Source organism: Pseudonaja textilis, chromosome Z (genome assembly GCF_049901715.1).
Source record: "Pseudonaja textilis isolate UNSWEBS1 chromosome Z, rPseTex1.2, whole genome shotgun sequence".
Classification (NCBI taxonomy): Eukaryota; Metazoa; Chordata; class Lepidosauria; order Squamata; family Elapidae; genus Pseudonaja; species Pseudonaja textilis.
The window spans coordinates 22,420,824-22,546,305 of record NC_142008.1 but is presented as its reverse complement, the minus strand read 5'-3'; the positions used below and the strand labels follow the sequence as shown (position 1 = coordinate 22,546,305).

The following is a 125,482-nucleotide window of genomic DNA, read 5'->3' as shown; positions in this document are numbered from 1 at the left end:
TCATTACACTTGAAAATGAACTTGAAAAGAAATATAGTGGCACTAAATCTATGTGTCACATATTAACCTTTAACCAGGATGGCAATAAACACCAATTCTAATTGTACTCTTTCCCCTAGATATTGTATTTGTCACCAAAAGAAACATTTATAAAACCTTGTACCTATACAAATATTTTTAATCTACACAAAATATTTTACAGATAGTCCTCGCTTACTAAACCACTTGTTCATCTACTGTTCAAAGTTATGACAACACTGGAAAAAGAGGTTTTTGACTTAAAGTTACGGTTATCCAATGTTCCCTGCCATGTGATTGTGATTCAGGCATTTTGCAACCAATACACATTTATAATTGAAATGTCCTGCAGTCACAGGATTGTCATTTCAACCTTCATAGCCAGCTTCCAACAAAGAAAGTCAGTGGGAAGCTGGCAGAAAGCTTTCTCGACTGAAGGTGATTTGCTTAACTGCAACTGGAGGTGACATCATAAATTTGTGTAATCATGAGACATTTCCCTGTATAATCATGTTTAGTGACAATTGCCAGTTCAGTTGTGGTCAGCAAATGAGGACTACCTGTACTTCCATTTTACTATTAATGATTTCTTTGTTTGTTTGTCAAACATGTACAAGATAGCAGATATAAGTATGAACATAAACATGAACAAAGGAAGTAGATAGATAAATGAGGACAGTAAGACAGGGATGGCACGCTGGTGACCTTATGCACATCCCCTTTACGGACCTCTTAGGAATGGGGAGAGGCCCATGGTAGACAGTTTGAGATTGAAACTGTGAGGGTTTGAAGTGTAACAATGGAGTTGGGTGGAGCATTCCAGACATTGACCACTCTGTTGCTGAAGTCATATTTTCTGCAATCGAGTTTGTACCAGTTTGCCTTGAGTTTGTATCGATTGTTTGCTCGTGTATTATTGTGGTTAAAGCTGAAGAAGTCATTTACAGATAAGATGTTGTAGCAGACAATTTTGTGTACTATGTTTAGATCGGATCGCAGGTGACGCTGTTCCAGATTTTCAAGCCCAAAATTTCAAGCCTGGTAGCATAAGGGATTCTATTGTGAGTGGAGTATTCTTCACGAGAAATACCTCTGAATCCGCTCCATCATTTTATTGTCCAATATACAGTGTGGATTCCAGGCAGATGAACTGCATTCAAGAATTGGTCTGGCATGCTCTAGTTAGCAATACAATGTTACCGGAGAAGAAGCTTTGTAAAAGTAGGTCAACACCTCTTAAAACCTTTTTGGCAATGCCGTTACAATGAGCTTTGGGACTTAGATTGTTTGAGATGAGTACCCCAAGGTCCTTGATAGAGTGAGGGTTGTCTACAAGATAGTTGCCGCCCAACTTGTATTTGGTGTTCTGATTTTTATTGCCAATGTGTAGGGCACAGCATTTATTAGTGGAGAATTGGAGTTGCCAATTGCACAACCATTCTGACACATAGTCAAGGTCGCTTTGTAGGGCAGCAGCATTATCAGTGGTGTTAAATAATTTTATATCGTCAGCAAAGAAGATGCAGCTGCTTTTAATATGACTGCATAGGTTGTTGATGTAAAACCGAAAGAGTGTGGGTCCTAAAACACTGCCTTGGGGGATACTGCTGTTAATTGGTGCCTGATTTGATAGGGCCCTCCCTATTTTGACTATTTGTTGCCTGTTTGACAAGAACAGTTAGACACTTGTGCAGGGTTCCAGGGATGCTGTAAGAACTTAGTTTCAACAGTAGTTTGTTGTGAACCACTGAATCAAAGGCTTTACAGAAGTCTATATAAATTGCATCTATTGGTCAAGATGTGTGGCCCAAATTTTCTGCAATGTAGAAGTTGCAGATTACAGCACAATTTTTTTTCTGAAACTGCTTGTTAGAAAGCAGGTTGTTTGTTTCTAAGTAGAGGTAATGGATTAGTTTATAATTGATTCCATGATTTTACAGGTAATGTAACACGGTGAGATTGGTCTATAATTTTCTAGTGGACTAGAGTCTTCCTTTTAAAAGATAGGTATGATTGTGACTAATGACCATAGGTTGGGCAAAAAGCTGGTTCTGAAAGATATCTCATATTGTGCATAGAGGTGATTAAATAATATTCCCAACTAGATGAGGGATGCTATCTTAGTGATAGTCAAACTATATTATTTGCCATGAATCTTGCAAAGGTTCATTACTTCATCTTTGGTGGTAATACCTATAACAGAAGCATGGGATAATATGCATTAGTCTTACTCTCATAAAACTGCCCTCATTATGTTGAATAGGAAGAATTTTGGATGATTTTTTCTAACCAAGCTAAGATGGGACTTCAGAAGTTGTGGGTGCTCCATACTAGAGGTTTTCAAAAAGAGGGTGGGAAGTACACCCCAAAAGGACAGTGCCAGGAACCACTAAAACAATGCAGAAAACTTAAAAGAGCCATTCCTCTTTTTTAAAAAAAGTCAACCCCAAAGCAAAAACAGCAGCTGAGAGGGAAACTAAGAGCAGCCGCTCAGCTAATTGAAAGCCTGGGCATGCTGCCAAAATCAATTAACCCTTCCAACTCTATCATTCTATGTTCTCTATGTTCTAAATTGGGTGCTTCACAGCAGAAGCAATACAGCTGGCTGGACCACACATGCATTAAATTCATGGCCTGTATGATCAAGCTGCATCATTGTCCACTTCTGTATCTTTTCCCCCAGGAAGAAAAAAGAAATAGCCAACACTGCAGCAGCTATAAAAGGTCTTGGGGAACTCCAGGGAGTATCAGCTGATCACAGAAGTGTTACTGAATACACTTTAGAATGAAAATGTTTGTCCTTTCTGAAGAGAAATGGTTAATCCTATCCCTAGATGGTTGATCGATGGGTTTCCCTGCCCTAATCCTGTCAGCTTCTGTTGTTTATTGACTTGATTCAGTGGGTATCAGCTGCATTCCAGCTGCAACTGTTAAGTGGTTCTTGGCTTTCTTCCGGGAGCTATTAACAGAAGGAAGAGAGAGAGAGAAAAAAAAAGTATCTTGCACTTTATTTTTAGCCAGTTCTCTAAACTGCATAAGCAATTAATCTAATGGTTCAGGTGAATTGGTGAGAACTGGCTGAATCCCACCTGTGTACATACAGTATATGTACAATTCTTGTAAGCTTAATTATTCGGTAATAACATAGTGATTTAAAAAAAATGAAATAGTATTTTGCTGATAGGTTTATTATTATTCCACAGTAAACTAGACCTTATAGTACATACTAGCTGGCAAATTCTGGAAGTTGAAGTCCACCAATTATATTTTAAACTTGCAAAGAAAAAAATTATTAACATTTGAAACCACTTTGTATTTAATATGTAATTAGTTATCTAAAACTCATTTAAACTTTAAGACAATGGAACTGAAACTGGTGAAATTTAAATACTTTACTTAAATTAATGTTTGAATTATTGAACCATAATGTCTCTTGGTAATTTTTAGCCTGGCTAAATTCCCAACACTTCACAATATAATATCAAAACAGGGCATTCCACAAAGCACAGGATATCTGGTAATTGTATAAACTATCCTCCCACCCTTCAGCACTTTCTACAAAGGATAAATCCTCTTATATCTCCAATTTTTAGCTTAAAACTTAAAAAAGGAATAATTGTTACCTGGAAATATTAGCACAACAGCCTATATGTAGGTGATTAGGAAGCATTGTGTATATTTCACTTCACCTTCTGGATAAACTGTTGATGAGCACTTAAAGATGCTGCTTTAGAAATAACAAGTACAGATTAATTATATCAGTAGAAAAATGAGTAAAAGGAAATATGTTTTTTGATGAAAAATTAAAATGTTTTTTTCAGTATCAATATGTAGAATGTGAGGAGGGGAAACATATATAAAAGAAAACCATATTTTAAAATGTCTTTATCAGGAATTAAGAATTCCTCTAACAGGATACTGAGACAGTACTTATCCAAAAATTCCATACTTCTTTATTTAATCTATAACTTCTTTTTCCATATTTTATTCTTTTAATTTACAATGTATAATGACATTTTTGTCTTTTGACTTTTTAATGACTCATCACTGCATCTGAACTATCTGATTAATCTGTAACCCCAGAATTTCACAGCTTAATTACGTCATCTTGTTAATCATACATTTTTTTTCATGCCATAACTGGGGTTTCAAAATCCAATGCAAAAATTGTACTCAACTTTTTAATAGCTTAGTGCATTTGCTCTATATCTTCCTCTACTTCCTTATAATACTGGTACAATATCCCTTCTTCTTTAAATCTTTCCTTTATGCCAGAAGAAAATAACATCTAAGCTAATTGGGACATTATCTTTTTGTGTCATAACTGTGTGTCCATAACCATGAACATCACAAAATCTATTACTTATTATGTAATTAAACGTAGAACTACACTAAATCAGTTAGTGGTACCTGACCACACTTTTAAATGGATTATAACCTTCCTAACAGACAGGAAGCAGCAAGTGAAGCTAGGCAAAATCACATCAGATACCTGTACAATTAGCACAGGAGCCCCCCAGGGCTGTGTGCTCTCTCCTCTTCTCTTCTCTCTATATACCAATGACTGCACCTCAAAGAATCCCTCTGTTAAAATACTGAAATTTGCAGATGATACAAGAGTGATTGGTTTCATCTAACACAACGATGAATCTGCATAGAGATTCATATACATATATATACATATTCATAGTCAAATACAGGTTGAACAACTAGCCTTGTGGTGCAACCAGAATAATCTTGAACTAAATATATTCAAAACCATAGAAATGGTGGTAAATTTCAGGAAAAACCCTCCTATACTACCACCTCTTACAATACTAGACCACAGAGTATCAACAGTAGAGACCTTCAAATTTCTAGCTTCTATCATATCTCAAGATTTAAAATGGACATCTAGCATCAAAAACATCATCAAAAAGCACAACAAAGAATATTCCTTCTGCGCCAACTCAAGAAGCTCAACTGCCCGAAGAGCTGCTTATTCAGTTCTACAGAGGAATTATTGAGTCTGTCATCTGCATCTCTATAACTGTTTGATTTGGTTCTGCAACCCAACAAGATGGACACAGACCTCAACGGATAATTAGAACTGCAGAAAAAAAAAATTGCTACAAACCTGCCTCCCGTTGAGGACCTGTATACTGCAAGAGTCAAAAAGAGGACTGTGAAAATATTTACAGATCCCTCACATCCTGGACATAAACTGTTTCAACTCCTACCCTCAAACAATGCTACAGAGCACTGCACACCAGAACAATTAGACACTAGGACAGTTTTTTCCTAATGCGATCACTCTGCTAAACAACTAATTCCCATAACACTGTCAAACTAAGACTGCATTACTATTCTTCTTCTCATCCTTACTATTACCTATCTCTTCCAACTTATTATTATAACCGTTTTGCTTGTATCTTTACAATTTATATTGTTTTTTTGTTCCCTAGTATGATTTGATTGCTTATTAGTATCCTATCACTATACAATTACTAAGTGTTGTATCTTATTATTCTTGATGAATGTATTTTATTTTTTCTTTATGTACACTGAGAGCTTATGCACCAAAGACAAATTCCTTGTGTGTCCAATCACACAATAAATATTCTAAACTAACTACAGGAATATAAAATAAAAACTAACAATATTATGATTGAGCATATCCATTTATTTTGTTGCTATTGTGATTTAGCATTTTAACTTTGTTGCTAAGTCTGTGCTCCACTCAACTTTTAAAATGAGAAATTGTTGAAATATTCTGAGAAATAGAAATATCCTGACATAAAAATCTGTAGTGATAGTACAGATTGTGACTTTAAAAACTGTACTATTTCATATAAATTACAATGTGTGTGTGTGTGTGTGTGAAAACACACATGCACACACACACATACACACATTCCATTCTCTCCTTTCTCTTTGAATTTTATTATAATACTAAAGGCTTATTTCTATTGTTTTGATGACTAGGAATTATTGAAAAGAAAATACACAATATTTCTAATATATGGCTTTTAAATGTCTCTAAGCAGCAATCTTAGGGGAATGAGTTCTAGAAGAGCAGAAGGCTGGATCCTCAAGATGAAACTCAAATACTTTGGCTACCTAATGAGAAGGAAGGACTCTAATTGTGGGAATGACTGAGGGCAAAAGAAGAATGAGACAACAGAGAATGAAGTGGCTGGAGGGAGTCACTGAAGCAGTCGGTGTGAGCTTAAATGGACTCTGAGGGATGGTAGAGGACAGGAAGTCCTGGAGAAACATTTTCCATGGGGTTGCAATGGGTCAGACATGACTTCATGATTAACAACAACAAGCAGGAATAGATTCCCAAATAAATATATTATAGCAGTAGCAATGATAAAATAATAAATTTGAAGTCTGACTCAGTTGAGGAGGTTTATTTTAATTCCAAGTAATATGACTTGCAAAAAACATTGTTACCACTAGAGGAAGCTTGTGTATGAACAGAATGTCTTACTACAGTTCATTTAAGTCTACCTCTTTAACTGTATTATTATGTGCATTTCTATTACTCAATTTTCAAACAAAGTGGATCTTCTAAATAAGTAAAACCATTACAGTGGCCCCAACAAAGGATGTTTTTTGAATACCATAATACATTACTTTGGTATATTCTTTTTTTTTTGTAAATTTTATTGGTTTTTAAAAACAAACACAAACAAACAAATCATAAAAACATAAAACATCTTTTTTGAAAGCAGCATAATCCCGGGTTACATTTCTTCGTACAGACACAAATTCAGGTTCATGCTCATTTTTATATTCTATTCCATATCTTATTACTATTTTACATTTTCTACATGGCTTCTCCCCTCTTTTAATTTTCTCAATTTTATTTTATTTCATCTCAATTCAAATCATTATATTTATATTTTTTGTCTGTCCTGTTTCAACTGTCTACTATCTTTTCTCATTAAACAAAATTTCTCCTGTAATCACTGGTTGGAGTATGACACCTTTATACCTTTCTCCTAAAATTATAACACTTAATATAATACATAACTTCCATTCGGATTCTGCTTGGTACATTCTAAAACTACACACTGTATTTTAAAAAAAGAAAAAAATTATAAATGTATAATATAATTAAAACAACAATCCATTCCAATTCAATTCTATCATTAATATTAATATTCATTTAAATCTTAACATTTTGCACATTACTTTTCAAATAAATATCATACCTCTATGGGAATGATTATAAACTTTCCATAATTAATTCACCCCTCTCTTCACTTATATTTTATAAAACATTGACTAATTAAAATGTTCCCATTCCTTCCTAATTCAATTTTCTCATTTATTTTATTTCATTTATTTTATTCACAAACGTTTCATTAAATTACACTATTTTATTCCTCTTTTTAATCATATGTTGTTTCCAATTTTCTAACATTATTTCTATTACAAATATAACAATACAATCTTATGTACCTTCACAGAATCCCTTTTTCAATTAAATTTTCACCCATTATCTCTAAATAAATCCTGTTTCTTTATATCTAGCTCCACACCTTTGTAATTTCCCCTCCTTTCCTTCTTCCCTCTCTTCTTGTCTCTCCCCTTTTTACCCCCCTGTCTCTCCACCTCCATTTCCCTCTTCTGTATTCCCCTTTTCTGTTGCTTTCCAACATTATATCCACTTTTCAAATTATTTTCCCCCTTTTTGGCTGTTTTTTTAAGTCTTAAATTCTCCATTCTCTTTTTCCCCTTTCCCCTTTCTTCCCCACATAGAATTACTTGTTCATTAAAGATGGCTTCTTCTTTATCCCGATCTCCTTGTTGCGCGGTCTTTTCTTGTTGTTTCTCGTAGGTACAAATCTCCATTTCTAAGAATTGAAAAACAAAGCCAAAAGAGCCCTTCCCTTCTTGTGCCTCTTCTTTATATTTTTTAAGTTCCATTTTCAATTCATTCAGAAGTGATGCCATTGTAAAAAAAATTTAAACAGCCACCCAATTGTTTTTAGTCATTCAAATATAATACCCAAAAATCCAAAAGTCACCAAGCAATCCAAATACACACAAGCTGTTTCTTTTTACACTTTCTTCTTTTTTCACTTTCTCTTTCTGGGGTTGCTATTTAGTTACAAAGTTCCAGTTAAAATGTATCTTTTAGAAGTCTTATTGAGATTTTACTTTAGATTTTTTTGAAATCCAGGCAATCTTCTCCCTCCAGATCCTGCCCTCATTCTTTTCCTTTCCCTTCCTGCTTATAGAAAAAAAATTTTTTTAGTATCCAGAAATCTTTATTGTCCCTTTGGCATTTAATTATATTTTCAGCTTAATTGCCTATTGATGCCAAAGCGGAGTTTTCCAATTTCTTATTCAGATCTCTTAATTGTCAGTATAAGGAAGGAGAGAGAAGAAAAAAAAACTTTCCCGTTTCACTTTCTTTCACTGCTTCCGACTCTTCTTTGGAAGCGATGTTATCTTTTGTAAAATTTAAATTCCAGGGTACCTTAGTTGTTGCTTTTCAACCCAGTCAGCCAAAACTTTCACTTCTTATCTTCCTCCTGCACTTTCTTTTCCGGTTGAGTGCTTCTCTTAGGTGGCCATTTCTGACCACTGCTCCTACCACCTTTGGGAAAGGGAGTTTGGCCAGCTGAGGAGAAGAGATGCTGCTCCCCTCGGCCCTGTTGGCGATCTCCCCCTCTTCACCACCTCTACGGGGTGGCTTAGCCCCGAAGCCAGCTGGCTCGGGGTGCTCCAGCGGCGAGCCCAGGCAGAAACTGCGCACGATCGTGGATTCTTGCCTGCCGCCAAAGCCCTGCAAACCGGAAGTCATTACTTTGGTATATTCTTGTCAGGGGTGGGATTCAAACACCCCTGGTTCTGTGGGCATGGCTTAGTTGGTGGGCGTGGCTTGGTGGTCATGTTATTGGCAGGGCATGGCCAACTCAATATCACTCACATTGAGGCATGCATCTCCTCACCTGGCATCTCATGACTGTGGGGATGCTGCAACAGTCGTAAATGTGAAAAATCATCATAAGTCACTTTTTTCAGTGCCATTGTAACTTTAAATGGTCATTCCACACAAGCAAAGTACCAGCAAAGGAGGGGAAAAAACTCCAGAGAAGTTCCAGAGACAGGGAGTCTAGTCCTGCCAAGAATATAATAAGGGTTAACAGAGAGGCAGTTTCTGTAAGCAACATCAGAATGTTTCCTTCCTGCCTTCCTTACAGGATTAGGCCAGTAATTTCTTCTAACAATCAGTTCTCTGAACTGCTTAGAATGTTAACAACCATTTCTAGCGAATAAGTGCGAACTGCTAGAATCCCACCCCGATTCTTGTAAAATTCTTAAACTGTACTATAATACACGTGATTGAAGGCAAATATACATGCCAGGATTAATAACTTAATAATCACTGGAAATAACATTGGTAGTTCCCAGTACCTTTGAATGCATAATTTGGTTATCATTTCATGTTATTTCATGGATTGCTAAATTCTGGCTTGCTGAATCAGATGCAAATGTCTGGGTTTGCACTGTCCTGTCATACTATATCATGAACTATGAGTATATCATATGATAGTGCTGAAATCCAAAGCAGAATCATATGCATTTATGAACCCATATCTTTTTAACTTGCTTTTTATTGTTTATTTGATTTACTTATCTCAGAAATTAGATATCAGAAATCAGAAAGAATATGCTTGATTCTGAAATCATATTTTTCTTTCTCAAATTAGTCCTTGCATCTAAATCAAACATCTAATTGTTATTCTAAGCCATTTAAGTGAATACTTGATGAGTATCATTGTTTTATTTCTTTCATATGCCAGATGTTTAGTTTTTAATGATAACTAGAATTAAACTATGAAAAGAAGTACTAAAATACCTTTAAAATGAATTTCTATAGCTCCTAGGGCTAAATCCAAATATTTTTATATTTTTTTCAATGAAGTCAAGCTTTAAAATCCAAAATGGATTTCTTCATCAAGAATGATGATTCTAAATGAATATGGTATGTAGTTGTTATTAGATATAAATTCATTGATATGTTGATTAAAGAAAAGAAACTCTATCCAATTTGACCTTAGATAGGTAACAAATTGCTTATTTTATTATATTTTTGTTTTATTTTATAGTTTACAGAACTAAAAATACATATAACTAGGTGCTGTAACAGTTTACAATCTATCTAAAAGGTGGATTGCACACAATTGTTGTAGTTCAATATCTGGAGAGTTGATGCCTGACTACAATACTGCGGATTCTAATTCAGGGCTATATTGTTGATCCTTGCATTTTATAATGATTTATGAGCCGTGGTGGCACAGTAGTTAGAAAGCAGTACTACAAGCTACTTCTGCCCCCTGTTGGCTTTAGTTCGGCAATTCAGTTCTCATCGGCTCAAGGTTGACTCAGCCTTCCATCATTCCAAGGTGATAAAATGAGGATCCAAATTGTTGGAAGCAAGATGCTGGCTCTGTAAACCACTCAGAGAAGGCTACCAAAGCACTGTGAAGCTGTGTAGAAGTCTAAGTGCTATTGCTATTTATATTTTGTTGTGATATTGGATTGTCTAAGATGAGAAAGATCTCTCAAAACCACTTCATGTACAGTAGCCATTTAAGGAGGTTGAATTTTAACTCAAACATTGGATAGTTAGGTTGTTTATGTGACACAAATTAGGCTAGAGGGTATGCTTAGTACTATCTTCCAATTCTACTTCCAATAGTAGAATTTTATACCTAATGCAGGCCCATTTCTCTCTCTTATAAACCTGCCCAATGCAGGCACATTTCTGCTCTCTTATAAACTCCAGGTGTGCTGAGTTAGCATGTTGATCAGAGTGGCAGAATCACCTAGGTTTATGACTGCCAGAGACATCAACATTGATTCTATGGCTCTCTCACAACTAGGATTCTATGGCTCTCTCACAACTAGGATGACTAGATATCTGGACAGTGCACAGATAATTGGGAAAGGGACAAATGGGGGTGGGGGAGTAGAACACACTGCTAACTTCCTTGACAAGATTACAGCAAAAACTGCAAAAAACAAACATGTACTGTATATGACATTACTTTTCCATCATTATATATGATGACTAAGGTGATCTACAAGCTACAGTGATCCTAAATTTGATGGGGTAGGATTGAAGCCCATTGCTGGAAATAAATAATGTAAAGCTAGGCAGTGGATTTTGTTTTCTGAAGAAGGAAATTTGAATGAGTACTGTTATGAGAAAGTCTTATTTAAAAAAAATACATTAAAAAACTGGATAATATCTGATTTTAAAGCTATGTCTCCTGAATGGAAAACATGAGGACAAAAGGACAATATATCCTCCTCAGTGAATATCTAGTAACCCTACTTTCAGCTCAACTTCCACTTGGAAAGTTGGTGAAGAGAGAAATAGCCTGTAGGGTGTCTTACCTTGAGCTCTGAAAGGAAAAATATAAGAACAAATAACAATTTCTAGACTCTACTTCTTTGTGGCAGAGAAATTGGTTGGGGTTGACAATCCCTTGTATCTCTCTGTGTACGCAACTACATGTCTGAACGTGTCTATAATTAGGCAGGATTCTTGACTACAAATTATATGCAAGAATAAATATGGTTAATGCTTTGAGGTTCTGGGATCCCAGTTTTTTTTAAGAACTTGAATCTATTATAGTATCTAAATTGGCTGAAAAAAACAAAAAGAAAAGGAGAAAAAGAAAGAAATAGGAGAAAAAAACTCTAAACAGGAACTGGTTAACACCTGGTTGAGACCACTGGGAGATCTCATGACTGCGGGCTAGATTGGATTTGTTTTTTAATCACAGAAGAAAATTACCTAAGAATCCTTGTGGGACAGAAATGAGAGGGTCTTTATTTTTTCTATGTATACAGCCTTACAGAGAGTTATAAACATAGCACAAAAAAAAAACCATTGGCTGCTCTCTTTCTTCTTTGGAAGAGATTGTGAAGACCAGACTCCTCTCTAGAACACTAAAAATCTACAGACTGTTCTCATCCTGGACATTCATATTTCGATCTGTTACCATCAGGGAGGCATTATAGGTGTTTTAAAATGAGGACTAATAGATTGAGAATCAGTTTCTTTTCCAAGGCAGTAATTGTCTTGAATCAAACAGTGCATTTGTGATTTAGTCCTATTTATTATTGTTGTTGTTGTTGTTATTTTAAATACTCTGTAGTATGATTGTGATGTGGTGTTGGGGGCACTGTGCTGGAGCAGCTTTCAAATTTCATTGTATTCGTGGAATGCAATGACAATAAAGGTATTCTATTTTATTTTATTGAAATACAGGCTTGCAATACTGGGTACACGCAGAAAACTGTAGAGCGATAACCGTATTAGATCTGTATATCTCTTACTCTCCCGGCGGCCTTTCCGCGCTGCATACCATAAAGAAGAATATATTTGGGGTTCCTCTCTGTATGTTTGATGGATTTCTGCCGCTACGCCCTCATTGCAGATTTTCCAAAACAATGACTCGGGCACTAATAGAACCTTTCTCTCCGAACCCTTGGCGCGAGGAGAAGAAGCAACCGCCGTTAGAATACCCACTTCGTGTCGGGGAAGGACGCTAGCTCCGCCCACAGCCCATCCGAAGACCCCCGATCTACTTCGGTTTCTGCTTTACCTGACAGGCGCTTCCGTTGCGGGAGAAGTCGCGAGCCGGTCCTCAGAAACGCATCCCCGTTTAAGGCCCGCCCTTTCGCCCTCTGGATTGGCTGGCGAAGCCGGTGCTCTGCGGTCTCTGTTATTGCTGCTGCTGCTGCTGCTGCTGCTGCTGCTGCTGCTGCTGCTGCTGCTGCAAGGAATTTTGTGGGGGGCCCTTTGACTGCGTTCGGCTGCTGGGATCTCATCCTTAAAGAAGAAGGGAGGTGAGGGGGTGGCTGAGCGACGGCCGCGGAACTCCCGTGACTCGCTGCGTAAAAAGAAAGTTATCCATCTCCTCGCGAAGTGGCATCTGGGGCTGAAAAGAAGCGGTGGCGGCCGAGTAAGCCCCTTCCCGCCCTCCCTCTCCTCTGGAACAAAGGCGCTGACAAGTCTGCTTTGCCCTCGCCGGAGAGATGGCGTCGTTCAACTTCGGGGGTCTCAACGCTGCTTCTCGCAGGAAGAGCATTTATGCCCGCAACGCAGCCGTTGAGAGACGGAATCTCATTACCGTCTGCAGGTAAGTTGGGCTCACTGTCTGGCTCCCTTTGACATTAGCTGCATGTGTATTAATTAATCTGTCTATCTATCTATCTATCTACCTACCTACCTACCTACCTACCTACCTACCTACCTACCTACCTACCTACCTATCCATCCATCCATCCATCCAAAATGTAAAAAAATGTACGGATGTATGTGTGTGTATATATATATATATACACACACACACGTTTCCATTTTATTTACAGCTAAAAGGCGAAAAAAAGGAATATTTACAGACAGACAGACAGACAGATAGATAGATAGATAGATAGATAGATAGATAGATAGATAGATAGATAGATTCCCTGAAGTTTGCATCTGGTGGAAAAAAGGTAAGCAGGGTTGAACATAATTTATATTTACATATTAGTGTTGTTGTGTGTGTTTGTGTACAAACAGAGACACACATAGCAACACTAACACTAAAGGTAAAGGTTTCCCCTGTCCAGTTGTGTCTGACTCTAGAGGGCGGTGCTCATCTCCCATTTTTTTTTAGCCAGAGGAGTCAGCATTGTCCAAAGACATTTTTGTGGTCATGTGGCCAGCATGACTATATGCAGGGAACACTGTTATCTTCCCACTGAAATGGTACTTGCATGTACATGCTTTCGAACTGCTAGGTGGGCAGCAGCTAGGCCAATTAATGGGATCTCACCCCATCACACGGCACTCAGGTCTCGAACCTGGGCTGTGAGCTGAGGATATGTGTGGTTGCACAAGTACATATATGAAAATAATAGGTTATATACAGTATATTATATACAGTTATATACAGTATATACAGCATATATACAGTATATTCCCCGAAGTTTGACTTGTGTTGAAAAAGCTCAGCTGGGTTTAACATAACTCATACTTGGATGAGGAACCACCAGAAAATATGTGGAGAGATTTAAAAAAAAAACATCCTGGGAAAAAAGGTACTAATGCATTTCTACCTAGAAAAATGCCTGAGCATCCTATTCTGTCCATGTTTTCTGGAGTTTGTTTTGTCACTGGGATTTTCTGGTAAAGTGAGTGTGCATAATATTACTGCCTGTTGCAACTGGAATGATTATTTTGCAACTTTTTACTTTCTGAATTATAGCTACTAATATATTTTCCAGCTTTTGCTTTAGGAGTTATTCACCATCTTGTTATGAAAGCAGCACTGTTGCAAGTGTTAAAAATGCTAATGGAGTAATTAATTTTTGTAACTTTTGTATATACTCTTTTAAGGAATTTCTCATCTCTCTTCTCTACCACTGCAGTTTTCGTTCAGCTTCTGAATTCTTTCCTGTTTATACCTTCTTAAATCTGAAAACAAATTAAATGACAAGTCGTTTTTTGTCCCTTTCTTGTGTTGGAGTAAGATTTATGCCCAGAATTTGTCATGTTGGTTAACATTTTATTCTATCTTGCTTCTCCTGTGTGTTTTTGTATACTAAAAATGTCATTTCAGAAATATTCCTGTAGTAAATCATATTTTTCTAAATGTCCTGCTGACCAGAGCTTCATGCCTTACTATGAGTAGTTATATCTCAATTAGATTTTTTTGACTTCGTGGTCTGTAGTGAAGCCCATCATAGTTTAAATCTTTAGGATGAGTGACTTCATGGATACACACACACACACACACACACACACACACACACACACACACACATAGTGTTTATGTAGTTTTCTTGACAACAGTGAGGAGATGACCTATCTTTGCTTTTTTCTAGTATTATATTTCTTTCTAGTGTAAAACTGTGGGGTTTGTTAGTGCTTTCCCATTAATATTACTGAGGCCCAATAATGTGTAGGTTTCCATATTACTGAGGTGTTGCCATTGCATTGTGCTAGGATGCTAAATCCTGAGTAATCCAGAAAAGAGGCTAAGCTTTTGTAGAAGAATATAAAAATAATTATAGTGGTGATGAATTCCCATTATGAAGAAAAAACAGCATTTGCCCTGTAACCTCTTACCACTATAACTGGATTTCTACAAACCTAGGTTTAATGTGGTAATCTAGTGTGTGATGCAAATGCAACCAATTTATAACTGAAAAAGTTGATTGAAATAAAGAACAATATATAAAGATATTATGCAAATTCAGCTGATGCATTCTTAGTTCGTGTAAAGTAAGGCTGATAATGTTGACAGGTAAAAGACTATTTAAAGCAAGACAAAATGGATGGCATGGAGTATTTTCTGTGATGAAAGCAAAAATGATTAGCATAGTTCCAGTGACAATGATGTATGTCATATATGCTACAGCATCTCACTAGGAAGGCTAGCAATACATAGACCCTTGTTTCATCATCATGCCTGTTTGTCATAGTGATGGATATTTTCTTTATCAAGTACTTCCAAGTATTTCACTTTCCCAGCATTATTGTCACTATTCTTAGTGATTCCAGGCAGAGCCCTTTTAGAACAGTATTATGATTTAAAAGCTATTGCAGATCTTTTCCAACTACACCTGTTTAATGGATTTTTTTAGAGAAACAATACAATAATGAAGGGAAAATATATGACTGGTTAAAAGTGAAAGTTAATACTGTCAGGATTGCCTGAAAAATCCCAGGCATGTGTCAACTCATAAAATATTTCTATGGTCTTTTTAGAGTTGCCAACAGAAAGGGAGGTGGGGAGAAGTGTGGCAGCTTGCAAACTAAAAGTGCATTCCATAAATGTTTTCAAAAATAATAACTAAGTGACTGAAGTTTCTGCCGTGCAAAATTCTAACTGGAGAGCATGATCGGTGACTCTTGGGTATGGATGTGTCCCATTGGAGAATATGAAATATGATATACCCAGGGGTGGGGGAAAATCAGGGTCAAGGGTGACAATGAATTATGTGTCTCAGAGTTGGCTGCACCCAGGCCCTGCCAGACATTTTAACTCCCAATAAATCCTTTTGAGGTTTTGAAAGTTTGGCTTGAGACTCATGATTTAAATGGGGGTAACTGCCGGAATCCTGACAGCTAGCCGACTCTGAGACACATAATTCATCATCATTACCAGGACACCTGATGCCTGGCCTCTTCAATCGCTTCCCAACATCTGGAATGCGGAGGGAGAAAGTCAGGGGGACATGGCAGAAGGGGGATTATCAGAGGAGAGTTTGCTCCAAGCAACCCAAACGCAAACAGAAGCTGATGATATAATTACAGCTGAAGCAGAGAAACCTGATCCAGTGAAGGAAAGAAAAACAGATGAGTACTGGTGGAAAACAAAACTCCCCAAAGCTTTGGAAGTTGAGTTGCTCTGGGATGATCAAAAGGCCAGTCCTGTGACTACTGCAGATCTGGAATATGGGACTGACTTTCCCACCAACATCAGCAGGTCACCTCAGGGTGGATTTTCCTCCCCTGCTATTGGTCTTACCTTCTACTTGTTTCTTAGAAAATAAGGCAGGGCTTTATTTTCTTTTGACCCCCCAAAAAGCGGTTAGGCCATCTTTTCAAGGGGTGTCCTACTTTTTTCCCCCACACGCCTCGCTTGACCCCCGGGCCACTTCATTTCTGGCCAAAAAGTGCAAGCGATGTGCCATGTCCTGGATCCCTGCCGGCCAAGCACTGAAACTGCTGCTGGGGTAGAGAGTAGAGAGAGAGAGAGAGAGAGAGAGAGAGAGAGAGAGAGAGAGAGAGACGATCTAACTTCTGAGGGCTTTCAGTGATGTTCTCTCTCTCTCTCTCTCTCTCTCTCTCTCTCTCTCTCCTCACACACACACACACACACACACACACACACACACACACAAAGTCCCTCACATCCCCCCACCCCTCCAAGGCAGCCAAATTCCTTCACTAACCTGCTTTTCAGCTCAGTCCTTCGGGGGGAGGGAGAGAGACAATATCCTGTGATCCCAAGTAAAGAACGATCAATCGGTAGGAAAACGGGGTGGGGGATTTAACTGCAGACTTTTGGGGGGTTTTTCCCAGGCTCTCTGCAGAAAAAGCAGAAGCAGCAGAAAACCTGGGAAAATCCCCCAAAAAGTTTGCAGGAAAAATTCCCCACCCTGTTTTCCTACCAATTTTTGGGATCACAGGATACCATCTCCAGCTCAGTCCTCGGGGAGTGGGGGGGAGACTTTTGGCTTCATGCAAAGGAAGCAGTAGAAGTCTTTCTTTTTTTCCCCCAAACTCTGCCAGAATGGTGCAGCCTCTTGGAGCAGGATGCCTTGGAGCAGAAAGACTCATTTCTGGCAGACTTTGTGCGAGAGAAAGGAAGACTTCTGCTGCTTTCCTTGCATGCAGCCAAAAGCAGACAATGTGCCATGGCTGGGTCCCTGCCAGCCAAGCACTGAAACTCTACCACTGCCGCTGGCAAGTTCCCCCCCTCCGCCTTTCCCCCCTCCCCTCACTACCTCGTGTTGTTTGCAATGCAATCAACACAAGCCTTGTATTCCCACAGGCCATGTGGGCAGCGCAACCTTGTGTTCCTGCGCAGCCTGGATTAATTGCTTTGGGGGGTGCTTTGAGGGATCACCAAGATTTTCTCACGGACCACCAGTGGTCTACAGCCCACCGATTGGTTACCACTGATCTATGGTATTCATCTACTATTTAAATTAGAATTACAAAATACTGATATAATATGTCTTCCTTTGAATCCTCTTAATTTAGTTTCACGCTTTAGAAACTTGTTATAAGAGATCCTTGTGGATTATATGCTATTTCAAATAATATATTTCATATTCTTATTATTAATAAAGCCAGTCAAGTTCACTTTATGATTTATTGTTGAAGGAAGGGAGGGAAGGAGGGAGGGAGGGAGGAAAAAGGAAAAGGATGCTCAAATGAAGATACTTTATGCTTTCTCGTGTTGTTTTTATATGGTCATCTATTTTTATTGTTTGTGTGAAAACGATCTAGATTGTTTAAATTTTGTTTTTATTTTACTAATATATTTCCTAAGTTTCCTTATTCAGTAAGAAATTACAAATAATATGAATAAATAAATAAATCCTGAGATGGGCAAGACTATCATGGTTAATTTGTTAACATTGTAGGAATTTTCATGAGTAGAGACAGTTTTCCATTGCCGTGTTCATCTTTCAAAAAAAATGAGGGCTTGTTAATGGACAATAAAAAGGAAATAGAACCAGTGAACTTATATTATCTCTCAGAGGCAGGTTTGGTGGGTTAAGGAAATATACATATTTTGCCCCCTAGGATGCACACTCAGTCCTGCTTAAAAGTTTTGTGAGCCTTTTGGAATTTTCAATATTTCTTCATAAATATGACTTAAAGCATGATCTACTCTCCAAACAAATTCTAAAACTAGATGAAAAAAATTAATTTAAAAGATAAATGAACAAATATGTTTTTGATTAATTTATTGAAAAAATGATCCAAAGGAATAAAAGCCTCCTCATCAGCAATTAACCTGCTTATGAGCAGAAATTTAAAAATTAAAACGTAAACAATATCCCAATCAAGGAACTACCAATGGAGACAAACAAGCTAATATTAAACAACAGCCTAACCAAGAAGCCTCCCACCAACATTGACAGACAAGCCATTATTAGTATATAAAAAATGAGAGCAAACTCCAATTCCTTGCAGCACTGATGATGTTCCTTAGTTTGGTAATGAAATGTCTGCAAGAAAACTCAGAGAGCACTAAAGATTCCACAGTTCAAATCTGAGCTACATGTAATATTGTCTTCTATTACTGCTACATATTTATGTGTAGCAAAAATAGGTGTGCTTTAGGATAATCATTTCATTTGAAGGGGAAATTAGAATGAGGTGTTTTAATGTATGGGATGATACAGGTGTGAGGAAGGTCATGCCTTATTTAAAGAACAACATTGTGGTTATTCAGTCTCCAAATCTGACCTTCCATATAAAGAAACATGTTCTGATATGAACAAAGATTTCTGAAGACCTCCAAAATAATTGTTGATACTTACCAGCTTGGAAAAATAAAGCAACTGTTTTCAAAGAGTTTGATTTCTACTAGTTTATTATCAGGCAGATGAAGAATTCAACTCTATTGTTAACCCTCCCCAGGAATGGTAAAAAAAACACGATCATACCAAGAGTGAAGTGTATTATCCACTGGGAGGTATCAAAGAACTTCAGGGTAATGACTAAGCTAAATTCTATAGGAAACATTCTGTGGATGAATGATACAAAATAGAACTTTTTGGCTTGAATGAAAAGTGTTACATTTTCTGAAAGCCAATACTGCATTTTAGCATAAGAACCTTACTCAATATTGAAATATGCTGGTGACAGGATCATTGTTTGAGTCTGCTTTGCTGCTTCTGGACCATGACAGTTTGCCATCGCTGATTGAACTAAATTCTACACTAAAATGTTGGGGCAAATGTCTGAATTGAAGCTCAAAAGACAATGACCCAAAGCACACAAGTCACAAGTCAAAAATGGTTAAAGCAGAAAAAATGCTTTGGAATAGCGACATTAAAGTCCTGACTTTAATCCTATAGAAATGTTATGGAAAAATCTAAAGTGAGCAGTTTGTGCAAAGAAACCAACAAACATTCTTGAATTGAAGCTGTTCTGTAAGATAAAAAGGGCTTTCAAGCCCATGTGCAGGACTGATCAACAGTTATCAGAAATATTTATGTACAATTATTGCAAATAAATATGTCACTTTGGATCATTTTCAGCAAAATTCTTCATAAAATAAATCAATGAACAAGTATAATATTTTTCATGAATGAAGGTGAATACTTCTGACTGATTTATTTAATTGGATTCTCTATCTCATTTAAGTTTTGTGTGGAGAATAAGCCACGTTTTGGGTCATATTTATATAGAAATATTGAAAAATAAAAGGGTTCCTAGATTTTTAACACTTTATTTTAAAAGAATATAAAATCTTCTGCGTAATGTGGTAAACCTAGGCCAGTAGGAAAAATACTGAGCAGTGCTATTCATAACTATTCATGAGTATGTCACAATGATAGGTGTGACTTTAGAAAAACTATTTAAATGTGAAATATGTTTTTCCTAAACCATGTTAAATAAGTAGAAGGTGCAACAAGGTTGCAGTTTCATTCTTATTTTCATTAAATGCTATATTTTTTCATTATGATAAAATGAAATCACATTATAGATTATGAATGAAATAAAGGATAGAAATACTGTAAATTCTACAGGAATCAAACTAGCTTTATATAGCACTTGGAAATTATTTGGTACTTAGACTTACCTAAACATATTTCAAGGCAATATGATGAAAACATTAATTTCAAACAATTTTAGTGTAAAACCTTTGATAAACTAACATCTTCATATTACTGTAAATATTGTAATGAAAAATTATACAGCTCTGAAATTACATTTTAGTTTACATTTTAGTTTATATTAGGGCACAAACAATCTGTTATTAGAACAATTGTTTGATACCTTGATCAGTTTGTTTTTAGAAACTGACCATTGAGAATTTCTGTGAGAAAAAGGGAAAAAATTAAGTTTTGATGTTGAGGTTTGAGTATTAGATTGGATTTAATTAGAGAAATATTGTGGATTGCTATATATATGGTTCTGATTTGTTTATAGTTAATATGTTTGTATATTAAATACAGTAATTAAATAGTTCAAGTAAAACTAAGAATACATGAATTTTGGGTTTTTTAAATATTACATACTACTATTTAAAATGTTGTACTTAAGACATTTAAACTTAGATAGAGGTTGTTGTATTTTATTATTATTTCTGTTCTTGAAAAATTATAGATCACCTTTCTTATAAATGTGTCACTTTTCACCTTCATCCATTTGATTCTTGACCTTTTTTTGTTTTTTTATGTTGTGTTTTGTTTGTATTTTATATATGTGTAAATATTTGTATTTATAATGTATTATATAAATAAAAATTATATATATATTTATATATAAATGCTTCAAAGCTTGTGTATGTATGTGTGTGTGTGTATATATATATATATATATATATATAAAATTATGTATTTTTTAAGGTTTTCTATCAAGACACTGATTGATCGTTCATGCTTCGAAACTATTGATGATTCTTATCCTGAATTCAATAATTTTGCAGCTATTTTGGAACAAATTCTAAGCCATCGGCTCAAAGGTACATAAAATCTGGTACATGAAATTTTACATGTTTTGTGGAAGAGACCATCTTCTAGAATATACTTTTTTTTGCAAATATAATGAGCTTTAGTTTGGTGTAATTATATATGTTTGTTATAAATAAGTTTTGAGATTCTAGGATTTTCAGTTCTTTTTCTGAATGGAAGTTGTATTGCCAGCTGAACATAACTAAGTTGCAAATTGAACTTTTGAAAGATTATTAGAAAATAAAAATAATAGTAGGCTATAGACTGTATAGACTAATCTTCCACAGGCAAATCAAAGTCATAAAAATACTCTTGAGAGTCTTGAGGAATGTGACACAGTCTACCAATTTGCTTTCTCGTATAGGACTGTTGTTTCCACAAGATGCCATTTATTAAGAGTGGTTTATCATAATTTCAAAATTCTAAATGCTCATTAGCTCCCCAAAGTTGATAATTTAAATGTTGTTTAAAGACATTTGTTTTATACACCTAGGTTTTTATAATTCATCAAAGAATCACTTCATATAATTTATAAATATTTTATGATATGCACACTTTATTGTAATGATTAATCTCTTTCTATTCTCTGATTTTTCAGGTCAAATCACTTGGTTTGGGTATGAAAGCCCTCGTACTTTCTGGGATTATATTAAGGTGGCTTGTCGCAAGGTTTCATATAACTGCATCTGTAGCATTGAGAATATGGAAAATGTTGCCTCTTCAAGAGCTAGGGTGAGAATTTTAACATTCCTCTTGCTATGTGTTTGTATTGTTCAAAAGAGAATAAAGTAGAGTAGAGTAGAATTTCTTATTGGCCAAATGTAATCAGACGCACAAGAAATCTTTCCATTTTTGATCATGCTGAGGAATTACAAATTCCGAATAAGCCAAGAATAAAACTTTAAGGAATGTCGAAAAGGAAGCACAGTTCCATTTGCCATAATGAACAGTGGAAAAATTAGTGGTGTTCATGCTAAATAAAATAATAGCTTATTATTACTGCTGTAACGAAGGACTGTGAATACAGGTCTGGTTTACAGTGCTATGTAATTGAATATGTTCAGTTCACTAAAATGAATAAATAAAATGTAAATGGGAACTATAATTTATATGAGCTTCTGATAATATTAGATAGGAATGAGCATTTATAATTCTACAAATATTAGAAAAAATGTATGACCTGAAAATTTATGTACTGGTGGAAAGAAATGTAGTAGAAGGCCTTTGCTTAGCCTTAAGCTTAACTAGTTAAAGTAAACATATATGTAAATATTTGAAATGCAAAAATATACTTACAGACTTTGAAAATCATATAGATAAAATATCGAAATAGAATATTTTCATCTAGTTCTTATTTACTGAAAAGTTTATTAAAATATAATAGTTATAACTATTTTTTGTTCAAGATATTTTAATCTTGAAGAAATTGGAGCATTTTAGGAACATGACAATGGAGACAACTTGATGAACAACCTTGATTTCACATGCAGTGAGGTTTTATGAAGAATTGTTCAGAATACTAATATAACAAAACATTCTATTACCCATTTTGCTACATTCAGGGTTCCCCCCCAGAGAGTTTTAAATGAAAAGGCAAGATATAAAAGTGAAAAAAAAGATAAAAATGTAATAATTGAAAAAAGTGAATTAATGTTATTTTTTTAAGAAAGACTCAATGAAGACTTTTGACCAGTTTGATTAAGGGTATGCACGTGTTATATTTATGATTTTCCCCATTATTTCCCCTCCAGTTTTCTATTATTATAGTTATTAATCTTACATTGCATTATATTAATATGTCTGTATTTTTCTTGTTTGTTGGTTCTATAATAAAACATAAAAATATACAGTAGTTTAAAATATGACCTGTTCCCACTGTTCTCTGAATGATACACTCTATTCTACTATTTCATTCAAATAATTGCCTCATTTGAAATACATATGTGAATATATTTCTATACAGATAATTAAGAAATGGGTATAGAAATAAACAAAATAGTTAAAATAATTTGGCAAGTACAATAAAAGTGAAGCCATTGCGTTCTACAGAAATAAATATGAATACAATGAAGTATGATAATTTTGTTATTCATTTTGGGTTTCAGAGACTGAATAATTGAACCAGATTTCTGTTTAATAATATTTATATCATTATTTTTGGCTTTCAGGGAAGAGCTTGGATTAGAGTAGCACTTATGGAAAAACATTTGTCTGAATATATTTCGGCAGCTTTGAGAGACTTCAAAACAACCAGGTATTTTGTTAAATAAAGTAGATTTTTTAAAGTCACTATTTAAAATTTCCAGTTCTTGTTCTTTATCAAATTTAGTTAGGAAATGATAACTTCCATGGAAGGGAATAAAGTGAAAACGTGTATTTATATTCATTGTTAAACAGGGGTGGGCTGCTGTGGGTCCACAGGGGTTTGGGAGATCTAGCTAAGATTTTGCACAGTTCAGAGAACCCCCAAATCCCACTCCTGGATTCTCCACAGCTGCTGGGCCTTTCCTGCTAGGGGCGGTTGGGGAGGTTGGATGACCAGGGAGCATGATGCTATGCCGCTTGCATCACAACCTTTGTCTGCTGCCCCTTCTCACGACTGCCGACCTGCGTACTTTGGGAGAGTGCAGGCAGCCACTTTGAGAATGCTGTGAGTGAGCCCTAATGCTGATGGTGGGGAACGAAGACCCACACTGAGTTCGTTATGATCAGCCAAAGGGCTCCAGGAGGGGCATGGCAAGGCTCAGCTGCCTTTTGGGCCTAGCTTTGACTTCCGTGGGGCCTTCCATGTGGGAGGCCTGAGAGAAAATGCCTCCCCCGAGGGTCGTCTGCTTGCCCTTCCACTGGCTGGCTGGCCTGGAAGCAGCATGTCCCCTTTTTGCCGGCTGATGACCCAAGGCAGGGTGGTGGTCAAGCAGGCAGCAGCCCAGAGCAGGGTCTGAAAGGTAGTTGAGCCTCTCCAAAGCAGATCTTCCTTCCTGCCATCAGCCGTACCTTCCAGCCCATGGACCTCTTACAGCGGCGGCCCGCACTCTGCCAAAATGCTTGGCCCCACAAAGGAGGGGTGGCTGGCTGAGGGACGATTCAGGCGTAGCCTCATGCTTCCTGGTCACCCCTCCTGGTGCCTCCTGGCAGATGAGGCCCAGCAGCTGCCAGAGAATCCAGGCAGGGGATGAGATGCAGGCTGGCAGGGAGAGGCGTGTTTCACCGAAGAGTAGGATTGCTCAGCTTTAAGAAGAATGGCAGGTTAATAGGACTAGGGTACTCGCAGGTGTGGGTGGGTGCTAGGAAAAAGGGTGAGATTGCAACCTTTTCCCACCTTTCTGGGTATCATCGACACTCCTCACTGCCCAAAGAGGCTGTAACTAAACAGCTCACTGGTGGGGTCACAGGGAAGTTTGTGTGGAAAGAAGGTTGGGGAACCAAGGAAACAGTGGGATTGAAGTGCGGGGTGGGGGGGTGAGCATGCGGGGCAGGTGAGGGGCTTTGTGTGGGAGTGTGGACTTGGCTTTGCTTTCTGGCTTCGCTTCTCGCATGTTCCCTGCCGCTCTTGTTTCTTTTAGGCCATATTAACCTCCTCCTTTTTTGTGGTGGCTAATGGTGGGATAGGTAGAAGTTGAACAAATGAAGCTCCCCCACCCCCCCAACAACTACCAAAATGCTCGTTCGGCGAGGTAGGGGTGGCTGTCCTGGAAATAGCCTCGTGGTTCCTGGTCACCTCCCCCTGCGCCTCCCAGCAGGTGAGCCCCAGAAACTGCCAGAGAATCCAGGCAGGGGATGAGGTGTGGGCTGGCAGGGAGCCAAGTGGCAAAGTCTCTGGCCTGGCTGGCTTGCCTTTCCCTCTGCCACCAGCTGTGGGAGAAATGTAAAGTTTCAGGCAGTCAGGAAAGTCAAACCCCTCCCTAGCCCAGAGCTGCCAGTGGTGGGAGGGTGTGTGAGGCTGCAGCACATGCCTCGCTTTAAGTTCCCAGCCCTTTTCTTTCCCCCAAAGTGGGAGGAGAGGATGTCCCACCCAGAGCTCCTTTGTTGGACCCGGAAGCCTTGCCTGCCGGCTTTTCCAGGCAACACAGGACCGGAGACTGGCCAGGAAGAACCTTCGTAAGGAGTGATCTTGTCAGGCATTTGAAAGTTTGTGTGTGTGTGTGTGTATTTGTTTCAGGTGAGTGCTTGGAAGCATATGTGTGTTTGTTTCAGATGGATCTCCTCTGCTAGCTTTAGAAGGAGAGAGGGAGGAGGAAGGGAAGGGGTAGAAAGAGAGAGAGAAAGAGAAAAAGGGAGGGAAAGAGAGAGAAAGAGGGGGCAGAGAGAGAAAGAGAGATAAGGAAGAGACAAAAAAGAAAGAAAAGGGAAAGAAAGAAAAAGGGAGAAAGAAAGAGAAAGGAATAGACAAAGAAAGATGGGATGGATGGAAGGAAGGGAGAGAAAGAAAGAAAGAGCAGGAGGGAGGGAGGAGAAAGTGAATGAGATATATGGATGGACAGATGGATCCATGGAAAGAGGGAGGGAGGGAGAGAGAAAAAAAGGAAAGGAAGGAAGGACACAAACCCTGGCTTCAGAAGACTCTTTGAAATAGCACAGGAATCTAGGGCTGGAAGGGATCTTGGAGGTCATCTTCTAGTCCAAGGGTCTTCAAACTTGGCAAGTTTAAAACTTGTGGACTTCAACTACCAGAATTTCTGAGCTAACATGACTGGAGGAGAAATTTTGAAGAACCTTGTTCTAGTCCAACCCCCTGCTCCAGCAGAAGATCTTTATAGAATCATAGAACAGCAGAGTTAGAAGGGACCTTGGAGGCCATCTAGTTCAACCCCCTGCTCCAGCAGGAGACTTTATATAATCTGGAATCTGGATTATTTTGGTGCCTCTAACGGAGAGGAAAATTGGCAGAGGAGTTTACTAGGACAAGGCTGCCATGCAAAGGAAGGCAGATAGCCCTTCACTTATGAGCACAATTGAGCCCAAAATTTTGGTTGCTAAGCAAGAGCATTGTTAAGTGAGTTTCACCACATTTTACTCAATCCATGACATCTCCTGGGCCTAATAGTCATGTGCAGGCTAGGGAAGTAAATCTGAAGGCATGTGCAATGTTCTAATGTACAGAAGTTATAGTTAAATGTGTGGCAGAAAGTGGACTATGAGTGTGTTTTTCCAAATGCAGTGAGATTGAATGTGTATAGTTTTAGAAGAGCTCTGTGTGTGTGTGTGTGTGTGTGTGTGTGTGTGTGTGTGTGCGTACGCGCGCGCGCGCATACACATACAGTATAGTAGATAATGTATCTTTTTGTGTGCCTTTACACACACTATAATGTGTAATATGTATGTACACATATGGTATATATACATAGGATTAAAGAGTGTATTTTGGATGTTCAGTACTAGTAAATAAATAGAGAGGGAAATTGTATCTCTGAGGTGAGGAGAGGCCAGCAAGGCACCCCTTGACATGAGTGATGTCAAGTTGGCCGCGCCCACCCAATCACATGACCACCCAGCATGCCCACTCAGTCACATGACCATCAAGCTACGCCCACCCAGTAATGACCATCAAGCCACACCCACCCAGTCACATGACCACCAGCACTCCAGTCACATGACCACCAAGCCATGTCCACCAAATAAGCCATGTCCACAGAACTGGTAGTAAAAAAAAATTAATCCCACCACTGCATAATATCCTTGATATGTATAAATAGAGTGGGTCATTTAAATTAGTGTACAAATGAATAGTTTTCTTAGCAATATAAATTAAAATTTGGTAGCTGTTGGCATTAACCACCATCATACTTGAGTATTTGGCATGTTATTTAAATAATTGAGAATATATTTATTAGAATTTAATCTTTTTCTAGAAGATTCTATGAAGATGGAGCAATTGTATTGGGAGAAGAAGCAAATATGCTAGCTGGCATGCTGCTTGGACTCAATGCTATTGATTTCAGGTATTCATTCTTGTGAAAGTGAAATGAAATTATAATTTTATTTAGTAAAATATAATTGATTTTGTAATTAACTCAATAAAGGTTTTGACTATCATGTCAAAATGTCATATTTAAAATTAGTACATGTGTTTATTTATTTGATGGAAGTAAAATTTTAGAATATAGAATAACAGAGTTGGAAAGGACCTTCAGGGCTCAGGCAGAAAACCCTATGCCATTTCAGACAAATGATTGTCCAGTCTCTTCTTAAAAACTTCCAGTGTCAGAGCATTTACAAGTTCTGGAGGCAAATTGTTCCACTGTTTAATTATTCTAACCATCAGGTAAATTCTTCTTAGTTCTAGGTTACTTCTCTCTTGATTAGTTTCCATCCATTGCTTCTTGTTTTGCTCTCATGTGCTTTGGGAAATAGGTTGATTGATTCCCTCTTTTTTGTGGCAACCCCTTAGATATTGGAAAATTGCTGTTATGTCATCCCTAGTCCTTCTTTTCATTAAACCAGACATACCTATTCTAGCAACTGTTCTTTATATGTTTTAGCCTCCAGTCCCCTAATCATCTTTGTTGCTCTTCTTTGTATTCTTTCTAGAGCAGTGGTTCTTAACCTGGGCGATATTGCCCCCCAGGGGGCGATTTTGTTTTTCAGGGGGGTGATAGAATGAAAAGGGGCAACGCGGGGGTGAAGGAATGGAAGTGGGGTGATATGAGGGCGATGGAGCGAGAAGTTTTGGGGACACTTCTGAGACTTTTTTCGTACAGTGAACAGCTGTATATGTGTCGTACAAAAACATCAGATTGCTCGCTATTAGCGGATTGAACTGTGTTTTAAAATGTTCTGTAAAAAATTTCTTTGTGTCTTTTTAACCCTGTGTGCATGAATATATAGTTTCCTCTAATCTTACTTTAGTTTCAGAGTTTTCATCTTGAAATTCTTAGTTCCTGCATTGCAGTTTGTTCGTATGCCCTTTTTATATGTTTTTTTGCATCTTAAAATTAACTTGTAATTAAATCATTAAATGTTACTGGTTTGGGGGGGGTATTTCATTTTCTTGCAATTGAATTTTGTTTTCAGTGGTCATTGCATTTAAGTGTCTTGAATAAATAAGATAATAATGAAATACTTGTATCACGAAGTTTGGGAGTAAAGTGATGGGAGGCACCAGAATTTTTCACACAGTGCTTCCGGTTTGAGCTTCTTCAGCGACAGACCAAAACCTTGTCTCTGCAAGGCTTTGATCTGTGCTCGCCGCTGGAGCGTCCCGAGCCGGCTGGTTTTGGGGCTAAGCCACCCCGTAGAGGTGGTGAAGAAGGGGGAGACTACCTGCAGGGTTGAGGAAAGCCGCATCTCTCCTCCCCAGCTGGTCATTGCTCCCTTTCCCAAAGGCAGTTGCAGCGGTGGTCAGAAATGGCCACCACAAAGAAGAACTCAACCGGAAAAGAATGTGCAGGAGGAAGATAAGAGGAGAAAGTTTTGGTTGACCGGGTCAAACAGCAAAAGCAACAAATAAGGTACTCTGGAATTGAAACTATTAAAAAACAATAACATTGTTCCCTAAGAAGATTTTTAAGCTGCGAAGGAGAGAGAAAAGTGAAGAGATTTGGGTTTTTTTCCCCTCCTTTTCCTATACTGGCAGCTAAGAGACTTAAGTAAGAAATTGGGAAAAAATTCACTTTGACATCAATAGGCATTTGATGCTGAAAATAAGTCAAAGGGATAATAAAGATTTCTAGATAATTAAAAGCATTTGAAAACAGGAAAGGAGAGAAAGTGAATAAAAGGGCAGGATCTGGAAGGGAGGAGACTGCCTGGAATTAAAAAAGAACTTACAGCAAAATCTCAACAAGATTTCCAAAAGATACATTCTAACTGAAACAAAAACCCCAGGAAGGGAAAGTCAAAAAAGAAATAAGAAGATATAACTCGGGACTATTTGGATTACTTGATGATTTCTGGATTCTTGGTTATTATTTTGAATGACTAAAATCAATTGGGTGGTTGTTTAAAACTGTTTAAAATGGCTTCACTTTTAGAAGAACTGAAAATGGAACTTAAAAAGTACAAAGAAGATGCACAAGAAGGGAGAGGTTTTTTTGGCTTCGTATTTCAGTTTTTAGAAATGGAGATTTGGAATTATGAGAAACAACAAGAAATGCCTGCAGAACAAGAAGATTGCGACAAAGAAGAAGCCATCTTTAATGACCAAGTAATCTTAGATCGGGGGAAAAAAGGAAAGGGGGAGGAAGGAGAGAAAGGAAAGTTTAAGATTGAGAAAAACAACTCCAAAAAAATAGAGTGAAAAATAAGTATAAAATCAGAAAGTAACAGAAGAGGGAAATGCAGAAGAGAGAATTAGAACTAGAGAGACAAGGGGTAAAAGGGAGGGAGAAGATGAGAGGGAAGAAAGAAAGGAAAAGAAGTAATAAAGGACAGAAATAAAATATAGAGAAACAGGGCCTATTTAGAGATAAGGGGTGAAAATTTAATGGAAAAAGGGCTTCTGCAAAGGTACATAAGATAGTATGGTTATATTAGAAACAGAAATAATTTTAGAAAATATGAAACAATGTATGATTAAAATGTTTGATAAAATAGCTATCGTAATTCAGTGGAATGCTTGTTAATAAATAAATGTAATAAAATGTATATTTAATAATTTATAAAACGTGTGAAGAGAAATAAGGGAAAATTAATTATGGAGATTATATGTGATTTTAAGGAAGTATGATATTTAATTGAAAAGAAATGTTAAAGATGTTAAGATTTCAATGATTATTAATGATAGAACTAAACTGGAATGGAATGAGGGTTTATAATTACATATATTTACAATTTTTTTTTAAGAATATAGTGTGTATTATAAGAATGTACCAAGCAGAATTCGATTGGAAGTTATGTATTATATTGAAGGTCATAACCTTAAGGTATATATTGAAGTTTTAATAAGAGTTGAATGGATGTAATTAAAAGATATAAAGATGTTATACTTCAATTAGTAACTACAGAATACAATTTGTTTAATGAGAAAAGATAATATGAAATTGAAACAGAACAGACAAAAGTATAATTGAGATGAGATAATCAAAATAAAATTGAGAAAATTAAAAGAGGGGAAAAACTATACAGAAAATGTAAAATAGTATAAGATATGGAATAGAATACAAAAAGGAGCATGAAATTGAGTTTTGTGTCTGTATAAAGAAGTTCAACCCCGGGACCATGCTATTTTCAAAAAAGATGTTTTACTTGTATTTTGTATGTGTGAAAATCCAAATAAAACTTTATTTAAAAAATTTTTTTTTCACACAGTTGAGATATGGGAAAAAGACTGGAAATAAATTATTTGCACCAATATGTCCTGATGACAATTTTAAAGAAAACAAAAATAGAAGAATTATTTGCATAAATAGAAGAATTATTTCCCTGTGTTGTGATTGAACTGGGGGGCGGGGGCGGACGATGATAACTTCTTCAATGGCGATTCTTTCAAAAGGTTAAGAACCACTGTTCTAGAGTCTCAACATCTTTTTTTACATTGTAAGCGACCAAAACTGGATGCAGTATTCCAAGTGTGATCTTACTAAGGCATTATAAAGTGGCATTAATACTTCATGTGATCTTGATTCTATCCCTCTGTTAATATAGCCTAGAAATGTTGGCTTTTTTGGAAGCTGCAGCACACGCTCATATTTAAGTGATTGTCCACTAGGACTCTCAAGATCCCTCTCACAGTTATTAGTATTGAATCAGGTACCACCTATACTATACCTGTGTGTTTGGTTTTTCTTGCCTAAATGCAGTTTTTCACCACTGAATTTCATTTTGTTAAATAATGCCCAACGTACAAGTCTGTCAAGATCATTCTGAATCTTAAGCCTATCTTCTGGAGGGTTGACTATTCCTGCCAGCTTGGTGTCATCTGCAAATTTGATCAATTCCCCATCTATCCCCTGATTCAAATAATTGATGAAGATGTTGAAGAGTACTGGGTCTAAAACAGATCCCTGGAATACCCTACAGCATACTTCCCTACATGTAGATGGAGTTCCATTGAGGACTAAATGTTGAGTGTGGTTGGTCATCCAGTTACAAATCCTTCTGGTGGTGATGCTGTTAACCCACAGTTTTTTATTTTATCAAGTAGTAGGTTGTAGTCTACTTTATCAAATGCCTTACTAAAGGCCAAGTAAATTATATCCATACTATTTCTCCGGTCCTCTAATTTTGTCATTTTGTCAAAAAATGCAATAAGATTTGTCTGGTATGATCTGTTTTTGACAAACCCATATTGGCTTTGACTTTGTTTGCCTCTAGGTGTTCTCTGATTTCATTGCTTGATTATCTTTTCCAGAATTTTCCCAGATATTGAGGTCAGGCTGATACGTCTGTAGTTTTGTGGGTATATTTTTTTCCCTTTTTTGAAGATGAAAATTATATCAACTCTTTTCCAGTTTTCTGGCAGTTCCCTGGTGCTACAGGATTTTTGAAATATGTAGTTCAGTGGTTCTGAGATCATGTCTGCCAGTGCCTTCAGAACCCTGGGGTGTAATCCATCTGGTCCTGATGATTTGAACTCATCTAGGGTGGACACATGTTTGACTGCTTGTGATGACATAGGCATATCCATATGTTGTTCTGTGCAATATCACAAAACTAGTTTTCCATTTATTTCTTCTAGAATTTTAATTATTTCTACATATAACCTATAGTTTTGGTATTTACTGATAGTCTCCTGTTCATGCACTGACCAATTCTGATCCTGTTTATCTTTCAGGATCTCACCCAAGACTTGCTCATGTAGAGCTGCATTATAAATTATAATTACATTTCAAAATTATTCTATATGAAGAATTTCAATCTGAGATTAAAAGCCTTCTATTTTATAAGCTGTGGCTGCTTAGTGATAATGAGTGGCAACTTCGTTGTCATTTTTCTTTGATTTTATCTATGAAGATTGTAGGATCAAATATTTTGCTTTCCTGAAAACGTAATGAATTCTGCTGCAGTACATATAAAATCATAAAAAACAACCTTTTGAAAAAATGTTCTTAAAAAACTCCAGAATGACATTTTGATTGCTAGGTATGTAAGAATCCACATTTAAAGTTGAATTTTCTCATGTTAAAACTTGTTCTTACATAAGTTTTGCATTGGTGATTTTGTGGAAAAAATGAATTAAGTGCTGATATTATTCAATACCAATATGTTTTAATGTTCTTAATTTCTTATTTCTCACTCCACATCAGTTTCTGCCTTAAAGGTGAAGCTTTGGATGGCAACTATCCAGCTGTGATAGATTATACACCATATCTGAAATTCACCCAAAGGTATCTGTTCAGTCTGTAAAGTCCATCTGTGCTTTAAAGTTTTCTTATAATATATATTTTTGTATTGTTTTTATTTCACATATTGTTTTTAATACTTTGTGACATTGGGAAGGGAAAGAATGAAGGAAGGAGGAGTTCCAAATGCCATTGAAAATGTTTTTATTGGAATATGACATGTATCACAAATGAATTGTTTTCTCATGGCCAACCGTAGAACACAGTGGTTGAAGGACTGACTCCTCAGAGTCATTTCCCTGTGGCCATTGTATTTATTATAAATATTAGTGTAAATTAGCTTTTTTCATCAATCCTGTAGATAGACAAAGACATTCTCTGAGAGGCTTATACCATATGCAAGGATACACTATAAGACCAGCATGTGTTGTGTATGCCAGTGTACTCCTGCCTTAATATATATGCAGACAAATCTGTTACAACTCTCTTTCCCTACCTCCCATTTTTCTGTTTGGTCACATAAATATGTGGCCTAGAGGTAGTGTTCTTGCCTCACAATCAGGAGGCTGTGAGTTCGGTCCTAGGTAGAGGCTAATATTTGGAATAGACTCTCTTGCTTGAGCAGGGGGTTAGACTCCAAGGTCCCTTCCAACTCTGTTATTCTATGATCTTGTAATGTTTTTCTTTCTTTACTTCAACTACTGGTAGAAGAAAATATTTCTTGAACTTAGTTTAATATAGAAGACAAGTTGACAGATGTTAGAAAGAAAAGTGATACGTTGATCATAGATATAATGATAGAAGATATAGGAAGTAGTAATTATATACCAGTTCTATGTAAAGGTAACCATCCAGTATCTGTACAATATGAGAATCTGTTCTGGATCATAGAATCGTAATTCATTTTCTCATTTACACCTGTAATAGCCCAAATATGTGAACAAGCTTAAACCATCCTTAATCATCCCTTACTGGGTTTAAAATACTATTTTCCCTTTGTATTTCAACACCATCTTAGAGTAGCTGAAAAGTATGTAAATTCTGTTAGATTTTGTACCTGTTATCTTGGAGGTAATCTGCATGATAGCAGTTACTTGAAGCAGGAGTAATAGAGACAGAATTAGGCTCAATAGTGGGGAGAGGAAATTTCTACTGATCCATTAAAAAGTAGATAGTGCTTCTCAGCAGTGAGGAAAGGCTTAGCGAATGGATAATGTGTTAGCTTTTGTTTTGGGGCTCTAGAACAGGGGTGTCATACTCGTGTCGTCACGGTTTCATTACGTGACATATTCCGACTTCTCCCCACCCCTTCGATAAACCAGGCGTGGGCATGGCCAGCATATGACTCATCCGGCCCATGGGACATGAGTTTGACAGCCCTGCTGTAGAATAATTTCTGCAGATTCATGATGATAAGATCCATCTCTTGGATATCTAAAAACAAGCAATTTCAAATAATTCCATTTTTTCCATTTAAATTTTGCAAGTTATTGTTCTTAGCTTTTGAGTTTGATTTCTCAGTTCTGACAGCATCAGTAGTGATGAGGAAGAGCTAAGAACACTGGGCAGTAGTGGTAGTGAAAGCAGTACTCCAGAAAACATTGGTCCTCCTTTCAGCATGGATGAGAATAGCTGGTACAACAAATGCAAACGGGTTGAACAGAAATACCTCCTCACTCTGGAACAAAAGGTAAACATTAATTGAGATAAAGTGGCTAAAAATATTTGGTATATTACAATTGTTACAATAACACTAATTAAAAGATTTGATTTTAAAAATACTCTTCCAAAATGAATATTATTATTTATTTTGTGTAGCATTGTAATATTTATTAATTAGGTATGGTTCTAGGGATAAGGTAATAGAAAAACTGTTTTTGGCCACACAAGACGTAGTTCTTAGTCAGATAATATTCCTTAAGTTATTGCTTCTATTAAAGCTGAGATGCAGCTATAAAGCCTTTTGGTAGAGGAAACCTCAATTATTCTTTTTCTTTCATCTTTTTCTTTTTCAAATTCTATCTCTTGTTCCTAAAGTAAGAAAAAGCACAGCAAGCAAATCTTAGCAGCAATGTAGGAATTTGTCTCTTAGTAAAGTCTTTAATCATTGATATCAGAGATAAAATTTTATGTTCTATCTTTCCAATTTGTATTGTGCTTTTAAAAGCATGCCTTTGTGATTTATGGAAGAGGCATGTATACAGGAAATGTGAAGCATTTCAGTTTTTATTACATATACATATTACATATATAGACAAAATGCAATATATATAGTCACCATTATTGATTACTTATTTAATTTCTCTTTAAAGTTATATCCTTTTTCTTGTTTATTAAATATATCAAAAGTCTTGATTTAAGTTTTTACTACTGACTTGCTTCATTTTTTTAATATCCTCTAGTGCAATTTCTACCTTCAAAGATAGTTGGTTTTGTTTTACAGGGTCTGTTTCAATACTGTAGACAATTTCCAAGGAGTAGTTGCAGATCTCTACTATTTTCTGTTCTTTGACATTTTTGAATTCTATCAGTAAGTTTGCTAATCCACCCCTTATAAAAGACTGGAGAGAGAGAATAATATTCTTACATAAAGTTTCATTCAGTCTTTCTCTCAGTTGTAAATGCTAGTATGCCTGGTTGCCAGTTCTGCTTTAGTATTCTATAATTGATATTCTTGAGGTTCAACTGAGTGGAAAAGTAAACATCCTTTCTATTTATTTATTTTTAAATTTAAAAGCTGCCTGTTTGCAAATTATTCTGGACAGCTTACAGTTTACACAATGAACAACAAAATAAGAGCAATCATCACCTTCTCCCAAGGCCTAGAAGGAGAGTCAGATTGTCAGTGCATACGTATTATATATTCTGGCTATCTAGGGCATTAAATAGATACAGAAACTATGTATGTAACTAGCAAACAACTTCAATATCTGCATTTAATATGTAAGCAGTGATATAGTCCATTTGAATTATTTTTTTCATAGGTTATATATCATCCAGCCCTTATATCAAATCAAATATGTTGTCAGAGTTCTTTTAAAACTAAAAGTTCATGAGAGATCTATGTTTGTAGGGTTATCTAGAAGAGCTAGTACGCCTCAGAGACACTCAGCTGGCTGAATCCATCTCTCAGAAGAAGGCATTGCAGCAGAAGATAGAATCTATGAATCTGGCTCATAAAATGGAAAAGGAACAACTTGAGTACATTGTTGTGGAACTGCAGGATCAGTTGTAAGTTGGTTGTGGTACAGATGTTTTCCTAAATATGCTCTTGATTAAGAGGTGATTTTTGTGTGTGTCTTTGTACAGAAAAGTACAGTTAAAATGTTGAGAAGTATTAATGTTGCTCAGTTACTAAAATTAACTTTTTTCCTTACAAAAGGTAGAAAGGCTATAAGTTATATTCTATTTTTTTAAACTCACCTCTTCATAATGTTTAATATTTAAATATTGTAAATATTATATAATGTATTAAGGACCATCAATTCCAGTAAGTGTATCCAACATTCATCTTTGGGTGCCATCTAATCAATTCAGCATCTAATTACTGTGTTAACCAAACTAACATCAATACACAAAATAGAAGCATTGGTATCTTTTCTACCTGAAATATTTGTCCCAAGGCACAACTAGATAATCTTTATTGCTTCCATGAAATTGTACAACTTAATTTTGAAAGCTTTGAGAGTTCTAAGCACCAATCATTTCCCCTTTCCTTTACAAATTATTAATTTATATTCTTTTGGAGGGAGAATTATGGCCAGGACAGAAAGTGACTTTTTTTCCTTTTTCCTTACTTAAAAATAATTCTAGAATTTTATCCTAAATATGCTTTTTAAAAGTCACTTGGACTTTGTTTCTTGCTTAAAAATATTTTGCTTCTTATCCAAAAGGCTTCTTTAGTTCTGGACTGATGAAGCTTAAACATTTTCAAAAGAAAAAGCCAAGAAAGTCCAGTTGCTTTTTGAAAAACACACTTGATATAACCATGACCTGGATGATGAGAATCTCCATAGAAACTCTAGAATGTGCTTTTTTTCAGAGTTTTCACTAAATAATATCTTAGGATAAGAATGGACTGTTCTCTTTATCAGAAATTTGTCAGTTTTCAAATGAAAAGTATGTAAAAAGGTAAACATAGTTTAACACATTTTCTTTATAGTTTATGAAGAAAACTGGATGATTGAAACAATTTTGGCACTATTCTCAGTAAAACACGATGTAGTTTTTAATTTTGACATTTAATTGCCAGAAATAATGAAGATGTGACTATTCATTTTGAAAAATTGAAGGAATTTAAAGATACCATATTACATATTCATTCTTATTACATAAGATTTGTTGACTTCATTTAGCTACTTAATACAATAAAAAATAAAACATACACAATAATATAAATTAACGTAAACTAAAACTCTAAAGTTATAAAATAAATTTATTAATTTTAGAGTTTATCTCATGCTCACAATAAAAAGAAATTAAGACAGCTACTTTGTATTCATCATTGGTCAAGATTATTTGTTTTCTTCTCTTACCCTTGGCTTGAATCCAAAATTTGCCCACCTTTAAATGAGCTATTAAGCAAAAACCCAACTTGTAATTCCTTTCGATAAAAGTATGGTGGATGTTAGAAATGAGATATTAAGAGAATGTCATGCTCTGAACCTTTTAGAAAGATAAGTTCCATTCATTCAACTTTTTAGAAGTCTTTTATATTATATTATTATAATATATATAAATTATATACAATATAGTTCTGTATTTATCCAGTAGAATCACTGAGGGCAGTTGCCCTTTTCTAATTGAAAGATTGATATATTCAATAAAAACTAGGAGATGCAGCAGAGGGGTTAAGCATTTTGTCAGTCTTGAATGCCTTTGTGCCGTCAAGAAATCCAGCCCACCTTGAATTCCGTGACTCTTATTTATTACCAATTTGCTTTAACCATTAATACTATAGATTTTTGTCGAGAGCATTAGCACACAATAAACCTATACGTATTTGAATTGCCTGGACTACTGATTTCCTGTGCTTGACAAAAATAATCTGATTCAAAGTACTTTTGATTGTATTCAAGTTACAGTAACTTCAACCTAGTACCATGAAATATTATCCCTGGAGGTTTGAACTAGCCTGATCTTGCAAGGTTTAAACAATCCTTTAAAATCTGTTTCTCTCCCACTCCCATTCTGTGGTCTAAGTTGGGGTTTGTCTATCTGGTGTACATTATTTGTTTCACTTAGAGCAGTAGTGGCACGCAGAGCCCTCTCTGTGGGCGTGCACGCCATGCCCCAGCCCAGCTCCATCACATTTATCTATCATGTTTCTCACTATCATTTGCAGGTCTAAGAAAAATGTGCGAAACAGCATTCTGCCTTCGTGGCAGTGCATTTGCCTCCATCCCTCCCCTTGCACAGCACAGTGAAATTTAGTGCACTTCCACAATGGGAAGATGGGATCCTATCTTCCTCCTGGAGCCCATTATGACATGGAGCCACAATGTGACCCTGCTCATTCTCGTCTCCCAGATGTCAGAGCTGCCTGTGTTGGGGTGCCCTGCCTCCCTGCCAGCCAGCTGAGCTTCGGCAGGCTGCTCCTGGGCTCATCAGCCTTCGATTCCCAACATCCAGCACCAGTTCAGGGGTTCCTTCCCCCCTCCCCAGAGCAGGGAGAGAGAGGGGGAGGGAAAGAGAGGAAGGGAAGAAAAGAGGGGGGGGAAGGGAAAGTGGGTGGGAGAAAGAGAAAAAGAGAGGGAAGGAAACAGAAAGAGAGTGGAAGGGAAAGAAAACGGGGAGGGAGGGAAAGAGAGAGGGAAGGAAAGAGAGAGTAACAGAGATAGAAAGGGAGGGAAAGAGAAATAGCGTAGTTGTTTATTTAATCAATTGCTGCTGTATTCAACATATAACAGGACAGTGTAGATCAAAATAAGTAGTAATAATTAAAAATGCATAATAAAGCATAAATGTATAGTCTGAAATAACTACATATAAATCCATAATTGCGGGGGAGACCTCATCTAATGAGGAGGCTTTATATATAAGAAATGACCCCATTACATTAAGAAGTTTATTGCTTTTTTTTTTGTATCTCTTTATTAATCTTAATAGAAAATACAACATTATTTTTGTGGTCTCCCTTGTGGCCTGCTCCTAAGACACTCTTATCAGGGATATTCTCCAGGCTATCTCATAGGAAGATGAAATTTAAATTATTTTTTGCTGGAAGTTATTAGGAGTTACCTAAAGATATGATGTAAATCTCAATGAATAAACATTGCTTAGTTATAGGATTGAAAAGCCTGTACTTAAGGTCCCTTCTTGTAATTCCAGTAGCTCATTTAATATTGCTGGAATTTACTATGTAGCTTTCCAGAACATGTAGCTGTTGTTTGTTGCATAATCCTACAAAAAAAGGTGCAAGTGGTATATTGTGATACAGATGCAGTGTTCCTATACCATGGCACTCAAAATATATTTTGGAAAGCAAATTCAGAGTTCTACACCACTCATTAAGTACCAAACAACTGGGAAATACATTGTTCCTAATTTGCAAGTACTAAAGGACTTTGTATCTATTTTACTGCCTGTCTTTAATACCTCTGTTTTAGTTACCTCTCTGGTTTGCTCTATGACAAATGGATTTTGAATCATATTGTGCATGTTATGCTGATTTCACAACCTAAATTATGTAGAGAAAAAAAAAAGTTATATTAGTACTTACACATGACTGTTGATTTGAGGGATATGCTGTAAGTGTGATTTCAGGTATATTTTGCTAAATGAGAATATTAGAGAGTCCTATTTATGCTCTGAGCCTGATGAAGAATGCTCATTGGAACCAAATATACTGTAGTTCATCTTATAAATTGAGCTGAAAATGTTGGATTGTGCTATACTCAGAACTGTGTCAATGCATGGGTCTGATGGGCACTTGCCCGTGGGCCCATGAGAATAGGGGCCCCAGACTAATCTGTGTATGTTAACCCTTCAAGACACCTTGTATCATATAAATGCAACAACTATATGGCTTAGTTGTTGTAGGGGCCCTAGTACACTGCTTTGCTTGGGGCCCATAAAGCTGTTAAGACAGCCCTGGCTATACTGAATCAAGAGGTCATTGGCCACAAAAGTGGTTCCTTAAGGCAGCTGCTCTAGTTCCTTATCTGTTGAAGCTGTGGTGAATTGTGTAAGATCTTTCTGTGTTCTGTGAGCATCATTTTAAATATTTATGCACGTGTGTGTGTGTGTGTGTTTGTGAAAGAGAGAGAGAGAGAGAGAGATGAGAGAGAGGGAGAGATTTAGTATATGGCATTTACAGAGATCAGGCAATCACTAATATGCAAATTTAATTTAAATAAAGCATCTATATATATATATGTTATTATTCAGTACTTATATTTCAATAATTATATAGACCTTACTATTCAATATTTAAGGAAGCTAATCATCTAACTGCTTTTGATGTGGTTGCAATGAGATCATCCCAGGTGCCTTGAAATTTCCTGAAGAGGTATTCTTGAATTATACTGTATGTGTTATAGTTTGTACAGTCACATTGCAAGTTCTTGCCATTCCCCACTTAAAGAGCTTTGTCTTAGTTCTGTCTCATCCTGATTCTATTCAAATAGCTTCATGTTTTGAGGGGCAACTGCATTCCTTAAAGTGGCTTTGTTGGATCTGTGTGATCTGTTTAGTGGTGGTTATTAATCATCGTTCTTCATTTAGATCATGATATGTTATCCTGTATATGTGGGAGCACTAGCACTAGCAACAGCACTTAGACTTATATACCATTTCACAGTGCCTTACAGCCCTCTCTAAGCAGTTTACAGAGTCAGCATATTATCTGAAAAAATCTGGGTCTTCAACCTTGGAAGGATGGAAGGCCTTGGAGGCCAGCTCAAACCTTGAGTTGGTGAAAATCGAACTGCCAAACTGCTGCAATCGGCAGTCAGCAGAATTAGCTTGCAATACTTCATTCTAACCACTGTCCCATCACACACACACAGAGGGAGAATAGTGTGAAAAATCATACACTTTATAAAACAAGGGTGGGAATCTAAATTCCAGGAATCTTACAGCAGTCTTTTTTCCAAAGCATATTAAATGAATTAAGACACAACATAACTGACTTTACAAAAATATTGAGTTAGTGGTGCACAATTACACAAAATAACTTATGGACAACTGAATTAAAGATCATGATTTTAATGGTGCATATGAATAGGTTTAAGTATAATACCCACTGGACTGAATTTCTGCAAATGTAACAACTCTGGTGAATTAAGGGACTCTGGTGAATTGGAGGATTCTCTGAGGCAGGCTGCAAAGAAAAGAGGAAAGGCATTTACTGGAACAAAGAATCTTCGTTCCCAAACTTTTTCAGTCTACCGCCCCCTTGGTGCTACAAACTTATCCTCAGTGCCCCCCACCCAGGGGTGGGATTCAAATATCTTAATAACTGGTTCTGTGGGCATGGCCTAATTTGTGGGCGTGACTTGGTGGTCATGTGACTGGGTGGGCATGGCCATGTGACTGGCCAACCAAATATAAGCGGTCCTCGCTTAATGGCTGGTTGCTTAGTAAGTGTTCTAATTTATGCCTGACCTCCCCAGAGCTACTTGGCCTGTTTTTGGAGTTTTGACAGCCATGCACACACACACACACACACACACACACACACACACACACACACCCTTCTAACCCTGCTGGAGCAGATGGTTGGACTAGATATCTCATTCACTTTCTCCTCCCTCCCTCCCTCCCTCCCTTCCTTTCTGTCCCTTCCTTCCATCCCCCCTCTATCCTTTTTCTTCCTTTCTCTCTCCCCTTTTCTTTCTTTTTTCTCTTTCTTTTCTTGTCCCTTCTTTCTCTCTCTCTTTCTCTTTCGCTCTCTCTATTTCTCTCCCTCCCTCCTTCCATATCCCATTTACTTTCTCCTCCCTCCCTCTTTCTTTCTTTCTTTCTTTCTTTCTTTCTTTCTTTCTTTCTTTCTTTCTTTCTTTCTTTCTTTCTTTCTTTCTTTCTTTCTTTCTTTCTCATTTCCTCTCTTCCTCTCTCTCTTTCCTTATCTTTCTTTCTGTCCCTTCCTTCCATCCCCCTCTTTCTTTGTCTATCCCCTTTCTTCCTTCCTCCCTTTTTCTTTCTTTACTTTCTTGTCTGTTCCTTGTCTCTTTCCCTCTTTTTCCCCTCTCTTTCTCTCTCTCTTTCCCTCTCTCTCTCTTTCTTTTTTCTCTCTCTTTCCCCCTCTCTCTATCCCTTACTTAACCTATCTACCTATTTTCTGCCCAGGAAGGTATGGCCTAATCTGTCAAAGGCCTGGGCTAATCCTGCATCACCCCTTTTCCCCTTTCAGAGGCCCCAGCTCTTAATCTCCCTGTTTCCTCCTCCACAGACTGCCTCTTTCACGGCTGTGACTACCTTCCTCCCATGGCTGGCTGCCAGGGAAGGCAAGCCAGGGCTGAGCCATTGTTGTTGCTGGGCTCCCTGCTAAGCTACGTCATCCTTGTCACGAATGCCTACAGCCACCGCGTATTTATTTCAGTGCGGGTAGACTGCAGCTACACCGAAAAAACATGTGGCAGCTGGAGATTTTTTGCAGTGAAAATTACTGACCTCTGGCTTTGCTCTGCTTCTCCAAAGTGCCGCTGCAGCCGCATTCTAGGCACCAGCCCCGCAGGTCCACCTCATTGAGCGCAGTGGCGTGTTGGAGGAGCAGAGCAAAGATGGAGGTCGGTAATTTTCACTGCAAAAAACTTCCAGATTCCGTGTGTTTTTTTCGGTACAGCTGCAGTCCAGCTGCACCAAAAAAACCCCACGGTTTTTGGATGCTTTTTGCAGTGAAAATTACCGGCCTCCAGCTTTGCTTGCTCTGCTTCTCCAACGTGCCGCTGTGGCCGTCAGTGATTGTTGTGCATGCGTGTGATGTTGCGCGTGCACAATAAGGACTGACTGGGCATTGAATGGAAGAGCAGGCGGAGAGGAGCAGGGCCAGCCAGGGGCCCATTTTACCGGTTCTCCAAACTACTGGGAACAGTAATGAACCAGTAGAATCCCACCTCTGAGTTGTGCCCTGCGTGGGGCCCACCTCCAGCACCCCCTGCCGGCTCCCTTGCCTCTTAGCAACCCCCTAAGGCATCCCCCCCGCCCCCCACAGGGGGCTGTATCACCCACTTCGGGAACCACTGATTTAAAGACTTCATCATTAGATTTGGATTTTATTGTCATAGTAGACTTGTAACTCATGTAATTCTATTTAATTCTGAATCAAATCATAACTGTCTCTATCTCTTTTATCACTTGATCACATCCTTGCTTCATTTTTTAAAAAAATCCAACACAGGGGATATTAGAATGGATTTAAATTTGCAATAGTGGCAAATATCTGTAGCTCGGGTATAGTAGGATGAAGGTGAAGGTTCACTGTCCGAGCTTGTGGGTTGGTTTCCAAACGTTTTGTTACCAGGCTAGGTAATATCTTCAAGAGAATTTAGGGGATGTCAGTGTCAGTGTTCTTCTGTCTATAAGGGCTACAGGTGTGGGTGTTGTTGAGTCCACTTGGAGGTTTGCCTGTTCCTCAGGATCACCTGAGTAATGCAAATGTATGTGGAGCTTTTTTGGAACTGCTGAAAGGACTGTGTTGTGGAGCTATGTTTTCTGCAGGATGTTTTCTGCACTATGCACTTTTGGATGATCTCCCTCAAATGGTGCAGGAGTATGAAGGGATTTCCAGAAAAAAAATGCAGACTACGGGAACCATTTGCAGTTTAGTTTGAGATGGAGGCAACACAGTAATCTCCAGTCTATGCCTGTGTTCAGCAGTGAAGAGACACAGGGCCGAAAACATCTTGCAGAAAACACAGCTGTACAACTCAATCCTTTCAACGGTTCCAAGAAGGCTCTACACCCATTTGCACTACTCAAGGGAACCTGAGGACATAGATAAACCTCCAAGTGGCCTCAATGACTCTATAAAAGAATGCAAATGACCAGCTGACTGCAAGAAATATAAATCCATTCCCCACCATCCAGCCAGTTGAAGAACCTTCTTGGATGAGAAGTGAAATGTCTTCAAAGAAAAGCAAGAAAGTCCAATTGCCTCTTGAAAAATCACCTTTTGGACAATCACATGATGACAGGGCACTTGGCAACTGGTCATAAGTACAAATGGGTTGCCAATTCCCCAAAATGTAATCATGATCATAGGAGTGTTGTAACTGTAACTTTGATCACAAATTGTAAGCCTCCTTTACCATTATTGTAAATACATCTCTCTCTCTCTCTCTCTCTCACACACACACACACACACACACACGTGTGTGTGTGTGTGTGTGTGTGTGATGTATATCAAGTAGAGTTTCTCCTTGCTCTCCATGACAACAATGCGGTGAGAAAGGTTAAATTGAGAATGAAAGACTCAGTGAGTTTCTGGGACTGAGAGTGGACTCTCCCTACTTTTTCCTCTATCCTTCATCACTATACTGGCTCCTGATTGTACTGGCTCCTGATAAACATTGCTTAAACTTGGTCTGTACTTGTTTTTTTTTAAAAAAAAAAATATATAGGTACAAAATTTTGTTTATGTAACAAATGATAATTATCAAATTTGAATGAACAAACTATAATTAAATTGCAGTTGTATATTCTAATTGGAATTCTAAAGGTAAACTGATGATGTCCCAAACACATATTCAAACACACAGATCTCTTCTGGCATAAAGCTCATAATTTTAAAAAACTAAGCACCTGCCATATATGTACCTCAAATACATACAAAAAGCAATTTAGGTAGTATGCAGACATTATTTTAGAATTTTGATTTCTTTCAGGAAAAAACAGCAAAAATTAGCTGCTCATAACTGATTCTTTACCAAAAATATTTTTGTGGTGTAATATTGGAAATTGTAACAGCCCACAAAAATTAAACTGAGGGCTAACTTATCAATAGTGGTTTGCACACCACTACATTACAGCAACTTTAAATTGTCCAAAATGATCCCTTGTTGTCCTTTTATTAAATTCTGAGTAAGGTTGACTGATTGACTGATTTTAAATTCTGCTTTGTACCTATATGAACTTTTAAAGGTAATTTGGAACAAAAGTATAAAATAAAATAAAAACAAAATCAGCATCAGCTTATGATGAAATCTTAATGAAAAGTTCTATCTTTTATGACTTTTCTAAATATTGGGAGAGACGGGAGGAAATGGACTTCGCCAGGAAGAGCATTTCATAGCTTGGCAGTTACATAAAAGGATTTTTTCCCCATGTACAACACAGATTTTGGTAACAGAGGGCATCTTCTAGAGATCTAAGTCATTGGACAGATTTAGAAAAAGAGATGATTTCTCAGAAACCAAGCCATAAGAGGTTTATAAATCAGCACTAGAATCTTAACTGGGCCAGTAGGCAACTAGCATCCAGTGTAGACCTTTCAGTGCAAGCATCAAAGTATCTTGCATTTGATAGCAGTCTACTTGCACCATTTTATATTATTTATAATCTGTAGTCTGATCTTTCACGAAGACTGGATGCCTATTCTAGATAGAACATTGTAAGAATACCTGTACAAGAAATTATAATTTTATAATATAATATAAATTATAATTATAAATTATAACATTTTCAAATATATAAGGCAGAAAGAAAATGGACATAATTAATCTGAATTTATTTAAGGAGCTACTAGTTTATATTACTTTAAAAGTAAAAAGTGTAAAATATTTTGAAATTGGGAATTGCTTACTGAAACAGCATCAAATGAAATTCTAAAGCATTAAATGCAAAAGTTCTCCAGTTATTGATTTGGACATTTCCCTAAAATTACAAATTGAACATTTGAATGTTTCAAGAGTTTTAAAACTATTTCAGTCATTATTTGAGAGAAAAATAAATTGATTTGTGGTAACATAGATAAAAATAGTTAGTGATTTAGATGTAACTGATATTTAATGAAGCCATTTATAATATATGAAGTTGATCTGGAACATTTAATTGCACCCAAAACTAACTGGATTTTTTTTACACTTGTCACACTTCTCCCTTTTCATTCTTATTGGGGAGGTTGTCTCAGGGTGACAGCCTGGTAAATAACCGTCATCAGCAGAAAGACTGCATATCAGTAACGTGAATTCTACTATTGTTATCTCCTCCATAAATCCGCAAACTCAGATTTCCTCAGCATGCTGTGTTTGTGTTAGTTTGCTTGCTTTAGGGACTTTCTAACACTATCTACTAACATGAAATTAGAAGACAGTTAACACACCACATGGGCTCACATCCATGACATTTGAAATTTCAACAGATCTGAGTCGTCAAGGTGGTGATCACAACTCATTCCATAGAGAGGGATATGTGAAGGAGATTACCCAATAGGAGAATTCATAGTACTGGTAAGTAATAAAGCTGTGGTTGTACTATTAGTTATAAACACTCTAAATCTTTCCCAAGTGATAGCCTTTATTGAGACTCATACTGAGATTTGATATTTCTGACTAAAGGGACAGTCATGAGATTGGGAAAAATTATTTGTACCTTAGAGTGCTTTCTTCCTACTTTAGATTTTGTGACATATAGCTCAATATATAGCTCATAGAAATGAAACAATGATGCATCTGTTTGTGTATGTGTTTATGTGTGTATATCTAATAATGCATATACACATACATACAATTCCCAAAATATTTAAACTTTTTTTCAAATTTGTAAGAATAACATTGCACAATGTGATGTAGCCTATTTGTTTGGATTAAATTATATTGTTATTTTAAAAAGAAAATATTAGGGCACCAAACAATGTTATTTCTGCCATAATTACCCATATAGAAATCCTGTACATCTTAATTTTGCTGCACCAACTTGTTTGTATAAAGCAGCATTTAAATCCTGCAATTCTTCCCTCCCCATCCCATTTGAAATAAATATGAATAGGTACTTCATTACTTCACATCAACTATTGAAGTTGTTTTGAACATTCTGTTCTTGATTCAGAAATAAAACTTAGGTTTTGGAAAAAAGGGAGAGAAATAGAGGGCTCTTCTATAAATTAGCACTTAGATTAGCAATATTGGTAGTTTGCTTAGCGTCAAATGTGGTAAACCATGTAAGCTGTTTTAATTTATTATGTTTATTTCCATATTTGTAATTGACAGATCATCTGTTCCTGTATAATACAAAAAAAATCCCATACTGTAGTGTCATGTGAATTTAGTTCTGTTCTTCAAGAGCCAACTTTTGATTGAGAAATCTCTTGAGAGAAAATGCTTTAGTATGCCAGCAGGAAAACCTTTCAAGAACAGCCTATTTTCTTCCTTTATTTTAAGATATTACTTTTAATGGCATGAAATTCACTATGTGTTTACAGAACTGTGCTAAAGAATAATGATTTAAGATCAAGACAAGAATTAACTACCCATCTCACCAATCAGTGGCCTTCCCCAGGAGCTCTGGATGTTAATGCTGTTGCCTTGGATACGCTGCTTTATGGAAAGCAAAATAAGCAATGGGATGAGTAAGTTGTTATATTTGTGCAGTGCTTCTAAAATCCCAGAAATCTCATTCACCTTCCTCCACACGCATATCTCATCCATCAGAATTTTAAATCTCAGCAGACAAACAAAGGCTGCCTAATTATTAAAACAGTGCAGAAATACTTGTGATAAATATTTCATTACCCTAAAACACATTTAGAGTACTGTAATACAAATAGCTTATATAGTATTCAATATACATTTTTTACACTATTGTATGAGCACAAAGTGATTTACTATTAATGTAAACCACTTCTTGTGTAAGTAGGTTGTTTTTGTTAATTTTGCTTGTCCATGCAAATTGTTCAGAAAATTTATTATCTGCTACATTAGAAGATGGGAAGCAAAAGTAACATTCAAATTATTTTCACATTGCATAATTTTTGAGAGCACTGCATGTGACAATGGCTGTCCTTGAGAAATATATCAACCCTGTGCAAACATAGTGGAAGGCTTGCAAGATGTTCAGATACTGCCTATTCTGTGTTTTTTTCTTATGTGAATCTTTTCCAAGCTTGGCTTTACTAACAATAATTAGAAACATACTGGATCAAAGATAATGTTTAAGAACTTTTAGAGAGATAAAGTAATATATGTACCTATTTTAACCACCATTTAATAAGGGGTTCATTGATTACAACATGGAAGAATATCAAAAATAAACATATGGAAATACCACTATGGCTGTCAACCATGGAGGCCATGATCCACCCAAATAGATTAGATTTAAGGAAAATGGTAAGCTATGGGGAACTATTAGATAGTCAAGGAAAATTAAAATCAAATCATGAAGTAAAGGAAAATGGAATTATAATTGATTGGTGGCCATATTTGCAAATCCAAAATAAATATATATATATTTTTAAAGATTTTGGATTTGATAAAGGGCAAAACCAACTAGACAATATTTTAATAGGACCGGAACAAAAATTCATGACCAAAATATACAAATACTTATTAGACTTTAAAATGGAAGAGGAAACAGTGAAAGCTACAATGATAGCATGGGCTCAGAATTTTGCATACAGTATAAAATGGGGAATGGGAGAAAATATGGAACAAAAATTATAAATTAACTATATCCTCAGCATACAAAGAAAACATATATAAAATGTTTTACAGGTGGTATTTAGTCCCAATGAGATTGGCAAAAATTTATCCTAACACAGGCTCAAAATGCTGGAAATCTAAGAAGGTTGATGGTACATTTTATCATATGTGGTGGCTATGCCCTGAGACCAGAGCATTCTGGATTCAAATTAAAAACTGGCTACAAGAAATTACTGGTTATCAGATTGAACTCAGACCGGAAACCTTCCTTTAAGGAATTATTAAAGATAGAATACTAAAAGAAATAAAATATTTATTGTTACATATCACAACAGCCACCAGAATAGCCTTTGCACAGGTATGGAAAACTACCAATGCTCCTAAAGAAGAACTGATATTAGAAAAAGTAACAGAAAGTGCCGAAATGAATATGTTAATGTTGAAATTGAAAGAAAAAGATTATTCTGAATACTTCCTAATCTAGAATAAATGGTATGATTGGTTAGCAAACAGAACTAAAAAATACAACAAGAAATCTAACTGTAAGAAACCTTAAGAAAGTAAAATGTAAATTTGTAAATTATATAAGAATATGGGAATAACGATTACAGCTAGTTATTAATTAATATTAGATAAATATAAATACAATGTGTTAAGATATTTAAGATAAGAACTTGTATAGATGTCAAGAATGTTGCTGAAACTATGATGTTTTATGTTGAAACAATAGAAATTTAATAAAAACATATTTAAAAAAAAGAACTGTAGAGAGATAACCCAACTCTAGATTTAGTATAGATTTCTATACTTTGTTCAGCATTAAGGTTTTGGCAGGCTTTAAATTTTACATCAGATTTGCATTGTTTTTCCTTTTAAAATTTAACAACTCCATATTAGCCCAACCTGACAAAGTGTTGAGGTATAATTAAGCATATTGTACCATGTTGTGCATCAGAGAATACTGGTATTTGATTAATTGAGCATTAGTTCAATTTGGAACAAATATTAATAGTATGCTAAAATCTTCAGTTAGGGTTTCTAAAATTGTTGGAACAAAAATTATTTGGGGTAATATATATATGGTACACTAGAATAATTAAGATCATTTAAACATGCTTATAAGAGTATTCCTATTTAATTTTGGGTACAAATTCCCATTAGGATATTATTGACTGTTTAACATGAGGTTCTTTATTATTAATGCATATCAAGATGAATATTTGATTTTTAATAACGAAAATTACCAAAACTGTAGTCGTATTCAGATGTATTCTATCTCAACCATAGTTTAGAGTTTGTTGCTACTTGTTTTCTTGAGTTCTTTGAAACAAATATAGATTTCTACATCAATAAACTGCAGTTCAGCCATTACTGCTTACCATATTTTGTTGGATGATATGAAAGTGTGGATAAATAATTTTTTAAGACACACATTTAAAGATAGTTTTAAATAATGTTAGCAATTTATTTATGCATATATGTTTTGGGAGATTCTCAACATTTTCTTGAAACTTAGGAACTCTATTTTGATTTGGTTAATATGTAAGAAAGTAAAAGAAATCCTTATCAATAAGGCCCCAAACCTATCTATATCAGTTTCTTGTATTGCAATGTTGAAGATTACATGAGTCTAGAACATCTCAAAACAGGCAATGTAGGGGACAGTTCACCTTTCGAACTGTCTTGCCACACTTTACAATTATTTTGGAAATAATAAATAATATATAGCTATTTGTAACTATTGATAGAGCTATTCTCCATTGATGTGTCTAACTTTATTTAAATAATTTAGATTAGCCATCTAATAGTTTTGAATTCCATAGACAGCCATAGGTTGATAATATATAAGAACTTCATCTGTTTTTGTTAGATTTAAAGAACTCCATTTAATTATTAACCCTCTACTTATGCCAACATAGTGCCAACAAGTTTATATTGGTCATGGATGGATTTTATAATATTTAGGGCTAGTATTACAATCAAATATTTGACAGCTTAGTTATGTTTTATCTTATTAAACCTTGCTTTTCAAGGAAAAATAATTGAAATAATTTACAACTATATTTAATGTAATATTTTGTAAAAAAAAACATGTATTTTTTTATTGTGAAAGGAGATGAGCTGATAATCTTTGCTTTTGCAACATGGCATGTGCTTCCTTTTTGTGAAAGGCAAAAACAAGACAGACAACAAGGAAAGTAGTAGTAGTACCAGTAGGTTCCAATTGGTTAAAATAGTATCATGTGACTGGTAAGGAAGTGATAGTGTAGCTGTGATTATTATTTTAATATTATTATTTAAATATTATTATTTTCTGTTCATTTTATATATTAAAGATTAATTACACTTAGAACTATGAATTGGAAAAAGACTTGGAATATAAATGAGATGTTGGTTTGGGTAACCCTTTGCTCAAATAGTGCCTTTTGCATCCAAGCAACATACAGTTTTAAAGAAATTGGATCTGATTATGTTTATATTCACTGTGTTTAAAGTTTTAATTTTTGGGGTCAAGTAATGTTTTTAAAATTCATATATCCTTTAGAAAGACTGACTTTAAAAAAATATTGCTTATAGTAAAGAAAAAACAAAACTAGAACAAAATTAAATGGAGAAAATATTTTTCTGAATACTCATGATAAAATAAATTAAAGTTATTAAAGAACAAATTGACCACATGAAAAAATGTGGATCACACTGTCTAGATGGCAATACCAAACAAGCTGATAGTAGAAAATGAATATATTTCATCAGGATTGAATGTATTTTCAATAATTTCTAGCTATAATTCATGCTTGATAAATTATGTCCTCCATATATTGTTGAATTCCAAATATATGAAAATAGTTCAATATTACATCAGTATCTTTGTATCTCATTTATCTTCCCAATACACTATTAAGATATCTATTAATATTAAACCAAAAAGAGGCCATTATGGAGCAGGTCCAAACATATATGCCAATGACCCTTCCACAATTTTATACATTCAACGTATTGAAAGTAAAGTTCAGCCCTTACTATGTTGTTATGAATTTAATATATTTCAAAGAGGATATTTCACTGGATTAGCCTATTTTAAATGCATATTTAATGTGGATTAATAAATTAGTACTTTGATTTTTAAAGACAAAATATTATAAACAATTAGCATAATTCACTTTCAGTTTTGTGTTTCTCTGAGGGCATACATATACACAGAGAGAAGTACATATAACAAAATTACAGGTCTAAATACATCAGCGTCATCCAATTATAACAGTGTAGAAGTTCAATGCAGTAAAGGCAAATGATATAAAAGGCATAAATAATAATGCACTAGTTGTATCCTGCATTAGTTGTATCCTGGATTTTTGAATGTGACACATGTATGCTTTTATGGTACCACCTACTGCAATATACAATGATATATTAACAACACAGAAATTTTGTTGAAACTTTTTGTAAGTATTATTAGAAAAAGTATTTCTTTCAGTCAAATTATCTAGATACTTTGAATAATTACTAAGAGCTGATAGCAACTGGAACAATATATTGTATAAGTCTGTAGCTAGTTATATACAAACAAAATTCAAATACATAAAATAAGCCAACACTAATAGCAAATATACTACTATTAAAATAATACAAAATGCAGAATCAAACATAAGCAAAAATTTAAAAGTGTGATTTAAAAAAAAGTTTATGGACTGGATTCAGGGTTCATTAGTATAGTATTAATGGTCTTTTTTCCAATTTTATGAACTATATTGTATTACACATTTTGGGAGACAGGCAGGGGGGAAAATTTAAAGAATGTATAGTTGTATATAAAGATATACTGGAATTAGAAAATTGTGAAAAAAATAGTTATTTCTCCTGCATATCAGTTCAAAAGTAATGAAATAAATTATCACTGATATTGCAGAAAGAGTTATCACAGCCTGGATCAGCTCTCTGCTGATGTAAGCTTTTCTCAGACATCCCTGGATCCAGGTAATCCACCAGATGCAGATGAGAAGCAAGATGGACTTAATTTACTTAGTGAAGGTAAGTTAAATAATCCCAATATCTGTGTATAATGACTAATTTCCACGTATACCTAAGACTATTCAATTGTTCTACATATAGCTTGAGAATTACAAATCTGCAATTCAAAATTAAATTCAGTTGAATGAATTTAGTATAAATGGTAGCATAAATGTATTATTTGTAATCTGTTTACCTTATGTGTTTTCTGGTCCCTAATGAAGGTTTGAAACTAAACTTGCCTGATTTGTAGTGATATTAATGTATATATTGTGGTAGAATAATATAGGTACATTTATTCAGACAGTATTTGGAATATGGAATCCCTGCTTTTTCTTACTTTTTGTAGAACAGTATAATTTATATAATTTGCATAAATAATACAAATCTATGCAAGATTTCTATGTATCTAATCCCTTTGCTGTCTGTTCAGCTTTGATTTTGAGAGCTAATTGCAATCCTTCAGCATTTGTCCTCATATTGATTATAATGCAGGATCTGAAATTAATATGAAGCTGTCATATTGAAAACATATTTTTAATAATGAATATAACTCCATCTTATGGTAAAATATAGAATTGCTGGACAGTTTGTGTAAACAAAATAAAATAAACCTAAATTTCAATGTAAGTCTGGTATTTTAAATGGACTGGACTGAAACACCTTTGACACTGCTTTGTCTTGTGGAATAAAACACTGTAGTTGTGTTAGCTCATCACCAAAAGCCAATGAGATGTTCTTTTCTTTCCCTAACCTAAACAGAGCTCTGCTTGGTAGAATGGGGAAGCAGCTTTGGAGTAAAGCTGAGGAATCTTGTAAAGGATGTTGAGGCTAGAAATTCCCCATGACTAAAAATAATTTTATTTAACTTTTTAAAGTTTTTATTATATACTATTAAAACATTCATGCCTATAAATTTTAACTGGGTGAAACAGTATATTGTAGGGCAACAGTGTTTGAACGGTGGTGCCTCTAACTTACAGAATGAGTTCAAAATCCAGGATCCATGACTTCCATGGGATTGAAATGGCAAATTTGTGGTCTTCAGTACTGCTACTGTGCCCCTGCCCAGAGATTCAGTAGATTAGTCTTGCCTTAGCCCTCTGGAGATCAAGTAGACCAGCCCCTTCTTTAGCCACTGGAGATCAGGTAGACAAGTTCTACCCTAGCCCACCAGAGGCTGGATAGATTAATCCCACAATAGACTGCTGAAGGATAGTCAGCTAGTCAAAGCGGCAAGACTTAGAATTTACAGTAGACTTAGACTATCTTTATTGTCACTTTGAATATACACTAACCGGCACACATTAAAATGAAATTTTGACACTGTAGAACACTGCACACCAGAACAACTAGACACAAGAACAATTTTTTCCCGAATGCCATCACTCTGCTAAGCAAATAATTCCCTCAACATTGTCCAACTATTTACAAAGTCTGCACTATTATTATTACTCTACCTCATTACTCCTTATCTCCCATCCCCTCCCACTTGTGACTGTATGACTGTAACTTTGTCGTTTGTATCCTCATGATCTATATTGACTGTTTCCTAGTATGATTTGATTGGTTATTGTACCCTATGACTATTATCAAGTGTTGTACCTTATGATTCTTGACTCTTAATGAATGTATCTTTTCTTTTATGTATACTGAGGGCATTTGTACCAAGACAAATTCCTTGTGTGTCCAATCACACTTGGCCAATAAAAGAATTCTAATTCTAATACATGACATAGAGGAACAACATAGTCTAGCTCGGGTATATACATGGACATGGCAAGAAAAACGAACCTTGCCAGTTTACCAGACGGATGGTAGGGAACAAATTAGAATCTGGTAGTCCTGCTGGATATACTTTGAAACCTAGCAGGATTACCAGGAAGTTAAAAGTCACTCCTGTTCCCACTGGTTTTTTTTGCCCGTGGTGATTCTCTTTTTAGGAAAGGAAATATCTTTGAAATAATGGCCCAATGAGTCATGGGTTGTCTAGGGTAAATAAATATTTAACCTTTCTAAGCTTATTTGGATATAGCAGAGCTGGTATTTCAACAAAAGTGCTTATTTGAAAATAAACAGGCAAAGAGGAAAAAAATAAAATGTTGAAAAATATAGGCATATTTCTGGTATTGTGATTTGCTTTTGATTCTGTCATGTTGCGTACACGGGAAACTCCATGAGTTTGTCCCTACTCATCAGCACATATAATAGCAGCTTGAAAGAAGAACGTGAAGTATGCAATGCTGTTTTCTTTCTTGAAATAGCAGTGGTTTGGGTGAAAGATCTATTTATTTATTTATTTATTTTATTTATTTATCTGATTTGTCAATCGCTTACAAGATACAGGTACAAGAATAAATATAGTTTTGAATACATGAGATAGATACTTATAGGAAAAATAAAAAGAAACAATAGGACAGGGATGGTAGGCACGATTGGTGCGCTTATGCACGCCCCCTACAGGTCTCTTAGGAAGGAGGTGAGGTCAATAATAGACAGTCTAAGGTTAAAGTTTTTGGGGTTTGGGGAAGAAACCACAGAGTCAGGTAGAGTATTCCAAACATTGACCACTCTATTGCTGAAGTCGTATTTTCTGCAGTCAAGTTTGGTGCAGTTAACCTTGAGTTTGTATCTATTGTGTGTTCTTGTATTGTTATGATTGAAGCTGAAGTATTCATTTGCAGAAAGGACATTGCAATGTATGATTTTATATACTCATCAGCACATATAATAGGAGCTTGAAAGAAGAATGTGAAGTACACAATGCTATTTTCTTTCTTGAAATAGCAGTGGGTGAACCACTATCTAGATCTAGAGAAAGGAGAACTATTTAATCCTGCCCAGAACATCTCATAATGTGTTTACTACTACTATTAAACTAAAAGTTAAAACTTTCTTCAATAGGGAAAGAAGACACTCCTTCCTTACTTGGCCTTTGTGGTTCTTTGACATCAGTTGCAAGTTACAAATCTCTCACCAGCTTGAAATCGAGTGAATATCTTGCAAGTCCTACAACAGAGATTACAAGTCCTGGACTAACACCTTCTTGAACAAGTCTAAACAAAAAGAAACTTCTGTGTCTGCATTCAATTGGCATTCCTTAATTTATTATTAAGACTTATAAAATGTCAACTAGCTTTTTAAAAAAATGCTTTCTTTTTTGTTTCCATAAACCTAAAAAACTGTTTAATAACTGTCTTTGAAAACAAAGATACATATCAACTCCATAACAATATTCATGTTTTCAGCAAACAACTAACAATTAAGACTAAACTCCAGTATAAAGGAAAAATATTCTTAACCACTAGATTCAATCTGCAAAGAAAATATTTACAATTATAGTGGTTCATTCTAAAACCTCTACGAAAATGTTACATTAAATTTTCATATAAATGTTTTAAATATTTTGCAATTTTTTGATTCAAATCTATTTTTTGCTATTTATTCTGTAATAAAATTTTAAAATGAGGGCCAAATAACTATGGTAACAGTAAACTTTATTTAATTTTTGAAGCTTTGCGATTTAAACTTTGAAGTGCAATTCTATTGAGTAAGAGTTTATTTTCCAGCATTACTGGCAATGGTTGAGTATATTAATACAATCTTGTGTAAAACATTCATACTTACAGGGACCTCTAATTTTGAGGAGTATGAGGAAATGCTTTATTGTGCCAAAGAAGTTCTGTACATTGTTTACTAGTGTGCTGCAACATGTGGGTATCTACAAGTGCAGAAATTTAATTGTCAGTGTGACTACTAATAATTTAAATAAATGATGTGCCTCCAGTAAGACTTGCTTTGAGAAACAAATGAGATAGGGAAGCACATGATTATTCAAAATCTTGTATTGGTAAGTTTACTGTGTTAACGTATATGGTGAGCTAAACTTTTAAATGAAATAGCTCCTGCTTTGTCAAATGACATATACTAGCTACCTGATAATTTAATGCATGTTATCTCTTGTGAAATTAATATCGTTTAAAAACATAATGAGAAATACAACGTAGACTAACACTAACAAGCTTGTATGTGAAATCCAGTATGGTTCAGTAAGTTGTTGATTTAGAAGAGTTACGTTTTTTATAATAGCTGATGACTGATTGGAATAGTTGCGATGAAAAATTTTAATGTATGTATGAAAAAAACAATTGAATCGATGCTTGTGCATGAAGAGACTGCCTTGAATTTGAAAACTTGCCAAGCTTTCAGAATGAAAATTTATGCAAATGTGTTGAGTTGTTGTATCAACATTGCAGATACATTAAACATTTTGTACCAATGCTACCTATAGTTGTACTATTTCTTGGTGACTGGAATACTGCCCAGATTACATTCAATAGCACTAAGCAGCCAAATCAACTGTAGAAACTGATTTCATTATCATTGGAATCTAATTATTTAAGACAACATGCTCTTTTAAAGTATGAGTGTATTTTATCAACAATTATTATACAAATACAGGTAGTCCTTCGCTTATGACAACTGAGCCCAAAATTTCTATTGCTAAGCAAGACAGTGCTATAGACAAATGCTAGGAACAACAGTTATTCTAATACTGAAAACTTGCTTTTTATTGGAAAACACACACACACACTAGGTAGATAACAAAATGTAACATATAGAGATGTTTTCTTTAAATATTTAGAAAATTCTATTAGGCACCAGAAATATTTAGTTCATGCTACTTCTGTAACCTCTTCAAATACACATACGAACATTGACTACCTAATATGTCATTTTTTTTTCCCAATCACTTGAAAGTTTTCTTCCAAGGCATAAATACTGGTACTAATTTGTAAAAATTAAAAATTACTTACCTCATTGATAATTGGTTCCTGGAGGCATGACAAGTATCAAAACGATGAGCACCAAACAATATTTTCCCATAAAAATAATGTGACTAAGTTTAATGTGTTCCTGAACCAAAGACAACGCATATTTTAAGGCAATAAGTAAAAATAGGGTTTGTACATCATTACATGAGAAATCAATCTAAAAGTTAATAAATACTGTTCTTAAGATTGAATAAAATAAAAACTTCATTTTACTTGTACTGAGAAAAGTATATGTTGTAATGAGATTGTCTTGTCCCAGTCCACATGTGCAATATCACAGGGAGTTTTAAAGACTTCATTACGACTGGTCCCCCTTTCATCAACTGCAAAATTCCTGAGTCCAAGCCTGCTCAAACTAGGCACAGGGTTATAAAGTCCACAGGCAAAGGCACAAATTTGCAAGTCCACACACACCGGCACAATTCAAAATCTACATACAATGAATCCAAGTCAAGGCACAAATCCAAAATGAGAGAAGCAGGTCTGAAATCCAGACATAATTGGTTCCTGGAATAGGTCTGAAGTCACAAAAACTGGAGTCATGGAGTTGGAGCACATGCAGAGCAGAAAAAACAGGCAGCTATTTCCAACCTTGCAGTGCTCCATGCATTGGGCTAAATAGGTGCGTGTTGGTATGATTAATTGGGAGGGATGAGACTGCTTCCTCGTGGGTAGCCTCGCTGACTCTGTTGTGCCTCCCTCTGTTCAGTCCTATGTGTTCTAGGATCTGGTGGAGGAAGCCACTCCTCATCCCACTGACTGAATGTAGCTGCGATCCTTCTCCATTCTGCATTTCTGACTGGGTCTCCCTCCAGCTGCATCTGCATCTCCACTCTCTTCTCCAGCCAGTCACTTCTCTAGTCATTCCCTTGATGGCCTCTCCAAAGTTCTTGGCCTCTCTTCTTCCTTTGACCATTCATTTTCTGCTCAAAGTGAACAGACCTCAGTGTCTTCCTGGTGCTTCCCTGTGCCCTTCTCTGATGTGCCCAGAGTTGGCTCTTGGTCTTCATTTGATAATGTCCTTACATGGATGGTGGGAGGAGAATGGTGAGCAGGAGAGGTTATACAGACTGTTGTTTGGAAGAAGAGTCCCCCAATAAAACATTGCACATTGCACAACATTGCCCCTTTTTTCCTTGCAGTTTTTCAACTTGCACCAGATTCTGACACTCTGCTTGTTTTCTTTTCAGAATTCCTTGAAAGTGTGAAATTGTTTGGTAATTGAATAAATTCATTTATGTTTGTCAAAGCTTTGCCTGGGAGGTATTTCTTCCCCCTTCTGAACTTCTGCCCATTTTCCACACATTTATCAAGGAACTGGGGACATCCTTCCTTATCTCATAATCTGAAATCTTTTTAGCCATTACTTGTTGCTGTTGCTGTCATTCATGCAGATTCTCAGTTCTAAGCTCTTCATACTTTCCTAACTCAAAATCAGCAGCACTGATCTCTAGACCTCTGAATTTTCCAAAAGATATAATAACCTGCACAACAGTACATTGTGCTGGCAGGCTTAGGGTCAGCCTCAAAGCTTTCAAAGTTTCTCTGTCAGTTTCTGGACTTAACAGTAAAGTTAAGGCAGTGCAGGATATTGAAATACTTCTTTTAGAATTCTGTGAGAGTCAACTGTGTGTCAGAAATGATTTCAGAACACCTCTAAAAAAGCACCCTGGAGTAAAACTTCTTGAATTTGAAATGACTTGCTGATCCATGGGCTGTGTGAGAATACTAACAAGGGGCAGGAATCTTATAGTAATGAAGCTGAACTCTTCTAGTAAGTCACCATGCAATCCTGGAGAGCGGGCATGTGTGTTGTCCATTATTAGATCTTTCAGAGGCAAATTTTTCTCCAGCTAATATTTTTTCACTGAGGGACCATTTTATTTATACACTTGGTGAAAAATTGCCTCATGACCCAAGCTTTGCTGTTTGCTCTCCACACCACATAGTTTCCTTTTGATGCTTCTTGAAAACTTGCAGGTTTTCACTATGATAGACCAGTAGAGGTTTGAGTTTAAGACCTCACGAGCATCCCCACAGATCAATAGGATGTCTTTCACTGGTTTGTGGCCTGGTAGTGCCTTCTGCTCTTTTGTGAAGTAAGTTTTACTTGGCATTTTTTTCCTGAAAAAGTTCGGTCTTATCATAGTTAAAAAACTGGTAGGGAATAAAATTATCAGCCTGTATGAAATTCACAAGTGAATTCATCATCAGCCTTTTTATTAGCATTCACTGCCTTGCCATGACTCACAACACTATCGATGCCAATCCTCTTTTTAAAATTATCAAATCAACCATGTCTAGCCTTAAAAACTTCAACACTCTCACCACTTGGTTGTGTTTGTTTTTCAAAAGATCATCATGCAACAGATTCACTTTTTCACATATCATGCTTTCTGACACAATGTCACTCACTGCTTCTTGTTTTTATTTACCCAAATTAACAACAACTTTTCAACTTCAAGTGTTTTGAAACTTCTTTATTCTTAATAATATTGTTCTAGGCATATTGTATTCCCTAGAAAGACCAGTAAGGCGAATACCACTCTCATATTTGTCTATTATTTCTCTGCTCATTGGTGGTGCGAAGAATTTTCTTTTTTACTCAATGCTATCACTCTTCTTTTTCTTAGGACCCATAATTAGAAGAAAAGCACAAAAATACTGACTACAGAAACTAAGACCACAAGAGAATGTGCATAGGGCCAGAGATAACACGTGGCCCTTTATTTTGGCTGGAAAGGACAGTGAAACCCACTGGCAGTTCTAGAGTGTGTGTTGAATACAAAACAAACGACAAGTACCAAATGTGTCAATATAAAATGTGTCAAGTACCAAATTCTACAACTTTCAGAGCAGTCAAATAGTGAGGTACAACTGTATGTATCTGAAAATTGCTCTAAAGTTTATGTACTCACTTCCTTTTGCAGGAACATATACTTATTTCAATCTTTTCTCTCCCATATGTTTATGCAAGATTAACTTTATTTTTATGTTTGAAGCATGATCAAGGAATAACTCTGAACATAATGTTGGTAGAGACTTGGGCGTAAAATGGGCGCAAAAACTATGTAATAAAATACAATTTATGTGGACCTTTATGGGTACTAACTACTGACATCATTTCAATTTTACAGAAACAACATTAATAGTTCTTCATATCTCTGTCTTTATTTAATCTACGGAAAAAAGTTTTCCCATATTCATATGTGCTGATCATTATGGCACAAGCAGGAGCAATTTTTGACAATCTTGGAATAATACCTGTGGAAAAGAAAAATTATAAGTATTGAAAAATGAGGTAACACAAAAAACTACACATTGGAAAAAAACTTAAAACAATATACTTCATCAAAGACACTAATAAATATTTGCAAACTAATCTATTGAGCTTATCCCTAAGATTTTATTTATTTTGGAGTTTTATTTTTCAAAGTTGGCAAAATAGTTTATTGGGAAATCTGCAATATGGTAAAAGCTTTCTTAGATTTTGTGGTAAAAACTTTGATATTGCTATATGTATAATATGTAGAAATAAAATATTTTACAGTCAGCAGCAAACAAGAATTTACCAGTAAATAATCCAGTAAATCCATTTTCAATCACAATTCTCTTCATTACTTCCCATATTGATCTAGTTTTCTTCTGTGGAGCTGAGTAAAAGAAAACACATCTCATTTTTCTACACTTATTTAATATGATTTAATGTCAACTTTGTTTCACCCATGGTATGATAATAACATTAATCTTGACAGACTATTTTCAGATAAGATACAGTGAGAAACCGTTCTCAACATCTCTTGTCTTTTAACTATAAGGCAGTTTTTAACAAACATAAGATTTAAAACAAGCCCACTTAAATGACAGGTCCAAAAGCTACAAAACAAGCATTTTATTATATTCCTTATAATCAGAAGTCATGCACTATACTAAATTTAAAAGTAAATTTCTCACAGTAGTATTTGTAATAAAATCATTGTGTTTTCTATCCTAAGTTGTATACTATAAACAAGAAAAAGTTCTTTTTTTAATATGACAACTTCAGGTTTTAACAATTTGTTCAAAAATGTATAACGTAATTTAACATTTTCTGAATCTTATTTTCCTCCTTATAGAGGTAAAAACACAGTCCATAGATTCCAGGATTGAACATATTTAATTCTTGATATTATACACATCAATAATAAAAGCCTGAGGCCACAGACAGGGTTTTGTCTACACTAAAATAGACAAATAGACATTATGGTACTAGAATACTTCTGAATCTTAAAAAAACTTACAATGTGTAATATCAAGTTCCCAAAGTTCAGTCTGTCGGTGTGTTTTTATTACATCAAATGGTAATGTTAATGTAGCTGCAATCTGCAAAGAAAAATACTTTTAAATGTTAAATGGCCAAAATGCAAATAGTGTAGCTTTCAAGATTAGAATTTAAATGTTTATCAGAATTAACATATTATTAAAATATCATTTCTATTTTTTAAAATGAATATAAATGACAAATAGAAACAGGAGAAAACAAACAGAAACAAAAGGAAAAAGGGACATAAAAAAGGAAAAAGGGAAGAAGAAAGAAAAAAATATGTACATATGAAAAAGAAACTATACTCTTTTTGAGTTCTATGGTTTTATGTATCAGGACATAGTAAAATCTGATCCTTTGCAGTTCTTAAAAATAGGTAAATACAACTTCAGATAAACTACAGTACATATTACTTCTTGTCATCCAGTGGTGGGATTCAATTTTTTTTACTACTGGTTCTGTGGGCGTGGCTTGTTAGGCATGGCAGGGGAAGGATACTGTAAAATCTCCAGCCAGAGGTGGTATTTGTTGGTTCTCCAAACTACTCAAAATTTCTGCTACCAGTTCTTCAGTACTGGTCAGAACCTGCTGAATACCGCCTCTGCTGTCATAATTTATTTTACAAAAATGGAGGACTGTGTTTGAAAGTACACCTTATGATTCAATATCTTGTAGAACAGGCTTTATCAGCAACAACTTGAAGTAATCATTTTCTACATAACTCTTATCAGTTTCTCACATTGTTGTGGAGGAATTAGGACTCACTGCTTCGGTTCATTGAGGTCTGTGGGCAATATTTATCCACAGCTCTCTTAACGTCCCACCACAGCATTTCAATTGGATTAAGGTCTGAGTTTGACTAGACCATTGCAACGCCTTGATTCTTTCCCCCCCACCAGCCATTCTATTGTAGATTTGCCAGTGTGCTTGGGATCATTGTCCTGTTGCACGATCCAATATCAATCTAGGTTTAGTTGTCGGAAAATGGCCTCAGATTTGACTCTAGAATACTTTGTTATACAAAGGAGTCCATGGTTGATTCAATGACTGCAAGGTGCCCAGGGTCCTGCAAAACAAGTCCAAATCATTACTTCTCCACCACCATGCTTGAGAGTTGATATGCAATGTATGTGCTAATATGTTGGGTTTGCTTTTCACCAAACGTGGCACTGTGCATTATGGCCAAACATCTCCTTCCTTCCTTCCTTCCTTCCTTCCTTCCTTCCTTCCTTCCTTCCTTCCTTTCATTCATTAATTAATTAATTTATTTGATTTATATTGCTGTCTATTCGCCCATGGTGACTCAAGGCGGCTTACACAATGTAAAATCATATTTAAAATAAAAATAAAAACAAAAAGAACTAACAAAAAGAATCAAATAAATTAGTAAAGTACAATAGAACAAAGTTTGGGAAAACAAACAAAAACAAAAACCAACTCCCCCACCTCCACCCCAACAACAGCGGGTCAAACCACTATTACTAGTTGGGCTCTGGATAATCTGGGACAGGCCCATGGAAGTCATGGTTTCTATAAAATCTCGGGCTACCTCTGACTCTGACCCCAAAGAAGGCAGGTGAAATCTTCCAGAACTATAAGCCTGGGAAATTCCACTCTCAGTCCTGCGGTGAGGTCCAGGAGCCCAGGTAGGAAAGCTGTCACGCAGCAAGGAGGCTGGTATAGCAGCAGCAATCCCACCTGATCCCTTGAGCCCAATCTAAGAAAAAGGATCTCACATCCGGGGACTTGTTGAACAGTGCCGCTGGAGGCTACTAGAGATTCTCTGATAACAACAGCCACACCTCCTCCCCAGCCCTGAGGTTTAGACTGTTGCCATGCTCAATAACCCACTGGGCCCATTTCTGCAAGAGGAACGCCTCCCTCTGGGCTCAGTCAAGTTTCAATTATACAAGCCAGATCAGCCTTCTCTTCGAGGATCAAATCGGCAACAAGACTAGCCTTATTGCAAGCTGATCTCACATTTAAAAGCAGAAGTCTAAGACCAGGGCCACCACAGATCTGCTGACCAGGAAAATGAGGTGAGTGCAATGGGGCAGAACATGAGATTGGTACTAAACATAGAGGCCGTGTTCCCTGTGCCTGCCCTCTCCCTTTTCTCCCATATCTCCTGTTACTCAACACCACTGAAATAGGGTGTCTTCCTCTGCCTTCCCTGAGAACCATTCCATCCCCCATCCCCAACTTTCTTCTTTAAAAAGGGTAAAAAGAAAAAATCTACTTCCACTGACAGATTGTTGGGGGCAAGGTGAGTTTTATAGGCACTATAGCATTTGCTCTCAGCGCCCTGAAACTCACATCACCCCTTACTGCTGCAGAGGGGTCACATCCAGCTTTTCTTATCTCCTAATATAATCCGAATACGTCCACTTGATGCATAAACAGCACCCTGCCCAGTTCTCACCCACCAAGCAGGAAGCCACTCTTCCCCCCAGCTCTCACCTGGGGAAAAGGGACCAACATACTCTCATTCAACTTTTCCCCAGCTCCAGGATCCCCCAAGCAACTCTCCAAGGCCCGACCACAGAACACCCACAAGAATGCAGAAGTAAAACTTTAAATTGTAGCTAGAAAAAAAACTCAGAAAGGCTTGCTCTGCTGCATTGGAAATTTAGTAGCTTTGTAGTCCTAAAATGTCTCATGAAGTTTACAGTTCCAAGCTTCCGCTCATCAGTTAACCTCAGGAAATCCCAATAGCAGCCTGCCACTCTCCACAGTGTTATTGACCATGAGTAGGCTAAGATGTCAACGAAGGCCAGAGAAGCTTGTCTCTTCTTTGGAGTGAAGCTATAATGTTTAGTAACCATGTTTTAAACAATGTAGTTAACACAACAACTGGAGAATTGCCATTCACTCGTTGGCATGGCAGAAAACCAAATTTAAGTTATCTACACACATTTGGAGCTCCAGCATGGGTGCATATTCCCTCACAAGTAAGACTGAAAGGGCAACACAGAGCTAGGAAATAATTTTTTGTAGGTTACAAAGCCAACCATACATCATTTAGATTCTGGGATCAAGGCACAGCTCATGTTTACTGTAGCACTAGTGCTAAACTTCTTGAGCACGTTGGGTGGAATAAACTGGAACAGGAATCCAGCAATGATGTTATTATTGACACCCAAATAGTCCCTAAAGATGATATAAGTAAACCACGAATAGACATTAAAGAGGAAGAACAGGCACAGGAGGAAGTAGAAGAACAGGCACAGGAGGAGGTAAAAGAACAGGAGCAGGTGGAACAGGAGAGTCCACCAGTAAGTCCTGTATTACCTAGACGTTCAACCCGAGTAACATGACCACCTGATAGATATCAGGCTAGTGTTATATGCCAAGTGAATACAGTTCCAAATAACTATAATGAACTAAAACTGTATCCTGCTAAGGATCCGGCTGCTTGGCAGGAAGCAATGAATGAGGAACTGGAATCCTTAAAAAGGTTGGAAGTATATGGGACTTCCGGTTTGAAGGGCTTTGGCGACAGACAAAATCCATGATCGTGCGTGGTTTCTGTCTGGGCTCACCGCTGGAGCGCCCTGAGCCGGCTGGTTTCGGGGCTAAGCCACCCCGTAGAGGTGATGAAGAGGGGGGAGACCGCCAGCAGGGTTGAGGAGAGCTGCATCTCTCCTCCTCAGCTGGCCATTACTCCTTTTCCCAAAGGCGGTTGGAGCGATGGTCAGAAATGGCCACCACAAAGGAGAACTCAACCGGAAAAGAATGTGCAGGAGGTAGATAAGAAGCGAAAGTTTTGGCTGACCGGGTTAAATTGTAAAAGCAACAACTAAGGTACCCTGGAATTTAAACTTACAAAAAGATAACACTGCTCCCAAAGAAGAGTCAGAAGCAGCGAAGGAAAGTGAAAAGGGAAAGGTTTGGCTTTTTTCTTCTTCTCTCTCCTTCCCTATACTGACAACTAAAAGACTTAAACAAGAAATCGGAAAAATCCGCTTTGACATCAATAGGCAATTAAGCTGAAAATAAAACAAAATGCCAAAGGGATAATAAAGATTTCTGGACATTAAAAACTTTCTTTTTCATAAGCAGGAAGGGAAAGAAAAATAAGGGCAGGATCTGGGAGAGGGAGGAGACTGCCTGGAATTAAAAAGAATCTAAAGTAAAACTTCAACAAGACTTCTAAAAGATACATTTTAACTGAAACTTTGCAACTAAATAGTAACCTCAGGAAGAGAAAGTGAAAAAAAAGAGCAAAAAAGAAACAGCTTGCGTGTATTTGGATTATTTGGTGATCTTTGGATTCTTGGTTATTATATTTGAATGACTAAAATAAATCGGGTGGTTGTTTAAAAATTTACACAATGGCACCACTTCTGGATGAATTGAAAATGGAACTTAAAAAGTACAAAGAAGATGCACAAGAAGGGAAGGGTTCTTTTGGCTTCGTTTTTCAATTCTTAGAAATGGAGATTTGGAACTATGAGAAACAACAAGAAACGACTGCAAAACAAGAAGACTGGGGAAACTTCCGGTTGCAAGGCTTCGGCGGTGGCGGAATCCGCTTCTCTGCGGGTCCCTGCTGCGCTCGCCGCTGAGGTACCCCCGATCCAATCAGATTTGGGGGTTGTCGCTGCCCTGAAGGGGCAGTGGAAGACAGAGGAGATCCGGGCAGGGGTCTGGGGATATCGCACCCCCTTTCCCCAGCCAGCTCGACTCCTTTTTCCTGAGGCGGTGGAGCGGCTGTCAGTAATGGCAGCCACAAAGAAATCTTCAACTGGATAAGATTGTGTAGGAGGAAGAGCCAGAAGGAGAAGTTTTCTTGGCTGAACCGGGACATTAAGTTACTTTCAAAACACCCTGGAAACCTAATTTTTGGACTGATACATTTGTTTCCAAAAGAATTTGTTACAACGGCGAAAGTGCTGAAGGAAAGTTCACTCCCCTTCCTTACGGAGAAAGCAAAGGAGCACAGAAAAACCTGCTCTTTAAAGGTAAAAATAAGCTCTTTGTTACAAGTGGGAAGGAGAGGACTAAAAAAAAAATCTTTAAAACTTTGTTGGAGGAGACGCCTTGAAGATTATAACACCATCAATTAATTGTAATACGGCTTTTAAAATACATTTGGGATTTTGCCCCTGGAGGAAAAACTGTAAAGAGAAGAAGAGGAAATAATTTTTGTTTGTTTGGATTGTTTGATAACTTTGACATTTGGAAGTTACTTTAAGATTGAAAGCATCTGGGTTGTTTTTTTAAAATTTACAATGGCACCATCTGTTGATGAACTAAAAATGGAATATGAAAAATTAAAAGAAAGACAGCAAAATGGCAAGGATTCCTTGGGACCTGCCTTCCACTTTTTAGAAATGGCGGTTTCTACATACCAGCAAATACTCGAGGAAGGAGAAGGAGAAGGAGGAGGAGGAGGAGGAGGAGGAGGAGGAGGAGGAGGAGGAGAAGAAGAAGAAGAAGAAGAAGAAGAAGAAGAAGAAGAAGAAGAAGAAGAAGAAGAAGAAGAAGAGGAGGAGGAGGAAGAAGCCATCTTTAATGGACTAAAAAGTTCGATTAAGAAAGAAAATGGGAAGAGAGGAAGGAAAAATGAGAATTTATGATTTAATAAAACAACCAAGAAAATGAAAAAGGGTGAAAAGAAGGCACAATGTTAGAAAGCAATTGAAAAGAGAATTACAACAAAGAGGGGAAATTAAAAAGGGGGGAGGCTAGGGGGGGGGGCAAAAAGACCAGATTGGAGAAGAAAGGGAGGGAAAAAGAAGAAAAAAAGCCATGGGCTAGAACAAGATTTCAAAAAGCAATTTTTTTTTAGAGATGAAGGATAATGGATAGTGCATAATTAAAGAAGATTCTGCAAGAGTGCATAAGATAGCATTGTTGTATTTGTATTTGAAATAGCTTATTGGAATATTTAATAAAATATTAATGTTTAATAATGATAGATGTCAATATTTAATAAAATATTAAGGAGAATGTGTAAAATGATTAATGCTTAGTTTTAGTTTAATTCGTTATTGTCTTAATTTTATTATAACCTTAGTATTTTATTTTCTTATTCTAAAATAATGTACTTATCAGAATTAGAATTAGAATGGAAATTATACATTTAACTATAATATAAGTTTATTATTTTTTTATTTTAAGATTTAATATGTAGAATGTTCTATGCAGTATCAGGATGGAAATTATGTATTATTTTAAGTTTTACTTTAGGGGAAGGCGTCATACTTTAAAAGTGATTACAGGGGAAATTTTTTGTTAAAGAGAAGAGATAAACAGATGATTGGAAAAGAACGGACAAAAGATATAAGCATAATGATTTTGAAATAAAATGAAATAAATAAAACATAATTAAGAGAGTGAAAAGATGGGAGAAGTTATATAGAAAATATAAAATGGCTAATAAGATATGAATGGTATATAAGGTGAGAATGAATTTGATTTAGGTCTGTTAAAAAAGATGTAACCCGGGCCTAAGCCACTTTTCAAAAGAAGTTCTATGTTTTATGTTTTGTGTTTTGATTAGTTATGTTTGATTGTAAACTAATAAAAGGAATGAAGGAATGAAACCAAAGAGAGAGAAATTGGGAAAAGACATGTATAAATGACAACTAAGGAGGTTTTTTTTAAATGTCTTGTTTTATGTTATGTATTTTGTGTGCTTATGACTGATTGAGAATTACTAAAACTTTGATAGAAAGAAATATAATTGAACAAAAGTGAAGGGAGAAATAATGAGAAATTTGGAAAAGATATATATGTGTAAATGGAAATGTGATAATGTGGAACTATGTTTTAAAAAATAATGCTTTATTTGCCTTGTTAAAATTTATAAGTAATTCTTAGAAAGGAGGTTTTATACTTTTATGTTTTATGTTTTGTTTGTCTTCAAAAATCAATAAAACTTGTTTTTTTTTTTAAAAAAAAAGAAGACTGGGACAAAGAAGAAGCCATCTTTAATGAACAAGCAATTTTATGTGGGGAAGAAAAAGGAAAGGTGGGGAAAGAGAATGGAGAGTTTAAGACTTAAAAAAACAACCAAAGAAAAGAAAAATAATTCAAAAAATAAGTATAATACTGGAAAGCAACAGAAAAGGGAAATACAAAAGAGAGAAATAGAGGTAGAGAGACAAGGGGGTAAAAAGGGGAGAGAGAAGAACAGAGGGAAGAAGGAAAGGAAAAGAAGTTACAAAGGACCGGAGCAAGATATAGAGAAACAGGACCTATTTAGAGATAATGGGTGAAAATCTAACTGAAGTAGGGATTCTGTAAAGGTACATAAGATTGTATTGCTATATTAGTAATAGAAATAACTTTGGAAAATTGGAAACAACGTATGATTAAAATGAGGGATAAAATAGTTAGTGTAATTTAGTGAAATGTTTGTGAATAAAATAAGTGAAATAAAATAAATGAGAAAATTGAATTAGGAAGGAACGGGAACATTTTAATTGTTTAATGTTTTATAAAATAGAAGTGAAGAGGGGGGGAATTAACTATGGAAAGCTTATAATTGTTCCCATAGAAGTATGATATTTAATTAAAAAGTAATGTTAAAGATGTTAAGACTTTAATGAAGATTAATATTAATGATAGAATTGAATTGGAATGGAATGTTGTTTTAATTATATACATTTATAATTTTTCTTTTTTTAAGAATACAGTGTGTATTTAAGAATGTACCAAGCAGAATCCAAATGGAAGTTGTGTATTATATTGAATGTTACAACTTTAGGGAAAAGATATAAAAGCGTCATACTCCAATCAGTAACTACAGGAGAAATTTTGTTTAATGAGAAAAGATAATAGATAATTGAAACAGGACAGACAAAAAATATAAATACAATGATTTGAATTGAGATGAGATAATTAAAATAAAATTGAGAAAATTAAAAGAGGGGAGAAGCCATGTAGAAAATGTAAAATAGTAATAAGATATGGAATAGAATATAAAAATGAGCATGAACCTGAATTTGTGTCTGTACGAAGAAATGTAACCCGGGATTACGCTACTTTCAAAAAAGATGTTTTATTTGTATTTTTTTTCTCTTTGTGAAAACTCAAATAAAATTTACCCCCCACCACCCCAAAAAAAGGTTTGAAGTATATGAAAATGTAAGATTACCACCAGGTGAACATGCCATAAGGTATAAATGGATTTATAAACTTAAGACAGGTGTGGATGGGACTGTTACCCATAAAGCCAGGTTAGTAGCACAAGGGTTCAATCAGACAGCAAATGACTACGATGAGGTGTTTACGCCTAGTCTGAAGGCTACTACATTAAGGGCAGCATTAGTGTGGGCAGCTAAGGAGAAATACATTATAAATCATTTTGATGTAGAAACGGCATATCTGCCTGCACCGTTGCAACACACTATATATTTAAAGAAACCTTTAGGAATCAAACATGATAATACAACTGATTGCTGGAGATTGAAAAAGAGTCTTTATGGCTTGAAGCAATCAGGATATGAGTGGAATCAGTGTATAGTTAAGGAATTAACCACGATAGGTTTTGTAGTTTTCATGGCTAATCCATGTTTGTTTAAAGTAATGGTGTAGTGTCTTTGTTGCTATTGTTTACTGATGACACAGCATTAATCACCAAAATTGAACAAGAAGCTACTAAAATAATATCACTGTTAGAGAAGAAATTTAAGATAAAACAGTAAGGAGAAATCAAACAATATCTTGGTTTAAAGATAGATAAAACTAGGGGAGGATACAAAATCTCACAGGCAGATAAAATTAACCAATTACTACAGAATTTTAAAATGGAATTTTGTAAGCTGGCTAAAACACCAATGAGCGAGGAGTTTAGTCACAGTAATGTACAAAGTCCTATTTTTGATAAAAATATTTATCAGTCCTTGATTGGTAGCTTATCTTATCTCAGTAATTGGTCGAGACCAGATATAGCATACAGTGTTAACCAATTAGCGAGGTTTAATGCTGAGCTAACTGAAAGGCACTGGCAAGCTGCTTAGATGTGCTAAGATATCTGAAACAAACAATGCATTATGCATTGTATTTGGAGCCTAAGGATGAACTAAGTCTAACTGCATATGCTGATGCAAGTTTTGCTACAGACATAAATACACGTAAATCTACGTCAGGTACTGTAGTGTTATTAGGAAAGGTGTTGATTGGATGGAGGTCTATTCGATAGAAACATCTAAGTTTATCAACAATGGAAGCTGAATTATCATGTTTATCTCTATTATGTACAGATTTAGTTTATAATAAGCAACTATTGATTGATATGAGAATTGATGTAACAGATTCTATTGTTGTTTATGAAGACAACCAATCAACAATACAGATGGTTTCCAATCTTGCTGTTAAGACAAGATCAAAACACACAGATTGAAGATATTTAAATGTGAAACAATATGTGCAAAGTAAGATGATTAAGCTGGAATACTGTATGTCAGAAATAACATCGCAGATCATTTTACAAAAGCCCAAGGCTCTGTAAAGCATATGGCTTGCTGTGAGGATTATGGACTTAGAATGTAAAGTTATATATATGTATATATTGTCTTACCCAAAGGGGAGAATGTTAGGAATGTAAATCACATAACAGCTGAGTTGGAAAATATATAAACCAGGATAGACATTTTAATACTGTCTCTTTAAGGGAATGCTAAAATTGTAATTGGGTGTGGTTCCTCAAACGGCCATAAGATGGAGCCAGAAACCTGGGTTGTTCTGTTCTGTTGTTGCTGAGAGTGTTGCTGTTCCTGCATTTCCATATTGACTGTTACTGATCATCGTTATTCTTGGATTTGATGTGAGTCTTTTACTGAACTGTTTTTGATATTGGACTTTGTTACTGGATTATCCCTGGACTGAAAACTGACTGCTATAACCGTGTATGACTTAGGCTGTTTGTTGGACTTTGCTTAACTGTTTACTGGAAGTAAAACCTACATTTTACTATACAGTGTAGCTGTGTGCTGTCTGCGTGTTATTCAACATTACTCTCACTAAGTCTCCCTGTGTGCACTCATTATCCTAATGGGTAATTACTTCAACAGGTATGCTTAGCCTAGGAAACAAAAGACTACAAAAGGACTTGATAACTGACTTCCTAAGAAAAAGTTTCCTAAAAATTAAACATATTCCATTGATTCTCTTATCTTATCTATGCATATAATCTGGTTATAATTATGTGCCATCAAATCAGTATTGACCCTTGGTGATCGTATGGATAGACTTCTTGCAACACGAACTGTTCCCAAACTGTTCGCTTTAGATTTCCAATAGTATATCCGTTGTGTTGTGATAAGAGTCCATGCTGAGGCTTATCATCTTCTTTTTTCGTCCACCTTTTCCAGTATTATAGATATTTTAAGACAGCTAGGTCTTAGCATTTATCCAAAATATAATTTGTGCCTGGTGGCTTGCAACTTAGCTTAATCTGTATTTTGTGGAGTGATCTATTTTATGTTTTCTTGGCTATTCTTGGCTATTCATTATATTTTCATGAGTTTTCTCCAATACCAAAGCTCAAAAGTGTAAATCTCCAACTTCTGCTTCCCTTGGCTGATTTATCATCTAGTGCATGTCCAAAGCAGATGAGTTCCTTCTTACTGATCACTATTTCAAAGAAGTAAATATTTTTAAACTTCATCTAATTTTATTACATGTATTTTTAAATTTATTATTTTGTTCGATCAACATCATACTAAAATGACCAAATATTTTACAAATTTATGCTTATATTTTCTTATATGAACTATTAGCAACAGAAATTTTGCTTACAGAACCGGCTGCTGCTCCTGATGAGAAGATGATTAGAAATGTTGGCTCATGAGAACTTGATTTTTTGCATAAGCTCATCTTGAAATATTCATAATTGTACCAGTAGAGTGCTATGGGATCAAATTGTGAAACATTAAAAAGTTTATGAAATTGCAATTGATTGATTGCTAACCAATTGTTTTAGAAATCTGAAGTGCAACAGAAACTTTTAAATGTTTGCATGACTGCCCTGGCAGCAGTCACCCTTACAAAACAAATGGTTATACCCATACAGTATAAGATTAACTCTGAACAGATCAGATCATTATACATTCACAAAGAAAAATATGTTGCACCTTGACATACATTCTATCTGTCTGTCTGTCTGTCTGTCTACCATCTCTACCTATCATATATCATCTTTCCTCTAACAAAAAAAGCTGTCATCAGTTGCCTATTTGAGCAGGGGCTTTGGTGGCGTAGCGGTTAGAATACAGTTTTGCAGACTAACTCTGTATTCCACTGCCAAGAGTTTGATCCTGACTGTTCAAGACTGACTCAGCCTTCCATCCTGCTTTCATCCAGGCTGTTAAGGAAAGGTAGGTTCCTAAAGAGTCCTTGATTACTCTAAGTAAATGTTCCCTCAATGGTCCTCCAACAACTGGTAAGGCTCCATTTCATGCTACCCTGAAGGCAGCCACCCTCAGTGCCCCAGACAATAGTCTACATTTAACAAAGAAAGTCCACAGAGTAGAAACATGCTCACAGAGCAAGGTCCAGGGTCCCAAGTTCAGTCCACTTGGTTAAGCAAGTCCACAAGGTAAAGTCAAGGCAGTCTTCAAAGCCAAGGCAAGGTAAAAAGCAAAAGGTAGACTTCAAGGCTAGGCAAGGCAAAAGGTGAAAAGTAATCCTCAAGGCTAGCAAGGCAAAGGCAAGAGTCAAAGCTGGGAGAATTAAGCCAAAACAAACAATTGTTCCTGGCAAAGACTAACTCCCCACAGCTTAAGTTAATCCACTCAGGTGTTCCTTGTGAGGAGGAATGGCACAACCCTTCTTTGAGCTTGCCTATGCTCTGTTCTCTGTGCCCTTGGATTGAATGGGGGATGCAGCTGTTCCTCATCAGACGGGATTTCTGCCTATCAGCATCACTGCCTGTCAGCATCCGATCCTCCCCTGTGTAAGGGCAGGCAGCTCTCCATCCAGTTGACCACCTCCCACAATGCCTCAGGGGTCTGGGACAGCTTTGTCCTCAGCCCCTGGCCTCTCCAAACATTCCAAGGAGATGTGCCATCCTCATTGGACGGTCCTGGTTCTGATGGGGCCATAACACATCCTTCTGAGGTTGATAAAACGAGGACTCAGATTGTTGCGGGCAATATGCTGACTCTGTAAACTGCTTAGAGAGGGCTGTAAAGCACCGCGAAGCAGTATATCAGTCTAAGTACTATTGCTATTGCTATTTATGACTTACCTGATTGGGGATGGAGTTTCTATGAAGTATGGATATCATTACAAATAAGGTTCAGATACTGCGCTAACGCGTAAAACAGTTTATTTAATTTTAATTTTGGCTGAATATGATGTGTGAATATAACCAACGGTGAATTATGTAATATAGCATATTTAGAAAACCACACTTAAAATGATGTGTGAATCCAATTATAACAGTAGCATAAAAAAGTTTTTTCACCTGAGCATTATTTTAATTTCAGATAACTGCAAATAATAATAGAAATATTAGAATTTATCAATATCCAGTACTCTTCCTTTGTCAAATACTGAAAAGCCTAACTCTTCTTTGTTTTAATAATAGCTAGGGATAGCTATGATTCCAGCATTGAATTCTGACAAAAACTAAAAAGCAAGATGATTTGATTAATATCTAAAGAAAAAATGCTAAAGCCAAAATCACCATTTAACAATATTATAAAAATAGAGTTGCATTTTATTAACTGAGGAAAGTAAATTTGAAAGATGTATCATATACCTATGATATAAACATATTTTATACATCACTGTATTTTTAAAACTTGTATCTCCGAAACCCACTTACTAAAATCCTCAGTAGAAGAGAGCTTGTAGTAGCCAGCACATAGAAAAATAGTGTATTTCTGAAAGAAGTCATACCTGAAAATGGCACATCTCTAAGGATAGTGGGACCCCATCCTTTCCAGAGTGAAAGCCAGCCATTTTGGGTCACACCTGTACTGATGCGAGCAAGCAGTTCTGTGTAAGTCAATCGTCTAGACTGCATTCTTGTTCTAATCATTTCAATTGGACTTATTATAGTAGCAGAAAATACTAAATTTGAGACAGAAAGAAACACAGTGCTCAAAATTTACAAACTTTTTTTTCTGCAAGACATTTGCTTTCAGTATATGCCCATATCTATTATTTTTGGCATTAAGCATTTCACTACATAAAAAACATATGGATAGCTATTGATTCAACAGTGTAATTCATCCCAGAATTGTTAGGAGTCAGGTGTCATATACATTTAATAAACTGTTAATTCAACTTTCATTCAACTTTCAAAGAACTCAAGATTCTAACATTGTTTATTAAAACAGATAGATTCTAAATTCAGTGAGTGCTTCATTGACCCAGATTTACTGTGATGAGAATGAAATGCTCTAACTATAAAATTTCATGGTCCTCTCAGTTTCTCATATGTGGAATTAATAAGTTTTCAATTTTGTTTTTAATCATAACTTTTTACCAATACTATTTGACAAACTATTTAATACTATGGATAGATTGAAACACATTAATTTCATAAACCATATTCTCAAGATGTTCTGCATCCCAATTGCTAATATCAGAAAGTAACAATCTGAAGAATCTCTAAAAGATGCATGATCCCAAAACCTCACCCTTGATTTCAGGCAATAAGAATGTTTCACCTTTTCCAATATTCAAAAGCACAGCATAAAATTTACAAACTACAGGTAGTCCTTCTTTCTTATTGACCACTCATTCAGTGATGATTCAAAATTGTGACTATGCTAAACAAGTATGACTATACCTCAAAGTTCCAGACATTGCAGCCTTCCCCCTGGTCACATAATCATGATGCAGGTGCTTTTAAACTGGTTCACTTTCATGATGGTTGTAAAATCCTGCAGTCATGCGATTGTCATTTGCAACATTCCTTGTTTGTTTCCCACAAGCAGTCAATAGGAAAGTTATCAAGGAAGTTTGCAAGTCATTCTGGTAAGATTCTGGTGTTCCTGCATGCAAATCCTCCCAACCTCTGACTTTCCTGCATATGCGCCCCCTGTGCCATCTAGCCCTGGCCTCCCTGAACACATACTATACTGCAGCAGTCCTCCCCCAGACTTCTCCAACACATGCATGACCTGTGCTGACGCTCCCAAATCCTCTCCCAACTCACATGCAATCTGCACTGTTCCTCCCAGGATTCCCCATCCTGCTGTGCTACCTTCATGCCCCTTACCTGGGACTTGTGCGTGCTAGTTATTTATTTTGATTTGTCAATCGCTTACAAGATAATAGGTATAAGTATATACATAGTTATCAATACATGACATGGGTACATATAAGAAAAATAAAAGAAGCAATAGGACAGGAACGGTAGGCACTTTGGTGCGCTTATGCACGCCCCCTACAGACCTCTTAGCAAAGTGGTGAGGTCAATAATAGACAGTCTAAGGTTAAAGTTTTGGGGGTTTGGGGAAGAAACCACAGAGTCAGGTAGAGTATTCCAGACATTGACCACTCTGGTGCTGAAGTCGTATTTTCTGCAATCAAGTTTGGTGCGATTAACCTTGAGTTTGTATCTATTGTTTGCTCTTGTGTTGTTATGGTTGAAACTGAAGTATTCATTGACAGGTAGGACATTGCAATGTATGACTTTATATACTATACTTAGATTGGACCGAAGGCGGCGTAGTTCTAGGTTTTCTAGGTCTAGAATTTCGAGTCTGATGGCATAAGGCATTCTGCAACAAGTAGAGGAGTGGAGAACTCTTCTGAAATATTTCTGGACTTTCTCAACTGTGTTAATATCAGATACGTAATGTGGGTTCCAGACTGATGAGCTGTATTCGAGTATTGGTCTAGCAAATGTTTTGTATGCTCTAGTTAGTAGTGTGATATTATCAGAGATAAATCTACATAGGATTAGGTTAACAACTCTTAATGCCTTTTTGGCTATGTAGTTACAGTGGGCTCTAGCACTTAGATCATTAGAGATGAGTATTCCAAGGTCCTTTACAGAGCTTGGATCATCAACAAGGTCTTGACTATTCAGCTTGTATTTTATTTTCTGATGTTTTTTTGCCAAAATGTAAGACAGCATTTATTTGTTGATATTTGAAGTTGCCATTTGTTTGACCATTCTGATACAGAGTCAAGATCTTTTTGAATGGTAGCAGTATTGCTTGTGGTATTGAACAGCTTTACATCATCAGCGAAGAGAATGCAGTTGCTCTTAATATGATCACAGAAGTCATTTATGTAGAGTATGAAGAGAGTTGGTCCTAGTACACTGCCTTGGGGGACACCACCATTGACAGGTACAGAATTTGATATGACAAATAATTTGGCTTAACAAGTCACATTATTACAATGGCAACTGGAACTACCAAGATATTGCCACTAAGCAACGTGATAACATCTTTACAACTTCATCACTTTGTGATGGCATTCCTGTTCCAATTGCCCTTGTAAACCTAATAGTTTAATCTTAATTAATTCTATCAGCAGATAAAATTAAAGGGCTGGTTCCTTGGCTTGAAAACTTCATGACTTGAACCTGACTAGCTAGCTACTATATTTAAGATTTCAATTAATAAGAGGTCATAGTCAAAGGAACAATGTTGTACAGGGTTTTGTATTTTCTAAGTCTCTTTATTTTTAATTTTATACATTATTTTTTATTCCTCTTAAAATTTATCCTCCTTTCACTTTGCATAATGGGCTGTACCTGGTACCTTACCCATCAGGTTTATAGCTCCAAAGTCAGTGAATGCCTATGAGGTTTCTTTTCCCCTTCTTGATTACTAAGCTTCAGATCACTACTTCTCCTATCACAGCAGAATTTTAGGAAGAAGATGAAAATAAAGATTCTTTGTTCCACAGGGATTCTTAACAAATCTGTTCGTTCATGCATTTGCTTATAAGCTCCAATACAGATTACATATAGCCCTGAGAGTCATTTTATACCACACAGTCAGGTATAGCAATAGCACTTGGATTTATATACCGCTTCACAGTGCTTTACAGCTCTCCCTAAGTGGTTTAAAGAGCCAGCATATTGCCCCTAGCAAACTGGGTCCTCATTTACCCACCTCGGAAGGATGGAAGGCTCTCACCTTGAGCCTGAGATTCAATCTGCCGAATTGCAGTCAGCCAGCAGTCAGCAGAAGTAGCCTGCAGTACTGCACTCTAACCACTGCACCACCGCGGCTACAGGTATAATTGTACATAAACCTACTGGAGTTAGTATTAACCTTGCTCTAGAAGGCACAACAAAAATTATCCCTAATTAATTGTTAAGGAAAACTTTAGCCATTATGAAAATATAACATTTTCATAAAAATATCATTTTTGGCTGTCTCACACTCTTGTCACATATCGCAGGATCCAGATATACAAGATTCTATTGACTTGGGGCTTGTCTCCACCCTTCACTGAAGCCCATAGGCCAATTCTTCACGAATGCTTCAAATGAGCTGTAATACACATTGTACTTCTGGGAAGCCCTTGTCCTCCCATTGGAAGTGCTATTTTCCAAAATGTAAGTTACAGAATATGAATTGCACCTCCAGGAAGCCCTTATCCCTCAACTTCCTCTATTGGATGGAGTCTTGGAGAACCAGCCTTCAGCCTCCAGTGAGAGGTGGAGGCAAGCTCAGGGCCAACAGACCCTACATGCCTGGATTCTGGAGTGGAGGTGTAAAGTGGTGGAATGTTATGCGGCCAAAGGAGCAGAATTGGGGGAGGGAGAGTTAAAGGAGAGATAGTTATGCAGGATAGAAACATGAGGTTGCAGCCTTACAAACAAAATTTTGACTAACACTAAACAGCATGGTTATGTGATTTTTTCTTTAACATCTATTTTAGTGATGGAAATTCCAGACGAAATTAGGATCGTAATCCTAGGGCTGCAAATAAATTAAAATCTCTCCTTCAAGTAAAATTTATGACAGCTATTGTGGGAAACTGGAGTGTATCTTTCAGAGACTTTCTTCCCAATTGTATAGTGTCCTAAATTTTATGAAACGTGCTTTAAACAAGAGAATGCTTGAACAAGTAAATATAATTCATAACTGGTATATTACAATGATAACTGTATAATTTGACTGTACAATGGAAGCTGTTCTTTAAAAAAGTTTACTCATATTCTGTTGCCCTTCTAGTTAACAATACTCTAGGCCAGGGGTCTCCAACCACGAGGCCACGGACTGGCACTGATCCACAGCTCGTGAGGAAACAGGCTGTGCAAGCAATCAAAGCCCCATCTGTCCAAACACAGGATCCAGGCAGTACACGAAATTATGTCCCTGATCCATGGAAACTGGTTTTGGAGGCTATTGTTTTAGGCCATGAAACAGGACAAAATTTGAATATATGCTATCTTCAGCTCTTACATCAACATATTTACCATGGTTCTTTCTTCTATCCTGATTAAACTTAAATCTTAATGGTGACCATATTTACCATGCTCACCATAAATTTAATCAGCGTTAGCTTAGACAAGGTAAAGAAGGAGGAATTCAGGATAGAAGGAAGAACTATTCATGCTAAAGATATCTCCTAAGTCTGAATCATAGTTAAGAGACCATAAAATATTAAACATGTATTAGGCAATATCCTTAGATTAAGGAATGTAACTTTTTGACCATAAAGCAGAGAAATAGTTAATTACACTCATTTATTTCACATAATAAATATTTATTATATCACATCATCATACTGATTAATTTTAATAAGTTTTCTTATAATAAACAGTTAACAAACTACAGGTTGATAAACTCACGTCTGGCTATGCCACCTGCAATAAGTGGAATGTAGTCATTATCTCCTAATTTATTAACGAACTCATCACGTAGTTGATCATAGCAGGTAAAATAAATCACTGTAGTTGGAACTGAAACTGCTCTAAAATTGAAATATAAGCATTTAATCAATTTCTTAATCATTTCAGTTTTATTCAAATAATTGCCAAACTTCTAGCTAAAATATAAGCATTTTAGAATTAGTCTTTGGTCATAGTTCACAGAACAAGAGACATGTTATACTGCATATCAAGATGCTAACACTCATATATAGACCATGATATTTCCTGTGCTGAGTAAAATATTTAAACATGCCATTTTCTCTTTAATAACTTACATAAAACATGTTAGAGATCAATTTCCCTCTATTAAGTTATTCAACTAAACATTTTAAAGCAAAGAATTCTAAAGGCCAACAGTTGTGGTTTCTTTTTCAGTTTGTGCCTCACAATACAGTATGGAGAACAAACAATGGTACAATTATTACCAACTCTGGAGAGGAAATTAGCAAAACACAGGAATGGTTATATGTTTTATTACCCAGTATAGGAGAATCGTGTACATTAATGATAAAGATTAACATATACATAGTGAAAAAGTAATGAAAGTGCTTTTGAAAGTAACCAGAAAGCATATCCCTCATCCATTGCAATGGGAAGGTGATCACCACTGAAGAAAGTCCCTATCAGCCTGCAGAAGGGACTGTGCTGTAGGGCAAGGAGGACAATGATGCCTAAATATGTTTGAAAACCACCCATTTTTCCTCATGGGTGAAGGTGGAGGCGGGGAATTTTGCTGTGGCAAAAGCAGCGTTGGACTGGCTGGACTCTGTGGCTGCAATTCCTTCCTCCACATTATCAGATACGCATCTTGTGTTCCTCCTGATTGAGAACTAATGGTAGAGAAATAACTATGCATGTGAAATGCTTCGATCAACAGTTACTATGACCCAGGAAGATTTGATTGAAAGGATTTATTATAATATGACTAGTTATCAAGTTGGAAAGTTTAGGTTGTGATTCTGCTTACCTTTGTCATAGATAACAGTTGGGGTGGGGGAATTGAATCATTTGGGATGTGCAATCGAGCCCTAAACAATCTGGTAGGGTCTAGGACTTTTCGTGTCCACCACATATTCCCAACCCCTTCACTCCCACCCTCCAACCACCTGCTGGGAAATTTGGCTGCTTGTCCCGTGTGATGAATCACTGGATACATTGAAACATTCAGGACAGGGGGGACAGAGGTGGAGGGCTGAGGGTCCACTGGCATCGGAGAAATGCCAGCAGAGGTTCAGCTGAGTCTAAAGGCTCACTGTCAATTGGCTGTGACTGGGGGGCTGGGATGAAGGGGGTGTAAACATGTGGTAGAGACGAAAAGTGATCTGGTGAGAGGACACTGAATGATGGCATATTATGATTGGCAGAAAGATGAGATGAACTGGTTCCTAATTAACTGAAGGGACTGAATGCTCTACTGTGCAGAAACATCTCAAGTATTAGTATTGGTTGCTTGTAGGTTTGTTTGTATGAGGTGGGAGATATGGGCATAAACATGGACTTTTATGGAGAGGAGAAAGGGTAAAGCTCCGAAGGAGTGAGGGAAGGTTGCAACATCCCAATAATAAGGCATAGGAAGAAGTATGATGGGAGATATGGGGCAGGCCAACAATGGAGAATGAACTTGCTCCTGGATCCTGGATGGAAGAATTTCAAGGTCCTGCATTGTCAGCTGTTGCTACTAAGTGCTAAATCAATTTGTTATAATTTTTATTCAATTTTTATTGTCAATAAAAAGGCTGACATGGCACGCATTACTGAGATTTGCTTGGAACATGAGGGAAGATTCCTCTTTCTTCCTTCTTGTGGTGGCCCATCGGCTGCCAGCAGAGCTAGCAGCAGAGGCCAGACAAAGAATAATGGATGGAAACTGAACAAGGAGAGATTTAACTGGAAATAAGGGGAAACTTTCTGATAGTGAGAACAACCAACCAATGGAACAACTTGCCCTCAGAAATTGTGCAAGTGCCATCACTTGAGACCTTCAAGAAGAAGGAGGAGGAGGAGGGGGAGGGGGAACCTGGGCCAGCTTTGGAGCCTTTGGAAGGCTCTGATAAGGAATCAGAAGCAGAGGCAGAGCTGGGGCCTTTTGCTGGCCCCAGGTGGAGAGGCAGCTGCCTTCGGGGCCTGAAGTGAGTGAGGAAGAGGAACAGATGGGGCCCATCCCAAATGCGTGTATTCGTAGAGAGGAGAGGAGAGCAATGGAAGGCAATAAGCTGGCTCTCAGGGAAAAGAAGTCATAGACACTAGCCAGCTCCTCCCTGGCTGGGAAATATGGTAAATAGTAGGGCTTTGGGAATGGCCTGTTGTAACTGTTTTCCAGAGTACATCAATCAAGTCGGATTCCTTTGCCAGAACAAGGTTTGTTCAGACTAATTGCTCAGTATTTGAGGTGCCAATTGGGTGTCCTTGGGAAACAATAGGTAATGCATTTGCCTCAGCCAGTGTGAACAGGGTCTGTTTCTGCTTGGCTTAATCATTGAAGGATTTTTTAATCTTGAGTTCTCATGTGAATAGAGATTGTTTGTGCCCTGTTTTATAAGGTGAAAATATGTTCATTTATGACTAATTATTTTTAGTTTTATCTATCCAATGTGGATAAAGACTGTTCCTGCCTGGTTTTTTTTTTTTAAGGGGCGTGTTTTAGTCATGAGTAAGTGGTTTCTCATTGCTTGCAAAGGTTTATTCAGAAAACTTCTAGTTTCCATAAGTGGCACTGACTCTAGGATAAGGAAGATGCAGTGGCCATCTGAGATACATCAGAGGCATTCAGAACACTGCTCCTCAGACTGTTGGGTGCAAGACTCCATTTATTGAGTTGGGCACTAAGAGAGTTCATTTGGGGTTTTGGAATTACAGCTCTCTGCTGATTAGCAGCCTCCCTCCCTAACCATGTTGGCAGTGGAGTTTCTCAGGCTGATGTCTTCCCAGGACATGGGTCTGAGGTAGTTTGAGAGTTTGTGACTATCATGATAGTCCTAGGCTTGTCCCAGGTCATTCAGAGCCTAATGCATAATAGCAGTCATGGCTTGGTTTTTCTGTCACACTATGCTCTGGAATTGGGGGACGTATTTCTTTCTTTCCTGTCATGGTCACTCCCTGGTGAGCCTCCAATGCTCTTGTACCACCCCTCACTCCAGAGAAATTGGTTCTATTAAAGCTTTAAGATAGCACCAGTGGAGACTATGGGGCTAAGTCTTGCAAGGTTATCTGGAGAAAATTTGATTTTGTTGCATCTAAGGAAGTGGACAGGGCTCTTACACATGCTAGCCCGGCAATCTCCGTGCTATATCTATGTCCATCCTAGCTGGTTAAGAATGCCAAGGAGGGATGAGTTATTGGATCTGAGTAGTGGCTAATAATCCCTTGAAGGTGGTTCTGTCATTTCTCAAGGAATTCCTTGAAGAAGGTGGTTCTGTCATTTCTCAAGGAGGCAATGGTGTATCCTCTCCCAAAGGGACCGTCACTTGACATTAGTAGTCTGGATAACTTTTGTCCTATGACAACCGTGGATCCTGGACAAAGCAGAATATTACGACACCTTTCAACCAGGTTCAGGCCAGGTTACGGAATGATGTGGCATTGATTGTGCTCTTAAATGATTTCTGGACTGAACAGGATGGGCGTATTTCAGTCATCCTTCCATTTCTTGACTTCTCAGCTTGACCTTTTTAATAACATTATTCATATTATTATGGTCTATCACATAGTCAGCTAGATGTTCAAACTGGATTTGGCATTTTTGTCTTTTGATTCCTTCCCAAGGATCTGGGATGTTTGATGGCTTCATTGTTCACCACCACCATCATTTATTAAATTTGTTTGCCGCACATCTAACTGCAAAGTGACTGGTCAATCAACCACCTCCAATGTGGTACTCTCCCATTATAGCCACAAGCCAACTGGCAGAGCCAGATCTTCAGGGTCTTGAAGAAGGTCATGGAGGCAATCTCACCTCAGGTGACAAGATGTTCCAAAGAGCCAGGACCATAGCAGAGAAGGCTGTTCTCCTGGACCTCACCAATCAATTGACTGGTGGATCCACAGCATGCTACCTCCACTGAAAAGGGTGAGGCAGGTTTTTCCTGTGGGGTGAGATGGTTCTTCAAGTAATCTGGACCCGTCATGCATGTCACTCATAGGTAATAATCAACACCTTGAATTGCACATGAAAACAAACTGGCAGCTAGCGCAGCTCACAGAACAGTGGCCCACTCTAGGGGTCCCAAAGACTGTTTACACAATTGTACTCTGCATCAATTGAAGCTTCCTAATGCTTTTCAAGGGTGGAGATATAAAATTGAGTATCATCCGCATACTATGATTCCTCAACCCATGATGACCTATGATCTTATCCAGCAGTTTCATGTAGATGTTATAAAGGAGTGGCGAGAGTACCTTGGAAAAGGTGCTGAACCATTGGAAGACAAGGTTTTTCCACTCTTGGTTCTGGATGGAATGGTATTTTTCTAAGCAAATCAGCTACAAAATGGGGGTGAGGATGGGGAATCCTCTTGGCATCATGACTACTGCTAGAAGAGCAAGTGGCAGCTATAGCTAGAAGGGCCTTTGCACATAGAGTTGAATAATGGCACGCTCATCCCTGGATTACGAGGCTATGCTCACATTTACTCGGACTCTTATGACCTCTTATCTGGATACTGTAGCACACTCTACATGGAGCTGTTCTTGAAGACCATTCAAAAATTTCAACTGCTGCAAATTGTGGCTGCATGGGTAGTAAATGGTATTGGATATTTGACACATAATACAATTTCTATATGAACTGCACTGGCAGCCAGTATGCTTCCAAGAAGTTGGTTTTTCATATTTAAAACCGTGAGATTGGTTGCCTAAGGGACTGTCTTTTCTTAGTTATTTTTATCTGTTCAATTTAGTCGGTCAGTTTGGGCATATTATGAATCCCTTCTGCCAAGGAATGTTGGCTGGCAGGGACTAGGAGTCATACCCATAGCCCCTGTCCTCTGGGAGATTGTTCCTTCAGAGATTAGAATAGCCCCAACTTGGTTGGGCCTTCACAAGACTGTGAAGACCTAGTTACATGTCTGAGCTTGGGGTATGTTAAGAGCCCCATTTCTTGATTTTGTTAACATCTATGGCAAAAATTTCATTCGGCAACCATATATATTTACAGTATTTTTTATGTTTTTATGCACACTGCCCAGTCACTTGTTGAGATGGGTAGACACAGAAATCAAATGATTATTTTTTTCCTTTAAGCTTTGCTTTTTCACGAACTGATTAGATTTCCTGTGGCAGAAGAACTGTTGTTTTCTAAGGGTCATCTGGCTGGGTTCATGCTGGTAAAAGCAGAAATATTTTGGGGGAGGGTTTCAGGAAGAGTAAGGGAACTATTTTTTACAATCTTTATCTCCCTTTCCTATCATAACTTTCTTCATTTTTCTATGCCTTGTCAAGGATTTTAAGACTGATCAATTTGAATTCTTCCTCAACATAGTTGCTTTTAACTTTCAAATGTTCCAAAAAAACCCACTCCTAGCACTATCTTGATTTTCTAGAAATGTAGGCCAAATATTATTTCTATTATATTTTTGATAATAGGATTTATATAGTAACATATAAAAAGTTAAACATCTGTCAAGATTCTCAGTCATCTAGGTGATGGTTGTTCCAAAGATGCTTTTTCAGGAGGCAACTGGACTTCCTTGCTTTTTCTTTTGAAGACGTTTTGCTTCTCATCCAAGAAGCTTCTTCAGCTCTGACAGGATAGTGGGGGATGGAAGGATTTATATTCCTTGCAGCCAGATGGTAATCTGAATCCTTTAAAAGGAGCGTTGAAATACTTGAAAGTTTATCTGTGTCTTCAAAACACTACTCAGGTGATCTTGAAGACACAGATAAACCTCCAAGTGCTTCAAAGACCCTCTAAAACAGGGGTCGCCAACCCTTTGGACCTCAGGGACCACCAAACTCATTTTAGATCCCAAGGACCACTAACTGGTTCTGTGGGCGTGGCCTAATTTGTGGGTGTGGCTTGGTGGTCATGTGACTGGCTGGGCATGGCTTGTATGTAAATATTATAAATGTTTATATAAATACTGAATTTTTTATAAAAACAGAGCAACTTTTACCCAAAATCAGGCAAAGCAGGCAGGCAGATTGAGTTGCTCACAGAATCACAGATTCATTCAGAAATCAATCTATCTGCCATTGTGCTAGCTCAGTCTGTCACATAAAATTTGCTAGCAAGCAAACTCACAAAATTAACCCACAACACACCATGTATGTAAATATTGATTTTTTTTAATATAAAAAGCAACTTTTATCCAAAATCAGGCAAAGCAGGCAGATTGAATTGCTCACAGAATCATTCAGTGATCTATCTAGCTGCCATTGGCTAGCTTGGTCTCTCAAATTTGCTTGCCGTGAGTCTGCATTGAATTTGCTTGCAAGCAAACCTTCAGTCCTAAGGGAGATTCGGCTTGTGCTTAGCCAGAAAGCAATGAATCCAACCATTTCTTGCTTCCTAGCTAATCTAAATCTCCTGGCACAGCAGAACAGATGATGGTCGGAAAAAGGAAAAATAGCAATTTAGCAGACAAGTTTGTCAGGTAAGGAGTGAGTGGGCAGGGAGGGTTCCTGCAGGCCATGTGGGCTGAGCAGCCTTGTGTTTCTGCGCAGCCTGGATTAATTGCTTTGGGGGGTGGTGCTCTGGGGGTGAGATTTCTCTGAGGCCCACCAAAATTTTCTCACAGCCCACCAGTGGGCCGCGGCCCATCAGCTAGAGACCACTGGTCTAAAAGGATGCAGATTACTAGCTGTCTGCAAACAATATAAATCCTTCCATTCTCCACTGTTCTGTCAGAGCTGAAGAAGCTTCTTGGATGAGAAGCAAAACATCTTCAAAAGAAAAAACAAGAAAGTTCAGTTGCCTCCTGAAAAAGCACCTTTGGGACATATAAAAAGTTGCACCAATTAATATAGCTCAAGACATACATATTTTGATTAATTAGAATACACATTCCTATCTTTACATCAGAGAAAAAACATTTAATAAAATTGTTTTTCAGTTATTTTGTTACTAATTTTGCTGTCAATATTAAACAGCATTGATAGTTTCATAACTCATTTTATTAACTATTCTTATTCAGGTTTTAATTGATTTTAATGTGAGAGATTAATCAAAGGAAGAAAAAAATGTATAACTTACAATGAGGGTGGCAACCCACTCCACAATGCTTTCACACCCTCTCTTTGAACAATTTTTGCAAAAGCATCCTAAAAGGAAAAATAGTGATACGGTATGTTGTAGATTTCTTGAACTATTTACCAAACACTATGTATTTAATACTTTGAAAATATTTTTTTTAAAAAACTGGCATACTGTGGGCATGTTGGTATGTGTCTGAGAACTCCCAAACTCACACACCCAAACAAACACACTTAATTTTGTGTCATTTGTTTTAACAGATTCACAGAATTGGAAGGGACCTTGTAGGTCATCTAGTCCAACCCATCCACCCAAGCGGGAGACCCTACACCATTTCTGACAAATGGCAGTCCAATCTCTCCTTGAAGGTCTCAAGTGATGGTGCTCCCACAACTTCCAAGGGCAAGCTGTTCCATTGGTTGATTGTTCTCACGGTCAGAAAGTTTCTCCTTATTTCCAGGTTAAATCTCTCCTTGTTCAGTTTCCATTCATTATTCCTTGTCTGGCCTTCAGGTGCATTAGAAAATAGCTTGACCCCCTCTTCTCTATGGCTACCCCTCAAATATTGGAAGACTGCTATCATGTCTCCCCTGGTCCTTCTCTTCACTAGACTAGCCATGCCCAGTTCCTGTAACCGTTCTTCATGTTTTAGTATCCAGTCCCCTAATCATCCTGGCTGTTCTTATCTGCACTTTTTCTAGAACCTCAACATCTTTTTTATAGTGTGGTGACCAAAACTGGATGCAGTATTCTAGGTGTGATCTTACTAAGGCGTAGAGTGGTATTAGTATTTCACTTGATCTTGGTTTGAAAATAGACTTGGGCATTCTAGGGCCCACAGGCAATGTCTGGCCCTTTAGTTGTCCCTATCTGGCCCATGGGGGCAGGGCAAGAGCAGCAACAGCCCTTTTGTTCAGCCTTCCACAACAGTCTCTGTTGGAGAGGCTGATCACCTTCTCTATGCTTGCTAATTTAAGAAGGACCTGCATGTTCTTCTGTGAACGTCTTTTTCTATATTGATCTAAGAAATGCTAATTTGAAGTATGAAGAATTTATTTATAAATATATTACATCTAGAAAAATGTTACTTTATATAAAATATATATTCATATCTATGTATTAATCTTTAAAGTAAAAATAATCAAACTTAATTTCTTCTTAAATCAAAAAACTTTCCTATCAAATCATGCAAAATTGAACTAAGCGTCCCCAACATTTTGGGCATCATGGGGTGGGTTTTTCCACAGACCAGAGGGGGCATGGTTTAATGTGCTGCCTGCATTCTACAAATGGGGCTTTGTTTTTTTGCACAGTCCGGTATCTGGCATTCCGCAGACCAGTGTTGCTCCATGGACCAGGGATTGGTGAGCCCTGTAATAAACCACAATGAGCTAAATACTTTCCACCAAAGTCAGAAGCTTTTATTTGAATGAAATTGTGAATTTCAGGGACACAAAAAGGGCATCAGTAATCTTTGATACTAAAAGCACATTATAACTATATTTACATGATATTTGTGTGCCCATGCAGTTTCCTTGCACATTTTTTGAAATGGATTGCCACAGCGTTTTTTCCCTAAGACTGAGGCAAAATGTTTGGCTGCAAGGATACCCAGCTACTTTCTTGCCTACGGTATGATTATAACATACCAAGAGACTATAAACTGGCCTGTTATATGATATACTGAATTAGGAAACTACTACATGGATTTGGATTTGCACAACATGATAGGCTTCAATGTTATTGGCTAGTTTGTCATACGAACACATCTCAAGTACCATATATACATAGCCTACTGCTTACAATCAGTTAAGTGACAGGAATTATGGTAATTAATCAATCATATTTTTTATTTTCTTACTTTCTATCAAATTAATCTTCCCATTCACAATCATTGGACAATGCTGTACCAAGTATCTTATAAAATGTGACTGTCATAGGCAAATTTAATTTTAAATTATCATAATGCACTGAAGTGTGTTTCTCCTGAGCTTAAAATACTATGAAACTAATTAAATTTCTATATCAAAATTGGTCCGACAATATTTGAAGAATTAAAAGTTAATACTAGTGGGATTGAATGTGCATTTTTTCTTACCAACATGCCAGTAAAACGGGCAGATGTCTTATGCCAGGTTTTGCCAGTTCCATTTTCATAAAGATAAATGTGATCGGTCAAGCCATCAGAATCCAAAAAAGACTTTCCTGATAAAGAAATAAAAAAGAAATCCTTTCTCCTAGGTGGTTAATGAAATCTTTTCTCCTAGGTAGTTAATGCAAAGTGGTTAATGAAACACAGCATAAACTGGAAGACTATATTCTTATCTATATATAAAGTTTCTACAATATCTTTAATGTTACATGGGAGTGTCATAGAGAAATATAATGGTACAATTATAATCATGTATTCATTTTATATAATTAAAAAGATGTCTTAACAATTTCTAAATAAAACATATCAAATGATACCTTTATATCATAAACCAGCATCAAATAAAATGTATGTTCATGGTAAAACTGATCAGCAAGTGCAAATAACATTTATAACATGGACTTAAAGAATAATTTCAATTTCATAAATGTGAACTTTTGAGAAGAAATTATCAAATTTTATCTCCCATCAACACTGGAAATACATAAAGATATTGGTTTACCTTTCAGGGATGGATTGCTTTGGGCCTGTAGTCGAACTTTGACAACATCAAGAGGTGTCACTAAGATAATCAAAAAACCATGTTAAAATTCTTTTTTTATATTAATAAGTAGTTAATTGATTAAAACAGAACTAGCTAAGTGGATTTAATAAGTGAAAAAAAATTAAGCTGTGCTTTCTAGAGGACAACAGTTTACTTTCATCTGAGCACAAAGATAGCACTCTGACAATACTATAATACTTAGGGAAGTTTAAATGGTTCTAATATTTGTCTTACCCAAAACGGATGTTAGAATAGCACCACAACAGGAAGAGATAATTTGCTGAAAAGTTGTGATTCCATAGCATACATTGCCTTTGTCTTCACAATCCGTCATTTTTCTTTGGGGGAAAAAACCTGTTAAAAAAATAATTAAACCTTATGACTCTGATCTGTCATGAGAAACATTCCTCAATCCAGTTAGAATTTGCTTCAGTGCAGGCTAAGATATAATTACAAAAGCAATTTAAAAACACATGTTTTTCTTTGAATTAGAGATACCCTCAATACCTATGGATTATTTGAGATACTGCTGACTCCGTAAAACAAAGGAACTGCCATTCATAAGAACGAAGGATACTTTATGTATTATTTCTGTTAATTGGATTGGCTCAAACCAGCACACAGAGTTGAAACTGTACAATCCTTAACATGTTGATTTCAAAGCAGTCAAGCTAGTCCTTGCTTTATCATGAAATCTTTTGAATGACCTTAATTGACTGCCTAGAATCTAGATCACCTAGCCTTATCTGTTACAGCGATTCTGCAGGCTGCTGGCCCTCTTTTCAGAGGGAAGGAGGGCAGAATAAAAATCTTCCAAATGAAGGAATATTTTCTGAGATCAGAGCTTGGTTGTTTTCTTTTATGTATACTGAGAGCATTTGCACCAAGACAAATTCCTTGTGTGTCCAATCACACTTGGCCAATAAAGAATTCTAATCTAATCTAATTCTAATTCTTGCAGACTATTCCCGACACAAATTAGGTAATAACACCATCAGTGCTTTTAAGGAGTGGAATTTACTCTGTTTATATTCTTGCCCTGTCAGTATTGGTGGGGGAAGTCTTGGAGGTTCTTTGGTTGGGTTGTTTGTTTGACAGTTCCTTGATGGGGCATTGTTCTCTTAATCCTTGGCCTGATGTTAGCCTTGGAGTTAATCTATGTTGATCAATCTATGTTAATGTATGGAGTTAATTTGGATGTTGATTGCTGGTGGGGAGGTATTTTGTTTCAACTCTGAGTTACAAATATTCCCTTTTATTAGTACTGTGTGAGATGCTCCCACTTCAAGTGTAGTGGCAGTTGCTATATCTCTTATCTTGCATGGAATTCATCTGGATGTTTAACATAACAAAAGTTAATGCCAATTCAATGAACACCTCTTTTCCCACAAGCAACTCATTCTCGCCACCTCTTGAGGATTACCTCTTCCCCATCCCAGCTTTTATAAAGGTATCATGTCTTCTTAACTTAACTCTGTGATCATATTAAGAGCAATTGCGTTTTCTTCGCTGATGATGTAAAGCTATTCAACATCACAGACAATACTGCTACCCTTCAAAAAGACCTGGACTATGTATCAGAATGGTCAAACAAATGGCAACTTCAAATCTCAACAAATAAATGCTCTGTCTTACATTTTGGCAAAAAAAATCAGAAAATAAAATACAGGCTGAATAGTCAAGACCTTGTTGATGATCCAAACTCTGTCAAGGATCTTGGAATACTCATCTCTAATGATCTAAGTGCTAGAGCCCACTGTAACTATTGTTAACCTAATCTCCGTAGTTTTTTCTCTGGTAATATTATACTACTAACTAGACCATACAAAATATTTGCTAGACCAATACTCGAATACAGCTCATCAGTCTGGAACCCATATTACGTATCTGATATTAACACAGTTGAGAAAGTCCAGAAATATTTCACAAGAAGAGTTCTCCACTCCTCTACTTGTTGCAGAATACCTTATGCCACCAGACTCGAAATTCTAGACCTAGAAAACCTAGAACTATGCCGCCTTCAGTCCGATCTTTGTATATAAAATCATACATTGCAATGTCCTACCTGTCAATGAATACTTCATCTTCAACCATAACAACACAAGAGCAAACAATAGATACAAACTCAAGGTTAACAGCACCAAACTTGATTGCAGGAAATACGACTTCAGCAAGAGTGGTCCATGTCTGGAATACTCTTCCTGACTCTGGTTTCTTCCCCAAACCCCAAAAACTTTATCGTTGCTATTGCTGTCTGCTATTGACCTCACCCCTTTGCTAAGAGGTCTGTAGGGGGCGTGCATAAGCGCACCAGTGCCTGCCATCCCTGTCCTATTGTTTCTTTTTTTCTTATATGTATTCATTTCATGTATTCATAACTATGTTTTTACCTATTATCTTGTAAGCGATTGACAAATCAAATAAATAAATAAATAAACTTCTACCGAGGCCGCCAGAAGAGAAGCACCCTTTTCTCAGAACTTTACAAGGTATTTCTCAACCACGGTAGGGGGCGGGAGAGAAACCACTGTTTTAAGCGAGAAGGTAGGCACGTTTCCGCGCTCCTTGCCTATTCAATTGCCATTTACCGGAGAAGTGAGGGGGAGAGAAGAGGTTGGCGGCGAACCACCTTCTTCCCGCAGCGCCCCGAAGAAGAAAAAAAAGGGGGGGGCCTTAGGCCTGTCAGCACTGCGAAAGCCTCCTCCTAGCTGCGTGACGCCGCCTCTGTGCTAGCTCAGCCCAACCAGGGAGGCGAAGCCAGCGTCAGCAGTGCCTGGTAGGCCCGAGTGGGCAAAGGCGGGAAAGCGCGGCTGACAAAAAAAAGCGCGATGGCCGTCAGGCGCAGTAGATCCTGAGCAGCGGCCCTGCCTGGCCCCATGGGACTCGCTAGGTTGGGGTGAGGCGAGGGCCAGGGATCGGTTCGAGCGGCGGGAATGTACATTTCAAACACCAACCGTCCCTTCGGGGTGGGGTGGAGTGGACGGGGCAAGGCAGCGGAGAGGCGACGGGTACGGGAGAAGGATTGCAAATTCCGCCTCGTGAATGGAGGGAGGAAGGCAGAAACCCAGGGAGGAAGGAGTTAGCTGCAGGAAACGCACCCAGAACCCGCCCCTCAGCTTTAATTGGGTTTTTTTTTTAAAAAAGAAAGAATTTTGGGGCATTTTAATTGTTCTGCGCTCTTTTCTTGTAGATCGTAACCGTCGCGGGAAGATGAGGGTGCAGAAAATGTGACTTCCCAGGAAAATGAAACCGGGTGGTTTGAAAAGCGGCAGCAAAGGACAGTTTCCCTGTAAGTCTTCCTTTTGCCTTCTGTGTGCGGCAGCGGGTTCAGATAGGCTTTTCTCTTTGCGAAATTAAGAGCGATAAAATTCCCCTTGATAAGTTGAAGGGATTGTCTGGGTTGGGAAAATAGCAAAAGTTTCTGGGTTTTGATATTTCGAACGTCCTGTTGAATTTAAACAAATCCCCGCCCCCATGGCTTATTCTGTGCAGTATTGACTGATTTAAAATATACTTTGAGTGCTGGGTCAGAAAGAGACAGTGTTTTCGCTTTTAAAAAGATTTGCTTTGAAATACACAAGTAGGTAAGTATTAGATAAATAGGCAATGGATAATCATAATGAAATTGGGTGGCCCTGTAATTTATTTAAATATTGGGTGACAATTTTATTTAAAATAGTAATAACTTAAAGTAACCCAGTTGTAATGTCTTTATAAGGGTGTATGTATAAGGGTGATTCTAAAACTACTGCTGAAAATCTGAGATTCATATTTAGATATAGGGTTTACTTGAAGTCAGGCCCCATAGAACAATTGTTTTATTTATTATTTTCAGAGAAAATATTATTGTACCTACAAATAGAAAACGTTTAGAAAAAGTGGCAATGTAATACATGATCAATGAGATTTGATTTTTGGTAGACCCTGTATGATTTATTAAGAATTTATTGTTAAAACATTTAGAATAACAACAGTCTCTGTAATCAGTCCCTGAGGACATGATAAACTGACAGTTGACCACTGGATTGTAATGAAATTAAGTATATGTATGTTTATAGGATTGCTTTTCTTTCTCTTGGAAAGTTTTTCATTTATTTGAAACTGAATTTTCTTGATTTCATTTTCCTAATTAGGGCTACAATCTAAATATTTTCCTGAGTAGGACTACAATCTTAATCCAGCAAACTGAAACCTTTCAGTCTCAAATCTATTATCTGTACTCACTTTCAAAGTGTGATCTCTTGGTAATGCCACATATGTTGGAATATGTTCAATATATAGTCTACAAGTCAAACTGATATTGGAAAGTGGGATTATGAAGAGAATATGAATTATATGGGCTAGTTATTTTGAGCATAAAGTTTTTTTTCTGCATCCACTGAAACATGATATCTGTGGATATGCTGCAGTGGTGGTATTCGATCGGTTCGGCCCGGTTCTGGCAAGCTGGCAGGAGTGATGAGCAGCGGAGACCGAACAGGTTGGGGCCACCCGCCCGCCTGGGCTCCCATACTCACCTTTATCCGCTGAATTTAAGCGCAGCTGCTTTGCGTGGCACAGAAGCGTGCCACACAGCAGCTACTGAAGCAACCAGGATCGTGCAGACTTGCAGGAGGCAAGTTAGAACGCCTCTGTGCCTGCATAATGCGCGTTTGGCGCATGCCCAACAAGCCATGCCCACTGAACCGGTGGCAACAATATTTGAATCCCACCACTGATATGCTTCTTTCTTTTATGCACCCTGTTGATATTTATAATTAAATGATAAGAAAAATAATATCCAAAAAAACTTGAGATAGAACGATACCTCGATACTCATTCTTAATTGGTTCTGGAACGTATAATAAGTACCAAAAATGACAAATTTTTCTCACAAGGAATAAAGTAGTCACAAGGCAGCTAGCTGGTGCATTGAATACCAAACAAACAAGGAGTACCAGGGGAAAAAAATGTGTTAAAATGTGCTGAGTACCAAATTTGATGAGTTTCAAAGCAGTTGAATCCTACTGTTCTTAAAGCCAGTTGCAATATTTATTATTTTTCTCAAAAGTTTTTAGGAAGTAAATATAGCAAATATTAGAAATTTGAAAGTGGTAAGAAACTGGAAAAAGGGGGGCTAGCCTGATCCAGGAAAGGTGGGGAACTTTGATACCAATGGAAGGAAAATAAAACAAAGACAAACTCAGAGTATAGAGAGGACTTTGGAAGCAATTCTGAATGCAACAAAAAATCATTTTCTAATTTGAAGCTTAGATTCTTGAACAGGTTCTCTTTTAGCTTAACTAGGTTAGTTAGTGCTGAATATCTGTAGCCTGGATATAGGTTGAGAGTGAAGTTTCATTCTCAAAGCTTGTGGTTTGGTTTCTAAACATTACCAGGCTAGGTAACAACTTCAGTAGAATTTAGGGAATATCAAGTGTTGATATTCTGCTTATAAGGGCTTTGTGTGATCAGAAGGTCTTTTGATGAGAGGCTCATGTCAGGTGAGGGTCTTGTGATGGAGAAGTCACATCCGGTGAGGGTCCTTGGGAGATAAAGTGCTGGGGGAGAATTCTGTGAGTTTGTTGAGGGTTGGTGCTGTTGACTTGTATGATTTGAATTCTCAGGAGCTCATAGGCTGGGGATAAGCATCTGTTGTGTCCTGTTGATGGAATTGCTTCTGGAGTGCATGCATGGTGGGTGATAATGTAGCCAATTATTCTTGTATTGCTCCAATTGAATTGGTGCTGTTAGTTGTCAGTGTGGGTGGGGATTAATGATTAGGATTGTGGCAATTGCCTGCTAGCTTGTGTTCATGGATTCTGATTTAGAATTGATGTGATGTTTGCCCCACATAGAATTGGTTGCAATTGTTACAGCTGATTTTGTAAATTACAGTGTTTTTTTTCATCCTTTTGTATCTTGTCTTTGGTTTTGGATAATTCCTGGCAGAGTGTGGCTGTGGGTTTGTGCACTACTATTATTCCTAGAGGTTGGAGAATTTTGGCTGTCATATCAGACATCCCTTTTATGCATGGTAGGATTAGTTTTTGTGTAGTGGCTAGGTGTGTAGTACATTTTGGTTTGGCTATTGTGTGTCAGAATAGAAAGTTTTTACCATAACTATTGCAGAGAAAGATGTCAAGCAGCTGTTTCTCTTCCACTTTTCTTAGTTCTGTGGTGCTGCAATGTGTTCTGGCCTTCTGAAGAGGGCCACCCCATACAAAAGAAGCTGCATTCAGACCCGCTTCAGCCAAACCCTATTTTTAGTCTGTATTGTTCAAATTTTCCTTGGAAAATTAGATGACCCTCCAAAACATATTTGGGAGAGGTGATAGAGCAGCAGGAGATTGTTGGGGGCAATATGCTGACTCTGTAAACCACTTAGTGAGGGCTAGAAAGAACTGTTAAGCAGTAAGTCTAAGTGGTATTGCTATTTGTATATTATTTATTTATAACTCAAGGTGGCAAAATATACCTGATATTCCTTCTTAGTCTTAATACCTCAAATATCGAGGGTCAAATACCTATACATACTTTTCAATAATCCTTTCTTGCTTCAAAACAGGATTTAAGGATTGAACAGATAAATTTCTGATAAGGGCTTACTTTGATTGCAGATGATATGCAAGAAAGAAGGGAAAGAAGCAATCCTCCCCTGAAAAGTGTAAAGAAAGATTCTACAAAGCCTGATAAACCAAAATGCAAACCACTTACTGGGAAAGTGTTCTATCTTGATATTCCATCTAACACCCTCTCTGATAAAATTGCAAAAGATCTTAAGGAACTAGGAGGGGTAAGTGTATGTTTTGCTTTAAGATAGAAAAGAAAGGAATAATGCAGATTCAGTTTGACTATGTTATATTCTTGCTAAGATGAAATCCTAAGCATTTTTCTGTTTTTACAACCTGCCTTTCATTTAATGCTCATGGTTAGGGTTGTTTTTTTTTAATAAAAAAGTTGCCATTTCTCCAAAATTCTCTATAAAATTATTATACCCAGAGCTGAGGGCAGCTGAGACTTCCTGGGGCAAGAGGCTTTGTTTTGCATTGCTAGGACCTCCTGTAGCAGCGCTGTATACTATGTTCTAAAAATACTGAGGCTTTGCACCACATTGATGGATGATTTTTTTCATGCCAGGCTGCTGGGGCTTCCTGTGGTGGTGGCTATGTGTGGCTCAGAGACTTCTTATAGCCCAAGAGCCAAGGCACACCAAGAAGCCCTTGGGCAGTGGCATGATGGTTGCCCAGCAACTCAGTTTTGGGACTGCCTGCTGCTCTGTAAGATATGTTGGGTGGGGGGAAGGTCAGAGATGTGATGGAGATGGGTAGGAGGAATTAAAGGGAGGCATTCCCTTATCTTACCAAACTTCAGGTTGGGAGGAATCAAGCCCAGAATGGCTTGGATTGGGATAGGTACTTAATGGTTCATGATTCATGGTTAATGACAAGAGAATGTGTAATGTGATGTTCTTTACAACTGCATTGCTTAATGATGGAAATTCCAGCCCTAGTTTCGGTCATAAGACCAGGATCATCTACATATTGTAAATATGTTTGTGGTATTTTATATTAACTATCCCAACCTATATTGCATGATCTATGTTAATTTTTTGAAACATTTGTGATTTGAAATACTCTTTTTGTATAGCCATGTTATCCTAACAATCCTCCCAATCCAGCTGCTAACAGTCAATGAATGAGAATTAGAGATTCTGTGAAGTAAGCAGTATTACTCCAATATTTCTGAAGGGGAATATTAGACACTTAAAGCTATGTTGAGTATTCCAAAATAATATTTTTCTTCTTTTTTTACAATTAAGAGGGTGGAAGAATTCTTCAGCAAAGACATTAATTACTTGATCTCTAATAAAAAAGAAGCAAAATTTGCAGCCCTTGGACAAGTAACTCCAGTCCCAAGCCCAGAATCTGTATGTAATGGTGGGAACGGTTCACCTCATCCAAGCAGCAGAAGAGACAGGACTGATAGTAGTACATTTAAGCTGGTGGACACAGTAAGTTTCATTCTTACTTTTTCCTTTACTCTCTACCACCCCTGCACAAATGCTGCATGTTAAGTAAAGCAAGTTCTTTATAATTTTCTATATATTTCAAAGCTAGTTAAACTTTGGGCAGTTCCTTGAGCTGAGAATGGTTTCATGAAAATACTTTGGGAAACTTGTAGCCCACCAGATAATGCTGATAATCTAGGCAGCATAGATAACTGCAAGAAATTTTGGAAGCCATTAAATTAACAGTACTTGTAAGGCTAAAACATTGTAGTATTTTGTTCTTTTCATTCTTTCCTTATCTATATTAAAAAATATTCCACTTTAGTCTTTCTTCTTTATTTTTAAAATAAAATTTTCAAAAGTCTTTAACCGAGTTATTTCTATTGCATTGTTTTATTTTACACATACTATTCTAAACACAGTATGTATTTGTATAAAAGTAGGCATAAACTTGAAGAGATTCAATTATGTGTGTGTGGGTAGCATTAAAACAATTCAACAATGGCTACATACTTACCCTATCATTTTACTTCCATAAAATCTGTATTAATCTTTAGTATAGCTATGTTCAAGACAATTTTAAAATTAGATAAAATAAAACATTTTCTTTATCCAAACTTCGCTGTGCATAGACCATTGCTTTGCATTATATGGATAGACAAATATATTACATAACAGTAAAGATAATGTAATAAATTTTCAATCTGAGATTGACAGCAAGAGTAGGATCTTTTAAGATTACAGGAATTTACTAATCACTTCTGAAGGCATACTTTGTGATATAGGTAGTTCTCAAGATATGACAGGTCACTTAGCATTTGGTTACAGAAATTTCCAAAAGCTAGTTATGATCCTGTTTCAAAGTTACATCTATTGCAGCATCCTCATGGTCATTCATCCTTACTACTAACTGAAGGATGTTGCAAGCACCTTTGTCCCCCCAATTCTCTGCTGGTTCCCCACAAGCCTTGGACCTTCTCCCCATTCTCTCATCCCATTACACACTTACCTTTTGAAAATTACTGGTCCTCATGTTGGGAAAGCCACCCATCCCTGGGCTGTATGGCTGCCTCCCAGAAGCGGCTGTCATTTCCAGTATGTGAAAATTCCTTGCAGGAATGCCAGCTGCTTCCAGAAGTGTTACCAGATAGTTGGGAGACTGCAGGCCTGCCCTGCCTCTTGGTAGGCTTTGGGGGAGTGACCCCTGGGCATGCAAAGGCAACAACTCAGGGTTGAGCTTACCCAAATCTTGCCCTTATTTTTCACACCCCCCCAAACCCACATTTTTTCAATTAAAAACCTAGAAGAAACAGACTTCCTATCTTACATTGAAAAATATTCCATTTAATCTTTCTCCTCCCCCCCAAATTAGGTGCAAATTAGGTGTCCAGCTTTGCCCCCTCCAGTCTCAATCTTCTTTAATCACTTAATTAGCTAAACTTATTATAATATGTGCACTGGAAAGAGAGTAACAAAATCTGTAAGTGAATTACCTTTATCAATGACTGACATGGGACAGGCTGATGAGTAAAGAAAGGTGGTTTAATTTTTTTTTAAAAAGGGCTTGATGAAAGAAGCAAAAAAAACATCCTTCTATGGGTTGTTTGGAGAAAAAATACTCTGTGAAGTTATTGGGAGCATAGCATATACAGCAAACAGTTGCGGCAGAAACTGAGTCCTAAAAGGGAATCAGACAAATAACAGAAAGTTTTCCAAAGGTTTCCACGCTTTTTGTTGCTGGTCTGGACTCTATAGGATCTTACTTTTTTGCTGGACATACTGAGCCCTCATTGGAAAAGTATTTTCCTTTAGATTTACACTCTTTTCATTTGCTCTTTAACTTGCCAATCACTACCTTACCCAGCCCACCCCACCCCACTGGCTGTTTTGGTTTTGCAATGATTTTTGCTGCTTGTATGCTTCCTTTTTCGACCAAACTGGGTGATGGGGCTCCCAGGGTTTCCTCTACTCTGAGGCATCCTGTCATTTAAGAATTTATCAGGGAGAGCAGAGGGTGCTAAGTGATGCCATCTCACTTAATGGCTGTTATGACTTTTGGCAGTAATGGACAGGCTTCATTATGGTCATAGACCAAGGACTGATTATCTGTATTTATCTATTTTGTGGACCATATCAATTTATATTACTATGCTACTGAGTTATCAGTATAACAATGGGGAGAAAATGACAGGCTAAATCCCAACAAAACCCTGTGTTTGGTTGGGCCTTTTGACTCTGGATACTTTCTTTCTCAAAGAGGAGGTCATATTCTTCATTGAAATTGGTATACAATCTGGGAGGTTTATCTTGAGCCACTGTTTGACTAGACTTTTTTAATATTGTGACCTAAGAGTTGGGTAATCTCAAAGAAGAATGAAGCACTTTTACTTTCCAAACTTTAAATTAATTCTTGGAGCACCAAGGAAAAAGTTGTATTTGACAGTTAATAATTACCAATCAAAGTATTATTTTGACTTTTTGGGAGAAATAAATTTGCAAAACTAAGCAGAACCTTTTATAAGTTAGAATTGAAGATAAAACTGATTTAGTTCATAGAGGAAAGGCATAATAACTTTTAAGAAGCTCCAGATATTTTTTGCAGAACTCATATTTCTTGAAAAAATCTTAGATAATGGGCATTTCACTGTCAAATTCTTGCTCCAAATAGCATTTGCAAAATAATTTTCCTATAGAACAACTTCAGTGTTGGGTCTGCTAACTTTCCTTTCATTTGATAAAAATTCATAAATGCCCCGATAGTTTCAGTAATTATAATTTCTTTTTTTTTTATATAAATTTTTATTATTTTTTTAACATAAAAAACACAACAACAAAACATAAAAGTATCAGCTCCCCCATATTTTTGTACACACCGTAAGTCGGTTGGTCCATCGGTTTTGTGCATTCACCTCATAGTCACAATTACAGTTACTTTATATAATACTCTTATCAATACAAATTTATAAATCCTAGTATCTCTATTAAAGAAAAAAAAAAAATTGACTAAACTTTTATTCGGTCATGCCTTTATGAGATAACTATATTTTAAATATTTTATTCTAAAACAAATCTTATAATCATACCAATTCTATCCCAAATATGAAAAAGAAAGAAACAAAGAAAACTATTATATAAATATAGTATCAAAAACCAATAAAAGGAAAGGGAAAATAAAGTCATTATTATTCCTTATTATCTAACTTTTATATTTTAATATTTCATCATTCAACCATTGATAGAAAAGATCCCAAACTAAATAAAATTGTTTATCTTCTTGCTCTCTAATTTCAAAAGTCAATCTACTCATCTCAGCACATTCCAAAATTTTCTTTACAACTTCTTCTTGCAATGGAATTTTCTCATTTTTCCAATTTTTTGCAAATACAATCCTAGCAGTAGTCAATACATTTACAATCAAATATTTCAACTCTTTACTATAAGTATCTGGTAATTATAATTTCAATGTATGTGCTCTGTGAGCCTTCCAAGGCAGTGTTTACAAAGTATTGTTTCTCAGTATTCAAATTGCTAAGGCAACCCATCTAATAGACTATTTAAATGTTTTCAAGCATTACCTCAAATTTATAATTTTTCTATCTTTGCTATTGGGGTAACACATTTGTAGTTTTTCCTTGAAGCAATAATAGATTAACTTCTTAAACATTATCAATTCTGTACACTGAAATAGCTAACTTTTAAAAAATTCAGCACTTGACAAATAAGGCACTATCAACTGTATGTAAAAATTAAACAATGTATTATGAATATTAAAATGCAAATACATTTATCCTCACACTCTAATAGTTGTATTAAAGTATAACAGTTTCACTATATACAAAAGCAATTATCTATATCAGTATTGACTCATTTGTTCATATTCCAAAAGTGATCTTTTCAAAAGGCAACAGGACTTTCTGGTTTATCTTTGAAGATGTTTTACTTCCTATCCAAAAAGCTTCTTCAGGTCTGACAGGACGGTGGTAATGGAAGGATTTATACTCCTTGCAGATAGCTGGTCGTTTGCATTCTTTTACCTGGAGATTTATCTGTGTCATCAGGTTCACCTGAGTAGTGCAAGTTGGTGTGGAGCCTTCTTGGAACTGTTGAAAGGCTTGTGTTCGTAGATGATGGAGATAGATGATGTTGTATCCCACCCCCTCTGTTGAGAGAAGTATGTTCAGTTTTGACATAAATGGCTTTTTAAAAAAACCCTCTTTCACCCCTCTTTTTGATTTATGTCAAAATTGAACAATTTGTACCACTCAGTTGATCTGGTTGATACAGATAAACCTCCAGATAACCTTAACGACTTGCTAAAAGAATGCAAATAACCGGCTGTCTGCAAGAAGTATATATCCTTCCATTCCCCACCTCCTAGTCAGCTGAAGAGCTTCTTGGGGTCTTCAAAGAAAAACCAAAAAGTCCAGATGCCTCCTGAAAAAAAGCACCTTTGCAAATAAGCTGTTTATGTCTAGTCATAGATAGATGGCTAATCTTACTAATCTACACACACAGACACACACAGACATGTTCAGTTTTGCCCTATTCTTGAGCACTTCCTTGATAAGTCCCTGCAGGTTTTTTTGGCAATGTTTTCAGAAGTGGTTTACTATTATCCCCTTGCTCTAGGACTGAGAGAAAGTAACTAGCTCAAGGTTACACAGCTAGCTTTATACCTAAGGAAGGACTAAAACTCATTGTTCTCCACTGAGCCGAAGGGAGAATCCAGGATGGGTAGTCTCTAGTTTCTTAGCTCTACAGACCGAGTTGAAAAACTTAGGACACAACCTCTGGTAATGGTCCCCAGTTCTTCACTCAGTCTCAGCGTGTTCAGACCACCCTTTAAGGGCTCTGAATAGTTCAGATTGTAGAAGAATCTTCACCCCTGGACTGGGCTTGCCAGTTAGCACTTTTATTTTTCGCTTTTTTTTTTTTTTGGACTGCCTTTTAAAAAAAAAATCTTTGCTGGTAGACTGGTTTTTGGAATTGTGATTGTAAATTTGGTTGGAGGTGCCCCTGAGAGCCTGTGTGGCCTGGGCTGGGGGGCGGCGGGAGTCAGTGTCTTATTCAACTCACTTTCTCCCGGTCCGTTCTTATTGATCTGTGCTAGCTGTGAAAACCGCGAAGCGCTTCTGCCCCTTTTCGGCGTCAGCAGACATTTCAGGACGATTCTGCAGTTCGTCTCCATGATTGTCCCGGGGGTGGGGGCTGTACTGGCCATCTGGATTGAATCCTGACCCCTGTCCAGTCACCAGAGCACCTGGCAGCTGTGAGACGCTTGAGACTGCTAAATTGATTGCGGTGCAGCCAGCATTGGCTTGCAAGCCTCTGATCTGTCAGGGCTTGTAGCAATTTTAAAGAGCCATTTTTTTTCCTTTTTGCTTTGATTCTTGCCTTAAATTGCAGAGCTGTACTGAGCTCACCACTTCTGGTCGCACTAGCCTCCTGAAGTGGTGGACAGCTGCTGTGACCAAAGCAGACAGATTTAGATCAAATAAATTTTGTTTTTGTTTTTCTTTTTCCCCTTTTTTCCTTTTCTCTCTCCCTGCCAGTGACAATTATTTTTGGTGGGCTCAAAATGGCTGCCAGAGGAGCTGGTCAAGAATTATCAGCTCCTCAGCAGAGTAGGGAGAGAGCTGCAAGGGGATCAGCTAAGTCCAGGTCTGCAGGTCTGGAGGCAGCAGCTAGGATCAGAGCTAGAACCCTAGCCCCTAAAAGACCCTCTAGGGCAGAGGATAGGCTGGCCAGGCATAGACAAAAAGCTCTAGATAAGGAGCTTGATAAGGCAGTGAGAGACTCCAATATGGCTGAAAACAGGGCCATCTCTCCTCTGCTGCCACAAGATGGCAGGCAGCAAAACCAATTGGGAGATAGACAGTATTTGACTGCCTGATATCCTGGTGGCTCAAGTACTCAGGATTTGCAGGGAATCCTTCAAATCAAGGCAAAAGCCACTCATAATAATTCTGAGCCACCACAAGGATTTTTGATTACTGCACCTGGAAGCCAAGCCTTCAGCAGAACCAGACCTGCACCTGAAAATAAAAAAGCCACCTTTACCCTATAGTGGCTGGGTTGCGGCCTGAGGAGACCCACAGGCAAGAGATTCCATCCTTCATGAGAGCCTGGATCTCCCAAACAATTAGACAAGAATTTTAGGCTTAAGTCAACCAGCTGCAATGGCTGCCTGGTTTGGACAGCAACAGAGGCGTTCCTCAGGGTCAGGGGCAGGCTTCTGCAGAAGAGCCGATCTACTTCAGAAATAGTTCTGCATCCCCTTCGGAAAGAAGCCAGTCTTATGTTTCCAAGAGGGACCTCCTTCCAGAGAGGGCTTTTCAGACGGGGAGTCAGGGGTAGCAGGTTTCCCCCTCCTTTAAGGATCTTTTCCAGCTGGCTCTCTCCAAGACTCTGCTGGTTAAGACTAAGAGAATGGCTCATCTCAAAAAAAGGGACAAGGTCATCCAGGATCTTCTCCCAGAGGGAGAGGATCAGGAAGATTACCTATTCACTGAGAAAGCATCTGTGGTGGATGCTGTACTTGTGCCCCAGATGTTTATGAATGTGATTAAAAAGCAGTGGGAATTCCCGGGAGGGGGTACACTTTCCCCAGTGGGTCTGAATACCTTATTTAATGGGTGGCTGCAGCAGCTGCAGGGTAGAATCCTACCTGAGGACCTCAGGGTGCATCAGGACTTAAATAAAATAATAGCCGCAGCTCAATCGACAGCTAATGCCACCCTCACGTCAGCCAAAATTTCTTCCAGAGCTATGGCCTCATCTGTAACAGCGTGTAGGCTCATCTGGCTAAGAAATTGGCAGATGGATGCCAGAAACAAATGGAAGCTGGCGTTTGTTCCCTTCAAGGGAGAGAGGCTTTTTGGAAAAGCCCTGGATCCCTTTTTTTTTTATGGAAACCAGGGACAAGTGAAAGATCCTGCCCTCCCAGGGAAGGCGTTCTGATTACAGGTCCCCACCCTACTACAGAAAGCCCTCCTTTAATCAGGGGGAAGCTGGAGCAAGCTTTCCCCGTCAAAGTAGGCCCTTCTTCCAAAGATCCTCATTGCAGGCTGATAGATGCCAGAGGGCATCAGAGGCAAGATGACAGAAGGTCCTTTCAGGGTTCCAACAGACCTTTTAGATGCAACAAGTGACACCCAAGCCTCCTCTCCCACAGGGGCCCTCCGGGACTGTTCTGGCAGAGGCAGGAACAGATCACGACAGACAGTTGGATTCTGACAACTTTATGGTCAGGTCTCTCTTGGGAGTTTATTCCCCCGTGCCTTTGTGTGCTGCCCTGTCTCAAGGGACCCTCAAAGAGGGATCTCATGGAATCGGTGATCCACCACCTGCTGGACGTTCGGGCCATCCAGCTGGTTCCTGGAGACCAGGAGAGACAGAGGTTCTATTCAATTTGGTTTGTGATTCCAAAGGCCGGGGAGGTGGCAGGCAATCCTAACTTGAAAGGGCTCAACAGGCATCTAATCTACTGAAGATTCAAGGTGCACTCCCTCCTCTCTATCCTACAGGGCCTGCGGGAGGGAGATTTTTTTTGGCTTCGGTAGACCTAACAGGTCTACCTCCCATGCGCCCATAGACCCCAACCACTGTCAGTTCCTGAGGTTTTGCTATGGCTGCCACCATTTTCAATATAGGGCTCTCCTGTTCGGCCTGTCATCAGCCCCACGGACTTTTACCAAGCTCTTGGCGGCTGTAGCGGCATACCTCAGATCCTTACCCATAAGGATACTATGCTATTTGGACGACATCCTGATAGCATCCTCTTCCAGACCCCAGGCAGAGGAGGATATGATGTCGACAATCAGGATCCTTCGAGAGCATGGGTTCTCGATAAACCTGGACAAATGCCACCTAGTACCATCAAACTGTCTCTTGCATTTGGTAATTATCATATATACCTTACCTGGCCAGGTCTTTCTCTCATAGGAGTGTCAAGACAGTATAAGGGATGTCACATTACAGATCCTGTCTGACAGAGAGGCACCTATCATCTTGCTGTCTCAACTTCTTGGCAAGTTTATATTGTGCATCAGGATTTTCCCAGGGCCTGTTTCCTGCCCGAACCTGCAGTGGTTCCTGCTCCCCTACCAGAAGGCGGGCAGGGGCGACTCACCAAGGAGGGTTCACGTCCCCTTTCTGGTTCTTCATTCTCTCCATTGGGGCAGTCCCGGGCCATGGATTAGGGTTGCTTGTACAGGGAGCCCCAGAGGATTACCATCACCACCAATGCCAGTCTGTATGGTTGGGGTCCCACCTGGGAGTCCAGGTTAGGTGGTCATGGGAGGAGCTTGCCCACAACATAAATTGGCTAGAGCTCAGAGCTGCCCATTTAACTTTCAAGGATCTAAGGCAGGAGGTGATGGGGAGACAGGTTTTTCTCCTCACAGACAATGTGGCCACCAAGGCCTACATAAACCGGCAAGGGGGGGCACTTGCTCCAGATCTCTAATGCAGGAGGCGACTCGGTTGTGCAGGTGGGCGGAGAGGCACCTGTTGTTCCTGTGAGCAGAAAACATCTCGGGAGTTTCCAATGTGCAAGCAGACTGGTTGAGCAGGACCACAGTCAACCAGTCGGAATGGTGACTGCATCCCAGTCTATTCCAGGAGATGACGGAACAGTTCAGTCATCCAATTCTGGATTTCTTTGCATCTCCAGAGAACTCGCAGCTCCCGAGGTTCTTTCCACCAGCACCTGGAGCAGAAGGGGTCAATGGTCTCCGGTGCAGGTGGCCCCACAGGCTATTCTATGCCTTCCCCCCTTCCCCTGATTCCGGGAACAATCAGACAGGTACTGACAGAGAGTGTGGAGTTTTTTTTTGGTAGTCCCTTACTGGCCCAGGCACCCATGGTTTGCCTACCTGGTAGGCCAGTCGGTCGCCAGACCCTGGAGAATTCCCCTGCACAGGATCACCCTCAGCCAGGGCCTGATTGAGCACCCAGATCCAGCCTGGTTTCGGTTGACTGTCTGGCGCTTGAGTGGGTGCTCCAGAAACAGGAGTAGTTTTTCAGAAGGGTCATTCAGACCATCCAGGCGGCCAGAAGACCTTCCACGGCCAGGATATACGATGCATTGTGGAGGATTTTCTGCGGCTGGTGTGCCAGTCACCTATTGGAACCTATTGCTGTGTCTGTGGCAAATGTGTTAGAGTTCCTGCAGGACAGGTTGGATAGAGGTCTTGCTGCCTTGGCCTTGTTTTTTTCGGTCAAGGAATCAACCACTCTGGCTCAATACCCCAGGATGAACTACTAATTTGAAGACACCGGTGGTCTACTCGTTTTCCCACCTGGGATTTGCCTAGAGTCCTGCAGGCACTGATTCCCCCCCCCCCCATTTGAACCCTTGCGTGAAGTCAGTCTTCACCTACTCATGTGCAAGGTGTCATTATTAATGGCCATTATTTCGACCAGGCGTATCTCGGAGTTGACGGCCTTATCCATCAGAAAGGACCTGTGCATTTTCCATGCAGACAGGGTGGTTCTGCGGTTGGACCTTACCTTTCTGCCGAGGGTGAACTCCTTATTCCATCACTCACAGGAGTTGATTTTGCCTGACTTCTGTCCAGGGCCTACCCATGCACTGGAGAAAAAATGGCACACCTTGGATGTTAGGAGGCCCTTCCATATATACATCAAAAAGACCTCCTCTTTTAAGAGGACTGAAGCCCTGTTCGTTTCCTTTCAGCCATCAACTTTGGGTCACAGGATGACACCATCTACCGTGGGTCGCTGGCTTAGAGCTTGTATTGCGAAGGCCTGTGAGTTACTGGCTCTTCCTGTGCCCAGGAGAATCACTGCACACTCAACCAGGAGTGCAGTGACCACTGCAGCCTGGGCAATGCAGTTTTCAGTTCTGGACTTTTGTAGAGCTGCGATTTGGTCATCTGTGACCCCATTCATAAGACATTATAAAATTGACTCAGCAGAGGCGTCCTTTGGAAGACGAGTCATGTAGAAGTGGGGACCTCCGACCAATCCATTTCCCTCCCATAGAACAGCCATCAGCCAACTTTGCTATGTCCCATCCTGGATTCTCCCTTCGGCTCACTGGAGAAGGGGCGTTGGTCCTACCTGAACGCTTCTTCTCAGGGAGCCGAAGGGAGAATCCAGTCCCACCCTGTATTCTGTCTGGTCGGAGTAGGGAGGAAATGTTTTTTTCCCACAGTATCAAATAGGTTATCTGTTAGACGACGAGGAGCAGCTGGATTTGCTTCGACGTCATTCAGAACTGGGGACTGTTACCAGGGGGGGGTGTCCTCAGAACTGGGGACTGTTACCAGGGGGGTTTGTTAGGGATATACCTCTAGCAAGAATCTGCAGGGCAGTCAGGCAGGCAGGCAAAATATGTGAGATAAGTGTTGTGTAGCTTACACTCAGTAAAAGCAGATACAGTGCCAATTAAAGTAGTTTTATTCCAGCAAGAGTTAAAGCATAGTCAAAACAGTCCATATATCATACACTTATTTCAGTCCGTCCAGGGATTATCCAGTTGCAAAATTCCAATGTCAAAAATGAGAGGTCGGTACACTTACAAAATAACAGTCCGGTAATTTATCTCTTCGCAGTAGAGAGAGATATGCAACAAACTCAGAAACTCCTTTCTTCCGTCTGCAACTCCAGTAATTGCCAGCAAAGCGTCAGGGAATGTCAGCAATCAATCAGCGTCTCTTGCTGCCTCTTATGGTGTTTTCACACCACACCCAAAATACATGCTTTGCATTTAAAGTAACACACACTCTAAACTAAGAATCATAGCTTATTATATTATCTTACCCAAACTAGTTAGGTGACCAATGTTATACCTAACAGGGGTGTCCTCAGTTTTTCAACTCCGTCTGCAGAGCTATGAGACTAGAGACTACCTATCCTGAATTCTCCCTTCAGCTCCCCAAGAAGAAGTGTTCAGATAGGATCAATGCCCCTTTATGGCATGATTCCTTAACCATTACATCAGATTTGATGTCACTAATATATTAATTTTAATTTACTACTTTAATATCATGCTAACCTAAATAATTTTGTGAACCTTTAAAAAACTCAAAATAATAAACTTCACTCAGTAACTATTTTAAACTACCCTATGTGTGTAGTAACAGCTATAACCACACATACTCTTTATTTCTTCAATATAGGTGTGCATGAGTAGAGGAAAATCTTTAGTGGAAAAGGCAATCAAAGATCAGGTATATGTCACTTAATAACATTTCATATTGAATTACCTTTCTTACTGTTATTATTTTCACATGAAACTTACACAATTAATGGATAAATATGTGGCTTTAGCAAGGCTTTTTGGCCCAGCCAGGTTATGAAATCAAATATTTGGCATTTCTTTTTCCCTATAAGTATTCTCAATTTGTAACTGTTTAATGACTATTTAAAGTTAAGATGGTCTTGGAAAGGTGCTTTATGGCACCTTTGTAAGCTACCGCTGCAAGAGAGCTCCCTCACCTCCTGGAGTTGGTTGAAACAGCTGCCTGCCACAGGGAGCTGAAGTCCTTCCGTGGCTTGAGAAATGGAACTCAAATTCTAAAGATCCAAGTGTCATTTCCGCAGCCCAGTGGAGTGCTTTCCTTCTGCTTATGGAAGAGAGTCAAACTCCTTTGGCAGGGTGCAGAAAGGAGCTCGGATCTCGAAGATACAAGGTCCATTCCTGAATCTTGCTGGAGCAATTTTCTTCTGCACAAAGGGGGTGGGTGGGGGAGTTGAACTTCACTGTCTGAGTAAGTGCTTTCCTATGTGTCTTTCTAAAAACGGAGCTTGGGTTCTGAAAGTCTGAGCTCTGTTTTTGTAGCCTGCATGGAGTAGTTCACTTCCGGGGTGGGGTGGGGTGGGGGGATGTTGTTGAACTTAGCAGGCAGCTTTTTCACCCCATTTCACTTAATGACCCAGGAGATCACTTAGTTGCATCACAGAGTACCATGATTGCAGTTGTTGAAAAAAGTGGGTGCCTCATTTAACAACCATTTCATTTAACGACTGAGATTCTATTCCCATTTCTGGTTGTATGTTGAGGTCTACCTGTATATAATTGCTTTTAGTAAGGCACAGTGCTGTGCTTACTCAAGCTTAAGTTAGGCAAACCTTATTTTTTTAGTGCCACAAGACTGACTAGCATGAATAAGGAATGCAATGTATTTTATTAATAAGGTGGAAGGAGGATGAGGATACAGAGTACCTGCACTCCAAGTTTTTTTTATTGTATTTAAATATTTGTATGCTCAAATATAATAATAGAAATATTCAATATTTGTATTTTTGTATTTCAGGAATTGATCCCTTCTGGTAATATACTCTCAAATGCCTTGAGTTGGGGAGTGAAAATACTTCACATTGATGGCAAGTATTTTTAAAATAAAACTGATTTTACTCCATCATTAAAAGACTTTATTCCATTTAAATAACTTAGATGATATAAAATAATAATTATTCTGTTTTTTGAAAAAAGATATTAAGAAGTATATTGAGCAAAAGAAAAAAGATATCTTTTTGGCTAAGAAAACAAGCACAGAAGTCAACAATGTGGTAAGTAAACTACTCAATTTCCAAGAAAGATAGCAAAAAGCAGAAATGTGAAATAAGTTATTTCTACCAAAACTGCTACATTAATATTTTATTGATAATTTGCAAGAGAAAAACTGAGACCTCATAGATGTGTGAAAGCAGATATTGCCATTCATCTCTATTTATATTTTGAGATGGGAAAGACTTAAAAATATCAGTGCAAACCACTAAAGAATGCTTAGCATTGTAAACTATAAAATTTCACACATACTCAAAATTCAGGAAATCCTGGTATCTGTCTGAGACACAATTCTGCTCATTTTGCATTGTTGTCTATTAGTAATAACTATCTTTTACATGGGCTCTGTTTATCAAAGGTTGTCCACCACTGAAGTAAGATCATGAGAAAATAAACTTTTTTGTTTCAACTTCAGTTGAAGAAATTACCATCCCGATCAACATGATGTGCTCCTTATTTAGCATGTTTGTTCTGTATGGATTAATACTGGATTTTTAGAACAAGAAACATGGTATATATTATTGATAATTTAAGTATTGTCAGTCCTCCCAGATAAACCAGACAAGAAAAACCAACAGTTGATCTAATTCTATTAACAGCCTGATCAATTAGAGCGAGTACTTCCTGAGTTTCTTTCTTCTACTGTGAAACCACTGGGGATTCCTTCGTCTCTTGTCTGATCATTCCCTAGGCAGCATTTCTTCCTTTTGTGCCTCAAGATCATTTCCATATACTATTACACTTTGCTGGTTTAATTCTTATTGGGCCACCTAGAATCATTGTTAGAAAAGTTAAAAAAATATATGTTTAATCCATATTTAATTTGAAATAGTGAATAATAAACAATTTATAATTAAATTAGGAAGGGATATTTTTGTATGCAGTTCAAACTCAATTCTACCAGAATTTCCATATTAACTTATGCTTAAAGTTGAGTTGTGATATAGAATGAAAAATGTAACTCATATCATTTTATATACTTGTTTTCAGAAAGTATGGAGTAAATAATTATACTTGCACACTCAATCCTCCTCCCAATTTGTTCATGTGTACTTTAAATATTCTAGCCTAAAATGTGATTACTTAAACCAAAAAGTTTCTTATCACAAATAAGAATAATAGCCCTTGCTTACCAACCATACATTCAGCTTGAAGTTAAAATGGTACTGAACAGTTGAGTCACAGCTATGACTATCCCAGCACCTTTCCTATCACATAACAGCGCCTGGCATCCAGATTGCACTTACGACAGTTGCAGTGCCCCATGATCATGTGTTTTCCCTTTGTGACTTTCTCCGCTGAACTTCCAAAGTAAATTCAATGGGAAGCCTTCAGTTGCTTTGCTCCAACCTTCTTGCCCACTGCAATAAACCCTCCTTCCTTTGGCCCACCTGTGCCCTCCTTTCCTTGGTTTCTGTGCACTCCAGTGTGCTCTCTTTCCCCACATTTCCCCAAATTGCACATGATTTGCATCAAGTCTCTCCTGTTTCCTTTGTGGCATCTCCATGCTCCATACCTTGTATTCTTGCTGCTTCCTGCTTAGTGACCCATGTGATGTCCTAGAGTTACGATAACAATTAGGAGTGCCTGAATTACCATCACCAACAATACAGTCATGTGGTATCATGTTTTATGACTGCACCGCTTAACAATGGCAATTTCAGTTCCAGTTGCTGTTATAACCCAAAAACTACTTTTATGTCTTTGGTGTCTCACATTTCACAAATACTTAAAACTATTTAGAGGGCCGGTGGTTGAATATTAGGTGATTACTTACAAATTATACAAATTTCTTAAGTATAGTATTATTTCTCTTAAATAGGAGAAAGGATTGGCAGATCAAAAAGCAAAAAGTAAGTATTCAAGGCACAATTAATATTACTAACAATTTTATTAAAGGAAAAATATAGTTTTAGGACAAATTATCTATCTAATAAGCAAGGCATAATATCTGTGGCTAAAGGACTGTTGTAAGTTTTGGTTGTTAGTCATGATGTTTGCACTTGGTCTGATGAAAAGCTATACAAAAGAAATCGTTTGTATTCATGAAATAAAGATGCTGAATTACTTAGTAATAAATGCAGGGGTTTTCTGAAGGGTTTTTTTTTTTAAAATAATGGGGACAATAGTTGATACAGAACATTTTTGTTCCCAGCAATCTAAAACCAATAGGATTATCAGTGTTTCTAAAAAAAAATGTGTAGTAAAGAATATCAACTTTGCTATCAAGGAAAATCAAGCTTTTGATAGTGTATGCCATACCATGTGCACTAATCAAACAGGTGACAAGGAAAACTAAGGTATGTAGGAAGCACACCACAATAATAATGAGGGACTTTACCCCAACATCAACTGGGAGACAAACTGCACCAAGTGGACCATCAAACAGGTTCCTGAGAAACTTAGCACTAACAACTTTGTCTCCCCCAAAAGTAGAGAAGGGAACTAGGGGGTCAGCCATATTGGATTTAATTCTCATAACAAAGTTTGTGGAAATGGCAGGCAAGCATATGTACACATGCTCACCTGCTGTTCATGCAAGTGGGGATGTGTGTACATGTTCACCCGCCACATCCATGGCCCAGTTCCAAATGGCTCAAGGCTTGGTTGTGGGCTGCAGCCCAGCGGTTGTAGTCCCCTGATTTAGATGAGAGGGTTAGAGGTGAGACTCATCAAATTTGCTTATGTCACCAAGCTGGCAGGAATAGCTAACACTCCAGAAGACAGGCTTAAGATACAGAATGATCTTGACAGACTTGAACACTGGGAACTATTTAACAAAAAGATATTCAGTGATGAAAAAAATAAGGTACATTTAGGCAAGAAAACCCAAAAACCCAGATATAGTATAGGTGGTAACTGGCTCAATAGTAACTAAGCCCTAGTGGACAGTCACTTAAATATGACCCAGAAGTATGCTGAAGTTGCCAAAAAAGCCAGTGCAATTCTATGCTGCATTAACAGAAGTTAGAACCAAGATCACGTGAAGTGTTAATACACTTTATAATATCTTGGTAAGACCACACTGCATTCAGTTTTGGTCACCAGGATATGAAAAAAGACGTTGAAACTGTAGAAAAAATACAGAAAAGAGCAACAAAGATGATTAGGAGACTGGAGGCTACAACATGAAGATCGGTTGCAGGAACTGGATAGTTCAGGGATCTGCAACCTTAAACACTCAAAGAGCCACCTGGGGATGTTTCCCACAGAAAATAAACACTGGGAGCCATAAACTTTGGGTGGGCATGACACCATTCACTCCCACCCAGTCTCATGACCCCTCAGCCACGCCTACACAGGTTTTGTGATTCCCTGTGTTTTCTATGGAAAATAGGTCTCCCTCTGTCTCCCTCCCTCTTTCCCTCCCTCCTTCCCCTCTTTCCCTCTGTGTTTATCTCCCTTTCTCTCTTCTCTTTTTGTCTCCCTCTCATCTCTCTTTCTCCCTGTGTCTATCTCCCTCATCTTTTTTTCTCTATCACCTTCCCTTTCTCCCTCTCTCTCTTTCTCTCTCATTCTTTTCTCATTTCTTTCTCCCTCTCATCTTGTTTTCTCTCTCTTCCTCCCTCTCTCATCTCTTTCTTTTTATCTTCCTCTCATCCCCCTCTCTCCCTCATCACTTTCTATTTTTCTGCCTCTTTCTCTCTCCCTCCCTCCCTCCCATTCCCCATCTCCACTCCCCAACCTACACACCTAGGGAATAACTGTAAGGAAATCCAATAATGTTCTCTCTATCTCTGGAAAGATACAAAAATAAACCCTGCATTGCAAAAGAAGTGACTGTTAGGCTGTAGATCACCACACACACTTCAGAGAAGGATCATCCCAAGCAGCAGCACACTCACACAGGCACACATATGCATCCAGCAACTCAGTCCAAAGTGGCTGGAAAATATAATCCCTCCCCCACCCGGCCCCAAAGATGCTTGGCAGGCAAAATATAGTGATGAACACACACACACCCTGCCATCACCAAGGCAGTGTCTGGTGAATCCTTACAAAACTGAGCAAGGCGGAGAGAGGAGAGCAGACAGAGCTGAATCGGTCTCCCTCTCTCTGCCTGACCATGCCTCTACACCTCCAACTCACCAGTGGGGGTGTTTCTGCTGGGGCATCTCCCTCTCCTCCTGGTCTGTTGTGCTTGGCGCTCAGCGGAGGAGGGGAGCGCTTCCCCATACCACCCCTTCTTTTTCTTGGGCCCGCCAACAAGGGAGGAAGAAGGCCAGGCTTGGAGGATGGCCCCACCTTGAAAGATCCGCCCCGCCATTCTCTCCCAGTTCTCTTTGCTGGAGGCAACAGCAAATGTATTGTGATGAAGGCAGAATGATGTTGCCGCGCAAAGGCAAGTGCATGGGGTAACAGGGTGATGGCTATTTCATCCCTCTGCTGCGACAGGGTTATGGAGCCGCAGCAGAACGCCCAAACGCATGCGGTCCCAGAGCAGCAGGTTGCCGACCCCCGGTCTAGTTAAATGACAAAGGGGAGTAGGGGCTGACATGACAGTAGTGTTCCAATATCTCAGGCGCTGCCTTAAGGAACAAGGGGTATTCTCCAAAGCACCTGAACACAGAAGAAGCAGCTATGGATGGAAACTAATCAAGGAAAGAAGCAACCTGAAACTAAGAAGAAATTCCTAACAGAACGATTAATGAGTGGAACAACTTGCTTCCAGAAGTTTTGGAAACTCCAACACTGGACATTTTCAAAAAGAGTTTGGACAACCATTTGTCTGAAATGGTATAGGGTTTCCGGCCTGAGCAGTGGGTTGGATTAGAAGAGGCTCTTTCCAAATATGTTATTCTGTCATATAAAGTCCATGTCCTGAGATAGGATGGATGGGTGGGCAGGCGGGTGGGTGGGCAGGCAGGCAGGCAAACAAATATTTATATAATTTGATTTAAATTCTATTACATAGGTAAATTGAAAAATCCTTTTCTGAAGGTAGAGGACAGAAGGTGGTAAGTTATTTTTAGATGAATTAAAATCCTACTCTCATGTCCTTTGGATTTGTTGTATGTTTTATATGCAATGATAATTATAAATTAGATAGACTATGGTAGACTTAAATTAGATAGACTATGATAGAATATGACTAACCCTGAATTAAACAAAAATTAAACTTGAATGAATAGATAGATAGATAGATAGATAGATAGGTAGGTAGGTAGGTAGGTAGATAGATAGATAGATAGATAGATAGATAGATAGATAGATAGATAGATAGATAGATAGATAGATAGGCTATCTATCAAGTTTAATTTTTGTTTAATTCAGGGTTAGTCATATTTTATAGGAGTGTTGCAGATAAATTCAAAATTAAGATGAATAGCCTAAATTGTTTTGATTTTAATAGATCTATTCTGAATTTTTGAATTGGCATACAAGAAATAGATAAGAGTCCTTTATCTCTTCATTTTCCCCCTATTTCCTTGTAAATGATCTATAAGTTGATGTAATTACCTAAAAGTTAAGAAGTTAAGAAGTAAAGGGAACTGGAACACATTCAACATAAGTTACTATGATACATTTATTTTCAGGCATATTTTAATTTTTGATATAGTTATATTAGATGTTATTTGTAGCCAGAACCAGTTTTACAAGTACTGTCTTTATAGCAGTATTCTACAAAGGTAGTCTGTAGATGTTGTAAATGCTTTTTAGGAAAAAACATCAATCTACTCTGTTTTCTGTTAGATGTAGAAAAATCTAGATTTAAATGTTCAAAGAACCATGGTATTATCTTAGAAAGTCTGTATTTAATCAGCACTTTGAGAAATCTGTACTTGCCCTTTCTGGTCCATCTGCTAAGAAAATATTTAATGATAGCCATAATGGGTAATAAATGAAATCTTAAAGAAAAGAAATTGGCAGAATTGCCCACATTATGTTTGATGGTTGCTAGATATAAAGGTGGTAGTTGAGGTAATACCTTGCTCAATCCTGACTAAAAAAATAAATGTGCCCATGGTCAGAACAGAATGATATAAAAAATATATTAATATTTCCACATTTTTCTCATTTCATTTTACTCTAAAACAGTGTTTTTCAAACTTAGTAACTTTAGCAGCATACTGGCTGGGGAATTCTCAGAATTGAAATAGCAATAGTACTTAGACTTATGTACCTTTCCATAGCACAGCTCTTAAAGTTGCCAAGTTTGAAAAACACAGATGTAAAGTGACTATTGGATAAAATAGTATTTCAAGGAAGTACAATAATGAATGCCATTCCTTATGATTATGTGTATGTATTGTATTGAATTGACACTTTTTTTTAAATAGTCGCTATAGACCATTTTACCTCCAGCTGTCCAGCTTTCCTGTTGTCAACTATTCTAATCCAAGGCCTTGCAGCCCATTTGATGTAGAAAAGAAAAATGCACATGGCCAGAAGCAAATTCACAATAAACAAAGGTAATGGAAGAAAAACAACATGAAAATGCAATTGTGAATGACAAAATTTAGTTACACAAAAATATATGAAAGCAGGTCTGAGTTTTGCTACAGAATTTAGGACTAGCCTATGGCTTGCTCTATAATTGTTTAATTTAATAAACCTAGTGCCAGGAGGCTCACTGTAAACTCTATCTCTAAATAACTTATATGGTTGACTTTATTTCAAAATAAGTATCTGGATAGACTTTGCTTAGAAAATTATATCTGCTTTCTCTTTTTGTAGTCATAAAATTCTATTAGAATATTTTAAGTTGCACTCTTAGATGTATAGCTATTCAGTGTTACCTTATTTTACTGTAAAACTTTTCCCATATAATAAATTTCTTTTAAGCAGCTATAAGTCATTTTTCCCCACAGATTTACAAGCTAATTATCCATTAAACTCTAACCCTAAATTACACAGGTGATCCCCACTTACCAACTAGTTTGAACTGGCATCTCTGTTGCTAAGTGATGTGCTTGTAAAATGAAGTCACATGACTGTGTCTGACTTAAAAACATTAGCTACAGCCAGTAAGCAAATCATACTGTGTTGTTAATGTCACATGGGCTATGGTTTGTGAGTTCCTGCCCCTTTGTATATCAGAAGCTGGCTATGAAAATCACAAATGTCAATCACGTGACCTCAGGATGCTGCCAACCACCTTATTTGTGATTATGTAGATGTTGCAATGACTACAACCTTTCAGTCCCACATAATTTCAATATTCATTTATGAGTGTTCTAGTAAACAAAGACTATAATTTTGATTAGGTGTAGAAAATTGCATTAGATGTTTTAGTTTTGTAAAGGTAGAAATAAAGTAACATATGATGTAATGTTTAGTTATTAAATGTTACGCATAGATGAGAAAATATGTCCCATTTTGTAATGGGATCAACAAATGCTTTTCTTCTTAAGACAGAAACTTATTATGCCTACTGACAGGTGGTGCTAGAGACTAGTTTTACATATTTAATTTTTTTCCTATTTTGAAACTAAAAAGTAGATATTGTTTTTTTAACTGAAGTCTACATTCATTGGTAGGGTTGTATGCCTTGCATATTTGTTATAGAATTATAGCAGACTTGTGTTACAATAATGAAGAGAACAGAAATGTTCTTTTTATGTGTATGCACAACATGCATTGAAGTATTCTATATCATTATATTGTCAATGTTATTTATTACTTGATGTTCAGTACTGAGCATTAAAATGGTTTTCTGAGTAATTATTTTGGGCAGAGGTTAGGATTTATGTTCCTTTTTATCCTTTATAATTACATTGAAAACGTATCTGACAATGGCCAGAATTTTTATTAGTTCCTATTGGCTTGTCTTACAAAATATAAATAAAATGTTTCTTTTCTCTTGAGAATAGAAACCCTGCAAATAGTGATAAAGAAAAACGCCCAGTTCAGGTTCCTCTAAAGCATAAAAGGAGAAAAGGATATTGTGAATGCTGTATGAAGAAATATGATGATCTTCATGCGGTATGTACATATTATCTATTTATTTAGTTATCTAAAGCAGATATTGCTAAATTCTAATGTACCAATCTGCTACATTGCCTTTTTATTTGAAACAATAAGGTTTTTAAAATAATTTTGTATTGTTTTGGATTCCTATGGAGAAATCAGTTACATAGCATATTTTTCTGTCCTGAAAGTTTACTTCTGTGTAAAGGAAAAGTAGTTAGAAAAATATATAAATTCAAGAAAAATTCTATACAGGTTTTCTAACTTGTGAACTTCAACTGAAACCAATCCTGAAAATACACTTATTTTCAAGAATGTGATATGCTTGAATATTATAACATGCACATTATAATTGTTTGCAAAATAAGTACTTTATTCATAAAATTAAAGAAGGAAAAAGAAGGAAGGAAGAAAAGAAAGATTAAGCTGTAGCTTGAAACCTCCAAACAGCTTTGCCTTGGAAAAATAAAAGGACTGGTAATATATCCTGGTTGCATTAGTGTATGCATGTCCAAATGTTTATTATTGTGAAATATGCTACTTTAGATTATAAGCTAGGAATGATGTTAGCACTATTGTTCAAAAAAAATCTCAGCAATAAAACATATGTTCTTAAGTCTAATTTTGTGCAATGTAAGAGTATATATATTTTTGTGTGCTTCTTCCTTTCATATATTTTTAAATGTTTTAAACTTAAAAAAATACTACATACAGTAATAACTTGCATACAAGTGATACTGGTACTTTTTTTTCTTTCAGCATGTTGAAAGTGAACAACACCAGACATTTGCAAAGAGTTCTCAGTATCAAGTAGTGGATGATATCATTTCCAAGTTTTCTTGTGACTTTTTAGAACTGAGAGAAAACACACCAAAGGTTAAAAGGTAAAAAACGTTTTTCTAAATCTAACAAAGCATACGAAAAAAGAATAACGGATCGTTATTTTACATTACTATAGCAACCACGTGGACTCTTGGATCACTAGTGATGCAGTATATCACTGGGGATAGATAAACATTTCAGAATAAGTTATTCTAAATTTATTGCTTTATCTAAGGGCTGTTCCTTTTCCTATCAAAAATAGAAAATAGAGAACAAAGATAGCGGTGATTGGGTGGATCTAGTGAAATTACTCAGTTATAGATTCATATATTCGAAAACAATAACCTATTCTTCCCCTTCCATTTGTCTTTATGCAAACAATTAGAGCCTTTACGGACAGAGGATCCTCTCTGCAGGAATAGCTGTCATTATGAGCCACTTTCACATGTCATAGCTCCATTGTAGAAAAATGGTACGGTGGTCCTTTTTCTACAAAAATATCAGAGGACATTTGGAGTTGAAGGTGGTTTTTGTTAGTCCTGAGGACTACATATAGTTATTATATATTTCAGTCAGTTATTCATTCCTGTTTCTCATCTTCTTAGTTCTTTTTCCATCTTGACTCTTTGAAAGTGGAGCAAGGGACTATATTAGAATGATCTCAAAAAAATGTTAAGCTCTATTGTAGCCTGTTTCAGATCTTAAAGTTCCTTAACATACCTTGATATTTCCTCCTGTTGTTCTTTAAAGTTTCTCTTATAATGTGTTGTTATGATTATTCATAAATGTATGTTTTAAAATTGCTTAAAAACTATATATCCGTTTGTTTGATGGATATAGTTTTAAAGAGACCCAGTAACTACCTCTTATGTTTCATGTTAATTTCAGCCGGCAGGCAGGCAGGCAGACAGATAGCTATTGATACACACACACACACACACACACACACACACACACACACACACACGTTGTATTTTTCAGTAACTGTATATTTTATTCACAGAGTTAAAATACAGACTCCCCAAAAAGGAGAAAAGTATAAGACCAAGCAAAGCTAAAGAGATGAAAAATGTGCTTTTAATACCAATGTATACCTAGATTGCCCCTCCTCCATTGAATACTGATATATTTCAAGAATAACCCTTCTCCCCCCTTGCGAAACTGGCCCACAATTTATGAATTTCTACATCTCTTTTTATCCATTTTTTTTATTATTTACAGAAAGAGCAAAAATTTCAATTTCTGTATAAACTGTGTTGTCTGGGTATAGTTATTTTGAGTAATCATCATCATCATAATATCAGCATTCATAATATTAGTAGTCATATAGTAACAATATATAGTAACATTGATAACATCATAACATTGATAATAAACATATAGTGATAATAGTACTTACCCATTTAGTAAACCGTTTTTACAAAATTAATCCTGTTGGTATTTTTTAAAATCTAACTTCTGTTTCTGCTTGATAACCGTTGATAGAACAAATGTGTCCATTTCTACACATTGTAGTATCTTTTTACTAAATTCTCTTCTGTAGGGATCTTTATGCTCTTCCAGTGTTGTGCAAATACAATTCTAGCCACTGTTAACACATGTAGTATTGCATATTCCCTTTATTATATTTTTTCTGGTATGATACCCAACAGAAATATTTATGGTTTTAAGTCTATGTGTTCATTTATCATTTTTTTCTATCCATGTGTATTTTTGTCCAATATTTTTTTGCCTTTGGGCCTCTGCACCACATGTGGTAATATGAGCCCAGTGTCTGGTTACATTTCCAACACTTTGCAAACATATCCTTGAACATCTCGGCTAGTCTTGCTAGTAGAAATACTTTATATTGTTTATCCAATCAATTTGACCTGGCATCTGTCTACTATAGAAACAATTATAGCTAACAGATAAAGCCAAAAGCAAAGATAAACTTTAAAGCCCTCTGTTAACAATGTACTATTGTATTTAACTCCTAGAAAATCACAACAGCCTCTGTTGTGCCAGAAACCACCACAATCATCTCAGGATCAAATACCTTTGATTGATTCTTAACAATAAAACTTTTCCTTAAATTTCTTACTGGAATTGTTCTCAACATTTGCATCTCATTCCCCCAAGTCATAAGTCTCTGTTGTAGGTATCTTTACAGAATTTGTTATTCAGAGAATCTTCTTACAAGTGTAAATGCAACAACTCTTGACAATTGTCTTCTGATTGGATATGATAAATCAGTTTCCCAATTTCCACCAATCTTCTTAAAGTCCAATCTATCACTCATTGATTCTGTCATCTCTAAGTCTTTTGAATTCATATCTCTTTCAGCCTTGTCTACAAGCCTGCAATTCTTAAACCAGGCTCCCTCTTCAAATCTGCCAGCAACAAATTAGATATATAATATTCAAAAGAAATAAGACCAGATTTTTTAAAAAAACTAATGGAATACAAAATCCTTGTATTAAAAATCTGATGCAAATGTAAACCAGATCAGATCACTTTTACTATACAGATGAGAGTGCTCCCTGTTAACTTTTATGAGTTGAAAGTGTAAATGATTCAGAACTCCAAAATAAAGCAGTAAAAAAGTGCAGAAACTATTCAAACCCAGCAAGGGGTTAGAATAAATCAGCATTCAACCAGTTGATTAACAGTTGAAGATGAAAGTGAAAAAGTAAACTTCAAAACATTCAGTTAAAACAAAGTGAGCATAAAAAAGGAAACATCTGAAAGGAAAAGAGGGAGACCAGTACACTCGGGCTGCTCCTACCGAGAACTGCAACCATCAAGATTCCTCTTCCCAGATAGATACAGAGTCCTCCAAGAGTTATTAGAGTTATTTTGAGTCATTCCTAGTTGCTCCTGTTCAAATCTGGAGGTGCACTGCCAAAGAATCAGCATTGGCAGTAAAATCAGCTGTTTGTCAGCAGGAGAAAAATATTGCCCAACCACTCAGTGTGCTACTTCAGAGAACTTCCTTGGAACAACAATAAAAAATAGATATATTGTTGGACATTTTAATTTTATCTATAAAGGAGTAAATAAGCCATTAAGAGTAATGGCTTATTTGCCATTACTTGCAATACATAATATAGAAGGGAAACTATACTTTTGTGGTTGTTTAAAAGTAGCCAAAGTTTACAGGAGTTGATTTCTTCAGATCTGAGAATTTACACTGACCTTTTTGTCCCAAGTCAATTTGCTACTTTTGCAGTAACTGTACCATAGAGCAGCTATTTAAACTTAAGGAAGCTCACTCTGAAATTATCACTGACCACATCTATTTTATTGTATTTTCCAAATTCCTATATTCTGCATATAATATTTGTGAAAAACATAGCACTAATGCTAATATTATGAGAAACATTATTAACATCTTAAGTTTTATTAAGAAAGATCAAGCTAGCCATTAGCCACAAATTAATATATTTTTGACAAACATTCCTATATCCCTGGATTTGGGAAATTGCTAATATATATATGGTGCAGTAGATAGTGCAGTATTTCAGGCTGTCTGCAATTTGGCAATTCAAATTCACCAGGCTTGTGGTTGACTCAGCCTTCCATCCTTCTGAGGTAGGTAAAATGAGGAGACAAATTCTTGGGGGCAATATGCTGACTCTGTAAAATTGCTTAGAGAGGGCTATAAAGCAGTATATAAGTCTAAGTGCTATTACTATATAGTTTAAAATAATTTTAAGTCTCCTGCTACTGTCAGACAGCAGATAATTTTAATATGCACTTTATTATTTGTGAATATAATGGTTTAAATATAATACAATATTTTGAAATATATAGGTATTTTTACTGCACAGGAAAGAAGTCTATATCACCTTAATACTATGCATAGGTTTTATAGCATATGAAATTTATTATATAATGTGGAAAATAATAACTTGGAATTTTGGGTTTTTAAGGCTGAAGAAAATTGATTCTAAAATATATTCTGTTATTTGGTTTTTTGCTTTGCAATTTGCAAGGTTATTAAAAATTCACTGCTACTGTTATCTTTAGTTCAAGGAATCTAGGGAGCAGGTAGAAGTGTTATTTCTAATTGTACGTTTGGCAAGGTATTTTTATTGCTCTTCTAATGTCAGTAAACAAAAAAATACAGTTCAGTTTAACAATTTTGACTTTCTTTTTGAGAAAAGAATGCAGCTAATTAAATAATGTCTCCCGTGCATGCTCTCAAGATAATATTTACCACAGACAACAAAGTTTGTGGTAACTTGCAAACCTGGAGTAATCTTTTGAGAGTTGACCTGTATCATTAATAACTTACTACTTAACCTAGTATTCATACAGTAAAAGAATAATTCTTAATTTTTACCTATATTAATTTCTTTAATTTTAGGCGCAAATGTAATGTTGGACAGTTTGCTTCTCTCATTGGAACAAAAAAGGACGAACTGAAAGAAAGACTGATGAGACGAGATATTCCATTGAGATGGTATTCTCGGGAAAGCATTGCAATGAAGGCTTTGAAAGAAGGTTCTGAACACATAGATGGATATTCTAAGTCTACACAAAACCATTTTACCTCTGAACCTTCATGTTCTGCTTGTTCCTATTACACCTTCTGTTCTTCAGAAACATCAAGAAAACTAAATGGCACTACTGATAAAACCAGAATACCTAAAAATTTAAACTTGAAAGAAATAGTTTTATCAACGAATTCGGTTCCGCTACCTCCTCCAAAAGAAAGTACACCATATATGAAAAATTTGCCAGAAATTTATGAACCCTGTGAGCCTCTATCAAGACAGAATACGTTGGGATTGTCAGCAAATTTAAACTCACTACATACTCAGATCCAAGCATCTGAGTATAGTGAAAGAAATAACACATTAAAGTCAAAACGAAAATTGAGTAGTGCAGTTCTTCTGCCAGCAAAATGTTTGAAGAAAGTAGCTTCTCATTTACCAATTGACAAAGAATTTGTTGACTATAATGTGGAAAGCCATTTTCCAAGAGAACTTTCAGTTGCTTTAGAGTCAGAAAAGCCATCCCATAGTCTTGCAAACAAGGATCCAGTTTTGTTGACAGACATAAATATTCAAAGCTCACCTTCAATGAAATTCAACAAAAAAGTCATACATCCCATAGGACGGAATAGAAAAGCAAATCAGAAACAAAATATGGAATTATGCTTAGAGCAGACAGAGAAGCCACCTGTTCTGGAAGAAACAAATGAACAAAGCTCATCAACTCAAGCTGTGTTACCGTTGTTTCAGACCAGCGATGCAAATTCAGATTTTAGGAGGTTTTCAAGTATACAAGAGAACAAAAGTTCAAGTTTAATGAAAAATAGTTGGGAAGACCAGCATACAGATGCCCTCTGGTCTTTTTTTTCTACGTCTGTCTCCTCGTCACCATTTATTGCATTTTAATGTTGCTTTATTTAAAACAATGGGTATAGAATAAAAGTGCAAATTGAAAAAAAATGTGAATATGTGTTTTTATAATAAATAATTATAATTGTTAGTGTTTGGGGATAAACCCCTTAGCTGAGTGCACAGCAGCAGTCAAGCCAGGCAGCCAAATGAGAGAGAGGCTGGGCCCAGGAGTATACACACACTTGAGACAAAAACACTGTTTGTGGTTGTAAATAGATATTTAATTCATACAGAGATTAAGAATAGTCATTCAGTCCATATGTCAGTATCCAGTTTATCTATCCAGTTATCAAGTCCATTTACAGTAAATACAATGTCCTTATCTGCTTGTAATCTTCTTCTTATGATACCTTTCTCTCAAGTACTAACGCTGAATCCACAGCTCACCAGTAAACAGTCCTTGTGTTCAGGTGAATTTGGTATCTGGCACAGTAGCCTCCAAGAGTAAGCAGATAGACGTTCCAACAACAGTAGGCAACAGACTAGGAACAGTAACCAGGTGCATCCAGAAGCCGGACTCAGACAGTTGCATCCAGAAGCCGGGGCTATTACGTTTCCCCTCCTACCTATATTACTACCTGCAACCGCACCCACAATGACATTGCAGTTTCTAGCTTTAAAGCTACAAGACACTTAATCCTAGGTTTACATATTTATTCAACCAAACCAGTTGGAGTATCCATATACCCAACATTCTCCCCTTTTGGGTGACATAAATATGTAATGCCTTTACACTCTAAACCCATATTTTTTACAATTCTCTAGATGCTTAATAGCACCTTGGGCTTTAGTAAAATGATCAGCTACATTGTCCTCCGACATACAGTATTCTAGCTGTATCAATTTACTCTGTACAGATTCTCTTACATTAAGATACCTCAAATCTGTATGTTTACTTCTCGTTTTAACTGCAATATTAGTGGCCATTTGAATTGCTGCTTGATTATCTTCATGTACAACTATAGGGTAATTTACAGTTATACCCATATCCTTCAACATTTGTTTGTACATAATCAACTCAGTACACAATAAAGATAAACAGGAGAATTCTGCCTCCATAGTAGACAAACTTATATGCTGTTGCCTTATAGACTTCCAGCCTATTAATGTCTTACCCAGCATTATGGCTGTTCCTGAAGTCGACTTTCTAGTATCTCTTTCTGCTGCAAAACTAGCATCTGCATAAGCACTCAATATGAGATCACCTTCTGGTTCTAAATACAGTGCATGGTGTAATGTTCCTTTAAGATACCTTAGGATTCTTTTCAATGCTATCCAGTGACATTGAAGCGGGTCATTATTGTGTCGAGCCAGCTGATTAATACCAAAAGCAATATCTGGCCTTGACCAATTGCTAATATATGATAAGCTACCAATCAAAGATTGATACAGTTCCTTATCACATTTGGGACTTTGTGTATCCATTTTGCAAATATCCTGACTCATTGGAGTCTTTGCAGGCTTACAAAGTTCCATTTTATAATCCATTAGCAATTTAGATATCTTATCTTCTTGAGATATCTTAAACCCTTTCTGTGTTCTCAGTATATTCAATCCTAGATATCTCTTTATCTCCCCTAATTGCTTGATTTTTACCTTCTTGGCTAATGATGCAATTATTTCATTTGCTTCATCATTAGTCTTAGTTATCAGAGCAATATCATCAGTAAACAACAATAATAATGATATCTTCCCATTCTTTTCTCTCTTAAATAGACATGGGTCAGCTAAACCAGCTTTAAATCCTATATTGGTCAGTTCCTTTACAATATACTGGTTCCATTCATAGCCCGATTGTTTAAGACCATAAAGGCTCTTCTTTAATAACCAACAATCATTATCATTATTATTGTCTCCTTTAAATCCATTAGGCCTTTTCATATACACAGTATGTGTTAGTGGAGCGTGCAAGTAAGCAGTTTCCACATCTAAATGGTTAACTATATATTGC

The 125,482-nt window shown here is 37.1% G+C and overlaps 3 protein-coding genes across 15 annotated transcripts; 2 read left to right on the top strand and 1 right to left on the bottom strand.

Moving 5' to 3' along the window:
- The first annotated feature begins 12,283 nt into the window (after positions 1-12,283).
- Positions 12,284-56,323, top strand: RUNDC3B (RUN domain containing 3B). 3 transcript variants are annotated; one of them, XM_087917504.1, is made up of 11 exons: positions 12,285-13,178; positions 21,130-21,245; positions 21,833-21,966; positions 23,403-23,488; positions 27,087-27,173; positions 32,418-32,498; positions 33,975-34,143; positions 35,527-35,684; positions 46,816-46,962; positions 51,939-52,060; positions 54,944-56,323. In XM_087917504.1, the coding sequence occupies exons 1-11, from the start codon at positions 13,075-13,077 to the stop codon at positions 55,087-55,089; spliced, it is 1,350 nt and encodes a 449-aa protein (XP_087773630.1). In that variant the 5' UTR covers positions 12,285-13,074; the 3' UTR covers positions 55,090-56,323. The 3 variants fall into 3 exon arrangements, with proteins under 3 accessions (XP_087773631.1, XP_087773630.1, XP_026571945.1); XM_026716160.2 differs by having other exon boundaries at positions 12,287-13,178; positions 27,084-27,173; XM_087917505.1 differs by lacking the exon at positions 46,816-46,962 and having other exon boundaries at positions 12,284-13,178; positions 27,084-27,173.
- A 3,631-nt stretch (positions 56,324-59,954) lies between these two features.
- On the bottom strand, positions 59,955-91,605 carry SLC25A40 (solute carrier family 25 member 40). 7 transcript variants are annotated; one of them, XR_015740302.1, is made up of 12 exons: positions 90,943-91,605; positions 89,112-89,231; positions 88,836-88,895; positions 88,280-88,386; positions 86,182-86,249; positions 78,912-79,033; positions 74,036-74,209; positions 72,675-72,789; positions 71,930-72,039; positions 61,155-61,236; positions 60,447-60,527; positions 59,955-60,138 (listed from the first exon to the last, which is right to left on the bottom strand). XR_015740302.1 is itself a non-coding variant. In XM_087917501.1 (12 exons), the coding sequence occupies exons 3-12, from the start codon at positions 89,209-89,211 to the stop codon at positions 60,020-60,022; spliced, it is 1,023 nt and encodes a 340-aa protein (XP_087773627.1). In that variant the 5' UTR covers positions 89,212-89,231; positions 90,143-90,209; positions 91,466-91,605; the 3' UTR covers positions 59,955-60,019. The 7 variants fall into 7 exon arrangements, 6 of the variants coding, with proteins under 6 accessions (XP_087773627.1, XP_087773624.1, XP_087773626.1 ...); XM_087917501.1 differs by lacking the exon at positions 72,675-72,789 and adding an exon at positions 90,143-90,209 and having other exon boundaries at positions 91,466-91,605; XM_087917498.1 differs by lacking the exon at positions 72,675-72,789.
- Positions 91,263-123,614, top strand: DBF4 (DBF4-CDC7 kinase regulatory subunit). Of its 5 annotated transcripts, none has more exons than XM_087917497.1 (13): positions 91,263-91,366; positions 92,068-92,166; positions 95,477-95,652; positions 96,679-96,870; positions 108,015-108,065; positions 109,152-109,221; positions 109,331-109,407; positions 111,228-111,258; positions 114,321-114,363; positions 115,687-115,818; positions 117,220-117,331; positions 118,076-118,200; positions 122,490-123,614. In XM_087917497.1, the coding sequence occupies exons 2-13, from the start codon at positions 92,121-92,123 to the stop codon at positions 123,523-123,525; spliced, it is 2,091 nt and encodes a 696-aa protein (XP_087773623.1). In that variant the 5' UTR covers positions 91,263-91,366; positions 92,068-92,120; the 3' UTR covers positions 123,526-123,614. The 5 variants fall into 5 exon arrangements, with proteins under 5 accessions (XP_087773623.1, XP_026571920.1, XP_087773620.1 ...); XM_026716135.2 differs by lacking the exon at positions 91,263-91,366 and adding an exon at positions 91,467-91,653; XM_087917494.1 differs by lacking the exon at positions 91,263-91,366 and adding an exon at positions 91,642-91,773.
- The last annotated feature ends 1,868 nt before the right edge of the window (positions 123,615-125,482 follow it).

Coding starts and splice junctions, on each gene's coding strand:
- RUNDC3B (XM_026716160.2), top strand. CDS start 13,075: ATGGCGTCGTTCAACTTCGGGGGTCTCAACGCTGCTTCTCGCAGGAAG. Junction 27,174..32,417: donor CTCAATGCTATTGATTTCAG/GTATTCATTCTT, acceptor ACTCCACATCAG/TTTCTGCCTTAAAGGTGAAG. Junction 35,685..46,815: donor GTGGAACTGCAGGATCAGTT/GTAAGTTGGTTG, acceptor ATGTGTTTACAG/AACTGTGCTAAAGAATAATG.
- SLC25A40 (XM_087917498.1), bottom strand. CDS start 91,240: ATGAATACATATAAGAAAAAAAGAAACAATAGGACAGGGATGGCAGGC. Junction 74,210..78,911: donor TGCAGGTGGCATAGCCAGAC/GTGAGTTTATCA, acceptor TCTCAAATTTAG/TATTTTCTGCTACTATAATA. Junction 61,237..71,929: donor CAGGAGCAGCAGCCGGTTCT/GTAAGCAAAATT, acceptor TTTTCTTTGCAG/ATTGCAGCTACATTAACATT.
- DBF4 (XM_087917497.1), top strand. CDS start 92,121: ATGAAACCGGGTGGTTTGAAAAGCGGCAGCAAAGGACAGTTTCCCT. Junction 108,066..109,151: donor AAAAGGCAATCAAAGATCAG/GTATATGTCACT, acceptor TTTGTATTTCAG/GAATTGATCCCTTCTGGTAA. Junction 109,222..109,330: donor GAAAATACTTCACATTGATG/GCAAGTATTTTT, acceptor TTTTGAAAAAAG/ATATTAAGAAGTATATTGAG.